Here is a 144,179-nt window from a genome sequence, read left to right as displayed (position 1 = left end):
CTCACTTAACAAATGAACCGGCGCACACTCTAGTGATGATGTCACAAGTAAGAACGCGAGGCTGTACACTCCACCAAACCAGCCAATTTCTGATTTTCAAATCCGGCAAACATACAAAATAAAAGATATTGCATCATAGTTAAGTGATCTATTAGTAGAAGAAATGACTCTCCGCTGTTTTACATGTTCAAGCTTTGCAAAGTGGAAAGAAATTTGATATGTTCTGCGAAAGGGATATATTCGTTTGAAGTAGCTGAGTGAACTTGGCTATTACGAGGAATGATCTTGTGAGTTGCCTTACTGAACCAGTGTTCACGGTCGGAGCTGGTAATATCCTTAATGCGAGGCTTTCGGCATACTTTTCAACATATCTCTCAGACGGTACTACCAATCAGTATTTATGGCTTAAACAGGCAATCATATTCTTGTAAGGGGGAACCCGGATGTACTCTTCTTCATTACATACAAAATTAAAACAATAACCAAGGTTCCAAACAAAAGGGACATCACGACTCTTTAAAAGGGGTCTCGAAGACAAACGTAATTTATAAAGTCATAGGAAAATAGCAGTAATGAGACTTCATATTCTGCTTGACAACGTAAGGATAGGCCAAAACCAAACCTTTGCATTACTTCTTTATGGCGTATCATAGAATTATGATTCAGCGTTTTTCAGTCCAATAGTGGCTTTGTTGCTGTCGCGCTGAGGTGATTCTGTTCAGTCATAGAAAGCCCACCCTCTCAGGCATTACCTTCTCTCTGAGAAAGAGGGCTAGTTTATTGCTAATCACCTGAGGCACACCTACCGAGGAATACCGACAGAGAAGCTGGTGCATTTCTATAGACGAGAGTGCGCTTATTCTAATGCCTTGGCTTCTATATACAGCATAATCATATTGATACACCGAAGTTAAGCGACGTCGAGATTGGTCAGTACTAAAATGGGTGACTGTGAATACCAGGTGCTGTATGTGCTCTCCGGTTATCTTGGCATTGTTTCACGTTGTCCTGGACTTCTGCTTGAGATTGGAATCAGGAACTGTCGACTCAAGATGACTGTGTTTTAGGATTATGCAACCCTTGCTTCACAGCTACACACGAAGCCACCCTTACAGAGGATATCCATTGTCTCTGAAAACTGAACAGAAGCTATGGCTTTTGAAAACTATACCTGAAATATTCTCTAAGTTGAACCACCTGAAATATTCTCTAAGTTTTACCATGGAAACGTCGATAGCTCAAAATATATTTTATCAGGTTGAAATTTTGAATGGTTATAAACGTTGTGAAAGTGTTAACAATTAGGGACTTTACGTCAGTAGCGATTAAGTTAGCTAGTGTGAATTTTGACAAGGATCACATTTAGTGCATGTCAGTATAACCTTAATCTGCAAACATAATCGTTCCCAGAAAAGTGTGACGTAAATTTAAAGCAGGGGATAGAGATCAAATGCTGCAGACAAAACAGCTTTTCGGGAAAGAAAAAATTAAGGTCTTTAAATAAGATTTTCGGCGAAAGCCATGCAAATGAGCCACGGCCAATAATATAGGAAACTTATAATCTAGGATAATACTACTTCGACGGCGTCACTCATTTCGTTAAGTTAGAAAGTTAAGTTTAAGAACTTAAATAACTAGCTACGATAACATTAGTCTCTCTATCCTTGGAAAATTATCTCTAAATAAAACTATTTATGAAGTTTCAGCAAACGTCTCCTTGTGTGTCATTCTCCACGAAAAAGAATGACACACAAGGAGACCTTTTTATAATCTTTTTCCTTTTTCTTTGTCGTGACGTCACCTCGCACACGGCTCGGTCATTTGTATACAGCTGCCATGCGCGCGTCTGCGCTCTGTTCCAACCCCAGACAAAGCATATTGCCACTTGAACATGGAGGGGGACCTACTGATTGAGATCATATATACTTTTATTTGTTTAATTTTGGAGGAGGATATTGAACTTTTTGGGGGAGTAGTTAACTTTATAATAATAATAACAACAACAACAACAATAATAATACAGAGATATTATTATTCTATATATAATGAATATACATTCTTTTGTCATCTAATTTACATACGTGCTTGTGGTGTGTACAAATACACCTATGTAGATTAGCTGATTACACTAAAGAAAAGAATCAGTCGTAGGAACATTCCATGATTTCATATACTCGTGTATATGCGGTCACAGTCGCAATGTAACATAGTCCATAATAATATCAGCAGCAGCGAAAGATGGCTGGTTTGCGAAGAGGTTAGCAGCAGCAGCAGTTGAAAAACGCAAATTAGGAAGTGTGCGCGAGAAGGGAAAGCAAAAAAGGAGCAAAAATGCACTACATGGTCGGGAAAAAGAAAGCCGAAGTGGAAGAAAATGGACGAGTAGTCGAAAACGAGAATGGACCGGCTGTGACCGGCTTGCGGTCGGAGGAAGAAGAAGAAGAAGAGTGTAACCGGAGAGAGGGACGATGGCGAATGGGTTTTAAGTGGTATCGAGACGGGAAAGTAACTGTTATAAAACCTTTTGTTAAAAAAGAAAAAAATATGCCGACCCGGATTTTGATTTATTTATTTTCTTTGTTTGTAAATACAACGTTATAGAAGATAAACTAATTTGCAAATTGCTTTTAAGAACATTTTTTGATTTTTTTGTACAAATATTTCGCAATTGTGTTTAATCTTCCTCTCCAGACTTTTCTTTGAAAATGTAATTTTCAACATGTTATGCTTAATTTCTAAATTGTACATTACCGCCTCCCATACACGCATGATGTCGCAGACAAATTGATTTCTTCTTTCTTTTCATTGCTTTATGGTCATATTTAAAATATAAATAACTTTTATCGCAATTCCAAAAATGTTTTCATCTACTGATTGTTCTATTTTTATATATGAGAGAGAGAGAGAGAGAGAGAGAGAGAGAGAGAGAGAGAGAGAGAGAGGGGGAGAATAATAGTTTCCATTTAGTGTAACTCGATACTCTTCTATAAAGAATAGAATTCTTTATGTTATTTGTAGTTTTAAAGTGTAACCCCACTCCCAATAAAAAAACAAAAAAAAAACAAAACACAATCGCTATAATCTCTCTTATTGTCGATAACGCAGATTCCTGACAATCTTCATCATAGTTTTATTTGATTTGGTGTTCGAATTTCTACGCGAAAACAATTATCGCGTCCAACTACACTGAAAAGGCGTGATGCCACGAAACAGTTATCTGCTATTTATTATACAAAATAGAGAAGGACAGTGTGGGTGTGTCTGAGAGAGAGAGAGAGAGGGGAAAGGAGAAAGAGAGAGGGGGAAGAGAAAAAGAAAGAGAAAGAGAAAGAGGGAGTGGGAGGGAGATATCTTAGTTTTACTTGCTTCAAAATTTTTGGAATTTTTAGCAACCACAAAATCTGATCCAACAGAACCATCTTCAAATTTTCGCTGTTTTTTTTTTATTTCATTAAAAAAAAAAAAAAATGCTATTATTGTTTTTAAATTATTTGACACGTCCAATACCCACCACTGCCCCTTGACAACACTTGCTATCTAGACAATAGGAAGAGAAAGAAAAGAGTGAAAGTCGGTCGACGACGCTTCGCTGTTTGTTGTTTATATAAAAACAATACTATTTTATATAAAAAAACATTACTATTTTATATAAAAACAATACTATTTTATATAAAAAAACAATACTATTTTATATAAAAAACAATACTAGTTTATATAAAAATAATAATACCAGTGAGTGGAACGATATAATTGTCGTCCTAAATAAAACAACACTACAGCTTTATTTTAAAACTTCTGATGAAAAAAAATCAATTCAAGTAACTTGATTATGTAGTAAAGCTGATATCTATTCAATGTGGCTGCTTTCTGCCTCAATCACCGCCTCGATATGGGTTCGGACTGGAAGTAAGCCTTTTCCACAACCGCCGACAGGAGCTTGGCGAATACTCGGCGGATGACGGCGATCAGGCTGACTTTGCTGTTGTGGGAGGTTATGTAGTTGATGTTCTCGACGTATGACTAAACAAAGTAGTCCAGTGGGTTCAGGTTGGGGGGGGCGGGCCAATGAGAGAAGTGTACAAAGTCGTAGCACTCCCTTTGAAGCATAGCCTGGGTCTCATTGGACTTGTGGGCCGGTACCGAGTCCTGCAGTTACACTCAGGGTCTGCTAGCGGCCACCTGATTGCACAAGGGGACCACCACACTCTTCAGCACATCGAGGTACACTTTGATGTTCGCAGATGTAAGGTGGCATGAGGTGCCCCTCACTTGAAATCACATCAGAGACCATAACCGTGGCCGGAAACTTTGTTTTCAGCATCTTGTACACGTCCCTGTTATTCGTAGCAATCCAGCGATGTGTTTTGAGGGTACTGGCAATGGTCCTGTTGTCATAACTTGGATCGGTAGAGAGCATGAGTTGTACAGCGGCACATCTCCGATCTCGCTCATTGAACATTGTGTCACTATTAGACATGATAGAAGGCTGTTATCGGTCTTGAGATTTGTACACAACTGGCAAACTAGTCTGTAAAAAAAAAAAAAGAAAAGAAAAAGAAAAAAAAGAAAACTTTGGACTTATCTGCTTTTGACAGTTGATCAAATTTGTTGTTTCTTCACAGCAGGTACATGTGCCATGTTCATAATTTTTTTTTTTATTCAAATGACCTTTTAGTACATTTGCTAATTATTTGATTGTTTCTTGAATTTGGCCAGATGCGCACATTTGTCAAAATGATTTCTAGGTACATATTATCTAAGTATTAAACAAGATGTCAGATTCATATATTTTTTAAATGAGCTTTTGGTACATTTGATAATTATTTCCTTGTTTTTTTTTTATTTATCGCCGTATGTACGTATTTGCCAAAATTATTTCTCAGTACACACGGCCTAGATATCTAACAGATTTTCAAAATGAAAAGTTTATACAGATTTTTATCAATTCGTGTAATAATTCATTTCTTTATAACGACAGAATATAAAAAAAAACGAAGCGACAAGAAAGGAGAACAGAGTGATCCCAGGAAGCCAGTGAAGGGATTAGTAATTTTCATAAAATTAGACGCCGCCAAGTGAAAACAATCTTCCCCACCTCAGTTTGTCGGCTGGGAGATAGAGCAGTCTTGTTTCTCTCTGGCTGACTGAGAGATGCAGATCTCTGCCTTGTAAAGAGAAATCTTGAGAGCTGACCCCTGAAATTCCTAAATGGGAAAAGGTTATTTGAAAGCGTTCGATTTAATTATATCCCCTGCACCCAGAAACCAGTCTGTTTCCTTAAGTTGAGAAAGTCCCCAAATTATCTAACCTTTTTTGTGCACAAACTCTATTTGAAATTACCTTGCGCAAATAATTACTTGTTTATCAAATGATCTCCAATGGTTTAATTGATTATTGATTTCCAGATCTACCCTGAAACGCGACGCTCAAGCTGCAGCTGAGAGAAGCGGCATATCAACCAACACCGGAACACCAACGGATGAAAAACTCAATCATAACGTCTGACAACAAACAGCCAGTAGAAAGATCCTTCTAGTAGGGTCACAGACCAGCCAGCGTATAAAAAGTACACACGAATTTAGGGCCATGCACGTTTGTTGGGATCAGGACATCAGAGCTATAAATTCTCATGTCGTAGTTTCTTTCCGTATTTTTACTCCATATTTTTAAAGCAATTTAATGTTACGTTCAATGCATACAGTATTTCTGTTTATAAAAATTAAGAATTCTGCATAAAGTCAAATATAATATTTATGCGTATTTTACGACTGGCAACGCCAGGTGGCCTGCTAGTATATATAAATTATAATTAAAAAAAAATTATTGTTCGACAGGATACTTAAGAAATATTAAAAATGTTATATATATATATATATATATATATATATAAGTTGTTCTAAAAAAATTTGACGACATTTCGTAGGTCAATAATTTTGTCAATTTTCATTGAAATGACCTAAATTTTTCACAGCTTGTCTAGAAACAGTTCAAGATTTTATGTTTAATGTTTGACATTTATCTCTTTTCGGGTGGAGAAATTCCGTTCATTTCAAAAGAAAAATCATTTTTCGTGTTGGAATATGCTCGAACACAGTCACCAAAGACCGTGCAGCGTGTCTTCTTTGTAAAATTTGCAAAAAATGCACCAACTAGTAAATATATTTGGACTTTCCACCAAATATTTAAAGAGGAAGGCTGCTTATGAAGGGTTAAAGGATCTGGACAGCCACCATCATCGGAAGAAAAGGCCAAGAAAATCCGTAAAATATTCCTGGGAAGTCTCTGGAAGTCTGTAAGAAAAACAAATGTGGAAATCCAGATTCATTGAACAACAGTGTGACGCGTTCTGAGGAAACGGTTGCAAATGAAACCCTACAGGCTGCAGCTTGTTTAGGTTTTAAAGGGAGATGACAAGCGAAAACGTAAAGAATTCTGTGTTGATATGCTAGAGAAACTTGAAAAAGATGAGTTCGATGAGCTTTGAAGAACTCAAGCAGAGAATCACTGCCGCACTGGAGAATGATACCAAAGATATACTGCAGCATATTTGGCATCAATTTGATCATCGACTTGACGTGTGCAGAGTCACAGGCGGCTCTCATATTTAACATTTGTGAAAATTATGCAATCGGTCATAGAATCTACAAATCTTTGTTTTTTCTTTGAAATGTTAACAAATAAAACGTATGATGTCCAACATAAAATTTGTGCAGTTTCATTAAGATATATTGAGTAGATTCCGAGATATTGGCATTTAAAATGGCGTCCAATTTCTTGGGGCACCTTGTATATATAGGAATTTGTGAGACTAACAGTTAGCCTGGCGATTTCTTTTAGTAGAAAGAACCAAACATTTGTGTAGCTCACTTGCTATAAGTATATATTTTGACACTATTACATAAATATACACGAATGCTTATATATCTGCAGACTATTATGGGTTATTCTTAAAATGAAAATGGTATTTTTAGGTGGAAAAAAAAATTAACGTCTATTTTATTAGTAAAAAGCATAAATATGTTTTATTAATTTATTCTAAAACAAAAGTCTTGATTTTAAGATCCAGGAAATAATAATAAAAGGTCGACTTTTATAAAGATAAAAAAAATAAAAAAAGACGGCTATAAATGTAATCATGTTAGTAATAGCCAAACATCTATAAAATTTTGTAAAAGTCTTTTGTTTGTTATTGACGGTTCGACAGATCTTGTTTGCTAGGACTTCAGGCCATGAGGTTATTTTTTAGTGCAATGGCCTGATTCTATATTTACAATGCCTACGAGTCAAGATAGTACAGCTATATTAGCACCTATCATAAGCCAAGAATCGAACCTAAAACTATTTAGTTGATAATTGATAGTTCTACTCATTGAACTACGTACGAGACCGGCGCTCGTAAATGATATTTACCAGGTTTTAAAATGTTTAGAAATCCAACAAAATGCATTTTTTTTTTTTTTTTTAGTAAATAAACGTAGTGTTTATTTAAATAATAAATCCAATGGAGTTCCCTTGGAGTTGTTTCCCTTGCATTGTGTTTTTTAAAAAAACGAAAATACGCGTGGGTATCAATCCCCTGTTTTGTAAGACTTTTTTTTTCACTAATATTAATAATTAGCATAGATATCCCGAAAAATTGAGTCATAGGAAAACCATGAAAAAAATATCTTAGTGTCCCCTAAAGATTGAACTTTCTTTATGATCTACTGACCCACCCTCAAAACCACGGTTCAGAATTCTTGCAATGCAGAGCTAACCCATCTTTTCCTTAGTAGAGGAAAGGAAACATATATTCAACACCCGAAATAAGTCGCGGAGTGCAGCGACCGAAACGTAGTGCCAATAACACTCAAGATGAGAATAATTGTTCGATTAATCAAAACTAGCGGGGGTACCCGGCGTTGCCCGAGTGTTTGTTTCCGGGACGGGGGGGGGGTTAAAAAATGTTATGGTAGGTAAGTAGGAAGGATCAAACCCGGAGTCATGAGTAAAAGTAAGAAAATAAAGTGTGAAAAAAAAAACATCTGCAACGTTAACAGTTCGGCCACCAAGAAAAGTCCATTCCAGTTGTTTAGGAAAAAAAAAAACAAAAAAAAACGACTACGGTAGGTCGGCGCGAACGTGAAAATATAATGTGAATTGTCCAGCACGCTAACCACTACGCCACAGAGCACTGCAGCTTAGTTTAGTGATTTTAAATGATTTTCACATGAAAGAACTACGAAGCCAAACCGGTGTTCTCTTCTGAACTGTTCCTTGTGAACGATCCCCAAACGGTGTTAAGTGGTGGCAGGGGAAGGAGGAATTTATTAGAGAGAAAATATTTTACCACTTCCATTGATCTTAACCGATTTTGGCCGTGACTTCTCAGCAGAAAAATATAGAAATCTAAGATTATCGAGGAATTTAAGAAATAATAAGCCTATAACACACCTCAGATATTGTTCTGCCGTTTGTGCATATTATATTTGCATGAAATATCTTGATTTTTAATCCTATTAATGTCAAAATCAGACGGGAAAAAATGAGTTCATTTTATTTAGATAGAGAAGAAGAAGAAGAAGATAGAGAAGAAGATAATAATATATATAATAAATAAATAAATAATAATAATAAAAAAATATAATAAATATATATATATATATATATATATATATATATATATATATATAAAAGAAAGAATAGAAGAAGAAGATAGAAAAGAAGAAGAAGAAGAAGATAGAAGAAGAATAGAAGAAGAAAGAGATAATACAAAGATATCTACCAGGTTTGAAAATATTTAGAAACAAAATGCTTTTTTTTTTAAAGTAAATAAACGTAATGTTTATTTAAATACAAATTTTCGGTTGGCAAAGAAACCATCTTCAGGTAGAGAGAAGCGGCATATCAACCAACACCGGAACACCAACATTTAAGTGTTTTTTTTTTCTTCATCGATCCGTCTTGGTGTTGTTGACGGTGACGAAGCTCAGATGACAACTTTTTTTTTAAATGTAATTCTGAGGAGGGGCGCTGTTGTTGGTTTTCTAAACATTTTGAAATTTAAACTTTCAAGTGCTTTCTAACGAGGCAAAACGCATGACATATCTACCATGTATTTATTGCGCGACATATTTAAAGTGCTCTATCGGTTAATTTACAAAGAGTTTGGCATTATGGAGTCATCTACAAACCATTTTTCTTTATTACAGTTCTTCAGTAAGACAGTTCTCTTTTTGTTGGATTTTTCTGCAGATGTCTGTTCGTATATCCGACATGCCAAAGAAAAACTTAATTTCCCTTGTACATGTGAATTAAAAAACATGGCGCCAGATAAAAGCAAGTAAGAATAGGTCAACAACTTGAATCATAAAAAAAAAACGTTTCCGGCGGGAAAAGCACTAGAATTATTTGGGTAGGAAATAAATAGGTTGCCGTTTGGATTGGATTTCAATAATTATTAGACTTAACAGAAGAGAACGAAAAAAAAAAATGGACCAAATTAGATTAAGTAGAAAAGAAAAAAAAATGGACGTAACTTTCCTTTGGTGGCGGAACATCGCTGAAGGTCTTGTTTCTGTGGATGTTTGGGAAGATTTAAAAATGCTTATAAAGAATATGCTTAAAATTCCTCTGCGAGTTGAAGAATGTTATCATTATTTACTATATTATTTATACTAGCTATCTTTACTTTTAACCATCGTCTCAGTCCAACTCTTTAAAAAACACTGCACAAAATACCTACACCAGTACAAGTATACAAATAGTAATCTTTAACTTTAGTTTCCCCAAATTCTTTCCTTTTCTCTTTTTCATCACTACTTTTGTTCCGTTGGAAATAAGTTTTTACAGCAAATACCTACTTGAATGCTGCCAGAACATGAAACTAATAGCGCTCTCAGACTCCTTAGTCTACAATATTATTTTATACAGTAGAATTTATGGATTTTGTTTCTTAAAAAGAAAAAAAAAGATGTTAATGTATTTTCATTGAAGCATTCTTTAGCATATATATATATATATATATATATATATGTGTGTGTGTGTGTGTGTGTGTGTGTGTGTGTGTGCATATATTTTTTAAATATCGCAATTATGAAGGGAATACTTTTATAAATTCATGATTAAAAGAATTTTAAAATAAAGTAAAAGGGGGGGGGTCAACTGATCGGTTTCGCTCTGGAGTTCTTAAATCTGTATCGAGGGATTAAAAAAAAGAAAAAGGGAATCGAAAATATCTACAATTTAAAATAAAATTACGTTGCGTTCCGTTATGTACAGGGGGGGGGGGTTTAAAAAAATGGGGAAACCGATTAAAATCAAGCAATGTTTAATTGCTGCATATTTAGCCACGTACTCTTCAGATGTTTCCCTTAAAAACACTTATAAAACACCGTTTTAGACAGCTTACACTGTTCATGTAACCGACACACTCTGCTGTTCTTTCTCGTTTCGATATATATATATATATATATATATATATATATATATATATATATATATATATATATACACTAGCAAAAGTACCTGACTGGGTTCAAAAACAGTCTACAGAAAATGGACTCTGATTTATTAAAGTATGATAGGTTATGAAAAGGGAGAGTTGTAAAGAGATAGGTCCGAATTTGGGGGTATCAAAACCAAAGCAAAATATGTCGAAAGTAAAAATAAAATAGATAAACCCCATAATTTATTATACCATACCTGTTCACACTGAAACACTTATCACAATATTCTGTGGATCTATATAAAAAAACTTGTTAAACTTTGTGACATATTTCCATTCTATGGAAGTCAGGCGCGAACGAACATCCCATAATTTTATCATACCATATTTCTTCAAACTGAAACATAATTATCAAAGTATACTTACGCAGATAGATATGAAAAGTCTTTATTAAAGTTTGTGTCTATTTCCATTCTATGGAGGTCAGGCGCGAACGCATACCCCACAATTTTATTATACCATCCCTATTTAAGTTAAAACGTACTTATCAAAGTATTCTTATGTACATCTATATCAAAGACACTTGTAAACGTTTTTTTTTTAATTTCTAAATTTTTTATTTTCATACTTTGTGGACCAGGCGCGAACGTAGACCCCACAATTTTAATGAACCACCGTTCTGCCAGATCAAACACACCCATTCCTGTGTCTCGATACATATTCTATCATTATATGTGATCAGTTTTCTATAATAGTCAAAAAGCCTATTCGTGACCAGACACACACAGACATTAAGCTTTATATTATAGATTTGTTGAAGATATTTAGGTTTGTTTTCATTCTATTCTAACGGCATTTGGCAGCAGCGACACAACGAAAAATCAACCGTTAGATACGATTTCCACTGGATCTGAAATGGACGTCTTATGGTGATCTATTCTGTTGCCTCACAATATAAAGTTTATCCTGCCATACTGACTAGCGGTAATGGTGATTGAACGAGGAGCAGTTTCAGACAACATATCCCTCCCGTACTTCCTATAAACACGTACTCTTGTTAACTGTCTTTCTTGTTATCTTCTTTCTAGACCCAAACGACGAGATTCTGTATTTACACAACACCTGGACGCCCAAGACAATTCTTTTTACTGTCTTCACCTTCGTACCTCACCTTATAACTATGATGGTATCCTTTATATATTTTTAAAAAATTTTCTTATACAGATGCAGAGACCTACGTATGTTCACCGACTCAGATAGAAATCTACGCACATGATGTAAAAAACACCCCCCCCAAAAAAAAAACACAATCAAACTTTACAACTGGTCACAAAGGACGTTTTAATTTGAAAAAAAAAATGTTAAACTGACTATTCAAAAGGCCAATCAAACGTAATGCAACTCTTTAAAATTTGTGGTTTTCATTTCGTTGATTAAGAAATACCGTTTTATGGTCCTCCGATAAAAGGCAGGTGGATCTGTAAATTAACCCAAGTTCAGTGGTCCGTTCGTCTGTCCGCACTTTTCTCAATAACTACGTCTTTGAATTTTTATGAAATTTTGCACAAACATTCAACATGATGTGAGTAAAATGTAACAGAACGGATTTTCCGGAAAAATTCTGGTTTCCCCCTTTTCGGGTTAAAATGGCTAAAATTGACACTTTTGTGCTTATTAAAAAAATTGATGTCTTGAATTTTTATAAAACTTTCTCAAAAGTTGTAACTAACTGATTTCTATATAATTTTGTTTGTTTATACTTCGCAATAACTCTTGGGTGTGTCCCAGGGGCTCTTTTAGTGCTAATAAAACACTCCATATTTGTCTAAACGTTTTTATGTATTGTAGCAGTTTTGAATGGTGCTGAACTTAAATTTAAATATGTTAAGGACTTGGGGACTTTTAGGGCTAAATAAAGGGGGGCAATGATGACCTTAGTCATTTCTTTTTTTTTTTTTGCATGGTGCAGAATTCAGATTTACATATGTTAAGGCCTAAAACTGCAGCGTGTGTTTATTTTCAGCAGGATTTAATTTATAAATTCTGGTGGAGTCAACCTACTCTCAGACTATGGCCAAATAACCAGATGACGTACAATACTCGCCATGTAGTGTTTCACAGCTGTTGAAATTCCAACATATTCTATGAATTCGTACATGTTTCTAATTATTTTCTCTACATCGCGTGCAGTTCTTTAATATCATGGGAACAATTGTAATGTTTATAAATTATATCTTTCTTGCCTACTTCTATGTTCGTTCGACATGAGAATAAAATATTGTTATTATTGTGATACTATCGATGCCTTCCCCAAAATGTTAAGAAAAAAAGGCGAGGAAAATAATTAAAAAATACGAAATAAGTGTATCAGCAGTACAAAGGTATTGGAAGTTGTTTACCAAGTTACACAAAACATAACTGAAATAGTATTATTAATCAAAGTGTCAAAGTGTGGCGGACAAAAGACCCGGCAAAAAGGTAGGTGTATTTAGAGTTAGTTTACGAACAGTTTTAAGAGTTGCGATGAGTTTTGTGACAGTTTACGACAATTAGGATAGTTTACAGTCTTGTGTTTGCGACAGTTGGGGACAGTTTCTCGCCTGGCACAGTGGAATGCAGGTTGTGGCTTAGACCAAATCTAAATGCGCTGACGTCAACTGACGAACAGATCCTCAGCAAACGACTGGCTAGCTTAGGACCTTAGCATATAGATGATCGATGACGACGACGACACACACACACACACACACACACACACACACACAAACAAACACACACACACACACACACACACAGAGTGCAACTGATATTTGCAGAACGTGTCAGTGCTTGTATTTTTATTTTTATTTTCTTATACTTGTGAACCCCTGCGCTCCCCTTCGGTAGCCATTAATATGACGAACGACGACACGAGCAGAAGAGAAAAGAAAAAAAGATGAAGACCATGAAAACACTGTTAGTGATCGGCGTTTCTTGTCGAGCGGGGTAATATGTGATCTCCCATTAGTGTTCAATAATTTCTTAATTATTATTTTTTTTTTCGAAGTATGTGCCGACTTTTTATAGAAGTCGTTCCAGACAAAGCATGATGCCACTTGATGTATTGAGCTAAAAAAAGAGAAAGGTAAATACAATAACAGGCAATGTCTATTGATCGTAGCCTTGAAAAGACTAAAGCTTTAAGTAAAAGAAAAGCTGCCAGCAGGAAAAGAGATCCACATGCCTTCCATTTTGGGAAGACGTTACTACAATAGGAAGACAATTTAAACAAGAGCCAACAAAATAAAAAACGGAGTAAAAACAAAAACAAATCTGCAACAATTAAATCTTACCAAATGCAATATAAGTTAGTCGTCTACTTACCTGAATGTTTTTGTGTTTTAACTTATTTTAAAGCTTTTTTTTTTTACTTCAATAAAAAAAATAGTGTCAATTCTAAGTTAGAAAGACATAAATGGCTGACGTTGGACAATCACCTAGAGTCACAATAATTTCTAAAAATCGAAAATTATACAGAATCACAGCTAATAATTGCCACAAATTGTATGAAAATATAATGTTCCACTGAACTGTACTCGTTTACCAGTATTTTTGTGTAATTTTCGATTTTCGGGGCAATTATCGGGTCCCTCTAATGTCAACTATTTTTCTTGTTTAAACTTACCAGAGTTGACATTAGTGGTTTATTGAAGTTTTAAAAAAATAGCTTTAAAAATTTGATTAACACAAAACTTATCCAAGAACCTACAATGGACAACTTATTTGCCTTTGCTAACATTTATTTGTTGTTTATTTTTATTTATTTTTTTTCTATGCTATTCTAAAACAATATGCAATGCATTGTTCGAAAGCACCGGTAACAAATTCCTTTTGCTAAAACTGAAAAAAAAACCCAGTTAAGTCGAATTTTTTCCCTGACGTATATTCACGTCTTAAATTATCTATCCGGTATGGTTTTGAAAGAGGTGAAAATACATTAATCTAGTATAGACAATTTTGTAAGACAGTAACAGATACAAGAGTTCGTGGGAGGTGCATGTGCTGTTGCTGGGCGTATAATGAATGTCTCTCGTCAAAAATAGGTGATTCGCAAAGAGCCTTATAGCTCGAAGGGATCTACGTTAGATTGTGACATTCACATGTGTATTGTCTCTGACATGAAAGGGGAAGGAAAACGCTGTGTTTGGGCTTTTATACTACGTGCAGGATTTTGAAGGGGATGTCTCTCGTGCTGCGATTGATTGTACTGATTTGAGCTTTTGTCTAGTTGAGGGTTGATACATATAAACAAAATTTTCTAACGATACCGCTTCTAACAGTATCCTCCCCAAACAGTGAAGACTACGAGAATGTTGCGAATATCTATGAGATTTAATTCTTCGACATTGCGATGCCAGATACTCCTGATGTTCTTAAATATATATAAATCGCCATATTTTAAATGCCAATGTTATATTCACAAACAAAAAAAAATTATATTTTCAATTTTTTTCGCTAACATCAACGCATTCTACGTTTGTGTGACGCAACAAAATGTGGGCGTTGTCAACTGTTGGTGGTGACATCACCTTTTGAAGTCGAAACTATGCCATTACTATCTTACTAAGTTTACTTTAATTTCTTTTTCAGACTAACGTACTGCATAATCACGTTGATATATCGGTTTCCGTCAGATCACCGAAGTTAAGCAACATTGAGCCTGGTCAGTACTAAAATGGGTGACTATTTGGGAATTCCTGGTGCTGCATGTGCTCTCCGCTTATCTCGGCATTGTTTCCAGTCGTCCTGGACTTCTTGTCACTGAACTCAAGTAGTACCAATTCAGGAGAGGTGTGGTTGTGGAATGCGCAACTCTTGCCTCAGAATTACATGCGCAACCACCCTTACAGGGGGTATCCATTGTCTTTCAAGATTGAACGGAGGCGTTAACAAAAGTAATATATATTCTGTTATCATGATACAATCCTCCTAGGCATCACCTTCTCTATTAGGGACAGTGTAATATATATATATATATATATATATATATATATATATATATATATATATATATATATATATATATATATATATATATTCGTCAAGTTTACTAGCAAAAGTAGATGACTAAAAGAAGATGATGATGAAGAGGAAGATAAGGAAGGAGAAAACGAAGAATAAGAAGAGTAAACGGAAGAAAAAGAAAAGAAAGTAGATTAAGAAGCAGAGAAAAAAAGAAGGAAAAGTGGAATAAAAAGAAAGAAACGGAAAAAGAAAAATGGGAGGTAGAAGAAGAAAATGAAATAGAAAAGGAAGAAAAAAGAAGAAAAAGAAGATGAGGAGAGAGAAGAAAAAGAGTAAGTAAAAGTTAACAAAAAAGTGGAAGAAAGATATAAGCGGAAAATGGAGAAAAAGAAAAGAAAAAAAGAAAAAGAAAAGAAAAGAAAAAAAAAGGAAATGAAAAAGACATTAACACTCTCTCTATCTCTCCCAGGATGAGAAATGTGACACAAAGGTCAGAAAGTTTGATTAAAAAGTTAGCGTCCCCGAAGAGGAGCACTCTGACCTACAAAAATTGCCTGAGTGGCCCTGTCGGCATTCTCTGGTAGGGGCGCCTCAGGCGATTAGCACCAAACTAATCCATTCTCACAGAGGGAAGGAAAAGCCTGGAAGGGTGGACCCCTTGAACTGCACCGGACCAGCAATATACCACAGTCAACGGGGGGGGGGGATGTATATGACAAGAATTGTGTAGAATCTGTTTCGAGAGAAAACCACGCACGGAATTCAGAATGTGTCAATGCTGTCCGAGGTAAAATTGGTTTCGCTCCAACGCGTGTGAAATTCTTACATCCATTTCACAACGAACCTTTTCTTTGCTCTTAACAATACGACGTCTTGTATCACAACGAAAAGGATGTTTATCATTCCATCTTTCTCTCTCTCTCTCTCTCTCTCTCTCTCTCTCTCTCTCTCGCTCTCTCTCTCTCTATCATTCACAGTCATTAAATGAACACAGTCTTCTCGAATGTGCACGTGACCTCAAAACACTTATAAACATGCGCAGTGTTAACAAGTGTTCGCGGTTTTCTAGATTTCATTACAAGAACGAACATATCTTTTATCTCAGTGAATTCATAAATATTTTTATCCTGGACCCCCAAATCAATAGAGATTAGACCATTCCTGTTATGATCCGATCCCTGTTGATTTAGCGGTGGGAGTTCTGTTCATTGCAGTTTCAGGGGGTCCACCCACCCAGGCCTTGCCTTGTCTCTTTGAGAAGGGGGTTAGTTTATTGCTAATCGTCTGAAGCGCTCTTACCGGAGACTGCCGACGGGGCGACCAAGGCACTTTTGCAAGTCAAAGTGGCCCTCCTTGTGGGCGGTGACTTCTCAATTCCATTTTCCTACTCTGGTGTCTAAGTTCTTGGAGTGGGAGGGAACTAAAATCAATATTAATATAGACTTGTATTATTTATTTACTTACGGGACCCGTGGAAATTTCACGGTGTTTTCTACATTTATCTATTATTAATAATATTTCTTTTGAAATAATAAATGTCTGCCAGAGTCAATACTATAAAGAAACAAAATGGATTTTTCTTCTTCAGTAAAAATAATTTTCATTATCAGCCAAATATTATTTAAATAAAACGAATATGTTTCTTATTTATTATTTCAGTCTTTTTTAAAATAATAAACAATTTCTGTTTCTTTATCGTAAACACAATTTGTGAACTAGATAAGCTTCAAATCAATAAAACAAGTTCTATTTATTTAAAATGTATTGAATTAAACATTTTGCTGCTTTAGTCGAAAAGATGACAAAATTTGATTTGGGAACAATTCATTTAAAATTGGTAAAGTAGGCTTTATTTTACTTTAGCAACATCAGATTAATCATCAATCATATCGGACAATTTCATATTTTAAAATGGTGAAAGTTGATATCTGTATAATGCATTGTTAATAATAATAATAATGATGATAATAATAATAATGATGATAATAAAAATAATAATGATAATAATAATAATGATGATGATGATAATAATAATAATAATAATGATAATAATAATAATAATGATAATAATAATAATAATGATAATAATAATAATAATGATAATAATAATAATAATAATGATAATAATAATAATAATGATAATAATAATAATAATAATAATGATAATAATGATAATAATAAAAATAATAATGATAATAATAATAATGATGATAATAATAATAATAATGATAATAATAATAATGATAATAATGATAATAATAATAATAATGATAATAATAATAATAATAATAATAATGATAATAATGATAATAATAATAATAATGATAATTATAATAATAATAATAATAATAATAATAATGATAATAATAATAATGATGATAATAATAATAATAATGATAATAATAATAATAATGATAATAATAATAATAATAATGATAATAATAATAATAATGATAATTATAATAATAATAATAATAATAATGATAATAATAATAATAATAATAATAATAATAATAATTTGAACTGACAGCTGATGGACAACACATAACTGAGATTAAAATACAAAGAGGGATCTTCCAAGATGATTCCTATTGTTCCTTATTACCATGATGCCCCTATACTAAGATAATGCAAAGTTCACTAATACAGATAAAAGAATGAACCACCTAATGCACATGGATGACTCGAAACTGTTTGCAAAAACAAAGACAGAACTAAAGACATTAATAAACGCAACCAAAATCTCCAGCCATTATATTTAAATGGAATTCGGTATGGAAAATTGAGCGCTGCTGATCATGAGGAGGGGAAAACTGGAAGCAACAGAAGGTATAGTACTGCCAAAGCAAACAGAGATGAGGGCATTAGGTGAACATGATAGCTACAAATACTTGGGATTTCTGGAAACAGACACCATCAAAACAACGGAAATGAAAGAGAAAATTGGGAAGGAATACCTTAGAAGAACAAGAAAACTCTTCAAAACTAAAATATATAGAAGAAACCTAATCAAAAGAATAAACACGTGGTCAATGTCACTAATAAGATAATCTGGACCGTTTATAAGTTGGATCAAAGAAGAAATGAAGCATCTTTACCAGATGGCCAGGACACTCATGACAATACACAATGCACTACACTCAAAGGATGATGCTGACCGACTGAATGTAAAAAGGGCAGACGGAGGAAGAAGCTTTATTTGTATAGAAGACTGCGTAAATAAAACAAAAAATAATTCGATAAATACATAATGCATAAAATTAAAAGAAAAATTACCACAGCAAGAGACATTTAAGAAACAAACAAGATAGAAAAAGAGATGTGGAATAAGACGAGGAAATAAAAATGGGAAGAGTAACAGCTACATGGACGATTCATAAGGATTTCAAAAGAAGAGACTAACGAAATTGCTACAAAAAGTAAAACCTAAACATGGAAACCGAATCACTTATAACAGCTGCACAAGATGACGCAATTAGAACAAACCACATTAGAGCAAGGATCTACAAGACACAAGCAAATGTAGACTCTACAGACAAAGAGACGAAACAATAAACCTCATAATACGTGAATGCAGCAAACTACTCCAAAAAGAATATAAAAACAGACACGATCAAATGTCCATCCTGCTAAAGTTTGCAATAACATTTTAGCATTGGCAATTATGCAAACAATTCCATCTCGAACACACAGGCAAATGGTGCAAGCACAAACCGGTAGCAGTACTGGGAAATGAATGTTACAAGATCATATGGGACATGGATATACAAACGGGTAAACCGATCCAAGCAAGAAGACCGAATATCATAATAGTTAACAGGAAGTAATAGTCCTGCCAGATTGTAGGTTTTGCCGTTTCAGTAAACCACAGAGATCAAGGAGGCTGAGAAGCAGAACAAATACACGGAACTAGCCAGAGAGCTCAAAGGGATCTGGAAAATAAAGAAAGTCAAAATAACGCCGTAATAATATGAGCACTAGGAACAATACCGAAAACTTTGAAAACAGAATGGGAGAGATTAGAATCAGGGGAATGGCTGAAAAGATACAACGGATAATAATAATGAAAAGTGCAGAAATATTAAGGAAAACCCTTGAATGCGGAGACAAACACCATACATGACCTAGAGACACAATCTGGACACAGGAACGGCTACAAATGTAAAACACAAAGGAACATCACATGCCACCAATGAAAACTGAAACACTATAATTGTAAGGTACTCCCATGCGCCCCTCCATTTTTCTTTTCACTAAATAAGTGAGGAGGGTCAAGGAGGATAAAAAACCCGATAGGGGAGAGCACTGGCCGGAGATCCACTGGATGAGTGCAAAGAGATCCACTGGATGAGTGCAAAGAGATCCAATGGATGAGTGCAAAGAGGACTTGCGATAACGCAAATTCTTTTGCATAGGTTATCGGAAGGGGTGGAGAGTACTAGGAATCTGGGAGACTTGTTGTCACCCAGACTCCAGAGAACACCGCAAGTTATTCTCAAAGAGAAATCTTTGAGGATAGCTTTTGTGACTACTCCTAGCGTATAAATAATAATAATAATAATAATAATAATAATAATAATAATAATAATAATAATAATGAAGTATCACATTAATAAAACGACTGAAAGTACCTTATGTCAACTGTTTGGATGGAAAAGTCAGAATGCACAACATTTCGTCAGTAGTTGTGAGAAGTTATCTCAAAAGGAATACAGGAGACGACATGACAATATTCATTGGGATATATACAAGAAAAGAGAGTTGGGATGCAGTGAAAAATGGTACAAGAATGTTCCAGAAGGGGTGGTGGAGGGTAATAATGTGAAATTATTGTAGAATATGAGTATCCAAATATGATAATGTGATTGAAGCAAGGAGACCAGATTTAGTCTTGTTAGAAAAAGAAAAGGAGAAAGTCGAAATGTGTCAAGATTTGAAAAGGGAGATAAAAAGATTGTGGAAGGTGAAGAAGGTAGAAGTTATACCTATTGTGAAGGGAATCCTGGAGAATGTGACAAAAGGATTTTACAAGTGAATTGAGAAAATTGGGCTTCATTGCAATGTTGGTGTAATTTAGAATACTGTCTTGTTGGGAACCACCAGAATATTACGGAAAGGGCTAGAAGACTGAGAAAAGAAGATGCTGATAGCTTATGGTCTTTGGTTCGTCACGCTAAAGTTTGAAATCGCCTTTTTGTTTGTCCGTTACGTAAAAGTCTTAAATAAAAATTTGGCAGTGGCATTTTTGTAGTCATTCTTTTGCGAACTGTTATCCTTAGTTTCATAGTTGTTTTTTCACCACATTTCGACCAACTCATCTTCTGGCCTTCTTCAGGTGATTAACCGCAACATAATAAGAATGCTGAGTCTTATAACTGTATCCCCATTAGTAACTGCCTTTCATATTTGTTGTCTCACCACGTTTTGGCCAACTAATCATCTGGCCTGCTTTGGGTGGGATTGAAACCACATTCTTCAGACAATGCTTTAGACAAGGATATCTTCGAAATTATGAAACCTCGTCTCAAAGGATTAAAAAAAAAAAATAATATATAGTAGCATTTTTGTTTGTTCATCACGCTAAAGTTTGCAATAGCATTTTAATTTGTCCGTAATACTAAAGTTCCCAATAACATTTTAGTTTGTCCGTCACGTTTATATTTAAAATATAATTTTAGTTTGTCCGTCACACTAAAGTTTGCAATAGCATTTTAGTTTGTCCGTCATTCTAAAGTCTGCAATAGCATTTTAGTTTTTCCATCGTGCTAAAGTTTGTAATAGTATTTTAGTTTGTCCGTCACACTAAAGTTTGCAGTAGCAATTTAGTTTGTCTGTTACGCTAAGATTTGAAATAGCATTTTTGTTTGACGTCACGCTTAAATTCGAAACAGCGTTTTAGCTTGTCTGTTACGTTAAAATATAAAATAACATTTTCATCTGTCTATTACGCTAAAGTTTGAAATAACATTTTCATTTGTTTGTCACGCTAAAGTTTTAAATAGTTTTTTATTTGCCCGTCACTTGAAAGGTTTAAATTACATTTTGTTTGTCTGTCACCCTAAAGTGTCAAATACCATTTTTTCCGTGACGTAAAAATTCAAAATATTTTTTTGTTCTGTCTCGTTCACATTTGAAACCATTTGATGCTTTGCCTGTCACGCTAAATTTTGAAATTGCATTTTTAATGTGTCAGCATATATCTATAAAAGGGTTATCTCCGCCCGTCTCTCGTCGATCGGTCACGTTGAAGTTCGAAATAAAATCTTTATTTCTAACTCTACAGATCGAATGGACGCATCTTAGCAATATATCTTTTTATTTATTTATTTCTCTAACATTCTGTCAACACATATCATTTCTGAATTTATTTCAGAGGCGATTTGTTCAAGAAAGGTTGGTTGGCGGGAAAGGTAGGAATGTTATTTTAAACATGTTCATCTGCATTTTTATTTCATTAAGACGCACTTACGTCAATGTTTACAATATATTCATTGATAGAAATGGCGGTCTTTTATATGGAATGTATTGTCCTTTTGTGTTTAGTCTTTTCTTTTCTATCTCATCCCGTTCACGTCTATCTGTCTATTTGTATGTCTATCTATGTCAGTCGGTTTATCTATCTATCTGTCTATCTTTCTGTCTGTCTTTGTGCCTATCTATCTATCTATCTATCTATCTATCTATCTATCTATCTATCTATCTATCTACATATTTGTCTGCCTGTCTATCTATCTATATATTTCTCTATCTATCTATCTATCTATCTATCTATCTATCTATTTGTTTGTATGTCCGTCTGCCTATCTATCTATCTATCTATCTATCTATCTATTTGTTTGTATGCCCGTCTGCCTATCTATCTATCTATCTATCTATCTATCTATCTATCTATCTATTTGTTTGTATGCCCGTCTGCCTATCTATCTATCTATCTATCTATCTATCTATCTATCTATCTATCTATTTGTTTGTATGCCCGTCTGCCTATCTATCTATCTATCTATCTATCTATATATATATATATCTATCTATCTATCTATTTGTGTGTATGCCCGTCTGCCTATCTATCTATCTATCTATCTATCTATCTATCTATTTGTTTGTATGCCCGTCTGCCTATCTATTTATCTATCTATCTATTTGTTTGTATGCCCGTCTGCCTATCTATCTATCTATCTATCTATCTATCTATCTATCTATCTATCTATCTAATTACCCATCCATATATTTAACCATCTATTTCATGTACCTAATTTTAAGTATATTTATTAAATAATTCTTCACCACAAAATTTGCAGCAATTTTTAGATAAATGCTTCTCATTAGAATAGAAGAGGAGAGCAAGGTTATATAAAGTAAAACCCTAGCATATAAACATAAAGATAACATAAACAGCCTAGAAATAAACAATACAAATATTACGAAAATTTACTTTTTTCATCAAATTTCCTCTTCTGAGAAACAGTAAACGGAAGAAAAAAAGGGAAATAGATGGCAATAAAAAAGGGGAAAGCAAATAAAAAAGAAACAAAAAAAAAACTTTACTAAGACGTTTTGATAGATTTTTTAAAACATTCTTTCTGTCCCAAACTTATTTGGCTTTGTTTTACTTTGGCATCTCCATTGTTTCTGCGAGACTGTGAACATGGCGGTGTATGCGAAAAATTCGTCCCCGGCAATGTTTTAAGTCAAACGTCAATGTTAGTTTGAATTTTAATAAAAAACGAGGTGATTTTTTTCCAATTACATTACAAACTTTATTTGAACTTTTTTACAAATTTTTACATACATAAAAAATAGACTTTAAAGATCTTTTATAATATAAATTTTTAATTTATTTTAACAAAATATATGCTGAAAAATCGTCCCCGTTTTTTTTATTTTTGGAAATGAGATTTACTTATAAAAAACAACAACAACAACAACAACAACAAAAAAAGTGTTTTTTTTTTCGAGATGTTTTTTTTTTTTCTCCATTTGTCACTTTGAAATTTTATTCAACAATAAAATAATAAACCAATGGGTTTGTATTACTATACGCATAGATTCGGAAAAATTGTCAAAAAACAAATATATAACAAATAAATGTTATCACAGGCAGGATAAGTTATTTTCTACCATACTGGATAATTTTTTAGTGTTTTTATTTAATGTAATATAAATATATTACAATAAATAAAAACATTCAGCTCGGAAAACATACAGTGTTTACCGCTGTATTGGAAAATTTAAAATGGTGCCGGACTCTCTGTTGAACACGGTAAGTTTGAGAAAATGTGTTAAAAATAAAAAAAACTATACAAAATACTGTTAAAAACCCCACCGAATACATGTCAGCCTATGTCACGATAACATATATTGAACGAGTTTCTAACAGTATTTTGTATATTTTTTATTTTTAACTCATTTTTCTAAACTTACTTTGTTCAGCAGAGAGTCCGGCGCCATTTTAAATTTCCCAATACATCGGTAAACACTGTATGTTTTTCGAACTGAACCAACATATTACATTGAATAAAAACACTAAAAAAATTATACAGTAAGGTATGAAAGTAACTTATCTTACCTTTGATAACATTTATTTGTTATATATTTGTTTTTTTTTATAACTTTTTTGAATGTATGTGTATAGTAATACAAACCCTAAACCAATTTACAATTAAAAAAATACAAACTTTATTTTTCGAAATAAGATCTTTGTAACAAGATTTTTCTAAGTGATTTAAAGTTTTTGCAAGTTACTTTTACAGAGATTATGAACAGATTAACAAATGCAGTAACGCCAGCAAGAGAATTGGCAACAGCAAATGTGATACTCAGTGATATGATTTAAGAAACAATCCTCCACAAATACACTGAATGCCATGAAATGGTTGGCACGACGTGGCCTAATCGCCAACCAACACACCTGTCTAAAGTGTACTGTCCCATGTCGGACGATGAATCTTCAATCTAGAAATAGGAGGCGTTTTATTGGCGGCTATTGTTGGTCTTACACAAAATGCAAAAAAAACAAAAACAAAAAAAAACAAAAAACAAACAAACAAAACAAAACAACAATAAGTGTAATCTTCTTTGAAGGTAGCCATTTACGGCTACAAGAATTTATACAAGTTTTGTATTAGTGGTCGTTGGGGGAAGCACTAGTGACTGTTACTAAGGAAACTGGCGTCTCCAAGAAATCATTAGTTGACTGATTCAATCAATTACATTCGCGATATATGCGCAATGACCATGCTGGAAAATCCAGTAAAATTAGGTGGGCCTGAAGGAGCAGTCGAAATCGATGAAAATAAATTCATGCATAGGAAATACCGCCGCGGAAGATTTCGTCCAGGCCAGTGGGTTCTTGGTATGGTGGAACAAGGACGAACTTAACGATGATGGTGCCAGTCGAAACGAGAGATGCTGGGGCCCTATTGCCAATAACTGCATAGTACATTAGACCAAGCACACGGATTGTGACAAATGATTGACATGCCTATAATGCACTACCGAACCATGCTGTGGTAAACCACTGATATAACTTTGTTGACCCAGATGACTCTTAATTTTATTTTTATTTATTTATTTATTTTTTTTTGCATTTTGGGCAAGATCAACAATAGTCGTCGATAAATCGCCCCCCCCCATTACTAGTTTGAAGATTCCTAGTTCGATATGGGTGAGTACACTTCGGACGTCGTGCCAACCATTTCATGAAATTTGTGTATTTGTAGGGGAATGATTCTTGAATCATATCACTGAGTATCACATTTGCTGTTGCCAATTCTATCACTGGCATTACTACATTTATTAATCTGTTCATAATCTCTGTAGAAGTTACTTTCGAAAACTCTTTAAGTCACATTAGAAGTCACGTTAGAAAAAAATCTCGTTACAAAAATCTCATTTCGAAAAATAAATTTTGTAGATTTTATTGTAAATTGGTTTATTATTTTATTGTTGAATAAAATTTCAAAGTGATAATTGGATTAAAAAAAAAACTCTAAAAAAATACCTCGTTTTTTTTTAATAATTAAATCTGCTTTCCCCAAAAAAGTCGATTGAAAAAATCTCATTTCCAAAGAAATCGGGGACGATTTTTCAGCATATATTTTGTTGAAAATTTTTTAAAAGTTTTATATTATAATAGATCTTTAAAGTCCATTTTTATGCATGTAAAAGTTTGTTAAAAAGTTCAAATAAAATTTGAACAAAATGAAAAATAAAAAATAAAACACCTAGTTTTTTTTTATTTATTAAAAACTAGCATTTCAGCCCGACGTTGCCTGGCTGTTTGGGGGTGTGAGCAAAAAACAAAAACAAAAAAAAAAAAGCCGGTCAATTTTTTAAAATTTGACCTTTATTATGACCCTTTAAGATTTATTGTTTTGGGCTCCAATCAAGTTATTAAGTTCGATCCATGTCCAACGAATCTATATCTAAAATTTATATCTATAAATGTGAAATTGTGTGTCTGTGTGTGTACATATCCCTACCAAACTACTCTATGAATTTTCAGTCTACAGACTCGAGATTTGACATAAGGGTCATTGAGATTTGGGAAAATCTTTTTAATGAGGTTTCGGCCAGAAATTTAGCTGTCAAAGTTCAACGATTTCACCTTTAAAAACTCTACCAAATTCCTCCATCAATTTCGGGTATAAACACTTGCAATTTTAGATGTAAGTTACTTGGACATGGATTAAACTTTTTAATTTAATTTGAGCCTAAAACAATAAATGTTAAGAGGTCAAAATTGGGATAAAGGTTTAAAAAAAGTGACCTCCGCGGTCTCTACCAAATTACTCAGCCAATTTTTGGTCTAAACATTTGAAATTTTACATAAAGTGTATTCGGTTATAGGGCAAACTTTTTGATCAGTTTTAGGCCGAGAAGTCAAAGTTCAAAAGATTTGACCTTTGCGGTCTCAGCCAATTTTGGGTCTAAAATTTGAAATTTTACATAAAGGGTATTCAGTTATAGGGCAAACTTTTTGATCAGTTTTAGGCCGAGAAGTCAAAGTTCAAAAGATTTGACCTTTGCGGTCTCAGCCAATTTTGGGTCTAAACATTTGAAATTTTATATAAAGGGTATTCAGACATGCAGCAAGCTTTTTCATCAGTTTTGGGGCGAAAATTTGACTGCCAAGAGGTCAAAGTTGAAGAAGTTGCCCTTTGCAGACTTTACGTCAATTTTGTCTCTAAACACTTGGAATTTTAGATGTAGGTGACTTGGACATGAGTTAAACTTTTAATACATACATAAAGTCATGGTAGGGCCCGAGCGAAGCCAGGCTGAACTGCTAGTATAATAATAAATACAAACTATGCATTAATGAAAATATCATATTTACTGATCTTAGCGCACACACACACACACACACACACACACACACACACACACACACACACACACACACGACCGCGCGTACGTCAATCACAACTTCTTATTATCCAATCATCACAGGTTTTCCCTTTCCCCTGACCGTAATGATTCTGCGCACAAGGTTGCGCTTTGTCCATAAAGTTTTTCTCTTTCTTTTTTATATTTTCAACGAAACATTCCTCATTTGACCGCAAATCATTTGGACGCCATCTTTGTTTTGGTTCGGCTAAATAAAATCTTTTCAGCACGAAAAAACAACAAACCAAGTGTACTAAAGAGTCTGTGCATATTTAATTTATTTGTAGTTGAATCAAGACATGAAGCCACTTGATGTAAAGAGGTTACACACACACACACACACACACACACACACACACACACACACACATATATATATATATATATATATATATATATATATATATATATATATATATATATATACACACACAGTTATCCACATATATTACCGTTTCGTTGTATCATAACTCATCAGTGCGATTAGACTAGCACTTTTCCATAGCCGGAGATTGAACCTACAACCATCGCGTTGATAGTCGGCAGTCGTAAAATACGTTTAAATATGACATTTTAAATGCTGCAGATGTTGTATTTATTATTATCTTTATTGATTATTATATTGTACCCAATATATAATAGTGTCCACTCGACATTTCCCGATCATAAAATACGCTTTAATATGATATTTTAATTTATACGGATGTCGTATGTATTATTATAGAGTCCTCATTGTACCAAATATATAGCTTGCTTCATATCTATATAAAATTTCAAATCTTTACACCCAAAATTTGCTGAATATTTGCTAGAGACCGCAAAGGTAAAATCTTTTGAATTTTGACTCCTGTATGTAAAATTTCAAATGTTTAGACCAAAAATTAGCGGAGTAAATTAGTAGAGACCGTAGAGGCCAAATTTTTCTAACTTTTATCCCAATTTTGACCCGTGAACATTTATTACTTTAGGCTCAAATCAAATTAAAAAGAAACTTACATCTAAAATTTCAAGTGTGATGACCCAAAATTGGTGAGGGAGTTTAGTAGAGTTTTCAAAAGTCAAATCATTGAACTTTGACCCCTTGACAGCCAAATTTCTGTCCGAAAACCGATTAAAAAGAATTCCCCAAATCTCGAGTCTGTAGACCGAAAATTTACAGAGTTATTTGGTAGGGAAATGTACACACACACAGATAGAAAATTTGATTTTTCTAGATATATAGATTGGCCTATTACATGTTATTACAGAGCTGCTACTACTATTGATTTAGTATCTTGTTTTTAGTTACGTAAATTAGTAAAATGATCTACTTATTCTTCTCTTATATTAATGCTGTTACTGAAGTCTGTTCCTTTTCTTCTTTGTTTCTGTCATTTATTTATTAACGTCTTTCGTTTTATTACGCTGTTTACTAATTTAATATTTTTTTCATTACTTGATTTATTTGCGTCATCTTCTTACACCTCTTCGTTTGTGCTGCTGCGGCTAATACTTTAATCCTTCCATTTTCTTCTTTGTTTACGTCATTTATTTATCCACGTCTTTCTTTTTCTTATGCTGCTTTTACTATTTTTGATTTATTCTTTTCTTTTGCTTCTTGTTTATTAAAGTATTAATGTCATTTTCTGATTCTCCTTCTCTAACAATGAAGTTGTTACTGTAGTTTTTGCTTTTTCTTTGTTTACGTCATTTAATTATTGACCTATTTCATTTCATTACTAAACTTCTATTATTATTGAGTTAGTCTTTTTTGCGAGGAGCAGTAACAGCAGCATATAATATATGCAAATGACCAAGCCGACTGCGAGATGTGACATCACAGCAGAGAAAATAAAACGACACACTTGGCGAGGACCGAGAGGAAGATCATTTAGTGCTCGAAGAAGATGTGGCATGACGATAAAAGCACGTGTTCGAGACGTGTAGGTGACGTACAGCAGGCGAGAAAATTCACATGCGGCCGGAAAAGGAGAAATTAAATGTTTAAATATTTTTAAAAATTTGTTGTGAGAAATACCAGATATAAAGGTGTTTGTTACAAAAAAGAAAGTGAGTGGAGTTTTTTCCTTTCTTCTGTTTCGTGCGATGGAGTATACAACGTGTTGGATCCGTCAAAATGTAACAACCTCGTAAAAAATGTATACAGCATTACACTGTTGCTACTATTACTTTAGAAGCATAATAAATAATAAATACTACACATAAATATATATGGTAATAAATCGGTAATAATTTATAGTAAATATATATAGTAGAAATTTCGAGAGCGTTTCATTGGATGCCTAGTGGCGAGCGGGGATGAACTTAGGTGCCGACAATGTAGAAACCAAAGAGAACTTTCTTCGAGACCTGTCCGTTCGTCGACCAATTTTAATTAAGTAAGGAAATGAAATAAAGAGAAATTAATTTCAACTTATCTATTTAATATATAAAAGACTGAATGTGTGTGTGTGTGTGTGTTTGTATATCTCGCAAAAACTTTCGACAAACGGGACGGATCCTGAGGAGATCGGTATCGTTTTGAAGATCGATCCTTCGGACGACAAATATCGAAAAATTGGCTAAAAATATTAATTCTTCACCCTTAACTGGGCAGTTTTTTCACAAGGAAGAGCCACTTTTTATCGACATTTTTGCAAAGTCATCATACGCGCTTGCAACCTTAATTTGAACAGCGGCGAGGTCGCATGTTGCGGGAATTAAGCCACGGCCACCGAGATATAGAAGGCCTGGTAACTGAAAAATGCCTGCAGGCAATGTAGGTGAGATTTGTCGAACTGTTACAGCCATTATTATATGACGGCATTTCTAAAAAGAGCATTAAAACGTTAAAAAAAGAAAAAAAAAAGAAAGGAACCCATTTCGATTACTAATGAAACTAAACTTTATTCAATATAAAATATAAATATTATTTATGTAAAATTATGTAATGTTAAAGCAATATACAATCTAATATTGATAAAACTGAATTATGAATTTAGGGAACAAACAATTAAAGAAACATAAAACACAAACATTTCTTGGCCTTCGGGACAAGATCACAGTGTAGTAGTATCTGTTCTGATGCTACAATTCACCTTTTCTGTCCTCGGCCAGTGGAGGAGAAATCCTTCATGACTGAGACCATTTTTTTAATTTTTGTGCCTATCTAGAGTGCCCCTTATTGGGGGAGCTGGATTTTCTTCCACAAGATTATATGTTGAAATATTTAAATAACTATTACTTTTAATACAGAAATTACATTTAAAGTTTTGGTTTTCTGTTCTTCTATGTTTATTTTCCCCCATGTTTTTCATCAAAATGTGTATCGTATTTTCATAAGTTACATGGTTAGGAATCCTATACTCCGCTATAGTCTTCATTTTTATATCAGTGCAGAATACATGAATGCGAAAATAAAGTTCACATAACTACTAAAAGACAATCATACTATAATGAACATTGATTAAAAACTAAGAAAATATAGTAAACATTTATTTTATCTTTCGATTTTTTTATTTCTTTTATTCATTTTCATTCATACTTTTATTTCGTACTTATTTTTATTTTATTTTTATTTTAATTTATTTTTATTATTATATTTTCCACACTAAATATTTTTATTTTTTGTTACATTTATTTTTTTCATACATACGCAAATAATGCTTTTGGCCCTTTTTTTTTGCCTCAAATAGTACATTCAAAAAAGTTTTCGTGAATAAATAAACCAATGAAAACCTTTTGCGTACGCGCTTTTTAGGGAGCAACCATTAAATTAAAACCCGTTGACGCAGGGTCCACGTTCCCCATGAAGTACCTTTTTTATTATTGTTGCTGCTATAATAATAATAATAATAATAATAATAATAATAATAATAATAATAATAATAATAATAATAATAATAATAATTTGCAATTTTCCGAAGCCAGAAGGCAATTCCTGAGATGGTGGACCACCTACACAGGACATTTTGCATCAACCCGACAGTAGAAAGGCTATCGAAATGGTTCAGTTTCTGTCGGACTTATTGTAGAGGTTGAAACTTCGACTTCAGTGTACTAAGTTCGTTTTCAGAATGAAAATTAATTTGTGAAACACTATCTTTTGTGTAAAGTGTAAACAAGCAAACAGACAAGAATACGATTTTATTATAGTATTTAGAATATATATATATATATATATATATATATATATATATATATATATATATATATATATATATATATATATATCTGTGTGTGTGTGTGTGTGTAAGAAATGGTAAACTTCAATCTATAATATAAATCTCACCTGTCTGTTTAAATTTATGTATGTATGTATGTATGTATGTATGTATGTATGTATGCCTACAACTTTTAACAAAGGCGACGGATTTTCACAAGATCGAAAAATTAGCTAAAACATTAATACCTTCACTCTCAACTGGGTACTTTTCTACAGGGAGGGGTAGCAAAATCGTTCCTTCATGACAATTTTGCGCATGCGCAAAAAACGTTCTTTCTTAAATTAGTTTAAATATAAAAAACAGACCAAATTACGCTCACGCCTTCATAGACCAGTCGTTATACTGGCAGCATCATTATCTTAAGATCGCGCGTTCGAGCGGAGATATCAGATATATTTTATTTTTTGATTTTTAAAATTTTAATATTGAAACAGAGTTATTTATGCCATTTTCTCGTTCGTTTTTTTTATATATTTCCATCACGTTCGCTGTTTTTTTTTTTTTGTTGTTTTTCAGATTTTTGAAAGAATTTTAACATCGTTCGCTTATTCTTTATTTTGCATCACGTTCGCTGTTTTTTTTCCGATTTAAAAACAAGTTATATTCAAACAGGGTTATTACGTTCGCTCATTCTTTATTTTCCATTTTGTTTTGATTTCTTAAAAAAGAAATATCTACATTTAAACTTATATACATACCCCAATATAAAGAATGGGATTGGAACATTTATTGCTGTAATTAACAGAAAAAGAAAAGAAATAATAAACAAATATGTAACAAATAAATGTTAGGCAAGACGCTTCTACATACTTGAATAAATTCATTTGTGTTTAAACTTCTTTTAAAGTGTTTTTGGTTCCAAACAAATTTAGTGTCTCTTCTTTGAGTTTCGAATTTAAAAAATGCCAAATGACCCTGTCAGAAGGACTAATTGATAATCGCTAAAAATTGAAAATTAAACAAACGCTGGTAGAAACACATAAATATATGTTAACAATCGACCGAAAATGTTATGCTGCACGAGTATTTTGTTTAACTTTCGATTTTTGAGCGATTAAGCAAGAATGGGTCGGAAATAAGTTTGATTTTACGTTAATTTTATGTGCGAAACAGTTTTCCTACGCGAAATTATAAAATAATATTTTTTTTTGTTTCGCCACGTAATCATTTAAAAATGTAGAATCCCATTTTGGGGAAGTTATTTAGCTAAAGGGATAATTATATTTGCTGCTGCTATTATTATTATTATTATTATTATTATTATTATTATTATTATTATTAGTAGTAGTAGTAGTAGTAGTAGTAGTAGTAGTATCTGTAATTTTTTTTTTTTACAGTAACACAAAATCAATCCAAAATCGACCAACTGAATATAATCGTGAGAAATAAAAAATGAAATTTTTTTCAAAGAGGAAAGGTACAGAATAGTTAACAGGAATCCCTCCTAATGTTAAGAATGCTTTTCTAAATAATACGCTATTATGTAGAAACTGTTTTTGACATGGGACGGGCTTTCTTAACTATTATCTCCCCACACTGTTTTCTTATTTTGGATACAAATCTTCTGGTAATTCTTTTTCGGAACGCCAGTTCGCCAGCACGCCAGATTTCAATCCGTCCGCCATTTTGGCTCGCCAAATTTCATTCTGACAGTGTGCCAAATTTCATTCCGTACTTTTTGTGCGAACCAAAATGGCCGATTGTAATCTAGCGTCCTGGAATGCTGGCGTGCTGGCGTCCCCCCAAAATTACAGATTATTTTACGTTAAATTTATATTCGAAACTGATCTTCAACTCTAAATACTGAAACAATTGCTTTTCTTTCTGTCAAGTTTTTAAGGGTTTCACACATAATAACCTATAAAATTAATATTTCAATTCGGAATGGGGATTTAGCTGAGAGTGTTAATCTATAAATTTGTCATTATTATTATTATTATTATTATTATTATTATTATTATTATTATTATTATTATTATTTACATCTTGATTTTTTGTTTTTGTTTTTTACAGTAAATAAACCCACCAAATTTTTATAATTAAAATAAAACTAACTTCATTCATAGAGAGAAGGCATTAGTTAACAAAGTTCACGCCCTCTCCATGTTAAAAACGGTTTTCTAAATAGTAACATTATAATTTAGAAATTCGTTCGTAACAATGGGAGAGGGCGTTGTTAAATATTTTGTTCTTACATCGTTTTCTCATTTTGCCTACCAATCGTCGACTATTTTCAACTGTTTATGAACACTTTAAGGTAGCATGTTGTACACTAACGACGAACTAGTACCATCTGGTTTTGTTTTAATATCAAAATTAATCTTTTGTTGTCTTACAATTTTCAATTAATTACAAGGAAAACATTTGAGAAAAAATATAACCCGGGGGTTAAAAGAATCGGATTCGGAATTAGGAATCGTACCAGAATCGAAAATTTAGAACGGAATCGGTAATTGTATCGAAATCGGGAAAATTTTTGGAATCGTCCCATCACTAATATATATATATATATATACATATATATATATATATATAATAAATTCCACAGCCAAACAACGTCGCAGCCCACAAGAGCCATGACAGTAAAGAACCGGAAGTCCAAGACTCGAGTTTCGCCCTGATTTTGGGCAGGATTCGAAACCCGAGCCTCTTGCATGCAAGGCAAGCACTCTACCAACTGAGCAAACGCCCTGCACACAAGAATTTCAATTAACCAACACACATCAAGCAAACCGCGCCGAAATCCGACTGTGAAATGAACCTACTTCGTCTCAGCAAGGGACACGGTCATCCAACCAATCCATACACACACACACACACACACACACACACACACACACACACACACACACACACACACACACATATATATATATATATATATATATATATATATATATATATATATATATATATATATTATCACCTATGCATAATTTTATCATGACAATTTCTACCTGACCACAATGTCAACGTTTGCCGAAGTTAAATAATTATTAACTACTTTTCTTACAGAGTATGTTCTTACTGGAAATATATGTGCATATATGTCAATAATTTGCCATGCTCTATAACGTATCGAAAACTACAAAAAAAATCGGCACGCAATTTCTGGAAAAGGTAATACTTTCCAATGAATATGAACCAGTTTGACAAATGGAAAGGAAATTTACATAATATAAAAAAAAAAAACAAAGATAATTTGTAAAACACAAAATGAAACGATTATTTTATTTTCGAATTATTTTTTGCAATAATTTTTGTTAACAGACATAAAGTGAGGTTGTCTACTTTAAGTGAAAGGAAAACAATCCATTAATTTCGAACGAGGGCCTTAACAAAAATGTGACACTAGCCAATTCTTGCTCAAAATTGTAGTTTCTTTACTTGCCCTTCGCAGAGACAAGATTGAAGACAAGGTCAATTTATTATCAGAATCAAGTTTCTCTATCCTGAAAGGGGTCAGTTTGGATGGGTGCAAAATTAGCCATGATGTGCGACGTCGGTGTGCCTCAGGCGATTGACGATGATTTCCTCCTCCTAAAACATCATGGAGGATGGCCTTCTAACAAAAACTAGAAACTACGCGTAATTCTTGGCCCGCGTAATCAGTTTTTTTTTTACATTGTTTATCTTTGCAAAATTGTTCTTATCAGCGTGGATATATGTTTTTAATAGATTTCAATAGATTACCCGTTCGACCATCTTCAGGAAATAATTTTGATGAGGAAAATAGTATGAGAATCAAGGAAAATAAAGATATTTTTCCATACAAAAAATCAGGTAAAAAGTGATTTGCCTATTCAAATAGTTATATATATATATATATATATATATATATATATATATATATATATATATATATATATATATATATATATATATATGTCAAACCAACTTATGTATTCTCTGTTTCCATTATTCTCATATATATATATATATATATATATATATATATATATATATATATATAGTATTAAGTTGTCTGTCTGTCAATCCATTTGTCACGCTTCTCTATAAGTCATAAACAAATTATGAAGCACAATATATCTAATATGAATTCTTTGCAAACGATAAAAAAAAGAGTACATCTCAACTGCCGATACTGGTTCGATCTTTTGTAATCGATTACCAGTGTAAAACAAATTTGACCATTGACACAGACACGCACACACACACACATACACATATAAGTGTTTTTGCTTGTATGTGTGCGAAATTGAATCAATTACGTTGTCTTCAGTCATAGTCATGGTGAAGGATTCATTAAATCAGTCTAAGACCAGACAGTGCTAGTTCTGCTGAAGTGTACACAGCACAAAACCTATAGTCAAGATTGATGAAAAAATCATTTATATATATATATATCATTACAATTTTTTGTCTGTTAGTCCGTCTGCTAAAAGAGAGAAAAGCCTAATTATAATACATTGTTCAACTTTTATTATGTATTCGCACGAGAAAGGCTTCTTAATGTTTTTCTTTTGTTTTTTCTTTTGTTTTTAATATTTTCGTTTATTTGATTGTGATTTTATTATGTAATTATAATATATATATATAGACAAAGTCCGTGATATATTCATAATTTTTAAAATTATTAATTTAATTTTTTTTTCTATTCCGGTAGTGTTCAATGATTGTGTAGATTTTATATTCCTGCTGATGTGAGTCCTCCGCTCAATTCATTTTCAAAACCCTTGACTGCCACCCTCTTGAAATCCTCCGTAACCAATTCGATGTCGTCATGTTCGCTGAAAAATAAAATATATAAATAATATTATTGTATTGATTCTATAGTTTATGCGGGCAATGTTATTAAACAGATTTATTTATTATTTGGGTCTGGGTATAAGTGTAAGTAAAGATATATATATATATATATATATATATATATATATATATATATATATATATATATATTAGCGAGGGTTACATTAGTACATGTCAGAATAACTTAGCGGTAAGCGGAAATAGACCCAGCTGCAGGTGTCGTGATTGAGACGATGGTAAAACAACCCTTAACAAAATGCGCTGGAAATATAGAGGAACAAGATGTAGAAAAACAAGATAGACAAGTTGTCACGTGTTCGAGAAAGAACAAAGTTTCTTGTCAGTCGGAAAACGGAACAGGCAAGATGCATCCGACAATCTAGAGAGAATCTAAGCTAATGCTACTTCGATGTCTGTTGTCTCAATTTCCAAGTAGAAAAACGAGTAAGAAGGAATTAATCTTAGCCTAGGTAGTCTCTCCCCGCCTTGTGAACAAACTCTCTTTCTAATAAAACCTTTAAAACCTCAGCGAGTTTTCATTGTGTTTCCATGCACGTGTAGGTTTGTTTGTCTAACTAAACAGGCGGATAGAAGTCAACAAACAAGAGTGGATTCCGGGCAATCATTAACGGCGAAAAAGCTAATAAGAAAGTAAGACCAGCAACTGCGCAACTTATGTATAACAAATTTTTTTTTGCATTTTTATCTTTCACTGACGAAAACACACACACGTGCAAAAGTACGCGTTTACATAAAAGTGAGATCTTTGCGAACATTTTGTTTAACAATAAAAATGTTTGAAAAGCAAAGAATGACGCAAAGTGGAAAATGAGACTTGTATAAGCAATCGAGCACGTGCCTCAGAAGAAGAACCGTCTACCATAGGCGTCACTTTGGATCAATTGATTTACGGGTCATACTATCGTATAATGGGCCTAACGTAGGTAAACTGGCAGTTGTTGCCAGTACAATATATAAAATTAGAAATTCGAACTTTTTTTTTTTTTTAGATAAGAAGTTATTAACACATACAGGTTGTTTGTTTATAAAACGAAAATGTCATAACAAAATTAGAGAGACGGGCCAAACAGGCAGAACAGTCTGATGTGGATAGTCACGTCATAGAACGATCCGTGGAACACGATTTTGGGGGAAGATTGATTCGAGTTAGCGAAAGAGTCTGTTTCGGAGAGTCAGAGAGAGCAGATGAGAAAACATTTGTCTCTGATTCCCCGAGAATATAGATCGGCAGAGTTCTCGTGGAGGCGGCGAGATAGAAATAAATGGCAGCTAAAACTATAGCAAAATAGAGACTCCCTTCTTTCGTTCTAAAGATGAGAAACGATGACACGACTTCAACCGTGGAAAACCATATTGACTGATTAAATCCCATTTATCCATGAAGAAATGAAACTAGCGTCTGTTGCTATGCACTGACAAGGGCTTTTGTTCCAGATGCGATGAATGACAGAACAATCAGGAACACGGCTAAGGGGTACAAGGGTAGGATTATAAAAGCTAAGTTCGGTTTCGGTTTTATAATCCCCCCCAGAATGGTTGATGAGCCGTATTTGGGAACATAGACGCAATGCAACAATATCTAAAAAAAAAAAAAAAGCTGAAATTGTACAAAAACTCAAACTACTAACAATGTAGCCATATCGATAGTCTATTTTTCTCATTTTTAATTGCGCATGTTAAATTTCATTTGTGCACAGGCATAAACAGGTCGCTGTAATTGGGGGCCATCTTCATTCCCATAACACTTTCTCGAGTTTTTTTAAACAAAGTTCAGCCTTGGAAGTCTACATGAGTCGTTTAAATTCCTACACGTACCGACTTTTCGTATTAGTTTTCACTCGACTATCAGTAAGGGTAAAAGTTAAAAAGTAGGAAAAAAGAACATAGCCATGGCATGGATCGAGTACAAGAAAGCGTACGATAGGATCCCTCAAATATGGATAATAGAATGCTTGGGAACGTATAAAATATCAGACAAGATTATCAATTTGATTGAAATGTAATAAAAACATGGAGACTTAAATTGGCAGCTGAGGGACAATACATAACCAAAATGAAGACACTAGGAGAACACGAGACGTGCAAATATGTAGGAGTGCTAGAAGCACACGTAGCAAAGAAACAGAGATGAAAGAAAATTAGAAAGAAATATTTAAGAAAAACAAGAAAACTCTTAGAAACTAAACCATATCATAGGGTGATGTTGGTTGACTCTATGTGAAAAGGAAAGACTGAAGAAGAGGGCTGGTTTGTATAGAAGAATGTGAATGACATACACAAAGAAAAAAAAACTAGAAAATACTTAAGGCAAAGTGCAGAAAAGCTAATGACTGCAGGAAGAAACACTGTAACAATAAACAAGACAACAAGACAGAGAACTGAGAGGCGGGTATGAAACGAGAACAGACAAATGGGAAGAAAAACAGCTACACAGATGATTCGTGAGAATAACAAATGAAGTTCACGAAAACACTTAAACATGGCTACGAAAAGGACACCTAAACAGAAAAATTGAATCCCTAATAAAAGCCGCACAAGATAACGTGCTTTAAACTAACTCTATCAAATCAAAGATCGACAAGACACAAGAAAAATGAATAATGCAACCTCTGTGGACAAATAGACGAAACAATAAACCACATAATAATTGAATGCAGCAAACTACCCTAAAAAGAATATAAAAATACACGCGATCAAGTTGGAGAAGGTAGTACACTGGAAACTATGCAAGCAACTTAATCCTGAACAAGCAGAAAAATTGTACAGAAACGGAAAATACTTGAAAACGAAAATCACAAAATCGTATAGGGCGTGGACGTGCAAACTAATAAACCCATAAAATCAAGAAGACCAGATGTAATAATAGCTAACAAGAAGGAAAAGTTCTGCCAGATCGTAGCCAACAGAATGAATATTAAGGAGACAAAGGAGCAAAGCAAATACACGACACTGGCCAGAGACTTAAAGGAATATGTAAGATAAAGTTAAGATTACACCAGTAATAGAAGGAGCACTGGGAAGAATTCCGACAAATTTTGAGAAATCAATGGGGGAAAGTGGAATCAGCGAGGAAGGCTTAGGAGATACAATAATTAACATTAATAAAAGCGGTTTAAATATTAAGGAAAACCCTTGAATGCAGAAACTAATAAATATGAACTGCAAATGCTAACCGGGCAAATAGAAAATGCAACAGAAGTAAAACAAAAAGATAGAGAAACATCACATGGAATCAAGAAAACTGAAACTGTACAACTGAAAGTGTCTTTCCTCCCTTTTAAAAAATGCCCCCCCCACCAAAAACAGGAAATTAATTGAATGGCATATACAGGTCAAGTGAACAATCTTGGTCGTGAAAGGTTAAGGAGGATGGGAAAGAGCAAAAAGAGAAAGCATTAATTAGCCCTTTACTGGATTGGTGCGAAAAGAACTGATCTTTAGAGAGGCTTTCTGTAATCCAAATTTTAGTGAAGACCAATAGTCGTTGCCAGCAAGAAATCAATAGTAAACGGCTCTTGCAATAACGTAAATTAATTTGCAAAGGTTATCAAAAAGATGGAAAGTACTGGAAATCTGGGGAGACTTACCTAGAGTCGTCGGAACACCACGGGTCGTTGACAGTAAGAAATCTTCGACCACGGCCTGTGCGAAAACTCCTACTGAGTACAATAATAATAATAATAATGATAATAATGATAATAATAATAACCAATCTAGTATAAACAAAAATATAAGCATCCACATCTAAAACATCCAAGTTAATACACACAGAGATATGCTCCAATCCCTCCAAAAACAAACAAAGGATAAAGTGAATTACAGGTCAATTGAACTATTGCCTAATAAACGCACGATCATTAACTACAAAAATGGGAACGGAAATAACAAAATATCTGATTCGTTAACGAGCGAAATTTACATGACGTGTTAAAACTGTGTACGGCCAATATACGACGTATATATATATATATATATATATATATATATATATATATATATATATATATATATATATATATATATATAAAGTAGTAGCATTAATTCTCTGCAATAGCTTGCCGAATCGTTACGAGGATGAAACGCAGAAAACTTTGTGTAGCTTAACTGCCATATATATTTTCATAACTTACTACCTAGTTCTACTTAAGTAATGTGCACTGTTAGAGTAAATACTGAAAATAAGTATGTAAAATCTTATGTAGATACGTGCCTATAATTTCATATTATATGTGTGTGTGTGAAATTATAGACAAGATAAAATAAATATCGATATTAATGAGCTTATTTTTCAGTTAAATAAGAAAAAACATTAATAGAAAAAGGGGGTTACAAACGCTCTTTATAGCTAAGCATTTCGAAGCCCGATGCTTCTCGTCAGAAGAAAAGAATAGAGCTAAGTTACAGGTATATGAAAAATGTGACATCTAGGTTATATTACGAAGATAGATGAAGGATGAAGAAAACAAAAAACAAAACAAAGGGTAAAGAATTGGAGTTGCTATTAGATAAGTAAGGCGTTATTTTAAAGCGAGAGGGTTAGGGTTAGGGTTATGGTTAGGGTTAGGGTTTAGGGTCAGTGTTAGGGTTAGGGTTTAGGGTCAGGGTTAGGGTTGATCTTGTCTATAATTTCATTTTATGCTATGCTTCATCCTCATATATTGATATATGTCTATTTAATAAGCTATACGTATTTATTTAACCCATTTGACACACACACACACACACACACACACACACACACACATATATATATATATATATATATATATATATATATATATATATATATAATTTTGAGGTTGTCATTTTTCAGAGGTAAGGTAATCCGTGAAGTAAAAGTTTAATACAAGAGTGCTCAATACCGAAGTAGAGCAAAAAATACCGAAGTAGAGCAAAAAATATTTTTTATTTGTTTTTACATTAGCAGTAATGCACTGCTACACAGTCATGAACATGTTTCGGTCAGCTAGTTTTTAGTAAGTTTGCTTTCATGTAAGTTAGACCGACTGATGAGGTCTCTAGTTACTAAAAACTAGCTGACCGAAACATGCTCATGACTGCGGAGCAATACATTACTGCTTGTGTCAAAACAAATACATATATATATATATGTGTGTGTGTGTGTGTAAAAATATATTTATGGCAATTAAGCTATACAAACACATTCCGGTTTCATTCTCGAATTATTTTTATTTTTATGTATTACACACGCTTTGCAGTTCTCTATTCACTAATAAACTAATTCTAGTTAATTAATCCGAAAGAAGTTGCCCACGAAGAAAGTTGATTGGCCGACTGGATTGAAGAGGAAATATATAATCCAATGACTATACATTGAAAGTAAATGCTGTTGTAGGAGGAATAGGAGGTTCCCTTCGATTCGTGTTCCTATACTTCTATAATCATTTTTTTTATACTAATAGGTTACTGCTTTTCAATTTTGCTGTTTTGGCAGATGAGCGGATTGATGGCTTACGTCTTCAAATTGTAACAGTTACAACATTCTTGCGACAGCCACTTCAATTTCTTGTTCTCTGTCAGTGGAGGAGAAATCCTTCACAACTGAAACAATTTTTATTTTTGTTCCTTTTCTCCACATTAAAAAACGACCCTGGTGTCTAACTCTGTCGGTGGAGAGGCATCGTAAATAGGAACATTCTTGCGACAACAGTCGAAGCATACAACCCCTTGGTTACGTGAGATGGAGATTAATGCAATTCTGAGGGGAATAGAATAGATACAGAGTAGGATAGATAGAGAGAGACAGAGAAAGAGAGAGAGAGAGAGAGAGAGAGAGAGAGAGAGAGAGAGAGAAATGAGAGTGTAGAGACATTAAGCAAATATCACGTATGGAAAATTTTTTTTCGGTTGAGGAATGCTTTCTTTTACAAAAGAAACGAAAGAAAATCGCTTCTTCAGCGGAAGATGAAAGAAGAACAGAAGTAAGTAGAGCGGGAAGGAGAGAAATTGTTGGAAGTTTGGAGATTCTGAATAAGAAATGTTTGCCATTGATAAAACTGTTTACGGCCAAGTCTATTAGCACAACGAGAAATAATAGAAAGTGCCAATTCAAATCCGACGCATATCCAAGGAACATTGTTGCGATTGTAACGTGACCTGTTTTCGATAATAAATTCTTATTGAGAATATTCTTGTATTTTCATCTTTATTTGACGTGTTCCGTGTATTTTCATTCCAGTCGATGCCGATATTCTGGGATAGATACGAAATTCTAACTTTGAATCAAACGCAATGTAGCAAAGTCAGAGGGAAAGCCTATAAAAAGCTCATCTTCTGTCGCAAGGGTGTTTTAATTGTTACAATTTGAAGGCGTCATCTAACTATCAACTTTTAACCATCAACATTCATCTGTCAAAACACGTTTCCATACAACAAATACATTGAGGACATTACTAAGCCTTTCGCAAAGAAGCTGAACTCCCTCAACTGGACTAAAATTACTCATACCAGAGAGCACCCTATATTTTTACAAAGATACAATTCGCCCATGCATGGCGTATTCTTGCCACATCTGGGTTGGAGCATCCAGCACTATTCTCTTACTCTTAGACAGGGTTCATAAAAGAGTCTCAAATCGAATATGTCCGCACTATCGACCAATTTCCAACCCCTGTCCCATCGCCGCAATGTTGCATCCATGTACCTGTTATACAAATACTTTAATACTCTGATGAACTCATAGCACTTGTGTCCCCCTCGACTACCGAAAAAAATGCCGTCCCTCACTGTTGAGGTTCCTAGATGCCGGAAATCCTTCTAGTTTCTTCCCTTGTACTGCTAGACTTTGGAATTAGTTCCGTGTTTCCTGCTTCCCTGACTGTACTAACTTACAAAAATTTAAATGCAATGTGAATCATACTTCTCAACTCCCCTTTGTGACTTGTTAGATACGATCTCAAATAGTAACCCATTATGTTGTAATATGCCTTGTTTGGGGGTGAAAATGAGTATATATATATATATATATATATATATATATATATATATATATATATATATATATATATATATATATACACTATTTTATCAAAACCAAATGCATTAGTATTATAGAGTAGATGAAAAAGTATTTAAAAATAGCATTAATAAAAATGTTCAACCGATAGACCTAACAAAAACAAAATTAAAACCAATTATTAGCTATAATAAATTTAAAACCTTTAACCTGATTATAACTAATAACTCCTCCCTTTTTGACTGAGTTGCTTGATAGGACTTAGTTTATGAATTCAAATGCTTTTTGGGGAGACTGTATCTCTGACAAAAAAGTTGAAAACATATACAAAGGTTTGACTACCACAACATTATCGAGGAGATTAACCATGTATCGCTCTGAAAAGAGTGCTATATTTAACCGCCTGACTAATCAACATTCCTGTCCCTAGTCTCAATTTAGGAACATTATAGTCGACAACACATACTTGAACAGACCATCAATAAACAAAAACTTGAAATACCAGAAGCATTACTAATAGAAACTAAAAAAAAATCAATAAAATAAACTTTACCAATAGTAGTAACACCCTGAAACGTTTGTAAAGCTATTAAAATAATTAACAAATAAAATAAATATACACGTTATAAAAAATTAGATAAATTGCGCAAAACCGGTTAGATTAATCGATCCCTGATGATGAATCCAGAATGATTGGAAAGCACTGGAACTTACAACAAGAGTAACCAGTTCCTGCCAAAAATGAAGACCGTTAGTTGGAAATTGGAAAGGATAAAAAACAAAACTAATAGACAAAAATGTCTATCTTATTGTACAGAATCTGCTTTATATATATATATATATATATATATATATATATATATATATATATATATATATATATGTGTGTGTGTGTGTGTGTGTATATATATATATATATATATATGTATATATATATAAGTATGTATATATATTATATATAAGTATATAATATATATATTATATATAAGTATATAATATATATATATATATAAGTATGTATATATATTATATATAAGTATATAATATATATATATATATATATATATATATATATATATATATAGTGATGATCATATTTATTGGCACGGTAAAATAAAAGTTAAATTTTGTCTAATAAATTCTAAAAAAGGGATTAAATTAAAGAAAATAACAAAGTATATTATGTATTTTTAACTGGCCTTTCCGATGCAGCAATCGGATTTTAGAAAAAATAAATAACAAAGGAACAACAAACATAATTGCAAAAAAACCCTTGTTCAAAATTATTGGCACGGCTTTGTTTTTCTTTTAGTATCAGTATAATATCAATCAATTTCCGGTTTACGTGCTTTCTGAACTTTTTTATAGCCATATTATGCTTGTTTAACGCTAATTCAGTGAATAATTTTTTTCAGATAATTTTTAGATAGCGATTTATTTAAACTATTATAAGTGACTAAATTATAATTTGCAATCGCCATGGTTAAAACTAAGGAACACAGCGAAGACGTCAGGAAGCTTGTTGTAGCATGCCATACCAATGGGGAGGGCTATGATAAGATTTCAAAGAAGCTAAACCTTCCCAAATCCACTGTTAGAGCCATAATAAACAAGTTCAAATCGCAAGGCCACGTTATGAGTTTAGAGGGTAGAGGGAGAAAAAGGATTCTTTCCCCAAGAGATGAACGGAAAATTGTTCGACAAGTAAAACAAAACCCAAGGATCTCTGTTGGGGAGATTGTTGATGAACAGAGCACCTCTGGAGTGAATGTATCTCGACATACAGTTGGTAGAGTTTTGAAGAGAGCTGGTTTAAAAGCATGTCGTCCGAGAAAGACTCCCTTATTGAAGCCTATGCACCTGAAAGCAAGGCTAGCCTTTGCAAAACGTCATATTGATAAAGATGTTGCATTCTGGAAACGTGTTCTATGGACTGACGAAACGAAAATAGAGTTATTTGGCCATAATAAAGTGTCTTATATTTACAGAAAATCTGGCGAAGCTTTCCTGCCTAAGAACACCATACCCACAGTGAAGCACGGTGGAGGCAGTTTGATGTTTTCGGGATCCTTTGCTGCCTCTGGACCAGGTAGCATAAAAAAGGAAGATTATGTTAAAATGTTGGATGAAAACCTGAAAGACTCTGCTAAAGAGCTCTCACTTGGTCGTCGTTGGTGGTTCATGCAAGATAATGACCCAAAGCATTCGGCTAAACTGACTAAGAAATGGCTTGAGGACAATCATATTAATGTTTTGGAGTGGCCATCACAAAGCCCAGACCTTAATCCAATTGAAAATTTATGGAGAACATTAAAATTGAGGGTAATGCAAAGGAAGCCTAAGAATCTTATTCAATTGGAGGATTATTGTCAGGAAGAGTGGGCTAAAATTACTACTGAAGAGTGCAACAACTTGGTTGTAAACTATGAAAAGCGACTGAGGAAGGTAATCAAGGCCAAAGGCTATACAATTGATTATTAAATAAATCGTGCCAATAATTTTGAACAAGGGTTTTTTGCAATTATGTTTGTTGTTCCTTTGTTATTTATTTTTTCTCAAATCCGATTGCTGCATCGGAAAGGCCAGTTAAAAATACATAATATACTTTGTTATTTTCTTTAATTTAATCCCTTTTTTAGAATTTATTAGACAAAATTTAACTTTTATTTTACCGTGCTAATAAATATGATCATCACTGTATATATATATATATATATATATATATATATATATATATATATATATATATATATATATATATATATATAAGAACACTCTTGTCTCAACCTATCTCGTCTATCAAAATAACAGGAGAAGAAAACCAATCGTTTATTTCGACGCTCCGGAAACTAGGCCAAACTCAGAAACGGCACAATAACCACTACAGGGAATTAGAACAGGTAACTAACCAGTGCGGTTGAGGAAGTCTTATCGCTGGTAATATAGACCGCGACGAAGTTGGGTGTTCATCATAATTGGTACCTGTGAAAGTAAAAGAATATACCCACCTTTCATCCTCTCTTTCTTCTGGATCGCCTTGGTTTCCCTTTAGTCGAGATGGAGAAAGTTTGAAGGGAATTTCCAAAATCATATCACTGTAATAAACAAAAGCAATGAATATAAAAACAAATGGCATACCAAATAGAAAAGCATATTTGTAACAGTTTGTGATACTATCGGCGTCCTACTCTAAGTGTTGGGAAGTAGAGAAAAAAGTATAACAAAAAAGAGAATATAATTTTATCAGAAACAAAGATATGGGAAATAGGGTTGGTGAAAAGGCAATTGATAAGAAGTTATTCACCAAGGAAAACAAAAGGAAGCTGAAGTGAAATTTTTAGTCAATGTGTGGTAATGATTGGGACAAACAAGATTAATATGGTTAGCGTTAGTTTACGATCAGTTTTAGGAGTGGTAGTGTGTTGGGGACAGGTTACAACAGTTAGGAACTGTTGCTGACATTATTGGGATTGTGACAGTTGTCAACAGTTTTTAGTTTAGGTCAGTCTTCAGTTGGACACAACAGAATGCAGATCGTGACTAAGCCCAGATCAAGAGAGCTTTAGGAGATCGAAATTAGCTGATGTCAACTGACGAACTCGGTCTGGACAAAATATAGATGCGGTCTTCAGTGTGTAGAGCGTCAATGGTGTCACACACACACACACACAGTGCAATTGATATTTTACGAATGTGTCAGAGTTTTTGTTATGTTTTATTTTTATACTTGTGAACCCATGCTCGCCTCTTCGACAGTATGAAAAATATATGCTAACCATATGTATTGTTACCAGATATTATCATACGATATGACAGCATAATCACGTTGGCATTCTGATTTTCGTTAAGTCACCGAAGTTAAGCATGGTTGATCCTGATCAATAGTAATATGAGTACCTATTTGAGAATATCAGGTGCTGTATGTACTCTCTGCTTATCTCAGCATTGTCTTGAATCGACATGGAGTTCTCCTTACCACTGAAATCAAGCAATGATAACCCAAACCCAGGAGAAGTGTGGTTGGAAATTGCGAAACTCTTGCTTCACACTTTCAGGAGATATCCATTGTTTCTAAGACTGAATAGAGACCATGATGGGAAAAAGTTGCTGCAAATCTTGACCACAACCTGATTAATTTTGTTTCAACGAGACAAAATTAATCATCAGTGGTCAAGACTTGAACGATTTTCTTCTATCGACTTTTCAGGAAAATATGTAGAGCGACATTTTTTTTGTAAAATCATTTGGTTTGAAAACGTATATTTTTTCCTGACATTTGAGAACGTATTTCTAACATATAAAAAAAAAACTTCAGTTTTCTGAATGTACAAATTACATTTTCAAAATAATATTTTCAAAGATTTGATCAAATTTCTTTATCCAAATTTCACGCTAACCTCGCAACGCACATCGATTCATAATTTACAACAATCATCAATGGGATCTGACTTTCCTCTTTTCACCAGTGGTCCGACACCTCGGGTTTAATACTACCAAAAAATGCAGAGAAAAAAACACAAAGTTTTCTATTCATTATGAATGTCTTATTTATTTAATACAAAATTATATCACATTTGTTTTCTAAAATTCCATATATACAAGTGTAATCTTTTATGCCGTTGATGATAGAGAGACGGAACTTGTAAGGAAGATAGATAAGTGGATAGTTGGTTCGTTGGTTTTTGTATTACGGCATATCAACCCTTTTCGGGTTATTTAATGCCGAATCCAAAGATTTTGAAGAAAATTTTTTTTTAATAGAATATATTTGTTGTTTTCACGTCGGTTTCTATTCAACCCATAGTTGGGACCCTAACAGGTACTATCACTCCGGGCCAGAGTGGACCTGGGAGCAATGGTAATTAAAGGGTGGATCCACTCTCCCCAAAGCCCACAAGCTGGGGCCTCACCACTGGATATAGTTTAAGGTCATATCCAGGACCCCCATTGAGGGACTTTTACCCTCTGCAGGGGGGCAGTCGGCGTATTCTAATGCCCCATCAACAGGGCCGATAAGTGGATAGAGATAGTGTGTGAGTGCGTGTGAGAGAGAGAGGGAGAGAGAAAGAGAGGAAGAGAGAGAAAGAGAGAGAGAGAGGGGGAGAGAAAGAGAGAGAAAGAAAGAGAAAGAGAAAGAGAAAGAGAAAGAGAAGAATGAACTTCACAAAAGCAAAGTTATCTGCTTATCCTGTCCCTAGTAATGTTGAAAACGAATATAGGTTTGTAAGTGTACCACTTGTAGTTTCAGACTTTATAATGGAAACACGCATAAACAGACAAATGTACTTTGCTCATTGTGTTATACATGGAAGGGGACAGATCCCAGTAATTAGAGAAACGACATAAATAGGATTGAAAATAATACTTATTATAAGGAATAGAGTGGAATCGAATCCAGTTTTCAAGAATTGAAAAGAATACATATTGCAATTTAGATGCAATCCCAGGAATGTTGAGCATTGTCCATTGTCTTAGAATAACGATACAATTAGAGGTCAGAGCAAGTAGAATCGGACAATGTAAATTAAGAAATGTCTGTGTTTTGCCGAAAACGTGTTGGAGTCATGTGTGTAAATCTACGTAAGGAGAATCACATGTCTGGACACTTTTTGACGTCACAAAGAAATATAGTTTACAAATATTCAGTTAAGTCGAGTAAGTCAAGCTAAGTAGTCACAGAGTTTAGAGACACAGCTGGGGGCCACAGCTAAGAGATTCAAGAGAGACAGACAGACAGACAGACAGACAGAGAGGGGAGATTTGAGTTTGCCAAACCCGTTTTGGAAGCGAACCAGAAACGGAGTCAATACCATGTAATTCTGCAAGGTAATCGAATCCCTGATCATCTCATCCAGCTGGAAGAATAAATATCATCATGTTATTTGTAAGTCTTCGTTCGTCATTATTTTAACCGAAAAGGTCATGTGATTTGTAATTCGTATTTGTAAAATGAACTTTGTATGAACCCCCTCCCAAAATATTAACAGTATCCTCTCATAAATACTGCATCTTTTCTCTGTGTTAAAAAGAACAGTCCACTATCTCATCTATATTCCTTCTACTACAAATAATGAACTCAACAAGTCATCGTCACCGTTGTCATCGAATACGCCGTTATATAAATGTCTTATCGTTTGTTATATGTATCCGATATGTACAACCGCTATTCAACAGCTTTGATTTGATGCAACAATTGAAAAGTGACGACTCTTGAAATCGTAAAGGTTTTAATCCCCCCCACACACTTTCTACATGGCACTAGAATAAAAGAAACAATTCAAACAACAAAAGACTCCAATATTTACTCCGGGATTTTATTTACTTATTACAATAATTGACTATTCCAGAATCAGAACCTCGTAGTGTAATGGAGAACGCTAAAATCCAAATAATATAAATTTGAATTCTTCCTATTCTATGCTTAAATATGATAGCATTTTCATCCAGACTACGATATTTGGACCGTGTTTTGCACCTGGTTACTGCCAGGTTCATCTGCTAATGTAATACAAATAAGGTTTCTGAATTTTTATAAGAGGATTGAATGTTATTCTAAGAAGGTTTCAGCCAATGTAACCTCCAGTCTTCAAGTGTATCTCGTCAAACTTGGAAATCTCTCAATCGAACCCAAGAATGTATATATATGACAAAAATTTAGATAGTTTTTTTTAAACACTCTAATTTCTTCAGCCTGCAGGACGAAACAAGAAGACAGTAAAAACAAAGAAAGTAATATAGTATTATAAACATCGTGAAAACGTACATAGTATGCGGTAGAACGCTAAAATACTCGCCCTAAAGAAAATAACAATATGGTTTTATTTTAAAACTTTTATTGAAAAATCAATTCAGCTAACTTAATTATGTAATAGAGCTGACATCTATTCAATGTAACCGCCTACAGCCTCAATCAACGCCCTGATACGGGCCCGAAACTGGGACCATGTCTTTGCTACAAGCGCCAGCAAGAGTCCGGCGAATACTCGACGGATGGCAATGGTCCTGTTTTCATAACTTGGATCGGTAGAGAGCATGAGTTGTACAGCGGCGCATCTCCGATCTCGCTCGTTTAACATTGTGTCACTTTCAGACATGATAGAAGGCTCCTATCGCTCTTGAGATTTGTACACAACTGGCCAACTAGTAGATGGTGTGCAACAAAAAAAAGAAAGTCGGTTTTTATCAGACGGAAATGGAATTATATTGTCTTTTCTAGGGCGACAATTTTATCGTTTTAACCTGTACTGATGCTCATTCTATCTCGATCAAGTTACAACTTGGACCGATTTGTTATAAAATCTATTTATAATATTATAAGACATAAATAGTTTCCCAAGATTCAATCGTTTTATTGATTAGAATTTTCTAAAAAGTTGAAGACCAATTTAAACAAGTTTCTGTTCAACAGTTTCGATTATGTTCAAATTTTGAAACTATACGAAGTAATTAATTTTGAACTATTAATAAACATCTTTTTTAGGTGTATCGAGAATTTTTCTGTCGAATTCAAGAATTTTTCTGTCAGAACTCGGGCATTTGTACGGAATTTCGAACATAATCCTTTATTTTGTCCACGTGGGGGGGGGAGTGTGCACTTATTTCCGTCAACTATAACCGGGTTAAAAAATCTTGTTATAATTGCATTCTTATTAACGCCGGCAATGAAAGATTAGACCTTCAACCTCCAAAAGATTGTCATTTAGACCTAAATTTTAGTTAGTACTTTATCCGTTACGTCACGGATCTAAGTTCGACAGAAAAAATTCCCGGTTTCGACAAGATACACCTGAAGAAAGTCGGAGGTTACATCGGCTTGTGAATATAACAAATGAGTATACAAACAATGTTACTTACCCTGATCCAAATCCGAGTGTCATCTTAACTCTAACTTTGTAGTTGACGATCACGCCCATATTTTCCTTATCAACATTACCAGTCAATCTAAAACAAATGAACAAAAAATAAGTAAAGGATTTAATAAAACCATTGTTTTCGCGTATCATTTAAGACGAAAACGTTTTAGCACAAGGAAATATTTTTTTTACATAGGCATAACCACTTATCAAGGCCCAGATACCACTCGAGGATAAGGGTTAAGAATGTACAATAGTCAATTGAACAATATAGCAATTATTAGTAATAGCAATTCGGTAAATTTTTAAACTTAAGTGGAACGGCTCATCAAGAACTTGTTTACGTTGGACTTGAAGACAAACACAAGTGAACACCCAACAGCTCAAGACATACTTACCAAGAAATCACCACACCAACGAGACGCTAAAAACTTTAACACTAAGACTCGAATTTTAAAGTACCCCCCTCCTCCCACCCCCACATATTCCCCTTCCCCTCATGTATCCCTATGCCTTCAGCCACACCAGAAATGAAGCTCCCAGACCCTCCCCCACAAGTTCCTTAAACCCCAAAACTAAAAACATTATCGACATACCAAACGCACCCCACCTTCCCACCTTGTTCCCTTCCTCTCTTCCTTTTCCACCCTCCTCGCACCCCCCTGACCTCATTCACTCTTTCACTCTTCCATCCCAAAATAGCGAACATTTCGATAAAAGTCTGAGGACGCTACAGACGGCAAAAAAAACAAAAACAAAAACGGCCGTGTAGCCGAAACAATAATGTAACTTAACAGAAAGATACGGTAATAAAAAATAAAACGCATATTTGCTCTAGAACAGTATTGAGCACTTTATTCAGTTTTTATTAATTACCATCTCCACTATATATATATATATATATATATGTGTGTGTGTGTGTGTATTAGGGTTGGATCAAATACAATTGTATTTGTATTTCAATTGTATTTAAATACAATTTTAATGTAATTGTATTTGTATTTGTATTTTTAGATTTAGGAATAAATGTATTTGTATTTGTATTTGTATTTTTAGACTTAGGAGTAAAAGTATTTGTATTTGTATTTGTATTTCTGGTAACCTAAACGAAAGTATTTGCATTTCAATTGTTAAAAGTCAGTATTTGATCCAACCCTGTTCACATACATGTTGCGTACGTGTACCAGTCTACCAGCCCTGTCCACTTTCAGTCACACACGCTGCTGCTAGTTGAGTGACGATAAGTCTGTGAGTCAAGTAGCTTCAATTCAGGGTTGCCAGCTTGGCTTTTTTAAGGCCAAATTTCGCGAATTTGGCTTTTTTTTGAAGCAGTTTGGCTTTCAAAATTTTTGTTTGTTTTTTTTTCAAATTTATGCTTCAAATTTGGCCTTTTTCGGATAATTTTATATAAATATTTATTAAATATGGATTATTAAAGAAAAAGTTATAATAAAGTAATTTAAACAGTTGTTTGGATGTCTAAACTTGTAGATTTAAAAAAAACCTTTTGACCTCCCACTCCCATTCATGGATTTACACCCTCTCGCACTAAGCGAATCTCACACCTAAATGTTTAATCCGGTTTCACAGTTACTTACTAAATGTCTATATGGACCCTTTCAAAGAGTTCACAGTTGAGTATGAAACCATTTTGGGGACATTTTTTAGTGCTGGCGCCTTGTCCCTGCCAATTAGGTCACTGAGTATATTTCCTCTGAAATAATTAATTCTTGTATTTTTCGTTTGAAATTCTTTAAAAGTAGTGTTTTGAAATTAATTGAATTAATTTATTTTCAATTTATAGAAATTTGAAAACTTATAACTATAGCTATTTAAAGTTGTATTTAAAATGAATATTTTTAAGTATTCATATACTTTTTCCTGAGTAGTCCCAAAAGTTTAATTAAAAGTCAATAATTATAGATTTTCTAACTATCTTGGATTAATAGACACATTTGCCTTAATAATGACGCATAGATTGTTCTTGGAAACAAAGTCTAGTTTTAGAGTTATGACTAAAATTAAATTTATCAATATTTTAGAGATATTTTAAGTTGATACCTCCAATCCCCTGAGTAAATTTGGTCTTCTGACGACTGACATAATTCTTTTAAGAATATGATTGACAAATAGAAACTTATTTACAAATTGTACCAATAAATATGGTATGGAAAAAATGGCACTAGTAAAAATGGTAATTGCTGCAGCTGTCATGGACCCCAGGTTTAAGCTGTCATGGCTGTCATGTGAAAAAATGAAAAATAAAAATATTTCGAAGATTGTGGACCTAATTATTTCGCAGTCAACTCAGTTGTCTTTGAAGAACACAGTTCAAGAGAGGAGGTTTTTCATGACCGTGAACACAAATCAAGACGAGGCTGACATGAATGCAAAACGCCCTCGTCTTTTTGCCTACATGCCACCAGCTGGGAAGCTAAATGTAAGTCCATCAATAAGCGACACTACAGCGGTAAAGGCAGAACTCGATTCCTACTTAGAAGAATATGTTCTGGCTTTTGACGTCAACCCACTGAGGTACTGGCGGGAAAACAAGAGCTTCAAGATTTTGAAGCCTTTCGCCAGAAATATTCTAGGGTGCTGTGCAACATCGGCACCATCTGAAAGAGTTTTCAGCAAGGCTGGTAATTTTTATAACCCAGAGCGAGCCAAACTTGGCCCGGAAACTTTGAGAGCTCTAATGATGATAAAATGCAATGAGGACATGATATAGAGTGATGTCAAATTTGGAAGGAAATATTTCTTCTTTTTTCTTCTTTTCTTCGCATATTTTCAGATTGTTTAAATCAGTTATTGTATTTTTATTTGTATTTTGAGATTGAGGAATAAAAGTATTTGTATTTGTATTTGTATTTTTAGCGTTAGTATTTGTATTTGTATTTGTATTTTTAGAGTTAGGAATAAAATTATTTGTATTTGTATTTGTATTTCTGGTAACCTTAACGAAAGTATTTGTATTTGTATTTCAATTGTTAAAAGTCAGTATTTGATCCAACCCTGGTGTGTATATATATATGTGTGTGTGTGTGTGTGTGTGCGTCTGTTTCATTATTTTATAACTCACTTTCACCTTTCACACTAGTTTGATCCTTTTCATACTTAGTTTCTTTAAATACTTTAAAGGAAAAATTTCTTTATACATTTTGCTAATTCTTCCTTTCTGACAAGAACGAAAGTATTTCTTGGAAACTTCGTGGATTAAGGACTTTCACCTCTATTTGTGTTTCCTTTCCGAAAAATAAATATGTGATTAACTCTTGCTAATGTGTTTCTCAAAATATTTTATTAAACCTATATATATATATATATATATATATATATATATATATATATATATTTAGGGGATTAGAACAAGAGTCTAAAGAGCAGGGTATATTTTAATGTATTAGTAAATTCATTAATACAATTAAGATAAAAGATCGTACAATTTATTGATTTTGTTTGTTTTTCCTTATGAAACAGATTTTTAATTTTTAATTTTTAATTTTAATTATAAATTGTCAATCATCTTACTCAATATATATATAGCAGAACTGCTAATATATATATATATATACATATATATATATATATATATATATATATTAGCATATTAATAATAATAATATATATATATATATATATATATATATATATATATATATATATATATATATATATATTAGCAGTTCTGTCCGGCTTTGCTCGGGCCCTATGTACTGTTCATAACTTTATGTGCATATGTATATATTAAAAAGTGTTAATATGTACGGTAATACCTTTCTATATAATAGGCTTCCTTAACTACCATAGAGAAAAGTTGGTAGAGACCGCAGGCGTCATTTTTTTAACAGTCAAACTTCTGGCCGAAAACGGATTACAAAGATTTTCCTAAATCTCTATACCGTGTATATCAAATACCGTGTATATCAAATTTCGAGTTTGTAGACTTAAAAATTGACACAGACAGACGCACAGACAGACACACAGACACACAGACAGACATACATTTTCACTATATATGTATGTTATATTTTCTTATTAAAAGAGAGTCTTAGAGTCTTAGAGAGAGATGATGTAAGAGAGATTGTTCGTGTTATAAAGAGATTCATACATATAAAATGTTCATACTTAGAAGTGTAGAAGCTTTTAGAGTGAGGAGACAGTCTTAGTGTTCACATTGTAGATATGAGATGTCGAGACGTGTATGTAAAGACATTTTAAAACACATGATATACAAGACATATAATGACAATTTCCGCTTTACCGTTTTGGTAGAATTACAACACAAAGACGACGTTTATAAAAACACATGATGGGTTTATTTCTTTTCCGGTCGTTTCCAAAGTACCGTCTCGCTTCTAGACGTTCGAATCCCAACTGCAAACTATCATCTGTCGTCCTCAAACTCTCTCTCCGTCTCTCTCCCAGTTTCTCCTTGCTTAACTCTGAAGTTTCTAACTATATCGAGAACTTCCCATTTTCCATGACGTCATACACATGTTAAAATATGTGTCTTCTTTCACGTGTTCTGGAAATGCGTGTCCAAACTTTTTCCTTTGTTTACAAAAGGAATTTTAACCTATATTCCCAGTAACCTATATTTCCAATATGTTAAAAACATGTTTATTAAATTATCCTATAGTTGCATTCCTCAATTAAATTTTCATAACAGAATTGACAACGCACATTCTTTTCTTGAAACTATTTTATCTCTAAGCTAAACAATGGTTTGTTTTCACATTCCATTTTCTAATTCTCTCTCGTAATCTATTTCTAAACCTAAATTACGAGGTTCGAATTTCGTCTATACTATTTCATTTTCATTTTAACTAAATCTCTCTATTTTTATACTTACATGAAAAGGGGACAGCCCTTATCATGTAACATATATATATATATATATATATATATATATATATATATATATATATATATATATAAGACAAACAGATATACGCTCATTATACAGCTACAAATATTTACATACAACCCAAGTATACAACATATAACCGTTTGATGCGCTTTCAAATCCCCTTTATATTACATATCCTCGTTTTGATACCCCGCTATCCAACACTTGTACCTCTTTATCACAGAAGAGGCGTTGCTAGCCTTTCTCTCGTTATTTTCATAGTAGGTGCTCGACTGAGCTTTTATCTATCGTCCCTCCTCCCGTAAAACATTCACAGCAAAAACTCATTTAGCTACAACCACTGTAACTAATTTTCCTTTTATTCCTCATTTTACCTGGAGATAAACCGGGCTTCGATGAACAGAGTTTCTTTCCAAGAGCTACCCGTCTGTGAAAAACAATACCACGGGGAATGCTTCCAATCTGATTACAACACATTCATTTTCAAGTCGAATGTTAACAAATTATTGTTGAGCCGTCTTATTTAATAATCAAGTTCTTCCTAATTTCAACCATTCAATGTGTTTGTCTCATCGTCTACCTGACAACGTAATAACTATAATTCTCGAGTAGATTTTGGATATTGATAAACGGTGACTCATTAGTATACAAAGAAATGTTTTCAAGGTGAAATACAGTTTCTGATCAAAAAAAAAGAAAGAAAAGAAAAAATACAAAGCTTACTCTGTCGACGATGCAAGTATGGTGTCCTGGTATTTGACTCTCCCATTAAGAGCCAAGCCCGCTCGCCTCTTCGCTGCATCCAATACAGGTCGGAGCTTGTAGACTTGGCAAAAACCGGAACTATTTGGTTCGATTGGGAATCCTTCTCTGAAATCACAAATGAAATCACATTACTGCAACAGTCACTAAATAGACTTTTTATACTGAGTTACTGCGGGACTTTACTCGACCAGGAAATAAGATCAAGAGACAAATAGCGTCCACTTCCTTATTCTAACTATTGCTGATAGAGGCAACATGGTAATTTATTTTTGTTTACTTGCCTCCCCACGAGGGCAGAGTTAGACACAAGGTCGGTTTTTAATGTGGGGGGGGGACCAGCTCCTCCAAAAAGGGCACTCTGGTTAGGAACAAAAAAATTTTAAAAATGAGTGCTAATGCAGAGAGTGATCCGCGCTATTTTTTAAATCGTATTTCCACGTTTAATTAAAGTTTTATATGTTTTTTTTAATTCAATTGTAAGGTTAAAGTACAGAATAGGTACAAAACACCTTCCCCTCCCCATATTAAGAATGGCTTTTTAAATAATAACGTTATTATTTCAGCACGGATCATTCTCTGCATGAGTACTAAAAATGTACCAGTCATGAAGGATTTTTCCTCCATTAACCGAGACCAAAAAAATGTAGTGCAGCATGAGAACAGATACTACACTTTGAGATATTAAATCTTTTATTCAGGCAAAAATAAACATGACCAAAAAACTTAGGCAGAAGGCCAACTCAAAAGGAGGAAATAGGAGGTCGTCGGTCATCCTTGTCACTCTAGAACTAAACAAAAGTTTCTCTTAGCTAGAATCTTCTTCCATCATAATACCGCATTCGCCCTTTCGTACTTCCCAATTTTTAAATCATTTTTTATTAGCGTGTAAAAACATAAAGATAACAATAACGGTAATACAATAATTCCTTTGTGCCGAGGGCGGGGGAAGAAAAAAATACAAACAGTGGTTAGTAGGACCCTCCCAACCCTGTCTAGTTGATAGACTGCCCGTTCCACTTTGGTTTGTAAAGAAACTCGGCTCTTGCGAGACAGTCTCTAAGTAGGGAAGCTCTCTAGATGGGACGAAATGGAGAAAAGAAATTTTTTTGGATGAGGAATGGGGGGTTAGTTATTGGTTTCTTTCTCTCCAAGATGGTTGAAATTTAGAGGGAGGAATGCAGTTCAGAGGGGGCGGGGATCTTAGAGGCTTCCTAGTCGAGGAGGAATGGAGCAGTTACTCGGCTAACTAAGAGGCTTAAGATTAAGTTATACGTGACGGAACTGCGCGTTCCACACCTAGGCGAGGAACACGTATTCAAAATTGGCTCCTTTTCGAACACACAGACTTGCTACATGCATCCATCTTCTGTCAAATGCCGCGGCTGGGATCGTAATGTGGACCATTTGTCTTTCCCGGTCCCACGGCGGCCTCACGTTGTCAACGACATTCGATACGAAAATCGGGCGAGGATGCTTGAGATCGGTGCGAGCCGTCACCTCGCTGACATACGACTTTTACCGGCGGAGTTCGCGGCAATCGAAGAAAGTGTGATCAGTCGTTTCAATTAAAAGCAACCCTTTTCTTTCTTTATAATTTTAACGGTGTTTGTGGAATACAATTGATAACGTCATATGAACCGTAAAACGCTTTTCCCTTCATGGCTAGCAGGTAGTCACATTATAAAATTTCGAATCTATCTATATAATTATAAAACTCAAATGACCTTGTAACGAGTGATGTAACCCACTTTCCGGTTTACGACATCCGGTTGCGTATGCGCGCATAAACATTAACCTATAACAACGTAAACAAATAAACACAAATCGCTTCTTTTGCAGATTTTGACCTGCGTACTAAAATGTTAATGTTATTATTTCGAAATTATTATTTAACATGGGAAGAGTGGGGGTGTTTTGCAGTCATTCTTTATTACAACTATACTGTGTTTATTTTCTTACAACTAAGCAACTTTAACCCGTTGACAAACATAAGAATAATTGTAGTAAAGCCAAGACTACTACTACTACTACTACTACTACTACTACTACTACTACTACTACTACTACGACTACTACTACTTTATATCCATCCCTTTTCCTTCCTTCTTTTTTTATTTTTTGTTTACATTTCTAAATACAAAATAGTTGTGTGAGAACGGTGAATTTGTTGACACATTTACTAATCTGTTTCAATATTAGTTTTATTTTATTTTATTTATTTGGGTTTTATCTTTTTGCTTCAGGTTTTATTTATTATTTTATTTTTTCATTTTTTTTAGATTTTCAGTTTCTATAACTTGGTTGAAGGATTCCAATATGGGTTTTTCGTTCTTATATTTCTCACCGGGAGGTTCATGTGCGTTTTTGCTGGTAAATGACTTTCGTCGGCGTTCGATTCGTAGGAAAATCATGTTTAATTTTCGATTTTTCAGCGATTATTCGGAAAAATAGGTAACTTTACACGATTAGGGGGGATTTTTTTTTTCATGTTTGAGTGATCCGTCCGTGATTTTTCATTTTAATATACTTTCATAGAAATGTTTCTGTAATGTCAAAATAAACTATTTTCTTTACGCCACGAGTGTCACGCTCATACATGAATTCCATAGCTAATATAGCTAACATACTGACCCAACGGGTCACGGGTAGTCTAGTTTATTATAAATTTCTAAATAAAAGGCAAAAAAAAACAATTGTTTTTTTATTGGTACTCTTTTAAAAAATACTGTAATCTAATTCTTAGATAATTAAAAATCTTTCAACATGTTGGAATTTATTTCGATACTATTTGTATTCCATTTCTCAAATATGATATTAAAATTTGGATTGGTTATCTTTTTCAAATGAAATGTAATTCGATCTATTAGTTTTAAATAAAAAAGATTCAAAATTTAAGTATATTTGCATTTTAGAAAAATCAGCTTTAGAGACAAACCAAGATTTTGTGGCATTTTAAGGCCTAAGATCCTACTTACAAGTCCAACTAAGATTTTAAAAAATAACCCCTCCGATTTCTTATTTTAAAGTGTTCCACTTTTCTAACTGTCTGCTGATTCTTCGGAAATTACAAAGATCTAACTTTGACTCAGAGGATTACAAACATTCCGACGCCTAGAATTTCAAAAATCCTACTACAATAGTTTGGATGGATAATATTTTTTTTTAATGTTACTACCGTTGAAAGTTACTCTATAGATTTAATACAATGAGAAAGGAAGTCACGTGATGATGTACAAGAAATGATGTCACATTAAATGTTTATGTTTATTTACTTACTCTGATTCTATTTCCGTAACCACGTTTTTATATGTAACCGTTTCGTAAAGGGTAATGTCAGCCATCTGCAATACTGCAAATAATGATAATAAAAAAAATCAGCAATAGTACAAGTGCATCATGAGAATTGTTGTTGGGGAAGAAAAAAATTTTTTTTTTTTAATTCTAAATTTTATCTATTAAAGATTTTAATCTTAATAACTCGGTCAACATTAATTTTTCATATATAAATTACTATAGTTCCTGCAATACAATCAGACAACACGCACACAAACACACACACACATATATATATACTCCTATAAATTTTTTTTTCTTTGTATTGGTATTAATATAAACCCTTTTTTCTACTTATTTAAAAAGAAAATACAACTTTGTTATATATGGATCGTGGAATTGCATTCATCTGCAAAAGATCTAACTAATTTGCATAATTTGCATTTACAAACATTCATTTTAATTAATTAATTAATTAATTAATTAATTAGTTTTTCGGTTTTTCTTAGGGGGTGATCATCTTTAGTTGACTATTACGTGTAATTAAATTAATGCAGATATTCTACATGAGTTATACCTGCGTAATATTTGCGGAATAAATCAAGCCCTTCTTGTCTCTTCTTTCTTATTTGGACGATGATTTTTAGCAAATGATTTTATTACGCATTTTCTTTTTACTGTAATAAATATAGAAAAAGGCGGTACTTATATCAGACCATATCTATCTATTCTTGGTCTTGCTAATAGAGTCAGAGATGGCTTCGTTGCTGGGTTCGAATCTATCGACCGATGTTAATCGTGCCACTCTGCACTGATTATTCCCGAAAGGATGAAACGCTAGTCTCTGTAGCTATTTAATAATTATTATAGTAAATAGTTATGTCAGCCCCTTTAAAAAAAACTCGTTTCTTATCGTTGGGCATTTTACAGTTGAAATAAAAATTCGGTCAATTTAGTTCGCATGCGCAGATCATCATATAATGATTAGATCATTTTCACAGACGTTAAAAACATTTAAAAATAAATGTTTAAATTTCAACAATATTTCCAGCGGTTAACGGTGGCCGAACGGATTAGGTCCTTGCTAATGGAGTCAAAAATAGCTTCGTTGCCGGGTTCGCATCTATCAACCGGTGTTAATCATGACACCCCTCCGCACTGATGATTCCCGAAAGGATGAGACACTAATGTCTGTAGGTATTTAAAAATTATTATAGTAAATAATTATATATATATATATATATATATATATATATATATATATATATATATATATATATATATATATATATATATATATATATATAGAGAGAGAGAGAGAGAGAGAGAGAGAGAGAGAGATGAATTATTTTTTTTCAATTTCATCCTTGATAAAGCTCTCGTAACAGTTGGTCTAAACGTTGAAATCTTTCATTGACGTTTTAGAACTTCCTTTTTCAACTTGCTTTTATTTCATACTGTCGGATTTATTTAATCTTTTATTCGATATATTATTTCCAACACGCCTTTAGGTAAAAATGCACTTTCGTATAAATACTTGAATTCGTTCAAGAAAGTATCGCTAATAAAAACAAATAAAAGTGATACATTTAGTAATCCTGCGAGGTTAGCCGCGTGGTAGAGGTTTAGGCTTCATATCACGAGGTGCCGATTTCGAATCTCGCTAGATTCAGCCACTCTGATGAGTCGTGGACGACGAAACACGTGTCAGTGGATAATTAAATTTTAAAAATAATATATATGCCGCTCCCCATTTAGGGGATGTCAGATTGGTCAAGGGGAAAATTGTTCCCACGCTAACAAAAACAAATAAAAACATATATATAATTACTATAATAAATTTTATATACCTACTACAATTTTAAATACCTACAGACAGTAGTGTTTAATAACTTTGGGAATCATCAATATAGGGAGTAACGATTACAGCCGACCTCGAGATTCGAACCTGACCACGAAGTCATCTCTGACTCCATTAACATGGAACATACCACACGGCCAACGTTAACAGCGAGAAATTAAGTTGAAATTTCAACATTTAATATTAAATGTAGCGTCGTCCTTTCAGGGTGATCTAATGATTATAATATCATGTGTGCGTGTGTTTGTGCGTGAATAAGTATGTACATGAGTGTGTGTGAATGCATGTGTGTGTGTGTGCGTGTGTTTTATCGTTCACTATAGAGTGTGGCTCATAAAGTAATGCATTTTAAGAATGAAAGTTATTAAAAAAACGTACCTTGGATTTTGATTCGTTTAGCCTTTTTAGACGTAGTGTTATCCACACAAACGCTGATATTCATTGTTTCCCCTGCATAGTATCGCTAGGAAAAAGAAAAATAATAAATAAAATAATAAATTAAAAAAAATAATTTAAAACAACCACAAACAGAAATAAACAGATTGAATACTAGCAGAGAAACCCGACGTTACCCGGGATTAAACGAGAATCAACGAATGTTCCAGACTTACAATACTTTTATCTTCATCGAAATCGAATTATCGCATATTTTACAATCAAATCGATGAATTGCGTTCTCTAGTCGCGGATCCACCGCGGTGCACTTGGAACAAACTCCATATGCTTTCCCTTAGTGACTTAGTCCACAATATATCGTAATTTGCATTATACTGTAGAGAAGCGACTGTTGTTTTTATGAAATTATTTTTATATAATATTTTTTAGTTTAAGTTTAAAATGCATTTTTCATTAATCAAAACATCATATTTAAGCGTATTTTCCGACCGGGCAATGCCGGGCGGCCTGGTAGTAATACTCTATTTGGCTTGTGTATTCTTCCTGTGTCAAAACGTGACAATATTTCAAGTTAATCTTACTTCACACAAAAGAAGTATTTTGTGTTTTAGTTACTTCTTATGCATATGCCAGTCGCAAGATGAACTAATTTACATATTAGTTTTGAAAAAGATATTTAATTAATTTTGTTATTTAATAATTGTTCGGATTTTAATATAAAAAAAATAGTTCTTTTCTGAATTTTTAACATTAGGATTAGTTATTTTTCGGACTACTGTTCTCATATTGAGTTTCATTTTTACAACGTTTCGGTCCTTTTTTCAGGTGTATCTTGTCGAACTCGGGAATTTGGACGGAATTTTGAACGGAACCCTTTTTTTTACTTTTTTTACCCGTGGTGCAGCGTTTAGAATACTTGGAAAAATCAATTGTAAAAGTTATATTCTCCTGAAGGTTGAAGGTTCAATTCCCAGTGTGGTCGACAAAAAAAAAAAAAAAAACAATTGCGAATTGCTTAGGACCTCTATCTAGTCATGGCTGACGGAACGAAAGCATTCTATCCCCGTGAAGTAAAAAGAAAAAACAAAATAAAATATCATTAGAAGTTTTGAGGTAATGTTTCAGTAACATGTGTTTATAATGTTATTTATAGAAATGCCAGTTTTGCACAGGAAGACAAGATCAGCTTTGGTCTCCTGTTTGGTTTAGTTGTTTTTGTTTTACGACACATCAACCCTTTTCAGGTTATTTAATGCCGAATCCAGTTATTGTGAAGAAAACATTTTTAATAGAATATATTTGTTGTTTTCAAGTCGGTTTCTATTTAACCCATAATTGGGACCCTAACAGGTACTACCACTCCGGGTCAGAGTGAACCTGTGAGCAATGGCAATTAAAGGGTGGCTCCGCACTCCCCAAAGCTCGCAGGCTGGGGCCTCACCATTGGTATAGTTTAAGGTCATCTCCAGGACCCTGGTCTCCTGTAAATAAAATTCAACCTCTAGAATATTGGAATGTAGATTGAATGGTGTCTGGACCTTCATAGATAGTCACTCACTGGCAAAAACAAAACAAAACAACAAAATAACAACAAAAATATAACAAACATGGCATCAATCAACAGAATCTCTTGCAAAGATAAAGCTTATCAAACTGACGATTTATCAGACCCTTATCCTTGAGTTGCCTCCAGGCCTTCATATGGAGGGAATCGCCAGCAAAAAGAAAAAATATAACGAAATGTCCACTAAAAATTTTCATGTCATGTTTGAGTCACCTGTAATTATGAGATCATCTATAGAAACTAATATATGTAATTATGAGATCATCTATAGAAACTAACAGGCCAATGCCAATTTCGCATAGGAACACCAGATCAGGTTTGGTCTGTAAATAGATTTCAACCTCTAGAAGGTTGGAACGTAAACCCCTTAATGTATCATCAAATGGCGCCTGGGCCTTGATAGATGTTGAATCACTAGTAACAAAACAAAAACAAACAAAACAAAAACGAAGCCTGACACTAACTGATAGAACCTCTTGTAAAGACAACAAGGGGGTAGATTGAGTTTCTCAGCCGTGTTGAAGGCAATGCGTCGTGAATAGAATGCTATTTTAAAGAACCAAATCGGATAGAGGAAAACCATTGGCTCGGGACGGCAATCTTCTAGTGACGATATCATAAACAAAGCACTTGCTTTCAATTTGTCATGAGCCAGCACAGAAGGCTTAGAAAACTATGATAATGTAACAGCACCAACGCGCGTATGTAAATACATGCGAAATGGTAGGAAAAATGAAGACTTTAAAAAGAAGATCACATTAGAGACGAAAATAATGTTCGAGACCACGTTAGTGGCATGGATGACGTTCTAGAACATGTTTGAGAGGACAATCACGTGAGGGACGTCACAGCAGTAACGAGAGAATGAAGAACTAAATGTCGTTGCACACCAAAAAATCAAGTTTAATTTCTTTTTCTATTTTTTGTCTATTTGCGACTGAGGCCACAATGTGATGCTTCCCGGACAAGGACAATGTTACACTAAAAACGCTCGTATCAGTGCGCAATCTAGTCTAACCGGAGATAGTTAAACAATAATCTTCTGGACACTCCAACCAGTGTTTCCAATCCATTCGATGTGGCGGTCACCATCCAACTGATGGTCTCTTTAATCCTTATCCTCGAGTGGTTCACAGGTCTTGATAGGTAGAAAACCACAAACAAAAACGAAGAGTGTCTCTTCCAAAGACAACACATCTACAGATCTGTAAAAGATTGAAAAGAATGAACTAAAAGAGCGACTTACAGCTTTGTCTAATGTACATTCCAGTTTCATGGCGCCTGATGTGAATTTGAATTCTTTTGAGATCTCTTCACGCGGCTGTTTCTCTTCAGCGTGCTCGTAATAGGTCAATTTTCGAATGCCGAGCGAAACAGAATTCCTGACAAAAGAAAACGAAAGCATTATAAAAATTAGAACATAGATGCTTAGTGATAATTTTAACCAACCAATTTCAAATTAAAACATTATTACTATTTTAGGTCAGTTCACTAAACATTTTTTTTTGTTATAGGATAAATTTTGTGCGTTTTCATTTTTATTTTGTGAGGGGAAGGGTGTTCTATTTTTTATAGGCGATTACGTGTGAGTTTACACACTTACAATTCAGTATTAGCGGCAGTATTAACAAATTTAGTTAACTGCCCTAAAAAGCTACAATGGCCTGGAAATGTGGAGTCATTTTACGTTAAATTTATATATGAATCTAATCCCCACACTTTAAAATAACTGTTTTTTATGCTTTCGAATATTAGTAACGTTTTAAATCAAAGCATTTCAGGTGAAAACATTATTACGTACTTGTATCTCATGTTGAAATTAGTATAAATTTTAAAATAAACCGAAAAATGATCCAGAAGATGTGCTGGATGTATTTTTAACAAAAAAAAAAAAAAAAAAAAAATCATCCATAATTACGTTCCGGAATGTATTGTTTAAAAATGGTGAACCTTTAATTTGAGTCAATTTAAGTCAAGGGAGATAAGTCAGTTTTGTCATACTGAATTGGTCGCATCAGTCTTCTACACTTTAGTGTAGAAGACTGATGCGACCAATTCAGTATGACAAATATACGATAAAACTTGATGATTCGGTAACTTCTGTTTTTAATTTTAATTATTTTGCTTACTAAATTATTTTCCATAATTTTTAGAAGTTATATTAATTTCGACATGACACATAATTACGTAATAATGTTTTCACATGAAATGCGCTAGTTTAAAATATCACCAACTTATACAAGAACCAGAATGTCTGTTTTGCTATGGAAATAAAAAAAAAAGTAATATTATTGGAGGAATAATAATAATAAAAAAAAAAACACAGAGAGGCGATCACTGTTGATGGAGTGTATATTTTACTTTACGACATATCATCTCTTTCCGGGCTATTTAATGCGGAATCCAGTCATTTTGGGGAAAAGGGGTTCATGCTTTATATTTCTTTATATCTTCAAATATTTGAAATATTTTATATTTCACTAGTCTGGGTGCCTGGAGTTTCCCGGGTGTTTGGAGGTGTGTTGAGCAAGCAAAAATAAAAAGAAAAAAAGTGGTAGTAGGTAGGCAAGCTCGAACCCGTACCGCGAAGGAGGAAAAGAACGTGACCCCCCCCCCGACATCTTTGCTGTTGTACCCAGTGACGTAGGTTTAAATTAAGGCTAGTCAATCGAAAAGAGGGGACCACTTTCGAAAATATCGGCGAATAAAAGCGACCCCCCTATAGAAAAGTACCCAGTTGAGGATGAAGGAATAATTGCTTTTTACCAATTTTTCGATATTTGTCGTCCGAAGGGTCGAGTTTCAAAATGATACCGATCTCGTGAAAATCCGTTGCCTCTGTCGAAAGTTTTAGGCAAACATACATGCATACATACATACATACATACATACATTTAAACAGACAGGTGAGATTTATATTATAGAAGATGATGTTTAGTTTGGTTGTTTTGTTTTGCGATATATCAACCTCTTTCGGTTATTTAATGCTGAATTAAACTAGTAATTTTGGAAACATGTTTTTATGCTTCAAGTTCTTTATATCCGCACATATTTATTCATGCTGTTTGCTTTGACTGTTTTGTAGAGGAAAATTGTTATTTTTGTTTTCGATTTTGCAGAACATAATTAAGTTTTGCAAAGGGAAGAGCAAAAACAATAACACTAATACTTGGTGTATTTTAGGCAGGAAGTCAATATCTTCAGACATCCTAATCTGGTAACACCATTCACTGTTGTTGGAAGCAACATGCTCGGCACTGGGACTTTGTTACGTAGTATACTTTTCTCCAGGCAACATTGTTTTTAAGGTAACAATGTGTTTAGACTACTGAGTAGACTTTAATTACGTGGTAGACATAGATCTAATTCAACGCGAATCCGATACATTTGAATTTTCAAATGAGATGTTGAGATTTTATTGTATACCCGAAAATCCTTTCAAATACCCTAAATACCCCAAAGAAACTGAACTTTATGAAATATTTATTAATGTATTTAAAAAAATAGAAAGTATCTGAATTTTTACGAAGGCCCCGATACCGTTTTGCCCCCTTTTTATAAAACTAAATTACATTAAATATAGGCGACGTTTGAACTATCACGCTTAATAAATGTGTTCGAAAATTCATAATTGTCGATTAGTAGTGAACCCCGTTTCTCTTGTTTTGTCCTTTTGTCCTCTCATTCCATGAACAATGTTTCTGACAAACGGGGAAGAATTGCTGTTTTCTGATTCAGAATCTATTCATTATCGTTAGCTAAATTTTGACCTTAACGTGTGTTTTTCTTTTCTTTTCTTTTTTTTTGTAGCTCCTTACACTTAGAGACTTCATTTATTGTCTGGAGCTATTTAAAAAAAAAAAAAAAATCTTTTACCCCCCCCCCCCAGAAACATACTTAATTTTATAAAGTTAGAGATATATAATTACCTGTATTTTATGCCTGTGTATCTTTCAAACTGAAATCCTCCATTTAAATAATATGTATTCCTTAACCTATCAAAAATATCGAGGTTTTAATAGCAAATGTGTATAAAGTTATTATGCACACCCGATGACAACACAACAAAAATACCTTTTGTTTTACTCTTTTTCAGCCTAAACAAGGCATATTACCATATGAAACGTAAAGGGCTACTATTTGGGATCGTGTTCAACAGGGGAGCAATGAGGGGAGGAATGACGAGATGTATTTTCACATCACATTTAAACTTCTGCAGCTTAATACAGACAGGTACAAGTGTTATGAGCTAATCTGAGCACATTCCATTAAAGTACTTTTTAAACAGACACAGGGATGCGACTTGCGACGATGGGATAGTGGTTGAAGTTTTACCGTGATGGATGCACCAGCTCAGATGTAGCAACAATACTTCATGCATGGACGAATTGGAGCTTTATAAAGTTAGGATGCTCTCTGGTCTGAACAATTTTCTAGCATGGTAGAGGGAGTCTACTTTCTTTGCAGAAGCCGTGGAATCTACAGAAGAGACGTTGCGAGCCTATTCTGTTCTATCGCTATTTTTATAGCAAGTGCCCAACTGAACTCCAATCTATGCCCCCCTTGCAAAGCTTTCACAAAAAATACTCTACTAGCTACTACTACTATAATGATTTTCCTCACTCTCTATCTGTGCCTAGATGTAAACACAGATTCCATGAACAAAGCTTCTTTCCCAGAAGTGCCATCTGGAACACTGTCCCTCTGGCATGCGTCCCAATTGAATACAACATGGTAGCCTTCAAATTTAATGTAAACAAGTTAAGCCGTCATCATAAATAAAATTCAATTTACACCATAAGTGATTACTACACCACCACATTACATTTATTAACATTTATCCTCGAGTAGCCTTCGGAGCTTGATAAATCATGACCCTAAGTAAAAACATATCCACAATGTATTTGTTCCAGTTCATGTTGCCTATGAATGTGAAGCCGAGGAGTTTGAAAGATACGTTTTCAGGTAGGGTTTTATTTGTTATAGTAAAAAGTTATCTTTATTAGTATTTATCTGCTTCTCCACTAAAACAAAATGTGACACAAGGTCGTTTTTAATGCGGGGAAAACCAGTCCCTCCCCCCAAAAAGGGCAAAAGGGGCACTTGTTTTAGTATAGAGCGTTTCCCCTCCATTGGATGAGACAAATTACCTTACGAGTAGCATCGGAACAGATACTACACTTTGAGATATTAAATCTTTTATTCAGGCTAAAATTACAATGTAAGTTCAAACCGAACAAAAAACTTAGGCACAAGGCTAACTCAAAAGGAGGGTTAATTAAGGGTCGTTGGTCATCCTTGTCACTACAGAACTAAACAATAGTTTCTCTTGGCTAGTATCTTCTTTCACCATAATACCGCATTCACCCTTTTTTACTGGGGGACATCCTACTTAGAGCCCAATTGTAAAAGCAAAGAAGATAATAATAATAATAATGGTACAATAGTTAATTTGTGTGGAGGGTGGGGGAAGGAAAAATACAAAAGTGATTAGTAGGACACTCCCAACCTCATCTAGTTGATAGACCGCCCGTTCTGCTCTGGTTTGTAAAGGAACCTGAGCTCCTGCGGGACAGTCTCTAAGTAGGGATGCTCTCTAGATGGGACGAAATGGAGAAAAAAAAACATTTGTGGCTGAGGGATGGAGGTTAGTGATTTATTTTTTTCTCTCCAAGATGAGTGAACTTAAGAGTGAGGGGTGAAAAGAAAAAATTGCAGTTAGCAGGGAGTCGGGATCTTAGAGGCTTCCTAATCGGGGAGGGGTGAAGCACTAACTCGGCTAACTAAGAGGCTTAAGATTAAGTTATACTTGACGGGACTGCGCGTTCCACACCTAGGCGGAGAACACGTATTCAAAATTGGCTCCTTTTCGAACACACAGACTTGCTACATGTATTCATCTTCTGTCAAATGTCGCGCGATGCAACCTTCTTCTATCACATCTGATCTTCACCCGTAGTTGGTGTTTAAAGAAAGCAATCAGATCCTGATAAGAAAAAGACAACGCCTTGCAGATGCAACGTCCAAATCACCATTCTCGCCACGGCCAGGGTCGTAATGTAGACAATTTGTCTTTCCCGGTCCCACGGCGGCCTCAATCTTGGTCCGAGGGCCAAGAAAACCAGAAAAAAAGCAACCCTTTTTTTTGGCGTTGTATAGTGGATGGGAAATAAAATCAAATATCCTTGACTCACCTTTTATGTATCTTGTCATCCATGTTATTTGCGACATATGTTGTGATTTGATAGTCGACACCACAAGGCTGGAAATAAACAAATAAGCATACAGTTATAGGGTTCGGTTTGGTTTCGGCAATTTAAATTTATTTTTAGTGCATTGGCTTTATTACGTTTGTTTCATTTTAGCGCACTTCCCTTATCTTGGGTTGAAGTGTCTATTTTATCTCCCTGATATATTTTCACAATATTTCGGTAGATGCAACCCTTGACCTTCTTAGGGTGTATTTTGTCACACTCATGAATCTTTCTGTCAAACTAAGGATTATGTACGTAATTTGGAACGAAACCTTTTATTTAATCCAAGGGGTAGCATGCTCTCGTTCTGTCAGCCATAACTGGGTAAAAGTTCTAAGTAAATCGCAGTTGTATTTTTGAGTCTCCTCCACACTGAGAATTGAACCTTCAATTTCCAATAAAGTGTAATTTTACAAGTGAATTTTACCAAGTATTTTATCCACTACGCCTCGATTCCTTCCGATGAGAACAGTAGTCCGAAAAAAATCCAAATACTCAAAAATTAAGAAACGTAATATTTTGAGTTTTTATATATTATGTGAATTTAAATTTTTATTACGTGTTGCTTTTATTTTTTACCACTTTTAAAAGCCAAGATATTCTTGAAAATAAGGTTTAACGTGATGAAATGCTTGTCAGACGGAAGATAAAGAACACTATAGAAGTACTAAATTTGCTTAATGAAATGATCTAAGTTTGATTTGACAATTGTTCAAGTTCTACTGCTTGGTCTTATACCGAACTATTACATATTTAGACCCTATGCCGTTAGGTAGAAATTATGTTAACTAGTATGAATTTCGATGAGGGTCATATTAAGTACATATCGAGAGATGGACCCAATGCGCCTAGAATAATAGTGCGAGGGTTCAGAATTTAGCTCCCTAAACAAAATACGCTAGAAGCAGGTGTCGATATATTACATAAGGAATGATCATGTATTCGAGGATTGGACAGTTTTGAAGCAGTTTCTGACGAGGAAGCGACCGGACTAGACGTACCCAACAATGTAGGGATCTAAGTGAAATTCCTTGAGATTGTTCACTTGTCGACCATTTTAAGGCTAAGTAAGAAAATTAAATGAGAAGAAATTAATTTAAACCCCTCTTCTATTAGGAATTAATTTTAGTTTCTCTTCTTATGAACGAAATTTTCTCCCCAATAAAACCTTTAAAATTGCGGCAAGTCTCTATGCATGAGTTTTATTCGTCTAGAGTTACAGAAGATCACAATCACCGGGAGATCAACGGCTACACACATAGAAAGCGACGCTAAAAAGAATGAAGACCGTGCACGTATGTAGAAAATACTTATTGTTTTTATTTGATTCTTGATGACTCATTAGCGATAACGCACACGTGCACAAGCGTGCGTTTGTGTGAAAAGACTAGGTAGGACGATTTGTTGAAGCTTGTTCGTTTAATGTGTGCTTAATGAAAAGGTTGCAGTTTTACAAATCGTTGGTGTAGCCGCAATGTTCACTTAGCTTTTATTGCTTTATAGTGTTCAACTTCGCCGCTTGGTGATGCTTCAGTGGTTGTATTACACTTAATTCATCACATCACTTACGCAGTCTCCAATACTTAACAGTCATTGTCCACGTTTCATTTCAATGTTAAATCTGTCAGTTATCATCCAGGGACTACTACTGATCATTAATTTCTTAGCTCCATATTTTTTAGTTTCTGTTTTGTTTAATTTATGAATGGTAAATAATGACGCGCTGTGTATACTCTCCATATTTATACCGTTTTATTAGGTTTGTACTATAGAATTTTGATTTCCTTCGTCTAACCTTTGTTGAACGTTCAACTTGATTATGAAAATGTTATTGAATTACGAATGAACGATTGAAGACGTATTTTCTCATTTAAATACCTTTTAATACCTTTTAATGCTGGACATATTGTTATAACATGTGACCGTCTTGCTTGAAAGACACCGTTATTTAATATGACGTCATAATTTGTGCCACAAATAATATAGTTATCGGAAAAAATATTTGAGATATCTTCTAAAGCGAAAATTTTGAAAGAAACGTTATCTAAAAAAGAACGCACATCATAAAAAGTTATCTAACCAAAATGAAAAACGGTGAAATATTGAAAGAAATATCAACATCCGGACGTAAGTCGCACAAGGACTAGTAAATGTTATTTTCATTTAATTGGGAATCCTTAAATGTATTGATCATCGTTACCACAACCACCACCACCATCATCATCGTCTACCCCGTGATTTAAATGAATGTAGGGGTAGGTGTATCAGAATTTTTGTAGAAATTTTTGACACCCCTACCACGAAACTGCAAATAAAATATAAAAAAAACTCGTGATTTCTCTTTTAAAGGTGGGTTGTTTATTTTCTTTATGGATTATACTTCCAAAATAGACTATTAAAGTTGTATAAAAAGTAATAGAAATATTTAAAAAAAAATAGTAATGAAATTAATTGAATGTTACGAGTTCAGTATTTTTCAATTTTTAAACTTAAAAAACTATCAAAATTTTTCTATTGTTTCTATTTTTACGATATTTTCAAGGTCAATATGAAATTTTATGCTCTTTCCAATAAACTGAATATAATATTTTAGACAAACGTTTTTTTTTTAAATTCACGACCCCCATTTTCAAATGTCTATTAAAAAGTAAATAAATAATTTATGTACCAAAGTTTTATATATCGCAAATTAAAGATAAAAGATCAATAAATAATATATTCAAATTTAAAAACAAAAAAAGTAGTGTTTTTTTAGAAATTTACCTGTAAAGTCCGAAGTTTAAAACTTAAAAAAAAAACCCACGTTGTTTGTTTTTGTGTTTTTTTAATGAAACCTTGGTCATTGCTCCTTCAATTGAAAAAAAATTAGGGCTTGAATGACATTTTTCGAGGAGTTATAAGCTTCGAAAGATGGCGGGTGGAATTATTCAATAGTTTTCAAGAAATTTCTGACACTGCTACCGCATTAGTTAATTGTCCTCCTCTTTACAGTCGTCCTTCAATCCTCGTATGGCTCGACTGCTTCTTTGCTTCTTCGCCTCCTCATTTATAATCAGATATAATTGTATCAGATAACATGAATCTTTCGGAAGTATCTCATCTCTATGGCTTCTATCCTTCTCTCTAGCTCCAAAGTTAGAGCCAACAAATCACATCAGTGCAGAAAAAAAATAATGTACACAAATTTATTTAAAACAATTTTTGTTATCGACAGTCTAGATTGAACAAATGATTTCAACTAATAATTAAATACAAGAAATGTATTTACCTGTCCTCCATCGTATTCGGATGGTTGAATGCATACAGTGTCGGGTGAATTTGTTGGCAGCTGTGAAGTAAAATAAAAATTATTGTATATTATTCTTTATATATATATATATATATATATATATATATATATATATATATAATTTTATATGTAATTCACGAATATATATAAAAATATCATTCAAGAGCATTCAAGTAAACTGAAAAAAGAAAAAAATTTCGCTATGGGGTATGAAACGTACGTAAGACGGTGTAGAAGAAAAAATTATAAAAAAATTATAGTGGACTGATACTTTCCTTACGTTATTGAGATGCACACACACACACACACACACACACACACACACACACACACACACACACACAGACACAGACACACACACACACACACACACACACACACAAACACACACACACAAAAAAAAATGTCCCAAGTATTGGATCATGTCACTTGCTTATGATTCATTTCGCTAAGCTATTCATGTTATAAAATATGTTTTCCTTGTGAGATTCGTCCCTGTCTCCAAATTCAAAATGGATATATTTGTTAATTTACCAGTCTTGTATTTTTAAGATTAGGATCAATCCATTAGACTACTTATCTGTCACTATTATTATTAGCAGTATTTTATATATTTACATTCTTATTTATTTATTAAAATATATAAAAGTTGAAAAATTATATATATATATATATATATATATATATATATATATATATATATATATATATATACACTAGTTGTACCTATCCGGCGTTATTTTAGTTTTTAATTTTTATTTGTGTGCAAATTTATAAATTTATAAAAGGAACTAATACAAGTTTAATTTTAAGATAGATATTATGATATTCTTGGAGTAATCTCCATTGCTGACATTTAGATGTTTAGTTAAAAATGTTTCATATTATCAATCATCCGAGTCGGACTAAGTATTTTTTTCTTGATAATTGCAGCAAAGTATGCTATTATATTTCCAACAACATTGTACAATAGTAACTAAATAATATTGGCTAATCAAAAACAACGATTGATTTGTCAGCTAAAATACTATTTAGTTTTTACTTTTAAAATCAGACTGATTTTTGATGTAATAGATAAATTGATCGGGCAGAAAGATAGAGAGAGGGAGTGACAGATAGATAAATAGATTAGATAGATAACTTAATGGATAGAGATAGATAGATAGATAGATAGATAGAGAGGGGGGAGATAAACAGAGAAAAGGGTTATATCTACTAGTGATTATTTTAAGAGCTCATGTTTTAATATGCACGTTTCGTTTTGCTTCTAAACAAAATGTATTCTCATTTGCTGACATGATTCCATACTCTAAAGCATTATTTGTTTTGTGAGGAGATCATCCCAGGCATTACTGTCGGTTTGGGAGAGGGGCAGTAGAGTATATGTTTATTCCTCATGACACCATTCTTCCAGAATTATCTTCTGTGTTAGAGGGAGGATAGAGTAGTACATGTTACGTTGTTATAATATCATGCTGCCAAGCATTAATTTCTTTTTTACTTCTTTAGGGCAAGGCGTTCGTCAGGATATTATCCTCCTAGTAATTATCTCCTCTTTCCGTGTAGCATATCTTCGTTCACTATGATATCATCTTCCCAGACTAGCAAATATATACAACCCAGCGAAAATGATCATATGTAAACATTTAATAGCTTTTCTTCTGCAAAATACAAATTTTATTGTTTCGCCATTTGTTTATGGCAAACGTCGGGGTATGTTCTTAAAAAGAAAATATATTTTATATAAATTAAGTCAATTTTATAAAATAAAATGTGTAAAGATGGATATATATTTACGTATCGATGTAGTCGTGCCATGTTTTAGAGAGAAAAGGGCGATAGTCTACTAGTGGCTATACAGGGCAGGATCAGGGTGCAGTATTTGTTCTGGTGCAACACTCGTTCATTTGTCTTTAGGCAATGGAGAGGGAAACTCTATACTAAGGCAAATGTTATTTTTGCCTACTTCAAGACTGCCCCTTTTAGTCCCGCATAAAAATGACCTTGTGTCACATTTTGCTTTCATGGGGAAGCAAATAAAACCTACTAGTGGCTATTTTAAGAGCTTACATTCCAACACTTGCATATCGCTTTGCTTCTAAATCAAATATAGTTCCCAGTATACTAAATGGTCTTTTAGTTTTTCTAGTTCCATTTATGTATTCTCATATCTGTCAGTTTTGATCTTTGAACTTAATGACAGTTTATATACTGTCTTTGTCCTCTACAAGCCTTTCTTGATATATAATAACACTTATTCACAAGGTTAGAAAAGGACATATTCTATAAGAAAAAACAAATAGGTTGAGAAGAAATAGAAAAATGAAAACAAAAACAAATGGTATACTTACATCGAAGTGAAAAGGGATTGCTTCTTCGCCCAGTTTATTCAACAGCTTCGCTTGGAGTTTCGTCAATGGGTGTTTGTTCTCTTCTAAGGGGGGATAAATCTGCATCTGTTTAACGGCGAAATCCTTTCGGAAGGAAACCCCCATGACGTCCATATCTTCACGGCCATAGCGAAAGGCTACGACGATCAGACCGAAAACTTTTCGATTCTTTAAGTATTCAGTGTTAATCACACATACGCCATCTGTTGGTCAAAAGAGAAAAAGTTGTCGTCGTCGTCATCATCATCATCAGTTTAATGTCCTTTTTTACATGTTATCTATATTGGACTTTTCTTTTATATATTGATTTCCAACCTAACCTATCTCTGGCCAAATCTTTATTTTTTCACCTTTTTCTCGGGTTAATCTTAATCACTTCCTCCCATCTTTTTATTTGGCCTTCCCTGTGGACTGATCCTGTCACCTCAAAGCAACCTATAAATCTACTGATCCAAAAAACCCTTATCCATTCTTTCAATATGACCAAACCAACGAAGTCTTTTATTCTGCAATCGTCCTATGATGTCCAGATTTTATCTTCTTCTAAATCATCAGATTACATCACAAATCATATTACACACCCATCATATCATTACTGGTATTCCTTTTCATGCAACGCATGTCCGCAACTCTCACTATTCAGGTTTCACTTCCACACATCATCACACCGCATATACTTGTTTGATTTTACGGCATGATCCCATTGACACAACGGTTTTCGTTAGATTGAAATTAAGCAACGTTGAGCCTGGCCAGTACGAAATGGGTGGCCGTTTGAGAATATCAGGTGCAGTATGTAGGAGGACGTCAACACTTCCAGTAGGTCCTGCATCCCACCATGCCTCCAGCTGTTTGAATCCTGTCCTGTTGTTGGATCAGGCTAGTTGAGAGAGTGAGGCCGGCTCTGCGCAAACCAACTTTAAACAAATTCCTTGGGATTATCAGATGGTCTTCATCGTTCGATGGGCCAACATTGATTGACCTTTAAAGAAGTTCCTTGAACTTTCTCGATTTACTTCTATTTCCTGTAATCACACTAGCAACTGATCCTTTCTGCACTCCAATTCAATCATTAAGTATTATTTAGCGGTTATATTCATCTAAAGTTATTATTTTTCTAAATAATTAGTCACCACTTAACAAGGTCAAATGTCACTATGATAAAAAGTTAACGGGATGAATAACGCGTCAGTTGAATAGTGAAGAATATTATGAGAGGATTGAAACTGGAATTAAGAATATTCTGAGAGGATTGAAACTTAAAATTTAAATGGAATGAACGAAGTTTGATTATTTATGGTTTATGACAAGTATTTGCTGACATAGGATTTGAAGAAGATTATGTTATATTCTACAATAAAGCATTCCGGTACAATAAAAATAACGATAGAGTAGAAAAAGACTAGCAACATCTCTTCTGCAAGAAAGGGGCTTAAGTTAAAAGAAAAACCTTTACTCCATGAACTAGCGAAATTGATTTTATCCCCTGTTAAGGCGTGAAAAAATGTTCTAAGAACCACATCCTTGATGTGGCAGCGGTATCCCATATTCAAACGTGTAGAAATAAGTCGCAAGGTGCAGGGTGTTATTAGGTATGAGTGACAGTGTATGCATTTTAAATTCAACAGCTGTACTATAAGAAACGGCAAATTGTTTCGAACGAGGTTCGAACCTCGACATATCTGACAACGTATCGGACGCTGAATTAAGTGTGATGGTAGTATAAAAGTTGGATACTCAACGCAAACTCATCCTCGTTCTTTTAAACTAAACTATCACCAACTCATGTCACGGTAGATCTCATTGTTCGGGAAGTTTTGGGCTTTAAAATATTATTCAGTAACCTTTAGAAGATCGACAGTCAACAGTCTTAACCGACCAAACATTTCTGGCGAACACCTTTGACACAACTCCGAGAAGCACACTTACCGTAAGATGAGATTCCGAAGTTCACGTGCGATATCTATTACGTCAAAGCAAAAGACAACGCTGCCAACGACACCTCTCATCTCAATTAGATACAAATATCCGGAAAAAAAAATTAACTTCGCCTTTTTATGGGACGAGTTTCCCCCAGGTATTACCGTCTCATTTTTTTGGTTGGAGGGGGGGCAGTATTGTATATGTTCGTTCCTCATAATGTCATCCTTTAATGACTATTTTCTCCTTTTGAAGGAATGGGTTGGAGTACTAAATATTATGTTGCCATGATATCATCTTCCCAGGCATTGACTTCTCCTTTTTCGTTCATCATTATACGATCCTCTCAAGCATTACCTCCTCCTTTGGGGTTTAGTGTTGCATATGTTCGTTCACCACAATATCTTCTTCCCACACCAGTAAAACTATGCGATCGGAGTGATCGCATGTTAATGCTTAATAGCTTCTCTTATGCAAAATAAATATTTTATTGTTTCGCTATTTATTTATGACAAACGTCTGGGTATGTTCTTAAAATGTATTTTAAATCAATTTTATCAAAAAAAAAGTTAAAGAATGAACACATGTTTACGTACCGATGTGGTCCTGCCACGATTTATGATCGTAGTAATCCCTTTTTCCTAAGTATGTCGTGAGCTGTAAAAAAAAAGAAGAAAAAAAAACACATGTATCAACAAACAGAAGATAAAAACACAACATAAATGTATAAAAACTGATTTAAACTTTCGATCATTGAATTCTGAAACATGAGCTTGTTATTCAACTTATTTGGATTCTTGGCGATACTGTTCTCATCTTCAGTGTTATTTTCACAACGTTTCGGACGATGTAACCTCCAACCTTTTTCAGGCGGATCTTTCTGTCACAAGGATTCGTGGCGTAGTGGATAAAGTACTTAGTAAAATTTAGTTGTTAAATTATACTCTTCTGGAAATTGAAGGTTCAATTTTTAGCGCAGTATACACTAAAAATACAATAGCAAATTACGGGTGGGATCACGGCTGACAGAACGAGAGCATGGTACCCTCGTGAGTTAAATAAACGGTTCATTTTAAAATGTCGTGCAGATTCCCGAGATCGACAAAAAGATTGGCGAGTTCGGCGAGATACACTTGAAGAATGTCAGAGGGTATATCGACCGAAAAGTTGTGAAAATAGCACTCAAGATGAGAACAGTAGTCCGAAGAATCCAAATAAAACAAATAATCAATCCTTATCTAAAAAAAAAATCAGAAATGAACTTGTTAACCTGCCTGCTCATGGTCGTAGCATTTAGATAAATAATTTATCGAAGGTAACGTACTTACCTATGCAAATTAAAGCAAGATAGAGTATCTTATTGCAAAGACTAACAAAAGACCTGGCGTTGCACGAGATTAAATAAGGGTCACTAACATATACTTTTTTCAATATGCTCATAACACTATATATCACTTTATTTATTTTTACTGTTCCCTCCTCGTGTTTCTCATTTAAAACAATCAGCTGAACTTTTGGAAAACTCTTTGAATTAGTATCTTATGGTTAAAATTTAATTAAAAACGGATATACGTTGTTGAAGGTTTACGTAGATGTTCAGCAATAATGTAGATATTTCTGATCATTCTCATTATCCGGATAATTTTATACATATGATATAAATTTCATAAAAATATGATCTATTTGAAGTTTTAAAGTATGTTACCCCTTAGCGCTGTTAGGTTAGGAGAGCACTTAGAGATTCGGGACCATTTCTATTGTCTTCCAGTAGAAAACTTTAATTTAAATTTCATAAAAATAATATATATTTGAAGTTTCAAGAGGTCATAGGCTTCTTAAAGATACACTTGGAGATTGCCATTGTCGTTTGTGATAAATCATGCATAATAATACACTTTTAGACTTTATGTAGATTATCTAATAGTAATGGGACGATTCCATCTACTTTTCCGATTCCGATACAATTACCGATTTTGTCCTAAATTTTCAATTCTGACACTCTTTCAGTTTCTGACTTTTTAAGAATCTATACATATTTAGCTACAGTGTTGTTTTTATTTTTTAATTTTCATACTACCGTAAAACTCTATGAACTATGTGCGTATATTTTTGGAAATAGACAAATACACTTGTGCGGGGGCGTATAGATTTTAGTTTTGCTGATAGTTTAGAATCAATGAATATTCATCATTTTTTTTTCAATGGTACCAGCAATGGAAAATAAATTTAAAACAAATACAAGCCGAAAAAGACAAATAAAAAGAATTGTTTCTGGCATCGGAAAATACGCACAAATATTTCCAATTCCGATACCGATCCCCATATCCCCAAAAGTTCCGATTTTTCCGATTCCCGATTACGATTACAATTAATCGTCTCAACACAATTCATTACCACACACACACAAACGCACACACACACACACACACACACACACACACACACACACACAATTAAGTTTTATACATAGAGAGAATCTAACTCTGAACATGTGATGTCCTTTTTTTGCAATATCCAAGAGGTGACCTTTGCATCTCGCCTAGTGAAAATCGCATTTTTGAAATTCATCAACTTTGACAATCAGGCTTTGGTAGGGTATATTCCACTTCCTGCTGACTTCAACCGTAATCTTCTCTCTCTATCTCCCCGCTGTCAAAAACTCATCTGTGATTTCCCATTTGCCATATTCACAGCCGTCACATCCTCGAATGCAGATTAATGCCACATGTATATTAATAAGCCGTCTATAGAGGAAAGTGTTTTCCTTTTCTTTCCTTCCTTGATTCCATCACCCGATAAGACAGACGGAGGCGCCGTCGCTTGTGTAAGTCACAGTTTGCTTTACTTTCTTCACACTTTTATCTACTGTATTGCTATCTACCTGCGGCGTCCTGACCGGACAATGCATGCAAATTTTAGTAGGTTAGAGTGTCCCTTCTTTAAGTGTGCTGGCTTGATTCTCGCCGCCGATTTTTCTCGATCTCTTGGCTGGCGAGACTTCAAGCAGAAAAGACGAATTCGAAGTGCTGTCACCAATAGAGAGTAAACACGTAAAACGTGCTTATCTATCTCTCAGTTTTGCTTCCCTTTTTTGGAGGAGGAATTAATTTGTTGCTTTTTGCCTGAGCCGATAATCCCGGGTTGGTTACTCAGGTAATTTTTAATAGGCCACGGCGCTCGTTCATTAGAAGAACTGATTTGATTCATCCCACCTTCCGATCTCATGTCAACTCTTTCTGCGATGGGAAGGAAGTTAATGTCTCATATGCTTTGCCATAATCCAATGACTCATCACTGTTGTATCACCCGTTATCTTAATATCTATAAAAGTGAGAATGTGCGTGTGAGGACAATTCTCAACCTATATACTCAACGAATTTTTGATCTATCGACTTGAAATTTGATATATAGGGTATTCAGACACGTGGAAAACTTTTAAATCGGTTTTTATTCAGAAGAAAAGGCTTCTACTTGGTTAAATTGAAAATTTGGTACGTGGGGATCGTCGGATTTTTATCTGTTTACTATCTGTCTCACGAATGCGCATTCCTTAAATGTTAATTATAAGTAGGTTTGAAAACACTTCTTGAAGATCATGTCAAGCTGGCCTAATGGTTATCGTACTTGACTCGCTGTCTTTAGGATTTGGTTCCGATCTGAGCTCGAGTAATTTTTTTATTTACAAGAGGTCAACTGTTTAAAAAAGAAAAACAATACTCGCATGCACATGTCTTAGTTTCTTTCCGTTTTTTTTTACTTCAGTTTTTTTAAAGGACGTTAACATCATGTTTTATATCTACGATATTTCTGTTTATAAAAAAAAAGTATTCTGCGTTAATTTAAATGTAATCTTTATGCGTATTTTACGGAACACCGGGCAGCCTGTTAGTAAAGCCATACTTTTGAAATATACCTTTTTAACCTTTGTCTAAGAAAAATATATGTAAAGATCGTGTAGTTGTAATAAGGTAAAAATGATAGCCAAACTTTAGAAAGAATTGTTTATATAGTAGCAGGACACACGTGTCCCATTTAACCATAAGAATCTTGTTTTTAAGGTGTTTTCTACAAGTTTTTAGCGCGGTCGTTGTACAGTAAGGAAGAAAGATGCATGTAGGCCCTGGATATGACCTTAAACTATATCCAGTGGTGAGGCCCCAGCTTGCGGGCTTTGGGGAGTGTGGAGCCACCCTTTAATTACCATTGCTCCCAGGTCCACTCTGACCCGGAGTGGTAGTACCTGTTAGGGTCGCAACTATGGGTTAAACAGAAACCGGCTTGAAAACAATAAATATATTGTATTAAAAATGTTTTCTTCCGAATCTTTGGATTCGGCATTAAATAACCCGAAAAGGGTTGATATGACGTAAAACAAAAACAACCAACCAACCAAAGATGCATGTACATCTCTTGTAGCCCTAATAGGGTCACGATGACGATCCAAACTCCTGTTCATACACCATCGTAATAAAACTGACAAATTTTGAATTTCATTTTGGATCCTAGGAGCCAAAGTCAGCTCTGATACTTTCCAATCTTCGACCCTGGTACAAAACTGTCATTTCATTTTAAATGAACAAGAACGGTTGAAAAAGAAAACAACAATTCATTTCCGTTCCTGTGAATCAAAGTGTGGGTGCGCATTATTCACAAGTGCGTATTATACACAAATTATAGCAGTTTATTGCTTTTAAAATGATTTTCAAAAGTAAAAAAAAACAAAAAACTTACCTTTAAATTTGGACTGACTTTTTTATAGACTCTGAAAAAGAAAAGAATAAAAAGTTTAGAAATATGGATACGCAATGAGCAAGATCTAGGAAAGTCTCCGATTATTAAAAAACTGGTTTTATTATTATGCATGTGTTCGTATGCGTTTAAATATATTTAGATTCTATTGATGGCCGTTTTTAACGCAGACCCAACGATATAATTGTACAACTTTTATTCAAACTGTAATGATGTTGATTAATTTGGATTCAGAATATATATATATATATATATATATATATATATATATATATATATATATATATATATATATATATGAAATAAAATGGAGGTGGAAGGACCTGGATACTCAACGTTTCGCCCGATTTATGCGGGCTTCTTCAAGAGGGATGGTCATTGACGAGAGAGTCGGAGGATTGGGGCTATATATAATGATGGGGGAGAGCAGCGTGTTTTCCTTATGTAAATTAGATGTCATATATACATGTATATACATTTTATGAGAGAAGAACTAATTAGAGTAAACTAGTGTAGTGGATTACGTCTAAAAGATAAAATATCGTAGAGTTTAAAAATTGTGTTTGGAAATATAGCGGTGATAGATTAAATAAATAAAATGACACGAGATTACGAAAGAATTTTTTTTTTTTTTTAAATTAGAAATAATTATATATATAATTATATAATTATATATATATATATATATATATATATATATATATATATATATATATATATATGATGAGTTAAGGGCAAAACAGATTCACTGATTGATATAATAATTAAGTGATTAATTTTGCACTACGAAAGAATTGTAAATGTCAACTGAATTAAAGGAATAAATTATAAGAAGGTTAACATCATGAACTTTGGGATATAGCATTTTGTGAGAATTCGTCAGGCTTATACGAAAAATAGTGGTTATCGCGCATTTTTTATGTAAACTCATGGTATTGAATTTTCTAGTTAGTCAATCAGCTTCTTAGTTGTAACCGTAAGCGTAATATATATATATATATATATATATATATATATATATATATATATATATATATATATATATATATATATATATATATATATATAATGTAAACCTGGTCGTATGTAGGGATGAATTGCTAAAACAAATTAGTTTTTATTTGCATACAGTTGTTTCGGTCCTATCTTCATAATTTTGTATAAAAGGCCAATTTTTCTGGAGAAGACGATTTTCAGTACTAATAAAAAGTTTATCTCCCAGGCTGGAAAAAGCTGAAGTGTATACATATTATTTCTATATGATATCTTCCGATCATATTATTAAAAAAAAGCTAACGTCTTGTTTATAACCGAGTGTTCAGACCGTAGTATATTCGTACCACATGCGTTATCAATACGTGGTATATTTCATTCAAAATTTTATTTAATTGAAAACTGAAAACACACACATACAAACCCACCTACACCCCATATATATATATATATATATATATATATATAACTATTTAATTTACTCACATAAAATTAATATACGAAAGTATAGATTTATGCGTAAACTTTAAGTATTTACTTCAAAAGTGCTCAATACGTAGGTAGAGCTAGTTAGTAAGTTATAAAATATATATGGCGATTAAGCTATACTGAATATTCGGCGTTTCATCCACTCTAGGATTCCTCAGGCTTATGCGCGAATTCTGTGGTTGTTTATCGTTTTTATATGGTCCTCTTCTATTGAGGATTTAGTTAGCCAATCAGCTTTCTAGTATCAACCGCGCCCCTTCCTATCAGCCAATGGGCATGCATTTTATCGGACAAAGGATCTGTCATAAAACTAGATTAGTGTTTTTTTTATTGTCAGTTTATATATAAATATATATATGTGTACATACATATATGCACATATATATACATATATATATACTTACATATATGTGTGATCATTTATGTATATTCATGTTTATTTAATTTATTTATTTGTTTATTTTCTATTGTTTTTGTTAGTTTTAAAACTATTTTGTATCGCTATCCTAGAGTAAATTTTATTTTGTGAACACAGTTATTTGCTATTTCTCTTCTACAGTTTAATAGATGTTGGGGTTCTTTAAAGTACAGGATATCAAATTTTTCATGAAGGCATAATCTACATGGGTCGTCTAGATGCCTACACGTGGTAGCTTGTCTCATTATTTTCCATTCGACTACTGGCGAATGTCCGCTTTCTTTGAGTTCCCAGTATTTATTCGCTAGTGTTGTTTTTTTACAGTGTTTTTTATTGTTGAATGTATTTTTGTGGTCATAGTATCGGGTTTTGAAATCTAAGGAAGTCATGCCTACGTAATATTTCTTGGTATTCGGGTTTTCTTTTTTTGGTTGCCTGATGAACTACGCTTTTAGTTAGACATTTATTTTGAACTGGGCAAAGTGTGCGGTGTCTACAGTTGCATTTATCTTGTTCGTTATTAGTATTTTTATTTATAGTATGGTTGTTCTTGTCCGAGGTTGGTTTATTATTATTATTATTATTATTATTATTATTATTATCATTATTATTATAATTATTATTATTATTATTATTATTATTATTTCTGCTAGTGTTAGTCTTATTTTTGTCATGGTGTTTACTCTTTATTGTTTATTTTGTTGTTGTTTACATTGTTTTTATTTAGTATTTGGTTATTATGTGCTTTAATTATCATCTCTAAATTTTCGCAACAACTGTAGGATAACTTTAAGGTATTTTTATTGAAGATTTTGTGTAAGGGGTTGGTTGCGGGAAAGTGTTTTTCAATAAGATCTAGAAATTTCTTGCCAAGTTTTGTTTTTAACATTTGATTGTATGGGGCCGTATACCAAATTATAGTTCTTTTTCTTCTAGTTTAATTTTATTATAGTTATTGGTGTTTTGTTGCTTATATTTGATATCGATATTTTTGTATCCACTAAATCCTCAATAGAAGAGGACCATATAAAAACGATAAACAACCACAGAATTCGCGCATAAGCCTGAGGAATCTTAGAGTGGATGAAACGCCGAATATTCAGTATAGCTTAATCGCCATATATATTTTATAAATTACTATATATATATATATATATATATATATATATATATATATATATATATATATATATATATATATATATATATATACATATATATATATATATATAGTGTAAAATTTTGTTGAAAATTCCAAGATTCACGTTTTCTTTTTTATAACCTTCGTTTATTTCTTTGAATTTTCAACAAAATTTTACACTATATATGCTCTGCACCTATTAAATAGATACATTGAGCTTAACTCAAAATTAACGGGGACTGGTTTTAAAATAACAATATAGACCCGTTAAACGAAAACGGTATACATTGAAAGTAACGACATTTCAAAAACAAACTTTAATATATATATATATATATATATATATATATATATATATATATATATATATAACAAATGACAAAAGTCTATGTTCCATATTTCATAATGTTGACCATCTTACAATTTATTCATTTATTTACGTTGACATTCACAATTCTTGACAGTAACTACTGTTTCATAAAGCAAAATCATTCATTTAATTATTATATCAATCAATGAATCTATTCTGCCCTTAACACCTCAGAAGGAACATCAACCCACAAAAAGAAAAGAAAATGCGTTTGGGCATGATTACAAAATCCGAAAATTCGAAGAGAAGTCACAATTACATATTATTGTATCTTTTATTAAGCAAATGGCGTAATAAATGGTAAACAAACGAGACCAAAAACGCCCACACATATATATACCCCGGTGGCACCATTCGAAAACATTAAATTCAATTCATCATTTTCAAAAGCTGTTTACGTTTCATCGGAGTACTGAGAAAGGAAATCATCCAAAACCACTCAATAAGAAATAGTTAACTACATATTTATATACTATTATTTACTCATTTGGAATAGTCAAACAGGCCATAATCAAAGACTTCTCTTTGAGAACAACTTGTGATGTTCTCTGGAGCCTGTTCGACAACAAGTCTCCCCAAATTTCCAGTACTCTCTACCTCTTTCAATAACCTTTGCAAATGAATTTGTGTTCTCGCAACAGCTGTTTACTATTCATTTCTCGTTGGGAGTAACCATTGGACTTCACTGGAATTTACATGGTAATAAGCTTCCCAAGATCTCAGTCCTCTTCACACTCATCCAGCGGAGGTCTGGCTAGTGCTTTCTCTCCTCGGTCTTTCCATCCTCCTAGACCCTCTGCAACTCTTTGGTATGATGCCTGTTAATGGGTATGCGGGTGGGTAACTTACAATTATAGTTTCAGTTTTCATGATTTTGTGCGATATTTCTTTTTGTTTTACTTCTGTATCAGTTATTTATATCTTCGGCTTGTGCCCGTGGCTCATGTATATTAGTTTCCGCGTTCAAGGATTTTCCTTAATATTGCATCCGTTTTCATTATTGTTATCCGTTGTATCTTCTCAGTCATCTCTCTTATTCTAATCTATTTTATTCTGTTTTGAAAGTTATTTTGTATTGTTGTTGTTGCTGTTGTTGTTGTTGTCCTTCTTCTTCTTCTTCTTCTTCTTCTCCGTATTATTATTGTTATTATTATTATTATTATTATTATTATTATTATTATTATTATTATTCCCTACGAGTTTTCATTCAGGCCATCATCAAAGAATTCTCTTTGAAAATTGCCTGTGATTTTCCCTGGAGTCCGAGTGAAAACAAGTCTCCCCGGATTTCCAGTACTCTCAACCTATTTCGACAACCTTTGCAAATTAATTTGCATTATCGCAACAGTCGTCTATCATTGATTTCTCATTGGTAGCGACCAATAGATTTATCAAATAGTTAATTAATGAGATGTCATTTTGCAAAAGGATATGTAAATTAGTTAATATTACAAGAATGAGTGCATACACATGATCGATATATTAGAAAGTTATTGGCTTCCCATTGTAAAGTTAGTGTGGGCCAAATTTATAAACTGACATCAGGCTTAGCAGACGATGAAGCACTACATCTTGTTCTTAGCTCAATGCATTCCGATCTATTGATCTAAGCGCTTTTCCTTTCATTTGACGAGGTTACAGTGATGATGAGATGTTGTTATGTATCGGACCCTACGCCCGTAAGTAGAGATTAAGTTAACTAGTATGAATTTCAGCATGGGTTAAATTAAGTGCATGCCAGGACAATCTGGTGCCGAACGGAAATAGACCCAGTGCAGCATGCCTGATTAAAGCGAGTGTTCAAAGATTAAAAAGTGAGGTGTCAAATGATGAATGACAGCCCGTATTGGGGGACAGAACAAAGTTTCTAAACTATTCGAGTCGGAGAAGTGAACAGACAAGACATACTCGATAATGTAGAAATCTAAGGGAATATTTCCTCGATACTTTGTCTGTTCATCGATCATTTAAAGACTAAATAAGAACATTTAGTAAAAAGGAATTAATTTTAGCCTCTTTTTAGTCTCTTCCCTCGCGAACAAATTTTCTTTTCCTCAATAAAACCTTTGAAAGCGAAACAAGCAACGACCGCACAAGTATGTTAATTGATTTGTTTCTTGATCGCTCACTACCAAAACTCTACAAGTGTTACGAGTACGCATTAGTTGTAAAAACTATTTGATTCTCTTCGTTTAGCGTTGTTTAACGTTTAAAATATTACCGTTGTAGTCGCTAATTAAATGGTTATAGAAATGAATAATCAAAAAAGTTAAATTAAATCATGTTGATTCTTATAGGAGTACCGTTGGATTATCCTATGGATTTTGAATTAAAAGCCAAGTATCAATAAAGGTAAATGATTAAATAAGAAGGTTAAAAGAATTAGCATATACGAGATGATCCGGGAGATGGAATCAAATTATTTAAAAAATCCCATTATAAACGAGATGAACATTTTTTTTTTATAACGAATCTTAATCATATGTTTTGTAGTCAGAAGAAAAATGTATACATTAATGTATAAATGTTTGTTATATTTGTGATATTTTATCTGACTTCCGCAAATTAAATTACGTTTCAACCATTAATCCTTTGCTGGAGGCCAGAAATACTGATTGATTATTATTTCTAGGTTCCGATGAAGCAACGATCTTCTGAAAAGCAATAACTTTTGCGTAAACCGAAGTAAATGTTTTTATAATATTAAATGAGTGATATCATTTAGAAGTCGGAAACAATTATGGGACGCATCTTGTGCAAGTCTTACAGAAATTAGCATATTTATTATTTAATTATTATTTGTTGTAAATATTCATTGATATTTCTTACTTGAATATTTTAATAATAAACAGCAAAAAATAAATACAGATTTCATATTATAAAGGTAAGAAGCCCGGCGTTTTCTGCAAACGAATGAAAACAATACGGATTTCATTATATTTTAAAGAGGTCGTAAGTGGGAAAAACTACGTGTTGTCCAGAAGCAATAACTTTTAAAATAAATCCTTAGGTAAATGACTTACTTTATTATAAGTTTCAGTACATTAAAACAAGAGATAGGAATGGACTGGGCGGAAGTGAAACAGGGCTAAGGAGAGGGATGTAGAAAAACAGAAAAGAGGGAAAGACATAAGAATAGAGAGACAGATTGATATAGGTATGTTTTAATATAAAGATGTTACATGCACGTTTTAACATCTTTCATTTTGTTTTTTATGGCCCTAAGGAAGGCCGATTGCACACATACTACAGTATATATATATATATATATATATATATATATATATATATATATATATATACATACATACCAAGCACCCCCTCCCACCTTTCCCTCTTGTTCCCTTCCTCTCTTTCTTCCGCCCTTCTCGCACCCCTCCCCTGACCTCATTCACTCTTTCACTCTTTCATCCCATAATAACGAACATTTCTTAAAAGTCTGAAGAAGCTACAGACAGCCAAAAAAAAAAAAAACAAAAAAAAAAACGGCCGGGTAGCTGAAACAATAATGTACCTTAACAGAAAGATACTGTAATAAAAAATAAAACGCATATTTGCTCTACAACAGTATTGAGCACTTTCTTCAGTTTTTATTAATTACCATTTCCACTATATATACACCCATGTATATATATATATATATATATATATATATATATATATATATATATATATATATATATACATGGGTGTGTGTGGTTGTGTGTGTGTGTGGTTGTGTGTGTGTGTATGTGTGTAGCGAAAAAGAAAGAGATAACAACATAATTCATTAATATATATATATATGTATATACATATTTATATAATAGTATTTAGTAGTAAAATAATAATTTAAGAAATATCAGTAAATATTTACAACGAATAATAATAAAATAATAAATATATTAATTTCTGCGAGACTGTAACAAAATACATTCCAATTGTTTCCGAATCCAGATAAAAATACTCAAGGTAGAGTCAATGTTTCTTTTCGAAAATGGGATATACCCGGTGAAAAACGACATCATATTATAACACAATGATTCGATACACTACAAATATATATCGAATTAAAAATTATTGAATTTTCTGATGTTATCATTTTCTTTGTATAAAATTTTAAAAAACAAACGACTGGAATATATGCTTTTATTAAGAAATCAACAACTGATATAACACATTCGGTGATGTAAACTTATCTCATTATGAGATTTTCATTTAGGAAACGACTTTCTTTCTATAAAATACATTTCTCAGTTCAAAAAAAAAAAAGAAAAAAAAAGAAAAGAAAATTTACGCAGTAGCATTGCAAGGAAAGTTCCAGATCTTAATGTTTCTTATATTCTTTTATATTTCTATTAGGATAATATTGTTTAAAGAAACAGAAATTTCAATTATTACACATAAATCCATTTGCTATGAAATGTATATACTAGCTATTTTAGATACACTTATATATATATGTGTGTGTGTGTGTGTGTGTGTGTGTGTGTGTGTGTGTGTGTGTGTGTGTGTGTGTGTATATCATGGAGAATATTCAGAAATTTTAGCCTGACGATTTCCTACCTGGATAAATCGCGGAAGATTATGTGTCGCTTGATTGCCATATATTTTCTTAACCTACTACCTAGCCCTAACCAAGTATTGAGCACTATTGATTTAAATACTGATAAATGATAGATAAAATATTATGTCTGTTTAGCTCAACTATATATATATATATATATATATATATATATATACATATATATATATATATATAAATTTATATATATATAAATTTATATATATATATGTATATATATATATATATATATATATATATATAAATTTAGCTCCTATATATAGTACTTAATGTTATACATAGTAGATTAGGTTATATGTATTTTTAGGATAAAAGTCCAATAATAGCCAATGGATTTATATAAAAGTGCTCAATGGCAAATAAAGCTATTAATATATATTTGTACAAGCTGCTGTACAACACTGATATGACAAGGTTCCGATCAGTAGTTATTAACAACTAAGGTCTCGTCAGGTTAAAATGTCGATCTCATCCTTTAAATGATCATATTGAAAAGCCTTTTCATAATTGTCAAGCTATGATTGAACAATTTTGAAAGAATACGTTATAATAGTATTTATAAAAAAAAGACTGAGACTAGCAACGCCAAGCATTTGTAGAAAATAAAGAGAAGAAGCCAAAATTGTGCAAATCAAATTCATTTTTATTGTATTTAGGTCTTATTTATTGGGGCCAGGGATGGCGGGGTTTTTCGTTGAAATGAGAAAAAATAAAATAAAAATACAACTAAAAATATTTTTAAAATTCATGAAACGTTATTTTATCAACAATGTACTAATTTCTATTAGAAAATTCTTAATAATAATTTATAATTGAGATTTATAGAAACGCAAACGATTATAAGTAACTGAATAAATGCCCACAGGCAATACTTATTTGAACTTGTTTTTACAATGGATGAAAGCGATTTTTTGAGTTATATAAACGTGCAGGAAAATAATCCGGTTCAGGATTTGGGATTATATTTAAAGAGAAAGTTTAACAATATAATCATAAGATTATCCTGGATTAAAAATCAAATTATCACAAAGAAGTCATTCTAAACAATAAAAACCAAAAGATAACTTAGCCCCATATATACTTTGTGTGTGTGTGTGTGTGTGTGTGTGTGTGTTCGTTCCCAGTGGACTCTGAAACAGCTGAGCCGATTTTATTTTCGAAATTTCAGCCAAATGTACTTTCTGTGTCTGGGAGTGTTCTTGTATCTGTTTTGGATAGGAATGCCTCAGATAAGTATCGAAAATCGATAACCGAAAACAAAAATTGATTAAAGAAGGAACAATACGTTTTGACCAAAATTAACACACTTATATAGCCTCACATCACAAGTGCATTTGAGGGGTTTTATCACCGCACAAGTAGAACGGCCTGGCGTATAAAATGAACAGTAGTACTTTAGGAGCACGTTCGAAATAAATATTCCTTTTTAGAGCAAAAGTGAAAAGTGCACTTGACTTTTGCATTTTAAACTTTAATTAAAGTCATTATATAAAAATGATTTCATAAAATCAAAAGTAGGTTCTCTACAGTGCAATATAGACTACAATGTATTGTGGACTAAATCACTGTGGTGGAGGCATATGACGCTTCCACCTGGTGCACCGCGATGATGGCTCAACTAGAGCAGACAATCAATCGATTTAATTTAAAGTTTTTTAATTTGAGTTTTTCTCCCACTGACATTGGTATTAAAAGACTACTTTCTCTATTTAAAAATTATTAAAACAAACTTCTTTATATACTCAGTGCTGGATATGCGAGCAACTGCAGGAAGATTAACTAATTTACATATGCCCCTTAAAAATGAACCTTAATTAATTAACTATTCATTTTTTATCGTTTCTTATTAGATAATTCGTTTCATTTAACCATTACGCTTAAATTTATTTATGCATAGTTTCTACATTCTGCATAATTTCGTAGAACTTAAGATGAAAACGTTTTAGGACACGGAAATGTTTATCTATCTATCTATCTATCTATATTGTGTTGGTGCAAAAATAATGTCGTTTTTGACGTTCCACTATATATATATACATATATATATATATATATATATATATATATATATATATATATATATATATATAAAACACTGTATTTCTGCATAAACTTTATATATATATATATATATGTGTGTGTGTGTGTGTGTGTGTGTGTGTGTGTGTGTGTGTGTGTGTGTGTGTGTGTGTGTGTAAGTGATCTTCTCCGTGTGTGCGTACAACGTCCCTAACAAACTCCTCTCTGAATATTTGATCTACAAAGTTGAAATTTGATTCATAGGATATTTTGCCCTCAGGAGCACTTTTGATTTGGTTTTAGCATGTAAAAATTGCTGATTGCAAACAGTTGACATGGCAGTTAGTCAACCGAGAACCACATCACTCTATCTAAAAACATAATATTATAAACATAAAATATTAACTGATATATACTCGAAAGTCAAAGCAATGAAAAGAATATTCTGTTGTCACAGCCCTAATAATAATCAACAGAGAATCAGCTATATGATGTTAACGCCGGGTAGCCTGCTAGCATATATATATATATATATATATATATATATATATATATATATATATATATATATATATATATATATATATATATATATATATCTTTACTCTCTTGTCGATTTCGACGTATGAGCTCCCGCCACAACAACTAAGTTGCTCGGAAATCCACACAGATGATTTGTTTATAGTGGTGAAGGCTTTGTGTAGAACCAACCACACTTTCTGGTATTACTGCTAACCTTTGTCAGTGCAGACGACTGCCACAGGACAGAGTATACAGTAAAACGCAGGTTTTTACATCAGAGTTTCCTTCTTCTAGATACATGTCTTAACGCAGTGAATTAATGCGCCCCCAGATACCAACCTGGAAATTTCTACGACTCGGTATAGAAATACTATACTACTAAAAGGTATATATATGTATATATACATATATATATATATATATATATATATATATATATATATATATATATATATATATATATATGCAGTTAGAGTGGCGAGTTGTGAAGGCAGAGTGACAGACCGAGAGATCTTGATTGCGCTAATAAAAGGTCGGCTGCAAAAAATCGTCTGGACTTGATGATCTGCCCTACGAACTGTATTTAAGGCTGTCACACATGTTTATACCAATTCTGGTGAATGCGTTCAATCATTGGTTTGACAAAGGTTCCATCTCGGATCAAATCACGAAGAAAGTGATCATATTGCTGAAAAAGAGAGACCGTCATAGTGGGAGAAGAACTAAACGACCACAGTCCATAACTCTGCTAAACACAGAGTAAAAGAATTTGACAAAGATCCTATCGAATCGGCTACACGTTATCGGAGAGTTGATCAAACTTGAGCAGAACTATGCTGTGATGCAGAGATCGATTCAGAACAATTTACACCTTATCTGAACGATCTTAGAGGGGGTGATAGAAGATGATGTGGAAGCCACGCTGATCAACTTGGATTAGTTCAAAACTTTCAACAGAATCAATCATTGCTACATGGCATCTGTTTTAGGGACTGCCGGTTTTCAACCGGACTTCCGCAAATGGATCTCTGTACTGTATTGCGTGCAGACGGACGAGGTACAGCTTAAGAGAAAGCGCTCGAAATATTTCGCTATCTCCGACAATCTAGAAATACATGTGAACGTTGCTTAAGGACATTGCCCGTGCGTCGCCATCATTAAGACTAAGTTAAGAAAACTAAGTGAATAAGAAAACACTCACGCACACTTATAAAACAAAGAAAAACATATACACACATTCGCACCCCCCCCCATACACACACATACCACTCCACGCACATACAGGAGGGAAAAATCATAAAGAAATTAAAAATAAACAAACTTCTCTCACCTATCCATAATCTTAAATTCATTTTAAATGAATCCAATTTGATCCCAACCCAAGCTAATGACTAAACCGAAAAAACAGGCCTTCAAATCACATCACTACATTGAAAAGAACATTGAAACGTCTTCTCTAAATAAACTTCTTTCGTACAAAAAATCTGCTGAGAGGATAAAAAATCGCTCGAAACGCGTCGTAAAAATTCAAACTCAATTTCAGAATATGTGAGAGAATATATAATAATTTTCTCGGCCAGACAACGTCGCAGCTCACAAGAGCCATGAAAGCCAACAAACTAGAAGCCAAAGACTCGAGAGTCGCCTTCACTTGGACTCACCAGTTAGACACTCAGGATTCGAAACCAGAACCTCTTTCATGCGAGGCAAGCACTCTACCAACTGAGCAAACGCGCTGCACACAAGAAAGTCTTATTAACTATCATACATCAAGACATCGCAACGAAATCCGACAGTGGAATTAACCTATTTTCATCTCGAACAAAGGGATGTGATAATCGCAATCAGCCTTAACCCAAGCCGATGTTTCACTAGTAAGAATTTTTACTGCCGGATTTCGTTGCGATGTTGTCTGGCTGTGGAAATAATTATATATATATATATATATATATATATATATATATATATATATATATATATATACATATATATATATATACATATATATATATATAAATATATATATATATAAATATATATATATATATATATATATATATATATATATATATATATATATATATATATATATATATGAGTGGTATTCCAAAAGTAATGCTTTCTATTTTTGATTCCGTTCGAATGAATGAATCAGAGATTTCAAATTTCAATGTTATGACGACAATCATTCTACGGAGACTCTTTCTGTCAACAGATAACAATGGAAATTCCATTCCCTGCTATCTGTTTCAACGAGTGTACCAACAACAGAAATTTAAATATAATTTAAACAAACATCTCGCAAATATCCTCACTTAGGATGTAAAACAATTTCATTACGAGTTTTTTGCTACAAGAAAAAGTCGCTCTTAATCTCAACACTCCGTACGATATTATTTCGTACACACGTTTGCTTTTTCTATGGAAAAGTTCATTTTTTTTATGGAAGTTTTCTTCAAATATTACATAAAGCCACTTGATGGGGAGCTAAACGAACGAAATAATGGCCATTGATTTAAATTTTGTAAATACACAGAAAGGAGGAAAACAGCGAACAAGAAGAATTCAACAATCCTTCTGTTCTTGGAAAGAAGCTACTGGAATAGGAAGATGTATTATAACTAGGTCTATGATCAGCGAATCGAAAACCTCTAGACTAACGACACAAGCTCGCTGTCATATATATTTTCATAACTTACTATATATATATATATATATATATATATATATATATATATATATATATATAGTTATAAAAATATATGTGGCAATTAACGCTACACACAATATTCCCCGTTTTATCCTAGTTAGAATTATGCGAAAAGTTGTAGTTATCGCGCATTTTTATAAAAACTCATAGTATTGAATTTTCTCGTTAGCCAATTAGCTTCTTAGTTGTAATCGCGCCCATCCTAATCGGCCAATGGTCGGGCACTTACAGTTGATATCAGGTTCACCCTTTCACTTTGTGTGTTTTTATGAAAAGGGTAGATATCCTTTGTGTGTAGGAAGCCGACCTACTATCAACCCAGGTATATTTAGATATGATATTTTGTGTTTTGGTTTATATTTCGGATATTATGTTAGTTTTATTTGTAAAATTATTTATGATATGAATGTACATGTTTATTTTATCTTATGTTATTTTTATTTTATTTATTTATTTTCTACTGTTATTGTTAATTTCATCTATCTATCTCTCTACATATATATGCGTGCGCACGTGTGTGTTTGTGCATATGTATGTATGTTTCGCATTTAATATAAACATGCAACTAATATTCCATGTGGATATTTGTAAAAATGTTTACTCCAGCTACATATTACTAAAAAATATGTCCGAGGTTCATTAATTAAAAAAGTATCAAGACAAAACTAATTGGTAAGCAAAACCAAATGAAAGAAAAATATGTAACTGTTAGTATATAAAAACTAAATAGATAAAACTGTTTTTTTTTTGTTTTTTGTTTTTGTGTGAGGCGTCAAAAAATAAAACCCAGGAGGTTTCCAGTACGCTACTAAAAGTACTAAATTGAATATAAGAAAATTGTTAGTAATGTACAAGGTGGAGTGTTGAAACAACGTGACGTGTGAACAAAAACAGATAAATGAACCAATTCTTAATGAAACTATACAACTCCGCATATCTATCTTTTTTCAAAATCATTCATATGTATGTAAATATGAATTTAATTAGGTTAACAACAACAGACGGCACATAAAAATTACAATGTTTACGTCATTAGCAATTACATTATCTAGCTATAGACCACAATTACATACACATTATTTCTTAATATTAAAATATTACATTTAGTCCGAGGGGTGCCATGACCATCATCGTCCTTACCTAAAGAGGAAGTATTAAAATGTCACCCTCGCTTTATCGACTACTCTTATGACACCATCCTACACCGAGTTCTTTTATACTCTTTCCTACTTTTCGTGGGTGTTAACCGTCATTAACTGACTACAGATTTCCTACACAAACGCATACTCTTACATCCCACACAAATAATGATTTTTCCCTTTTAAATATGCGGTGCTGCTGATTGGATGAGAAGTATTCATTCTACAATTCCAACATTCGGTTATTTCAGCAAATAAAACAACCAATTATCAACTATTAAACACGTCGCCATTTTCAATACGTGTACAATAATCTTACGCTTTATTTATTATTCACCGATTTGTTCCGCTTAGAAACTCTGAACTTATATTATTTATTTGTGAAAATATTACACTCACAAAACATAAATCATTGACGAAACACTTCATAACAAGCTACGGGATACAACTCCTGTTTATAGTCACTTGGAGGGATGGAAAATCACAGATAGAGGGATGCAGAGAGTGTGAGTCAGACAGACAGACATAGAGAAATAAACCGTTTTAATTTTTAACGGAGCTGAAGTCAATGTTTTCGATTGTAAAACAACTATAATTTTTTTTATAAATCTCTGTGTGGCGTACCACTGCATTGTTTTTTTTTCTAAATAATAACATTGATTAAAGCTTGTTTTTAAAAAAACGTTTGTACATTTATCTAGCGTTAAAAATCAAAATTATGCAGCAGGGATGAAGTCGTTTTTTTTTCTTAAACGAAACCGACTTTGCTTCGATAAAATTGCCGAATTATTTTTTGTTTCTAAATAATAAAATTGAATAACGTTTATTTTTATAAGAATGTTTATACATTTGTCTAGCGATTAAACATAAAAATATATATGAAAAACGCGTTTAGTATTTTTTTAAATCAAATTTATGTAACGGGGATTAAGTTTCGTATAATAAAAAAGCTAACTTCATCCTCGTTGCATGATTTTGATTTTCATGTATTATTTTTATGTTTAGTCGCTAGATAAATGTAAACACACTTTATTCAATTTAATTCTTTAGAAAAAATAAGTCAGCGATTTATCAAAAAAATAGTTTTGTTTTACAATCGAAAACATCGACTTCATCTCCGTTGTTGGATTATAAAAATGCTAAACGTGGGTTTTCATATATAATTATATGTTTATTCGCTAGATAAAAATGTAAAAATAATTTTTTTTCTGTAGAAAGTTGTTTTTATGGCGAAATGAAATTTGGTGCGTGTACTTATTTGTCGGAGTTTCTTTTACTTACTTATTTATTTATTTACATTTCGTTGTTTATTGACTTCGGTTACAGTGACAGACAGTCATAAAAACAAAAATCATAATATTATTTTATTTTCGTAAGGCATATAACGATATAGTAATTCGCTTTTACTAAAATATTATTACGGACACACGAGAAAAAATAATGGTTTTCTTTGTTTTGTTTTTTTTTGTTTTCTTTTGTTTTTCAAATGTTTCACTAACTTTACATGAGTACAATTTAATCACGTTATTTTACATGAGTACAATTAAATCAAGTTATTTTACATGAGTACAATTTAATCACGTTATTTTACATGAGTACAATTTAATCACGTTATTTTACATGAGTACAATTTAATCACGTTATTTTACATGAGTACAATTTAATCACGTTATTTTACATGAGTACAATTTAATCACGTTATTTTACATAAGTACAATTTAATCACGTTATTTTACATGAGTACAATTTAATCACGTTATTTTACATGAGTACAATTTAATCACTTTATTTTACATGAGTACAATTTAATCACGTTATTTTACATGAGCACAATTTAATCACGTTATTCTACATGAGTACAATTTAATCACGTTATTATACATGAGTACAATTTAATCAAGTTATTTTACATGAGTACAATTTAATCACTTTATTTTACATGAGTACAATTTAATCAAGTTATTTTACATGAGTACAATTTAATCACGTTATTTTACATGAGTACAATTTAATCACGTTATTATACATGAGTACAATTTAATCACGTTATTATACATGAGTACAATTTAATCATGTTATTTTTACATGAGTACAATTTAATCACGTTATTTTACATGAGTACAATTTAATCAAGTTATTTTACATGAGTACAATTTAATCACGTTATTTTACATGAGTACAATTTAATCACGTTATTTTACATGAGTACAATTTAATCATGTTATTTTACATGAGTACAATTTAATCACGTTATTTTACATGAGTACAATATAATCACGTTATTTTACATGAGTACAATTTAATCACGTTATTATACATGAGTACAATTTAATCACGTTATTTTACATGAGTACAATTTAATCATGTTATTTTACATGAGTACAATTTAATCACGTTATTTTACATGAGTACAATTTAATCACGTTATTTTACATGAGTACAATTTAATAACGTAATTTTACATGAGTACAATTTAATCACGTTATTTTACATGAGTACAAGTTAATCACGTTATTTTACATGAAATTTAATTACGTTATTTTACATGAGTACAATTTAATCACGTTATTTTACATGAGTACAATTTAATCACGTTATTTTACATGAGTACAATTTAATCACGTTATTTTACATGAGTACAATTTAATCATGTTATTTTACATGAGTACAATTTAATCACGTTATTTTACATGAGTACAATTTAATCAAGTTATTTTACATGAGTACAAGTTAATCACGTTATCTTACATGAGTACAATTTAATCACGTTATTTTACATGAGTACAATTTAATCACGTTATTTTACATGAGTATAATTTAATCACGTTATTTTACATGAGTATAATTTAATCACGTTATTTTACATGAGTACAATTTAATCACGTTATTTTACATGAGTACAATTTAATCACGTTATTCTACATGAGTACAATTTAATCAAGTTATTTTACATGAGTACAATTTAATCACGTTATTCTACATGAGTACAATTTAATCACTTTATTTTACATGAGTACAAGTTAATCACGTTATTTTACATGAGTACAATTTAATCAAGTTATTTTACATGAGTACAATTTAATCACGTTATTTTACATGAGTACAATTTAATCAAGTTATTTTACATGAGTACAATTTAATCATGTTATTTTACATGAGTACAATTTAATCAAGTTATTTTACATGAGTACAATTTAATCACGTTATTTTACATGAGTACAATTTAATCACGTTATTTTACATGAGTACAATTTAATCACGTTATTTTACATGAGTACAATTTAATCACGTTATTTTACATGAGTACAATTTAATCACGTTATTTTACATGAGTACAATTTAATCAAGTTATTTTACATGAGTACAATTTAATCACGTTATTCTACATGAGTACAATTTAATCCCGTTATTTTACATGAGTACAATTTAATCAAGTTATTCCACATGAGTACAATTTAATCACGTTATTTTACATGAGTACAATTTAATCAAGTTATTTTACATGAGTACAATTTAATCAAGTTATTTTACATGAGTACAATTTAATCAAGTTATTTTACATGAGTACAATTTAATCATGTTATTTTACATGAGTACAATTTAATCAAGTTATTTTACATGAGTACAATTTAATCACGTTATTTTGCATGAGTACAATTTAATCACGTTATTTTACATGAGTACAATTTAATCAAGTTATTTTACATGAGTACAATTTAATCATGTTATTTTACATGAGTACAATTTAATCAAGTTATTTTACATGAGTACAATTTAATCACGTTATTTTACATGAGTACAATTTAATCACGTTATTTTACATGAGTACAATTTAATCACGTTATTTTACATGAGTACAATTTAATCATGTTATTTTACATGAGTACAATTTAATCACGTTATTTTACATGAGTACAATTTAATCACGTTATTTTACATGAGTACAATTTAATCAAGTTATTTTACATGAGTACAATTTAATCACGTTATTATTGCACATGTGAGGTTGTAATTTTTTTGTTTTGTTTGCGTATGAAAAGATTTTATGTATTTTTCTTACGACCTGACCAAGTATAATATAAACACACCTAACCTCCCCATGTTAAGAACGGTTTTCTAAATAAACACTCCAACCTCCCTGTGTTAAGAACGGCTTCTGGGGTTGGGAGGTGTTTATTCCGAAAGTCGTTCTTAATATGGAGAAGTTGTGGTTGTTTATAATACGTCGACACAATGATACTCTGCCCTTTCTTTTATTTTTCCTATTAAAATCATCCCTTTAATTTTTTCTTACTATTTTTAACGTCTGTTCACTCGCGTTTCTTTTTGCTCAGTCGGTATAATCCGGCAGTTTCCGTCGTTCGCCATGCGTTGCCCACTGGGAATCACGGAAAAACAGGCTCAAAACTGCAGAAGTACAGAAGTTTGACAATGAGTACATTTATTTTTAATATTAAAAGCGTTGAACAATACAAAGTACAATTCTGGGTACTTATGTATTTTTGGTACGTGCTGAAATAATATTGTTTTTATTTACAAAGCCATTTCAACCTTTGTGGGGGGGGAGGGTGTTTTGTCAATATTAAATAAATATTCGCGTGAAACTTGAATTTAACCTGAGAACACTATTTACAAATAGAGCGGTACCAAAAATGCATAACCAATGTAAAGGATGCATAGTTTTTTCTAGATTTCTTAAACATGGGTATGTCTACGGCTTAAAAAACATCACTACATAAGAACAAATTTTGTCTCGCATTTACATTATTTTTGTATGCTATTAAAAGTTTGTAAAAATGATTAGCAGTTTATTTAAAGTTTTTTTATTTAAATGGTAAAAAGTTAGGATGATATTAAATTAAATTACACTTACATAGTGTTAAATACAGGTGGGGGTGGGGTTAAACCTGTGGTGAGCGTTGAAGGTACATATTATTATTACACGTATTAAAAATAATAAAACAACTGATTAGGCTATTTTGGCAGTATAGACCTTCGTGATTTAATATTTGGCCAACAACAAAAATAACAGTCGTATTTTAATATTTTACGCAAGGAGGGGGGAGCATGCTACCACCGGACAACGCCGGTTCACGGGTCTTGCTAGTACATGATAAAATTAAAAACCGCGTTTATTTTTTATAACAATCCGGTGTTACACTGACTAAAAATAAATATAACTTTGTAGAGGTTTGCTGTGAATTTTGGAAGTTCTAACTCGACATACAAGCAAAGAAATAAACAAACAACTGCACTTTATATAATAGACGTAAACAAGAGAGAGAGAGAGAGAGAGAGAGAGAGAGAGAGAGAGAGAGAGAGAGGGGGGGGGATAGAGAGAAAAGAAAAACAGAAAACGAGAAATAGATGAGTCTGTACATTCCCTTTATTTAAAAATAATAAATAAATAAACGGGTGTTGGTCCGTCAAATTGCGTCACTTAATGTTCACCAAATCGTTAATCAATAAGTATCGATGATAACCTCCTCTCTCCGCCTCCCTCTGTTTCTTTCTCTTTTTCTCTCTCTCTCTGCGAAAAGCTACAGTAAAACACCTCTGTCATAATGCGTTACGTAACCTATACCAAGGGAGATAATCTACAAAGCTTATTGAATTCTCTAAGCTATTTAAAAGATTAACACGAAATAAAATAAAAAAATAAATAAAACAACGTAGAATTATGAAAAAGAGAAAGAAAAGGAAACAACGTGTGCCATTTGTGTAATGGCATTCCGGCAAATGCCTTCGCAGCATACCAGGGTGACAAAATCAATAAAGGTTTGCTTTTCCGTCATTCGAGGTCAAAATATTCTCTAATTACTGACCTTTTTTAAAACTTCATATCGATCTAGTAAGATAATTAACTAGCTACCTAGCAACTTTCTTTTTTTTCGTCGAAATTGCTCCAGAAAATGCATGACGCCGCATGGAGCCACGTGATGTAAGGAGCTAAGAAAAAGAAATACTACTTCATTGTCAAAAGCTTGCCAACGATAAATGTTCGATGAGATATATTCCGACCCAAAAAAATAAACAGAATTCTTCCTGTTATATGGTCGTCTTTATACACCTCTCTTTCTCATATATATATATATATATATATATATATATATATATATATATATATATATATATATATATATATATATATATATATTTATATATATACATATATATTCATATATATATATATATATATATATATATATATATATATATATTTATATATATACATATATATTCATATATATATACATATATATATATATATATATATATATATATATATATATATATATATATAATTACGAAAATCGCCATTTTTACATCTCCAACACATTTGAAAATAATTTCTGACGAGGACGCATCACAGAACGTTTGAAACGCGCGTAAAAACGATTTCAATGACTTAAAAACATTATTACAATAATCCAAACATAATTCCCAATGAAAAACCAAGACACGGAATAATAAAATAATGTTAAAAAATACACATTGTTGGTGACTACTCCCTTATTTATATATATATATATATATATATATATATATATATATATGGTAAAACTGGTAATTAGTAAAAACCTGAAAAGAGTGCGTAATATTATTGCAGAGCAAATATGTGTCTTATTTTTTTATTACCGCTTTATCTGTGTGGTTACATATGTTTCGGATGTTTGACCATGTTTACGATCCAACAGCCTCGTCAGACCTTACAGAAATTATATTTCGGATGTTGGACCATGTTTACGATCCAACAGCCTCGTCAGACCTTACAGAAATTATATTTTGGATGTTGGACCATGTTTACGATCCAACAGCCTCGTCAGACCTTACAGAAATTATATTTGGGATGTTGGACCATGTTTACGATCCAACAGCCTCGTCAGACCTTACAGAAATGGTCCATTTCTGTAAGGTCTGACGAGGCTGTTGGATCGTAAACATGGTCCAACATCCGAAATATATGTAACCAAACAGATAAAGCGGTAATAAAAAAATAAAACATATATATATATATATATATATATATATATATATATATATATATATATATATATATATATATATATATATATATATATATAATGGCACTACTGGGCGCAGTGCCGTTATTAATTGTTAAGGGTTTGCTTTTTTGATCGTTTAAGATCGTTGGGATTGTTTCGTTTTCTCCTTTACCACATACTAATTTTTTCTACCCTCACTAATATTTTATAGTCTTTTGACCACGTTTTTAACGATGTTTCCCTCCGTTGCCGACGTTCATTTTGAAAAGTGTCGGCCGAAAGACAGCTCGATTGTAAGTTTGAATATTGATAATAAATGCACGCAGACACACACATATATGTTATTATTATTATTATTATTATTATTATTATTATTATTATATTATAATATATTAAATAATAATAATAATAACATTAATAATAATAATAATAATAATAATAATAATAATAATAATAATAACAACAACAACAACAAAAACATATACGTGTTCATTTTTATTGTTATTATTTCCATAGTCAAGTAACGTCGTAACTCACAAGAACTGTGAAAGCCAACAAACTTGAAGTCCAAGACTCAAGTTTCGCTCTTATTTGGGTTCATCAGTTGAACACATCCGAACTCTGGATTCGAAACCCGACTCTCTTGCATGCGAGGCGAGTACTCTGCAACTTTAAAAACCATGTCACACACACACAAAAAGTCTATATACTAACATAGATCAAGCACACAGCAGCGAAATCCAACTATAGAATGAACCCACTTCGTCTCTAATATGGAATTTGGTCATTCAACCAACGAGCACCCAAGCGGAGGTCTAACAAATAGGATTTTTACACTTGCTAAGACAATGTATAATATGTAATGTAATGTAATGTAATGTAGTAGTAGTAGTAGTAATAATAATAATAATAATAATAATAATAATAATAATAACAACAACAACAACATATATGTGTGTCTCTGCGTGCATTTATTATCAATATTCAAGCTAATAACAGAATTTTCATAATTATATCATCACATCCTGAAAATTCACTCTATATATTAGAAAAAAGTTCGGTTCCTTAGTTTAGCATCGATTTTAACTCATTCTCTACCTGTGTGATTCGCTCTGACACTTCCAACCGACTACATATTTCTCTTTCATTAATCTCTCATTTTAGCCATGTAGCACCAGGTCCACCTCTAGCACACAGGAGGTCGAGCTGACATTCGGGTATACTAAGCTCACTCCAACTAGACCCTATTTCCTAGTATCCTCAATTATATATATATATGAAACAGGGTTTCATGGTAAACAACTGATGATCCCTTAAAAAATAAATTATTACTGGTACTATAGTGAATTCGAGAGAGAAAGTTGATGCAGTGATTGCAGGTGATTGAATGACTTACTGATTAAATAGTTTTCTAATGAATGATAAAAAAATAATATTTGTTTTGTATAGTTTCCAAGACTATATATATATATATATATTATATATATATATATATATATATATATATATATACTAGTTGGACACCCATCGTTGCCCGGTCATAAAATACGCTTAAAAATGATATTTTAATTTATGCAGATTGTGCATGTATAATAATAATAATAATGATAATAATAATAATAATAATAATAATAATAATAATAATAATGCATTATTATAGAATCATTCATCTATTGAATATTATATATTACGAGGAATAATTTGCTCGGTGGACTAATTCGCAAAAGAAAAAGAAAAATAACAGTAATAATGTCTTCAATCAAATTCTATCTGTATTTGTTTACAATATCACGTCAGCTGATATTTGGGATAGACGATCTTAAAATTAAAGAAGAATATTTTACAGGGGAATATTTCACTTAACACCGGCCAAGGTTACACCGGTGAAACGTAAAATATTCCCCTGTAAAAATTCTTTTTCATCTATAAGAGAAAAAAGTATACTTTTAAGATCGGATTTTTTTCGAATTTCGATACTTATCCGATGAAGTTTTATATAAAACCTCTTTAAGAACAGTGCCGAACACATAAATTAGCTTCCTGTGAAATTTGCAAAAGATACGTTCAGCTATTTGGATTCTATGAGGAAGGAACTCACACGCCCCCCCCCCTCTCACACGCGCGCACACATACACAAAGTGACTTTTATTTAATAGTAGATGTGTGGGGGGTGTACGACTAATGTGTATGTAATATGCGTGTATTAGACGAGATAAGAAAATATTATAACGTAATTATGACTCTAAAAATAAATAATCTATTCCCGAGTTCAACAAGATACACATGAAGAAGGTTACACCTACCGAAACGCTGTGACAATGACACTCAATGTGAAAACACTAGCCGAGGAATCAAAAAAAAAAACAAAAAAAAACGAGTAATCAATCTCCAACCTAAGAATTCAGAATTGACAATGCTTTCGTCTTACAAAGAGCAACCCCTGCGAATTGGTTTTCAACAAATTGCGATCTATTTCTAAATTGTGAGTGAAAATGTAAATTGATTTTTCTTTCTTTTCGTTTATGTAAGATTACATTTTATAAATACAAAGTGTTAATGTTTAGCTATTTATTTAATAAATAGTTTGGAAATTAAAATTTAATTTAAAGAAGGCAATACAATGTAGAAGAAGATAGACACAAACTGAAACAAATTAAGATATATTGGTGGAAAGAGTTGTGCGGATTCATCTATATACATATATATATATATATATATATATATATATATATATATATATATATATATATATATATATATATATATATATATGTGTTATTACTTGCGGCAGCATAGTAGATGGAGAATTCTTATTGTAATATTTCAGGAAATTATCTTTCGTCAGACATGCGTTCGACATTCAAACGTGCATATTATGCTTATTTTAAAAACGAGAAAATTCCGCAGAAATTGAAAATTAATTTATTTTGTTTTAAATCTATCAGAAATATTTTGTTTCGTGTTCACAACAAAGTTATGAATGAAATCTTCATTATTATTTTTTAATATTTCAAATATTTAAGTATCGAATTTCAGCGAGTAATAGATATGTTAATGAATTTCAACAGGCAGTGCATGTGAACGATTCATGAGGGCATCTAGTATTATTATCTACTATTAGATAAAAGGAAATTGTCTGTGTGTATGTGAGTTCATTCCCTATGGACTCCAAAATAGCTGTGCCGATTTTGTATGAAATTTCAAACGAGAGTACTTTATGTGCCTGGTAGTGTTTTTAGATAGTTTTTTGTATCGAAATGTTTTCGATAGTATCGATAATTAATAATCGAAATAATCCAATGAAAAAAGGAACATGCGATTTTGACCAAAGTTAACACTTTACACAACCTAACATCACAAGTGCATTTGAGAAGTTTTGTTACCACACAACCCGAAAGGCCTGACATATAAAACCAACAGTAGGTTCTTTGATATGATATTCCAGCAAAATTCTCCGGCAGAAGTGCCTCAAGCGCTTATCAATAAATTAACTCTTTCTAAAAGAACGAGATACCTGAAAAGGTGAACTGTCTAGAACAGCACAGAACCACAGACCAACTCAAAAAGTTAGAGAAAAATAAATAATTAATATTCCCATAACTACTATGCTAATCTTAGAGATAATATACAAATATGATGAAAAAGCGAATTCTTCAATCTCTTTTATGCTTTCCGGAAGTGAATTACTTCCCCTTGTTCATTTTGTCTTTTTAGACAGCCATTATTCTAGTAGAAACTTACTGATTACAATAAAATTCTGTAAAAATAAAGAGACTTAGTATGAAAGAAGACTGTTACATGGTATGAATTTTCGAATGAATTCAAAGTAGAATAAATGCTAGTAGTGCTTGTGACCCAACGGGTCATGGTTACTTTTACTTATATAGATAAAGACGTGAATTATTGAAATTGTGACGTCAAAACTAATAACTTTCCAATGGTGTAAAAGTTACATAAGAAGATCGGAATGAAATGTTATTATTATTTATCTTTAAACACGAGGACTCTAATTATTTGCCGTTGTAGTTTTAGGGAAACAGTCTTGTGGCAATGTGTTCTATAAATAGGGAGTTCTTGGGAATAAATATGTTCATGAGAATTTCATTTGGCTTTGGGGATTAAGAGGAAGTAAGGGAAGTGCGTTTTAGTGTTGTTAGAAAGACAAGTTCTTGTTGTGAATGTTTTAGAGACAGGAACAAGAGATTCTATGGAAATAACGACTGAGTAGAGAAAGACTAACAGGTCATTTCCCACTAGATTGCGAAGTTGATTTTGTAAACTGGAAAGGCAGACTGCTCTTTTGTGAAAGCTAGGTTTTCCCCCGGGTTAAAAATCGATTATGTGTCAAACGGGAATATGATGATACAGATTAATTAGTAATAGAAGACAAGACAATAAATAACAAAAAAAAAAAAAAAAAAATGTTTGCAAGATCCTCGCAACCCTTTCGAAATAATAAAATGCCCCACTGCTTCGCAGTTTGTGTAACAGAACGCAAACACGCATATGCAAATGCATACAACAGTGCTTTTTAACTTTTCACTGAAGCGAAACTCCATGCACTGTCTCATGGAACCCCTACGCAATAATTTAGTTGTCTTATGCAAAAAACACAGCATTTAAAAATTAAAATGAAACGAAAATAATTTTATGATATCTAGCGTGATTCTTTTGGCGTTGACAGTATAATAAAGATATATAGAGATATGTAGATATATAAAAACAAAACAAATTGTATCAAAAAAGATATTATTTTTCAGCGAGTTTAATTAGGTAAAATTATATATATATATATATATATATATATATATATATATATATATATATATATATATATATATAAACAATAAATATTTAAAAATGCGCATATAATAAAATAAAATTTCAAAATTGAATTTAACATTCTGTTTATTTATTTCTTGTTTTAATTTAGAAAATTGCGGCACCCCTGGACTGTACTGACAGAGCCTTAAGGTTCCGCGGAACCCTGGTTGAAAAACACTGTCATGCAAAATGCGAAATGACATCACTGTATGGAAAAAATATAAAAAAAGGAGAGCGATCACATCAAAGACAGTGATGACGTTCGAGAGCACGTCTGAGCTGATGATCACGTGGGCAGTAATGGTAGAACGAGGAAATAAATGTAAAACAAAATAAAAAGGCGAGTTAAAGTTCTTTTCTATTCTTTGTTTTCGGTCTCCTTTGCGAGTGAGATTACAACGTGTTAAGTAACGTTACATTTGTTAAGATAGTATACTTTTCTATTTACCAAAAGGCCAAAGAAAATTAAAGGATGACTCTATCGACCAAGCAACACCTTAACAAGAAATCGCTGCGTACCAAGCTGGTTTGGTCTACTGAGCATCTGCGAACGACCTTGATATGACTCCTGGTGATGCTTTTGAACGGATATTGGAGGCGATCGCAATGATCCGCTATAAGCAGATAAGCGAACGCCAGAAACGATAAATCTCGATGCAGAAATAGTTTATTGAATTTGTCCCAAGGAGAGGGTGGACGTTATTTCAATGCCATATTGTATAAGGAAGCGAGAACGTCTTTGCGGATGTCTCGAATATGTAAATCTTTTGTAAAGCATTAAACTAACACACACACACACACACACACATAAATTTGTGTTTTTTATGTATTGGTATTCATATTGAAAACCTTTTTTTCTATTTATTTTTTTAATGCAACTAAATGGGTGGTTGAATTGCATTCATCTGCAAAATATCTAGCTAATTTGCATATTCTTTTAAAATATTCATTTAAATTAATTTCCTATTATGTTTTTTTGATTTTCTTATAGGACGCTAATCTTTAGTTAACTATTACGTGTAATTATATTCATGCAGATATTCTACATGATTTATACTTGCGTAATATTTAAACAAGAAGGTTATACTGAACACAAAGCTCTTTCTATATATATGCTATATATTTGTTAACGAAATGTCGCCTACCAAACTCCTCTGTCATTTTTTGATCTACAAACATGAAACTTATTATATAAGGTATTCGAACCCATTCAAAATTTTATATTTAGGTTTTAGCCGGGGAAAATCGGTGCAAAAGTTTGAAAATTAAAAAAAAAATTGTATTTGCTCAGTGAAGGTCAAACGAGGGCATTACGAATATGCATGCGTTACGTAATAGCTATTGATTCATGTTTTAATTTTAATAGCTAATTGGTTCGTGTTTTAATTTTAATTTAAAGACGTGTTTTTCTTGCACAAAACACGTCTTTATAGCTCAGGCATTAACTTCAAAGGAAAAAGTAAATCGTAAGCTAAACGTTTTGGTTTGGATTCTTAGTTGTGGCGCACGAGTCATTTTTTTTTTTTTAACTTTATAAATCATTATTATATATTGGGTCCATTATAATATAATAATAAATACGAAATCTGCATTTTTCAAAATATCACATTAAATTAAAATATCACTAGACAATGCCGGGCAATTAGCCAAAAACATTAACTCTTTCAACCTCAAATGGGCACTTTTCTATTGGGAGGGGTCGCCTTTTTTTTTTCGCTGATATTTTTGAAAGCCATCCTCTCTTTTCGATTGTCTAGCCTTAATTTAAATCTACGTCACTTCCCGTTTGGCGATAGACGCAAAACAAATAGGTCACCTTTTTTTTTTCGCGTTCTTTTCCTCCTTCACAGTACGGGTTGAAGCTTGCGTGCCTACTTTCACTTTTTTTGTTGCTCCACACACACCTCCAAACACTCGGTCAACACCGGGCACCCAGGCTAGTCTATAATATAAATCTCACTTGTCTGTTTAAATGTGTGTATGTATGTATGTATGTCTGTCTGTATGTATGTATGTATGTATGTATGTATGTATCTATGTATCTATGTATGTATGTATATCTGCCCAAAATTTTAGACGGAGGCAACGGATTTTCAAAAAATCGCATTATTTTGAAGCTCGACCCTTCGGACGCCAAATATCGAAAAATTGGCTAAAAACATTAATTCCTTCATCCTCAGTTGGGCACTTTTCTACAGATATTTTCGAAAAGACATCGCCTCTTTTCGATTGTCTAGCCTTAATTTCAGCCTACGTCACTTCCGGTTTGGCGATGAGCGCAACAGCTCATGCATCACGTTTTATTTTATTTTTACACTTTTTTTTTCTCCTTCCTGGTACGGGTTCGATCTTGTCTGCCTACTACCACGTTTTTTGCGCATGCAATTTTCTCTTTTTTTTTTTTTTTGTTCAGTCAACACCCTTACACACATTTCTTTTCCGCCTTCACATCAAGTGTTCGAGCCTGCCTGCCTACTACAACTTGTATTTTATTTTATTTTATTTTTTTGCTCAACACACACCTACAAACACCCGGTTAACGCCGGACACCCAGACTAGTAAAAAAAAATTTTTTAAAGTGCAAAATTTATTCATGCGCGTGCGCACACACACACACACACACACACACACACACACACACACACACACACACACACACACACACACATACATGAATACATACGTATATGTACATAAATACATATATATATAAACACACACACACACACACACTCACACACACAAACACACACATATATGTATATTCGTTTTTAATCCTAATAAACGGGACTTATAATTACCCCCATTTATTGTAAATTGAAATCGACGATACAGATGTTGTCCTTGTTATATTTATTATACTAGCAGGCCGCCCTGCATTGCCCGGTCGTAAAATATAATATTTTGATTCGTGTTTACTATAAACGTCTTCCGCAAGTATGGATCGTGTGGAATATCTGCATAAATATAATTACACGTAATAGTTAACTAAAGATGATCATTCCATTAGAGAACCAAAAAGAAAAAAGAAAACAAATAGGGGATTAATTAAAATGAATGTTTAGAAGAATATACAAATTAGAAAAGTTTTTTGCAGACGAATACAATTCCGCGGCCCATGTATAGCAAAGTTGTAATTTCTTTTTAAATGAATAGAGAAAAAGGGTTTTTAATATGACTATCAATACACAAGAAATAATAATAATAATAATAATAATAATAATAATAATAATAATAATAATAATAATAATATAGATAGATAGATATATATAACAAACAAGCCCAAAGTTTTTATTCCAAATTTAATGATGTTGACCGTCTCACAATTTATTCTATTCATTACGGTGACATTCACAAGTAAATGATTTTGTGCTACAAAACTTTTGCTGTCAAGAAATGTGAATGCCAACGTAATTGAAGGAATAAATTTTAAGATGATCAACATCACAGTAATTTGAATATAAACTTTTGTCATTTGTTTGAGATATGCTGTATTTACATTGTGCTTCATAAATTAAGCACTAGTATATAAAAAAAGATGAAATATAATTGAAAAAAATCATATTTCCACAGAAATATATGTGTGTGTGCGCGCGCGTTCGCAGTTTATACATGTTTACACACACACACACACACACACACACACACACACATATATATATATATATATAAGTGACATTTATTGTTATTTTTAGGAACGGTCTCTACCAAACTCCTCTGTCAATCTTTGGTCTATAAACTTGCAAATTTATGTATAGGCGATTTGGACCTGTGGGACAAATTCTGTTTAGTTTTTAGCCAGTAAAAATTCCTGCTAAGAGGTCAACATCGAAAAAACTGGCATTCGGCAGCTGTAAATCGACTTAAAGTGCTTTTGTACGCATGCGCAAATATACATTTATACGTTCAAGTCGGTTCATTTTTAATTATTTCTTATGTATCTGACGATGGCTCAAGGTTTGATCACTGAATGTTTTCGTTTTGTTTTCAGCTCATGACAACCGTCATATTGGATTTTAACTTTTCATTATTATATTTTAGCTTATTTTAACGATGACCATGTCTGTCCACATGCAGAATTGTCTCTACCAAACTACTTTGTTAATTTTTGGTCTACAGATGTAAAACTGAATGTATATGGGTTTTGGAAATGGGGAAAATTCGATTTGGTTTTAGCTGGTAAAGATAGGGGTACAAAAATTGGAAAATTGGAACTTGGCAAGTATAATTTGACTAAACGTGTATATTCTAAACGTGTATATTCTAAACGTGTGCAAATAAACATTTATACGTTTTTCAACGTCATGTTTTAAGTTTTGACATGCGTATGAACTTATCTCAGAAAATAACGCATAAGGCTACGGGGCCAAATGATTTGGTTTCGATTCTAGATGATCGCATTTAAGTCATATATTTTTTTAACTTTTGAAATCACTACCTTATATTGGATGCAATATAATAATCAATAGAGAATAAATATGAAATCTTCATTAACATATATATATATATATATATATATATATATATATATATATATATATATATATATATATATATATACAAAGTGCAGATAGAATGTAGAAAGGTATATTTTTTGGGTGATTGTTTTTCCTGTTATCACTTTTCTGTGTAATTTTTTACTTACTTGGCTTTCTTGGTAACCATCTTTTGCTTTTTTTTAATTGCCAGAGCAGACGATGGATGTAGACTCCTTGGTCTGAAGCTCTTCAATGAGTGGCTTTTTTTTTTTTAAACCTCTTGGATCTAATGCAAACCGATTAAAAGCTTTATTCCACTCCCCGCTTTCTCTTTCTCCCTACCTCTCTCTATCTATGTGTCTCCCTTTTCCTATTTCGTCTCCTCTCCCCCTTCTCTTTCGCATTCAAGGTTGCTGCTGATGGTACAGGTAGATCCCCCTCCTCCTCTTCGACATGACACGCTCACTTTCCGTTTATTATATAAACTTTTATGTATTCCATAAAAATTATGTTCTTTTTGTTTTTCATTTTGTTGTTCTTTTCTATCCTTTTTTTTTTCAGACAATAAATTTATTTTTCTTTCTTTCTTTCTTCCGTCAACGCTAGCAGTTTTCTTTCTTTCTTTCTTTCTTCCGTCAACGCTAGCAGTTTTCTTTCTTTCTTTCTTTCTTCCGTCAACGCTAGCAGTTTTCTTTCTTTCCCTTTCTTTTTTATTCAATTTGATGTTTTCTATTTTGCTTTATTTTGCTTTCTATTTACTTTTTTTTTTTAATCTTTTTTTATTTTATTTGACTAATCAGTTCTCTTCTTCGGCCAAACGCAATATTTTCATTCTTTTTCTCTCTTTCTTCTTTTTTCTTTACTTCATTCATTTAACTTCTAAAGTTTTTCCTTTCGTTTTTTTTCATCAGTTCATTCATTTTACCTTTATTTCGTTCATTTTTCTTTCATTAATTTGCTTTACCTGTGATATTGTTTCTTTCCCCCAAACAATATTTTTATTTATTTGTTTTTTTTCTTTCATTCAAACAACAAATGTAATATTCTGTTTTTTTTAATGTATTATTTTTATTCTTGCTATCATTTTTCTTTTATTAACTCATACATTCATTCGTTGTCTTTTTTTTCTTTTTAAATTTCTTCTTCAATCGATTTAAGCCATCTTATTTCTTCCATCAAGCGTTACATTTTCATTCTTTCATTCTCTTTTCTTTTGTTCGTCCATTCATTAATTTATTCAAGCCATCATTGTTCCTTTTCTTTTATATATTTCTTTCTATTTTGCATTTCGTTCCCTATTTCATTCTTAATTTCTTATTTCATTCTTAATTCCTCATTTCATTCTTAATTTCTTATTTAATTCTTAATTTCTTATTTCATTCTTAATTTCTTATTTCATTCTTAATTTCTTATTCCATTCTTAATTTCTTATTCCATTCTTAATTTCTTATTTAATTCTTCATTCCTCATTTCATTCTTAATTTCTTATTTCATTCTTAATTTCTTATTTCATTCTTAATTTCTTATTTCGTTCTTAATTTCTTATTTCATTCTTAATTTTTTATTTCATTCTTAATTTCTTATTTCATTCTTAATTTCTTATTTAATTCTTAATTTCTTATTTCATTCTTAATTACTTATTTAATTCTTAATTTCTTATTTAATTCTTAATTTTTTATTTAATTCTTAATTTCTTATTTCATTCTTAATTTCTTATTTAATTCTTAATTTCTTATTTCATTCTTAATTTTTTATTCCATTCTTAATTTCTTATTTAATTCTTAATTACTTATTTCATTCTTAATTTCTCATTTAATTCTTAATTTCTTATTTAATTCTTAATTTCTTATTTAATTCTTAATTTCTTATTTCATTCTTAATTTCTTATTTAATTCCTAATTTTTTATTTCATTCTTAATTTCTTATTTAATTCTTAATTTCTTATTTCATTCTTAATTTCTTATTTCATTCTTAATTTCTTATTTCATTCTTAATTTGTTATTTCATTCTTAATTTCTTATTTCATTCTTAATTTATTATTTCATTCTTAATTCCTTATTTAATTCTTAATTTCTCATTTCATTCTTAATTCCTCGTTTCATTCTTAATTCCTTATTTAATTCTTAATTTCTTATTTCATTCTTAATTTCTTATTTCATTCTTAATTTCTTATTTCATTCTTGATTTCTTATTTAATTCTTAATTTTTATTTCATTCTTAATTCCTTATTTCATTCTTAATTTCTTATAAAATTCTGAATTTTTCATTTCATTCTTAATTCCTCGTTTCATTCTTAATTCCTTATTTCATTCTTAATTTCTTATTCCATTCTTAATTTCTTATTCCATTCTTAATTTCTCATTTAATTCTTAATTTCTTATTTAATTCTTAATTTCTTATTTCATTCTTAATTCCTTATTTCATTCTTAATTTCTTATTTTATTCTTAATTTCTTATTTCATTCTTAATTTCTCATTTAATTCTTAATTTCTTATTTAATTCTTAATTTCTTATTTTATTCTTAATTTCTTATTTCATTCTTAATTTCTCATTTAATTCTTAATTTCTTATTTAATTCTTAATTTCTTATTTAATTCTTAATTTCTTATTTCATTCTTAATTTATTATTTAATTCTTAATTTCTTATTTCATTCTTAATTTCTTATTTAATTCTTAATTTCTTATTTAATTCTTAATTTCTTATTCCATTCATAATTTCTCATTTAATTCTAAATTCCTTATTTCATTCTTAATTTCTTTTTTATTTTTTAATTTCTTATTTCATTCTTAATTTCTCATTTAACTCTTAATTTCTTATTTCATTCTTAATTTCTCGTTTCATTCTTAATTCCTTATTTCATTCTTTATTTCTTATTTCATTCTTAATTTCTTATTTTATTCTTAATTCCTTATTTCATTCTTAATTCCTCGTTTCATTCTTAATTCCTTATTTCATTCTTAATTTCTTATTTCATTCTTAATTCCTTATTTCATTCTTAATTGCTTATTTCAATCTTTATTTCTTATTTCATTCTTAATTCCTTGTTTCATTCTTAATTCCTCATTTCGTTCTTTATTTCTTATTTCATTCTTTATTTCTTATTTCATTCTTAATTTCTTATTTCATTCTTAATTTATTATTTCATTCTTAATTTAGTATTTAATTCTTAATTTCTCATGTAATTCTTTATTTCTTATTTCATTCTTAATTCCTTATTTCATTCTTAATTTCCTATTTCGTTCTTAATTTCTTATTTCATTTTAATTTCTAATTTCATTCTTAATTCCTCGTTTCATTCTTAATTCCTTATTTCATTCTTAATTCCTCATTTCGTTCTTAATTTCTCATTTCATTCTAAATTTCTTATTTCATTCTTAATTCCTTATTTCATTCTAAATTTCCCATTTTATTCTTAATTTCTTATTTCATTCTTAATTTCTTATTTCATTCTTAATTTCTTATTTCATTCTTAATTTCTCATTTAATTCTTAATTTCTTATTTAATTCTTACTTTCTTATTTCATGCTTAATTTCTTATTTCATTCTTAATTTCTTATTCCATTCTTAATTTCTTATTTAATTCTTAATTTGTTATTTCATTCTTAATTCCTCATTTCATTCTTAATTTCTTATTTAATTCTTAATTTCTTATTTCATTCTTTATTTCTTATTTAATTCTTAATTTCTTATTTCATTCTTAATTATTTATTTCATTCTTAATTTCTTATTTCATTCTTAATTTCTTATTTAATTTTTAATTTCTTATTTCATTCTTAATTTCTTATTTCATTCTTAATTTCTTATTTAATTCTTAATTTCTTATTTCATTCTTAATTTTTTATTTAATTCTTAATTTCTTATTTCATTCTTAATTTCTTATTTAATTCTTAATTTCTTATTTCATTCTTAATTTTTTATTTAATTTTTAATTTCTTATTTCATTCTTAATTTCTTATTTAATTTTTAATTTCTTATTTCATTCTTAATTTCTTATTTAATTCTTAATTTCTTATTTCATTCTTAATTTTTTATTTCATTCTTAATTCCTTGTTTCATTCTTAATTCCTTATTTCATTCTTAATTTCTTATTTCATTCTTAATTTCTTATTTCATTCTTAATTCCTTATTTAATTCTTAATTCCTCATTTCGTTCTTAATTCCTTATTTCATTCTTAATTTCTTATTTCATTCTTAATTCCTTATTTCATTCTTAATTCCTAATTTCATTCTTAATTTCTTATTTCATTCTTAATTCCTTGTTTTATTCTTAATTCCTCATTTCGTTCTTAATTTCTTATTTCATTCTTTATTTCTTATTTAATTCTTAATTTCTTATTTCATTCTTAATTCCTTGTGTCATTCTTAATTCCTCATTTCGTTCTTAATTTCTTATTTCATTCTTAATTTCTCGTTTCATTCTTAATTCCTTATTTCATTCTTTATTTCTTATTTCATTCTTAATTTCTTATTTTATTCTTAATTCCTTATTTCATTCTTAATTCCTCGTTTCATTCTTAATTCCTTATTTCATTCTCAATTTCTTATTTCATTCTTAATTCCTTATTTCATTCTTAATTTCTTATTTCAATCTTTATTTCTTATTTCATTCTTAATTTCTTGTTTCATTCTTAATTCCTCATTTCGTTCTTAATTTCTTATTTCATTCTTAATTTCTTATTTCATTCTTAATTTCTTATTTCATTCTTAATTTATTATTTCATTCTTAATTTAGTATTTAATGCTTAATTTCTCATGTAATTCTTTATTTCTTATTTCATTCTTAATTCCTTATTTCATTCTTAATTTCCTATTTCGTTCTTAATTTCTTATTTCATTCTTAATTTCTTATTTCATTCTTAATTCCTCGTTTTATTCTTTATTCCTTATTTCATTCTTAATTCCTCATTTCGTTCTTAATTTCTTATTTCATTCTAAATTTCTTATTTCATTCTTAATTCCTTATTTCATTCTTAATTTCCCATTTTATTCTTAATTTCTTATTTCATTCTTAATTTCCTGTTTCATTCTTAATTTCTTATTTCATTCTTAATTTCTCATTTAATTCTTAATTTCTTATTTAATTTTTAATTTCTTATTTCATGCTTAATTTCTTATTTCATTCTTAATTTCTCATTCCATTCTTAATTTCTTATTTAATTCTTAATTTGTTATTTCATTCTTAATTCCTCATTTCATTCTTAATTTCTTATTTCATTCTTCACTTCTTATTTCATTCTTTATTTCTTATTTCATTCTAAATTTTTTATTTAATTCTTAATTTCTTATTTCATTCTTAATTTCTTATTTCATTCTTAATTCCTAATTTTATTCTTAATTTCTTATTTCATTCTTAATTTCTTTTTTCATTCTTAATTTCTTATTAAATTCTTAATTTCTCATTTAATTCTTAATATCTCATTTAATTCTTAATTCCTTATTTCATTCTTAATTTTTTATTTCATTCTTAATTTCTCATTTCATTCTTAATTTCTTATTTCATTCTTAATTTCTTATTTCATTCTTAATTTCTCATTTAATTCTTAATTTCTTATTTTATTCTTAATTTCTTATTTCATTCTTAATTTCTTATTTAATTCTAAATTTCTTATTTAATTCTTAATTTCTTATTTCATTCTTAATTTCTTATTTCATTCTTAATTTATTATTTAATTCTTAATTTTTTATTTCATTCTTAATTTCCTGTTTCATTCTTTATTTCTCATTTAATTCTTAATTTCTTATTTCATTCTTAATTTCTTATTTCATTCTTAATTTCTTATTTCATTCTTAATTTCTTATTTAATGCTTAATTCCTCATTTTATTCTTAATTTCTTTTTTCATTCTTAATTTCTCATTTAATTCTTAATTTCTTGTTTCATTCTTAATTTCTTATTTCATTCTTAATTTCTCATTTAATTCTTAATTTCTTATTTAATTCTTAATTTCTTATTTCATTCTTATGTTCTTATTTAATTCTTAATTTCTCATTTAATCCTTAATTTCTTATTTAATTCTAAATTTCTTATTTCATTCTTAATTTCTTATTTCATTCTTAATTTCTTATTTCATTCTTAATTACTTATTTAATTCTTAATTTCTTATTTAATTCTTAATTTCTTATTTCATTCTTAATTTCTTATATCATTCTTAATTTTTTATTTCATTCTTAATTTCTTATTTCATTATTAATTTCTTATTTCATTCTTAATTTCTCATTTAATTCTTAATTTCTCATTTAATTCTAAATTTCTTATTTCATTCTTAATTTCTTATTTCATTCTTAATTTCTTATTTAATTCTTAATTTCTTATTTAATTCTTAATTTCTTATTTCATTCTTAATTTCTTATTTCATTCTTAATTTCTCATATCATTCTTAATTTTTTATTTCATTCTTAATTTCTTATTTCATTATTAATTTCTTATTTCATTCTTAATTTCTCATTTAATTCTTAATTTCTCATTTAATTCTTAATTTCTTATTTCATTCTTAATTTCTTATTTCATTCTTTATTTCTTATTTCTTTGTCAGCTTTCATCTCTGTACTATTTCTTTCATTCTTTCTGTCATTTTCGTTTCTCTTTTTCCTTTTCGATTTCAATACTTTTATTCATTCAATATCTTCTTTTTCTTCTTAGCCTTCTCTTCTCTCTTACCTTGATCTTTCATTCATTCCCTTCTTTGTTCTCTTTCTTGTCCCTTCTTCAATCACCTTTCAGTCTCCCCTCTATCCCCCTCCCTTAAGTCTTTCTATCGTACATCGCCAATATCTCTAAGAAGATTATCCCATAATCGTGGGATTGGTAATCAAGGAGCACATGTTGTCATCATTCGGAATAGAAAGAGGGAGAGAAAGAAAGAGAGAATGAATATGTTACTATATACACAAAATACACACACACGCACACACACAGACACACACACACACACACACACACACATATATATATATATATATATATATATATATATATATATATATATATATATATGAAACCTCTAGAATTATACTTTACTATACACTAGCGGAGAGTACCCGGCAATGCCCGGGTGTTTGGAGGTGTGTGTGGTGTTAAATAAAAAAGAACCCGGGGGCGAGGATCGAACCCGAAGCCCTGAGGCGAAGTTTGAAAATAAAATCGCCCAGCCAAAATGAGTTAGTGAAAGATGTTTGAATTTTTTTAAGAACCAAATTGACAGGTGCGCGGCCGGAAGTCGTCGAGCGTAACGACGACGACGTAGGTTTGTTTGTTATAAGCGAAGTAAAAAAGAAAACAACGTTAACATTAAGTGGGGGAAAAAAACACTAAAAAGAAACTAATGTAACGGAAACGAACGATGAAAACAGAAAAACGAACACGTGAAAAAATGGCTTAAATAAGCCTGTTTCAATTTAAAAAAGCGAAAAAAAAAAACCCTCTCACACCACGATTCGAACCCAAAACGTCAAGATAATGAACCAAGACTTTAACCAACTGAGACAAGGCGACGTTCACGAAAATTGTTTGGTTTTTTAACTATTTAAAGTAAATCAGGTCACAACGTTATCTGACGTAGAATCGGTCATTTTCACGAGAGGACCGTTTTTGTTGACCCCCTCCCCCGCTGTCGAAAATTGTCGATTTCGGGGTGAAAAAGTTAACGTTTTGGGCCAATTTTTCGATATTTTTCGAACAAAGGATGGAGCTTCGATGGGATACCGAGTTTGTGAATTTTCGTCGCGTCTGTCGAAAGTTTTTAACAGACATCCAAAGATACACATAAACATACATACATTTTTGCTTTTATATATATATATATATATATATATATATATATATATATATATATATATATATATAGATAGATAGATAGATAGATAACTCGTTTTCCCTATAGTGTGGAAAGATAAAATTGTCGCCTTAGAAAAGATGACATGATTCCATTTTCGTTCGATGAAAACTGTTTTGTTTTGTTTTGTTTTGTTTTTTTTGCAGACCATCTACTAGTTGGGTAGTTGTGTACAAATCCGAAGAGCGATAGGAGCCTTCTGCAATGTCTGAAAGTGACACAATGTTCAACGAACGAGATTGGAGATGTGCCGCTGTACAACTCATGCTCTCTACTGATCCAAGTTATTTCAACAGAACCATTGCCAGCACCCTCAAAATGCATCGCTGGATTGCCACGAATAACAAGGTGATTAAAACAAAGTTTTTGTGCACGGTTATGGTCTTTGGTGTGGGTGGGTTCTAGTGAGGTCCACATCATGCGACCTCACATCTTTGAAGTAGGCTGGAAAGTCAACACCAAAGTGTACCCAAGTACACTTGGTGTTGACTTTCCAACCTGCTTAAAAATATTATATTATGTGCTAAAGAGTGTGGTGACACTCTAGTGCAATAAGTGGCCGCTGGCAGACCCTGTGTGTGGCAGCAGAACTCGGCGCTGGCCAAATCCAAAGAGACCCAGACTTGGCTTCAGAAGGAGTGCTACAATTATGCCCTTCTCTCTTGACACCCCCTCCTCCCCCGAACAAAACCCACTGGATTACTTTGTTTGGTAATACGCCGAGAAAATCACCAACGTGACCTCCCACAACCCTAAAGCCAACCTGCCAAATATCTGCCGAGCTCCCATCGGCGCTTGTTGGAAAAGCATGTTCCTAGTTCCGGATCTGTATCGAAGTGGTGATTGAGGCTGAAGGTGGCTACATTGAATAGATGTCAGCTCTACTACATAATCAAATTGCCTGAATTGATGCTTTAATAAAAGTTTTAAAAATAAAACTGTAGTATTGCTTACTTTTAGAGTGGCACTTTTATCGTCCCGCCCTGTATATGAAGCCTCTGGAATCATACTTTACTATATATAACTCGATTTCTCTATATATGGTACTGCATGATTCTGATATATATATATATATATATATATATATATATATATATATATATATATATAAGTGGCCTTATCCGTCTGTGTGGAGAACCATCTCAACTAAACTACTCTAACATTTCGGTCTAAAAACTTTATATATATAGGAGATTTAGACCTGTGAAACAAATTCAGTTTGACCTTTTGCTGGTAAAAATAGCTGCTAAAGGGTTAAAATTGAAAAAAATTGTAACTTGGCAGGTATAAGTCGACTAAACGTCTTGCTTTTACATATGCGCAAATATATATTTATATGTTTATTAACGTTATTTTTAAAAAGTTTTGTTTGTATGCTTATGGATTTAGATCAGACGGTAAGGAACAAGGTTGGAGAGCTACATGTTTTGTTTATTGTTATTTGTTTTTGTTTATATGTTCCAATTTTAGCTTATAGCACCAAAGTCATATATATATATATATATATATATATATATATATATATATATATATATATATATATATATATATATACTACTAATAATAATAATCTAATCAAAACTAAATATTGAGTACAATTTAGTAATTAATAGAGTATTAACTGCACGTCTGTGGAACTCTGTTCCGTCTGCCTACTTCCCTCCGGACTACAACTTGGATGTCTCCAAGTCCAACGTTAACAAATTCCTAATGAACCGCCCCCTTAAGTAAACATTTCATCAAATCTCCACACTAACGTAATGTACTTGCAATAACCCTTATCCCTGAGTGGCTTTCGGGCCTTGATAAGTGGTGATCACTGTGTAAAAAAAAAAAATTGACTCTATAATAATATTTAGAAAATCTGCATGAATTAAAATAATCCTACCTTAGTGAACATGCTCCGCAGTTGAGGTAGAGCATCAATATACGAGGGAGATTAAAATATGCAAATTATGACTTACGAAATGTATTGTTCACAAGCAAAGAATACAAGCTAAAGAGAAGTATTTCCTTATTTCATGGATTTTCAAAAGTTTCGCGTTTTTTTTTTTGTTTTTTTTTTTTTTGAGAGGAAAACAGTTAGAAAAAAAAATTACAACCATATTTTTGTTGTTTAGCAAAAAAATTGAAAGCTTCAAAGTTCGAAAGAAAGCAATATCTGAATAATTATATATTTTTATTGCCCGGTTGTACAATAAACTTAAACATATCCGAATTTATGCAGATTGCGCGTGTATTATTATAGAATTACTCCTCCGTTGATTATCATATATTACGAGGAATAATTTGCCCGGTGAACTAATTTGCAAAAAAAAAAATAAAAATATAAAAAATAATAATGATAATGTCGTTCATGAAATTTTTTTTTTTTTTTTTTTTTTTTTTTTTTACAATATTACGTTAGTTGATATTTGGACTCATTGTTTAGTTTTAAAATGTGCAAGCGAAGAAATGATTTGCGACGATTTTAAATGGTACTTTTTCTTTTATCGTAAATTGAATTCATTAATAAGAAACAAAATTAAAATAAAATGGGGAGGTACATCCAGTTTTGAACAGGGATTAATTCGATCTGTACTCAAATATTCTACCACTAAGCTATATTTCCAGATGACAATAACTCTGTTTTTTTTGTTTTTTTTAAAGAAATGATTTGCTGAAATTTTATTATTTCCCTTGAGCGGTTTAATGTAAAATATTTTACGGTAAAAATTCTTTATTTTATCTATAAGAGAGAAAAAAATATTTTTAAGATCGGATCTTCTCGATTTTCGATACTTATCGGAAGAATTTTTGGACAAAATATATTTAAGAAGATTGCCAGACATATAAATTACATTTGTGTGAAATTTGCAAAAGATAGGCTCAGCCATTTCGGAACCTATGAGGAAGGAACCCCCTCCACACACAAAATGACATTTATTTGAGGATATTTTTCTATGTGTCTGTCTGTCTGTCTGTCTGTCTGTCTGTCTGTATGTGTACATTTCCCTATGCAATAACTCTGCCAATTTTTAGTCTACAGACCCGAAATTTGATATACAGGGTACTGAGATTTGGGAAAATCTATGTGATCGGTTTTCGGCCAGAAATTAAAGGGGTCAAAGTTCAACGATTTGACCTTTGAGAACTCTACCAAACTCCTCCGCCAATTTTGGGTCTACACACTTGAAATTTTAGATATAGGTACTTTGGACATGGATCTAACTTAATAACTTGATGTGAGCTCAAAACAATAAATTTTAAGGAGTCATAATAGGGGTTAAAGTTAAAATAATTGACCTTTTTTTTTTTTTTGCTCAGCATTCACCTCCAAACACCCGGGCAACGCCGGGCACCCATGCTAGTATATATATATATAAAAGTGAACGCGCGCGCGCGCGCGCGTGTGTGTGTGTGTGTGTACATTTCCCTACGCAATAACTCTGTCAATTTAAAGTCTACAGACTCGAAATTTGATATATATGGTACTGAGATTTGGGAAAATCTTTGCGATCGGTTTTCGGGCAGAAATTTGGCTGTTACAGGGTCAAAGTTCAACGATTTGACCTTTGAGAACTCTACCAAAATCCTCCGACAATTTTGTATCTGAACACTTGAAATTTTAGATATAGGTTCCTTGGATATGGATCTAAATTAATAACTTGATTTGAGCCCAAAACAATAAATTTTAAGGAGTCATAATAGGGATCAAAATGAAAAAAATTGACCGCTTTTTTTTTCTTTTTTTTTTTTTTGCTCAACATACACCTCCAAACACCGGGCTGAAATGCTAGTATAAATATATATATATAATTCCCTCTGCTTCACTTTTTTTGTTATCAAGTAAGATCTTTGACTTACTTGTTGTTTCATCAAATACTTTTGTATGCAAAATCCGATCTCGCATTTTGCTGATTCCTACCCTCTGATAAAAAGGAAAGTATTTCTTCGAAACTCCGCGGATTAAGGACTATCCACTTATCTAGTGTTTCCTTTTCACATTAAATATGTTTTTAACTCTTTTTCAAAGTGTTTTTCAAGTGTTTTATTGACTGTTTGTTCGTATATATATATATATATATATATATATATATATATATATATATATATATATATATATATATATATATATATATGCGTGCATGGGATTATGTATTGTTATATAATTTTTCAAGTCAAGTATTTTAATACTTTCTCGTCCTCGTCGATGTCTGCCTATCTACCTTTGCCGCCGCCCTTTTCTTTCCTTTGTCACGGCCGTAAATCGTACCTGCCCTCGAACCAGCTTGTATTATATAACACTCGTGTACAGACATGTGAATGGCTGATTAGAGACGTTCCACCCACCATCCCACCAGTGATGGGTTTACTGCTCGGGACAGACTTAACAGTTCGAGGTCGATGTTTAGAATGTGCTTCAATCAATAAAGTAGGAAAAGTCCACCGGCTTGAGACCCGCAACCCGCGTATAAATCATAGATATCTCTAGCTTAGACGAACAGCGCATGGCTGAAGGGTAAATGCCACTTTTTTGGTGATCAATTTGAATTTGACATACGCTCTCTTATTAGAAATTAGCATGCATTGAGCTCGAAAAAATTATCTAATGATAATGAATACACGCACGCACACGTACACGTACACGTACATGCGCACACACACACACACACACACACACACAGATATATCTATGCATATGTGTGTGTTTATATGGCTACTGTCAGAATTTTTGTATTATCTTATCTAGTCATCTACCTCCCTTCTATCTTGCTCTCTCTCTCTCTCTCTCTCTCTCTCTCTCTCTATATATATATATATATATATATATATATATATATATATATATATATGTGTGTGTGTGTGTGTGTGTGTGTGTGTGTGCGCACGCGTCGGTATGTTTGTATATGCAGGTATATATGTGCGTGTCTGTGTGTATTTACATGTGTATGTAAATTTATACATAGATATATATGTGTACATGTGTGTGTGTGCGTGTGTGTCTGTATTAGTGAATGTGTATGTGAAACTCAACATGCAATAATAACAAGGTCGATAACCATTAGTCGCATGCTCTCGTGTAATGAATGAATGCGTGAATGTAGGATTGACATGAAATTCTTAAAGATAAACTAAAATGACCGAAAAATGGGCTGAAATGACTTAAATAAATAAAAAGTAAATGACTTGGAATGACTTTAATGAACTTAAGGATGAATTGAATGACATTAAAAATTACTTGAATGCTTAAAAAATAACTGGAGCCCTTCAAAAACAACTTGAATTATCTGGAGAATGACTTGAATGGCTTTGAAACTGACTGGTTGTAAAGTGGGTGATCATTTTACATTAAATTAATACAGTAAAGTGATCCCCATTTATATCACGAAGTTACAAACATACGTACAGCATGTAGTAAGCCAGATACTACACTTTGATCTTGGCCAAAAGGCCAAGAAAAAGGTATTTATTTGCTCCTTCACCGAGCAAATTAGGCACAAGGCCGATTTTTAATGTGAGGAGTGAAGGGGAAATGGGGACCAACTCCCCGGGGAGTAGGGGAGTTGGATAGTGATAATTGGTATGAAGGGTTGCCCCTACATTGACCAATAACTTATATGTGGGATTGCCCCCACATATGGTCTTTGCTTGCAGTATCTGCCAGAACAGATACAACAGTTTGAGATATTAAATCCTTTATTCATGTTAATAATACATTGAAAATCAACAATGAACAAAAAAACTTAGGCACATGGCCAACTCAAAAGGGGGATTGTGGGGGTCGTTGGTTATCCTTGTCACTCCAGAACTAAATAAAATCAAAAGTTTCTCCCAGCTAGTATCTTCTTTCACCATAATACCGCATTCACCCTTCCATACTGGGGGACGTCCTAATTAACTCCCAATTTTTAATACATTTTTTATTGACGTGTAAAAACAAAAAAAGATAACAATAAAAATGGTTCAATAATTCATTTGTGTCGAGGGCGGGTGGGGGAGAAAAAAAAAGAAAAAAAAAGGTGATTAATAGGACCCTCCCAACCCCGTCTAGTTGATAGACTGTCCGTTCCACTACGTTTGTAAAAGGAACCTCGCTTCTGCGGGTCAATCTCTAAGTGGGGATGCCCTCTAGATGGGGGTGAATGGAGAAAAGAAAATTTTGTGGGTAAGGAATGGGAGTCAGTTTGTATTTCTTTCTCTCCAAGATGGGTGAAATTTAGAGGAGAGGGTGAAAGCGAAAATTGCAAGAAGGAGAGGGTGGGGATCTTAGAGGCGTCCTAATTGGGGAGGGATGGAACACATACTCAGCTAGCTGAGAGGCTACTTGTTTAATTTTACTTTACGGAACTGCGCGTTCCACACCTAGGCGGGGAACACGTATTCAAATTTGGCTCCTTTTTGTACACACAGACTTGCTACAAGTATCAATCTTCTGTCAAATGCCGCACGATGCAGCCTTCTTCTATCACATCTGATCTTCACCCGTAGTTGGTGTTTAAAGAAAACGATCAGATCCTGATCAGAAAAAGACAACACCCACCCCCCGGCAACCTTGCAGACGCGACGTCCAAATCACTATTCTCGCCACGGCCAGGATTGTAACGTAGACCATTTGTCTTTCCCGGTCCCACGGTGGCCTCACGTTGTCCATGACATTGGATACAGTAATTGGGCAAGAATGCTCAGGCTCGATGTGAGCCATCACTTCTCTGACATACGACCAGTACCGGCGGAGTTTGCGGCAATAAAAGAAAGCATGATCAGTCAGTTCTACGGCCATTGTCCCACAACAGGGACAATCAGGCGACTCCAAAAACCCAGAACTGCATTGTATGTTGTTGAGTGGAAGTGCATTTCGGGCCAATCGCCGGGTCAGAGACGCGCGCATAGCGGGTCGTCGGCGGCCATCTTCACTAGATCCCTGTGGAGTTCCCTACAGGTAGCAGTCACAAGGTCGCTGGACCTTGGTAGTCATTTTAACACGGCTCGACACTCTTTCATGTAGACAGATTCTTCCCGTGGCCTACTCTTGATAAAAGTGTCGAGAACGAGGTCAGGGAAGGCGGCAGTATCCACGGGGTGCCACGATTGGTCATCTTGCATATAGTGGCTCAGGAAGGCCAGCCTCTCAGCGTCTCGATGACACTTCAAGTCCGGCATTCCCAAGCCTCCCTCACACGGACGTTGAATACAGACCTGTCTGCTCACCCAGTGTCTTCCTCTGTCCCAAAGAAGCAAAGACAAGAGTTCGACAAGAGCTGTTAGGTGTTGTGCAGGCAGGGGAAGTACGGCCAGTCGGTAAAGGATGAGAGGAAAGATGTAAGTGACGCACGCCTTAGCTCTACCCTTTAAGGAAAGTTTCCTAGAAAGCCACGAATTGACTGCAGCCTCCACCTTTGACCGTACCTCCAACCAATTTTTGTCAAGCTGGAGACCCGGTCCGAACCACACACCTAGGATCCGAACCAGGCTATGTCCAGCTGAAGGACACAGAGAGGTTGGTGTTGCCACACCCAACCGCAGTCCTATCGACTTGCTGCAGTTTATCTTGGTCCCTGTAATTCATTCATACTTAGCGAGCACCTCGATCTCGATGTCTCTGAAGCTCGACACAAAGACCGTGACATCATCGGTGTCTGTCAAGGCTGGATGAATCAATAAAATTAAGGCTTAAAAAAAAACCCCGAAAAACGGTGACAATTTAAATTTGGAAAGCAATTTTTTTGATTCATCCAGCCTTGACAGACATGTTTTAAATATTATCTCTAGTGCTTTTCTTTTAATGATTTGTAATTCATTCCATTTGCGCTTTTTTCCAAGGAACTCTGCCTTTTGGATGATTTTGGACCATTGGATTGAAATTTTAAATTCGACCGTTTTGGATTTTACCATTTTTGGATTTTTACCCTTCACCGGACTATCCATTCATGTGAAATCTTTTTATTATTTTTCTTTTGCCTCCTGTTCCCTTTACCTCACCCTTTTTTTAACCAAGTAAGATCTTTGACTTACTTGTAGTTTCATTAAATACTTTTATATGCAAAATCCGATCTTGCATTTTGCTAATTCCTGCCCTCTGATGAGAAGGAGAGTATTTCTTCGAAACTCCGCGGATTAAGGACTATCCACTTATCTTGTGCTTCCTTTTTTAAAATTAAATATGTTTTTAACTCTTTTTCAAGATGTATTTTAACATGTTTTATTAATCATTTGTTCATATCATAAGCTCTTTTTCCTTTTCGGTTTTATTGGGCTTTTTACATCTGGCTGAGTTTATTTAACTTGTAAATATTAACTCTTTAATATTTATAATATATTTTAAGTTTACCATTTTGATTACCTTAGTAAACTTATTGTAACTTTTATTTTATATATATATATATATATATATATATATATATATATATATATATATATATATATATATATATACTCCTATAAATTCATTTTTTCTTTTGTCTGTATTGATATTCATATTAAAACCCCTCTTTTTTTATTTATTTGGAAAGAAAATACAATTTTTTTTGTATGGGTCGTTGGGTTGTATTCACTAGCAAAATATCTAGCTAATTTGCATATTCTTTTAAACATTCATTTTAATTAATTCCCTATTAGTTGCTTCGGTTTTCTAATGGGATAATCATCTTTAGTTAACTATTAGGTGTAATTATATTCATGCAGATATTCTACATGATTTATACTTGAATAATATTTGCGTAAAATGTAAATACAAAATTGTTTCCATATATGTTCATGTATACGAATATATTTTTGTTCAACAAATTTTGCCAACCAAACTCCTCCTAGAGTTTTTGGTCTACAGACATGAAACTTCATATATAAGGTATTTGAATCCATGCAAAACTTTATATTTAGGTTTGAGCCCGGAAAATCGGTGCAAAAGTGTGAAAATTAAAAAAAAAATGAAATTTGCCAATTGAAGGTCGAACGCCGGCATTACGAATGCATAACGTGGAAGCTAGTGAAAATGTCTGTCCGTCTTTTCTCTATGGTAGTAAAGGAAGACTATTATACAGAAAGGCATTACTTTACATATTCACACTTTTTAATATATACATATGCACATAACCTTATGAACAGTACATAGGGCCCGAGCAAAGCCGGGCGGAACTGCTATGATATCTATAAAAGTGAACGTGTCTATGTATCTGTGTGTCTGTCTGTGTGTCTGTCTGTGTACATTTCCCCTACACTATATTTCCGTTAATTTAAAGTCTACAGACTCGAAATTTGATATACAGGATACTGAGATCTGGGAAAATCTTTGTGATGGGTTTCGGCCAGAAATTTGGCTGTTACGTTCAACGATTTGCCCTTTGAGAACTCTACCAAACTCCTCCGACAAATTTGGGTCTAAACACTTGAAGTTTTAGATATAGGTACCTTGGACATGGATCTAACGTAATTGCTTGATTTGAGCCCAAAACAATAAATGTTAAGGGGTCATAATAGGGGTCAAAATTTTTAAAATTGACCGCTTTTTCTTTTTTTTTTTTTTTGCTCAACATACACCTTCAAACACCCGAGCAAAACCGGGCTTAAATATTAGTATATCTATAAAAGTGAACGTGTCTGTGTGTGTGTGTGTGTGTCTGTCTGTCTGTCTGTCTGTGTGTGTGTGTCTGTGTGTGTCTGTGCGTGTACAATTTCTTACGCAATAACTCTGTTAATTTTCAGTCTACAGACTCGAAATTTGATATACAGGGTACTGATATTTGGGAAAATCTGTGTAATTCGTTTTCGGCCATTAAGGGATCAAAGTTCAACGATTTGCCCTTTGAGAACTCTACCAACCTCCTCCGACATGTTTTAGTCTAAATACTTGAAATTTTAGATATAGGTTCCTTAGACATGGATCTAACTTAATAACTTGATTTGGCCTCAAAACAATAAATGTTAAGGGGTCATAATAGGGGTCAAAGTTTAAAAAAAAAATTGACCGCTGCGGTTTCTACCGAATTACTCAGACAATTTCTGGTCTAAATATTTACAATTTTACATAAAGGGTATGCAGAGATAGGGCAAGCTTTTTAATCGGTTTGGGTCGAAATTTTTTAGTTACCAATATATAAATGTATGTATGTATGTTTGCATGTGTGCCTAAAACTTTCGACAGGGGCGACGGATTTTTACAAGATCGGTATCGTTTTGAAGTTCGACCTTACAGACAACAAATATCGAAAAATTGGCTAAAAACATTCATATCTTTACCTTCAACTGGCCACTTTTCTAAAGGGAGGAGTCGCTTTTTTCGCCGATATTTTTGAAAGTCATCCTCCCCTTTCTATTGTCTAGCCTTAATCAAAACCTACCTCACTTCCGGTTTGGCGGTTGTCGTAACGACAAAGACGTAAGGTTTTTTTCCCTCGTTCTTTTCGCCCTTCGCGGTACGGGTTCGAGCCTGCCTTTCTACTACCACTTCTTTTTTTTTTTTTTTTTTTTGCTCAACACACACATCCAAACACCCGGGCAACGCAGGGCTGAAATGCTAATGTATATATATATATATATATATATATATATATATATATATATATATATATATATATATATATATAATTTTGTTCGATTGTTTAATCGGAATCGAAATTGGGTACCGAAATAATCAGAACTTCTTGGGTTATCGGAATTGATATCTGAATCGGAAAAATCTGTAACTATTTACCGATACAAAAAAACGATTCCTTTAATTTTCTTTTTTTTTTTATTTCATTTTGTTTAAACAAAATCTTCCACTGTTTGTAGTAATAATAAAATAACAAATAACAAATTGATTTCAAACTTCCAGTAAACTAAAATCTATAGATAACCAACCACACAAGTTTTAAGTTTGAGAAAATATCTACACATTTAACCTCTGTTTTTTTTTTTCGGCGATGAGGCAGAAATAATAATTTCATAGTAAAATATTTAGCGATTTATAAAGCATCGGAATCGAAATCGGTAATTGTATCGGAATCGGAAAACCATTGGAATCATCCTATCACTAATATATACATACACGCACACATGGACTGTATGTTGAAATTGACTAGTTTCAATTAGTCAAAGTTTAATTCAGCATTTTTTTAATAGATTTATGGAAGTTAATGTGTTGCGCATATTTACTTGATGTTGGTTGAAATTGTCCAGCTGTTTTTTGTGTGAAATATAAATGAGAGAAAGCACGCTAGGATAATTAAGTGACTTGTTGAAGGGTCTGCTTTTTCTCTTTGCTTTTGATATATCTCTGACAAGGTTTACAAGTAAGCTTTGGGTGACTATCTCACACGCGAACAAATCTTTGAACTACAAGCTGCGTTCAAGATGAGATCATGTAATGCATGCTCATACGTTGTTCCGATTCCGATATTAGTTTAATTCAATTTTCCTTTCACTTAGTTTAAACTCGCCTTCTTTGTAATTGCAAAAACTCACACACTATAACAGAGTCTACTGCATACATTACGGTTGGTGTAATACTGATCGCAGCTGTTTTTCATCTCTTTGATTCTAAAATTTCGTCAGTCCAAAAGCCTCTCGTCCTCTTTTATTCACTCTTTGTACACCTTGTTTCGCTATTTTTTATAAATTGTATCTTGAATTGTTGGATAGTTAGGCCGTGTGTACTAAGAATTATTTTGACAAAAGCGTGTACCTGGCGGCAAATGGAAAAGCAACAACAAATAATTATCAAATGTACCAAAAGGTCATTTGAATGAAACTTATCAACTTGACACGAGAACTTGTTGTGAAAAAAAATCCAACTAACTTGATCAGTTTTCAAAAAGAAGAAATGTTAAATTTATGATGATTGAACAGTCATTTTCGGTAAAATATTACATAGGTGAAAGCAAAGTCAAGTCAATTCAGTGAAATGACAATTGCCGAATAAAATTCCTTGGGGTATAGCTACAATGACAATGTCGCCCCAAGAATGCATTTCAGATAATCATAAATGGTTATATAATAACTAGGCTAGGTGCCATGCGTTATCCGGATGTTTGAGGGAGGGAGGTATTGAGCAAAAAAAAAAAGTTTACTAGGCAGGCAGGCTCGAACCCGTACTGTGAAGGAGGAAAGAACGTGGAAAAAGTGACGTCTTTGCTGTTGCATCCATCGCCCAACCGGAAGTAAAGAATGTTTAAATTAAGGCTAGTCAATCGAAAGAGGGGATGACCTTCGAAAATATCAGCGAAAAAGCAACCTCTTCCTGTAGAAAAGTGCCCAGTTGAGGGGAAGGAATTAATGTTTTTAGCCAATTTTTCGATATTTGTCGTCCGAAGTATCGGGCTTTAAAACGATACCGATTTCGTGAAGATCGGTCGACTCTGTCGAAAGTTTTAGGCATACATACATACATACATACATACATACATACATAATACATAATACATAATACATACATACATGCATGCATACATTTAAATAGACAGCTGAGATTTATATTATAAACACCCAAAATGTATATATGTGTTGGTTGACGATTTTAGCCCAAGAAGAATGAACCCGTTGAATTCCCGTACGCGTACCTCTCTCCTACAAGCAACCATCGATAACTGTCACTGACGATAAATATATTTTGTTATATTTTCGTATATCAGTGTGTGGTTATTCTTTTTATCACATAAGAAATATAACCAACTTACAATTCTTAAAAGGGCTTAACATTCTAATGATAAATTCGACTCGTCTCTCAGCTGTAATCGTTGGATCATTCGGATTTGAACGTAGTACTTTATTTAATCCACGCGGGTAGACTACAAAAACCTGTAGCGTAATGGATATAATTGCTAAGTAATAATCAGTTCTAAGTTAATCTTCTGGGAGTTAAAGGCTCAATCCTCAGTATAGATGATATAAAGAATTACTTGAAACTTCTATTTGATCAAAATGACCTCCGTTATTTAGATAACTTCCGTATAAATTCTCAGAATATGGCATGAAGGTTTGCAAGTTCGTCAAAACGTACTTGAAGAAGGCAGAAGGTTATATCTGCCGAAATGTTGTGAGAATAACATCCTAGATGATAACAATAGTCGAAACAACCATATAATACGAACAATTTTTTATATAGAAAAGGTTTTGGTTTGACTAGACGCACGCAAAAAAGAAGATTGCATCGGCCAACAATAGTTCGTTAGCTCAGCGTTTATTGAGTTATTAAAGTTTATGTAGTGTGCATAAAATCTTGCTATTAAAGTTTATGTAGTGTGTATAAAATATTGTTATTAAAGTTTATGTAGTGTGCATAAAATCTTGGTATTAAAGTTTATGTAGTGTGCATAAAATCTTGGTATTAAAGTTTATGTAGTGTGTATAAAATCTTGTTATTAAAGTTTATGTAGTGTGCATAAAATCTTGGTATTAAAGTTTATGTAGTGTGCATAAAATCTTGTTATTAAAATTTATGTAGTGTGCATAAAATCTTGTTATTAAAGTTTATGTAGTGTGCATAAAATCTTGTTATTAAAGTTTATGTAGTGTGCATAAAATCTTGTTATTAAAATTTATGTAGTGTGTATAAAATCTTGTTATTAAAGTTTATGTAGTGTGCATAAAATCTTGTTATTAAAGTTTATGTAGTGTGCATAAAATCTTGTTATTAAAGTTTATGTTGTGTGCATAAAATCTTGTTATTAAAGTTTATGTAGTGTGCATAAAATCTTGTTATTAAAGTTTATGTAGTGTGCATATAATCTTGTTATTAAAGTTTATGTAGTGTGCATAAAATCTTGTTATTAAAGTTTATGTAGTGTGCATAAAATCTTGTTATTAAAGTTTATGTAGTGTTCATAAAATCTTGTTATTAAAGTTTATGTAGTGTTCATAAAATCTTGGTATTAAAGTTTATGTAGTGTGCATATAATCTTGTTATTAAAGTTTATGTAGTGTGCATAAAATCTTGTTATTAAAATTTATGTAGTGTGTATAAAATCTTGTTATTAAAGTTTATGTAGTGTGCATAAAATCTTGTTATTAAAGTTTATGTAGTGTTCATAAAATCTTGTTATTAAAGTTTATGTAGTGTGCATAAAATCTTGTTATTAAAGTTTATGTAGTGTGCATAAAATCTTGTTATTAAAGTTTATGTAGTGTGCATAAAATCTTGTTATTAAAGTTTATGTAGTGTGCATAAAATCTTGTTATTAAAGTTTATGTAGTGTGCATAAAATCTTGTTATTAAAGTTTATGTAGTGTGTATAAAATCTTGTTATTAAAGTTTATGTAGTGTTCATATAATCTTGTTATTAAAGTTTATGTAGTGTGCATAAAATCTTGTTATTAAAGTTTATGTAGTGTGTATAAAATCTTGTTATTAAAGTTTATGTAGTGTGCATAAAATCTTGTTATTAAAATTTATGTAGTGTGTATAAAATCTTGTTATTAAAGTTTATGTAGTGTGCATAAAATCTTGTTATTAAAGTTTATGTAGTGTTCATAAAATCTTGTTATTAAAGTTTATGTAGTGTGCATAAAATCTTGTTATTAAAGTTTATGTAGTGTGCATAAAATCTTGTTATTAAAGTTTATGTAGTGTGCATAAAATCTTGTTATTAAAGTTTATGTAGTGTGCATAAAATCTTGTTATTAAAGTTTATGTAGTGTGCATAAAATCTTGTTATTAAAATTTATGTAGTGTGCATAAAATCTTGTTATTAAAGTTTATGTAGTGTGCATAAAATCTTGTTATTAAAGTTTATGTAGTGTGCATAAAATCTTGTTATTAAAGTTTATGTAGTGTGCATAAAATCTTGTTATTAAAGTTTATGTAGTGTGCATAAAATCTTGTTATTAAAATTTATGTAGTGTGCATAAAATCTTGTTATTAAAGTTTATGTAGTGTGTATAAAATCTTGTTATTAAAGTTTATGTAGTGTGTATAAAATCTTGTTATTAAAGTTTATGTAGTGTGCATAAAATCTTGTTATTAAAGTTTATGTAGTGTGCATATAATCTTGTTATTAAAGTTTATGTAGTGTGCATAAAATCTTGTTATTAAAGTTTATGTAGTGTGCATATAATCTTGTTATTAAAGTTTATGTAGTGTGCATAAAATCTTGTTATTAAAATTTATGTAGTGTGCATATAATCTTGTTATTAAAGTTTATGTAGTGTGCATAAAATCTTGTTATTAAAGTTTATGTAGTGTGCATAAAATCTTGTTATTAAAGTTTATGTAGTGTGCATATAATCTTGTTATTAAAGTTTATGTAGTGTGTATAAAATCTTGTTATTAAAGTTTATGTAGTGTGCATAAAATCTTGTTATTAAAGTTTATGTAGTGTTCATAAAATCTTGTTATTAAAGTTTATGTAGTGTGCATAAAATCTTGTTATTAAAGTTTATGTAGTGTGCATAAAATCTTGTTATTAAAGTTTATGTAGTGTGCATAAAATCTTGTTATTAAAGTTTATGTAGTGTGCATAAAATCTTGTTATTAAAGTTTATGTAGTGTGCATAAAATCTTGTTATTAAAATTTATGTAGTGTGCATAAAATCTTGTTATTAAAGTTTATGTAGTGTTCATAAAATCTTGTTATTAAAGTTTATGTAGTGTGTATAAAATCTTGTTATTAAAGTTTATGTAGTGTGCATAAAATCTTGTTATTAAAGTTTATGTAGTGTTCATAAAATCTTGTTATTAAAGTTTATGTAGTGTGCATAAAATCTTGTTATTAAAGTTTATGTAGTGTGCATAAAATCTTGTTATTAAAGTTTATGTAGTGTGCATAAAATCTTGTTATTAAAGTTTATGTAGTGTGCATAAAATCTTGTTATTAAAGTTTATGTAGTGTGTATAAAATCTTGTTATTAAAGTTTATGTAGTGTTCATATAATCTTGTTATTAAAGTTTATGTAGTGTGCATAAAATCTTGTTATTAAAGTTTATGTAGTGTGTATAAAATCTTGTTATTAAAGTTTATGTAGTGTGCATAAAATCTTGTTATTAAAATTTATGTAGTGTGTATAAAATCTTGTTATTAAAGTTTATGTAGTGTGCATAAAATCTTGTTATTAAAGTTTATGTAGTGTTCATAAAATCTTGTTATTAAAGTTTATGTAGTGTGCATAAAATCTTGTTATTAAAGTTTATGTAGTGTGCATAAAATCTTGTTATTAAAGTTTATGTAGTGTGCATAAAATCTTGTTATTAAAGTTTATGTAGTGTGCATAAAATCTTGTTATTAAAGTTTATGTAGTGTGCATAAAATCTTGTTATTAAAATTTATGTAGTGTGCATAAAATCTTGTTATTAAAGTTTATGTAGTGTGCATAAAATCTTGTTATTAAAGTTTATGTAGTGTGCATAAAATCTTGTTATTAAAGTTTATGTAGTGTGCATAAAATCTTGTTATTAAAGTTTATGTAGTGTGCATAAAATCTTGTTATTAAAATTTATGTAGTGTGCATAAAATCTTGTTATTAAAGTTTATGTAGTGTGCATAAAATCTTGTTATTAAAGTTTATGTAGTGTTCATATAATCTTGTTATTAAAGTTTATGTAGTGTGTATAAAATCTTGTTATTAAAGTTTATGTAGTGTGCATAAAATCTTGTTATTAAAGTTTATGTAGTGTGTATAAAATCTTGTTATTAAAGTCTATGTAGTGTGCATAAAATCTTGTTATTAAAGTTTATGTAGTGTGCATAAAATCTTGTTATTAAAGTTTATGTAGTGTGCATAAAATCTTGTTATTAAAATTTATGTAGTGTGCATAAAATCTTGTTATTAAAGTTTATGTAGTGTGCATAAAATCTTGTTATTAAAGTTTATGTAGTGTGCATAAAATCTTGTTATTAAAGTTTATGTAGTGTGCATAAAATCTTGTTATTAAAATTTATGTAGTGTGCATAAAATTTTGTTATTAAAGTTTATGTAGTGTGCATAAAATGTTGTTATTAAAGTTTATGTAGTGTGCATAAAATCTTGTTATTAAAGTTTATGTAGTGTGCATAAAATCTTGTTATTAAAATTTATGTAGTGTGCATAAAATCTTGTTATTAAAGTTTATGTAGTGTGCATAAAATCTTGTTATTAAAGTCTATGTAGTGTGCATAAAATCTTGTTATTAAAGTTTATGTAGTGTGCATAAAATCTTGTTATTAAAGTTTATGAAGTGTGCATAAAATCTTGTTATTAAAGTTTATGTAGTGTGCATAAAATCTCGTTATTAAAGTTTATGTAGTGTGCATAAAATCTTGTTATTAAAGTTTATGTAGTGTGCATAAAATCTTGTTATTAAAGTTTATGTAGTGTGCATAAAATCTTGTTATTAAAGTTTATGTAGTGTGCATAAAATCTTGTTATTAAAGTTTATGTAGTGTGCATAAAATCTTGTTATTAAAATTTATGTAGTGTGCATAAAATTTTGTTATTAAAGTTTATGTAGTGTGCATAAAATCTTGTTATTAAAGTTTATGTAGTGTGCATAAAATCTTGTTATTAAAGTTTATGTAGTGTGCATAAAATCTTGTTATTAAAGTTTATGTAGTGTGCATAAAATCTTGTTATTAAAGTTTATGTAGTGTGCATAAAATCTTGTTATTAAAGTTTATGTAGTGTGCATAAAATCTTGTTATTAAAGTTTATGTAGTGTGCATAAAATCTTGTTATTAAAGTTTATGAAGTGTGCATAAAATCTTGTTATTAAAGTTTATGTAGTGTGCATAAAATCTTGTTATTAAAGTTTATATAGTGTGCATAAAATCTTGTTATTAAAGTTTATGTAGTGTGCATAAAATCTTGTTATTAAAGTTTATGTAGTGTGCATAAAATCTTGTTATTAAAGTTTATGTAGTGTGCATAAAATCTTGTTATTAAAGTTTATGAAGTGTGCATAAAATCTTGTTATTAAAGTTTATGTAGTGTGCATAAAATCTTGTTATTAAAGTTTATGTAGTGTGCATAAAATCTTGTTATTAAAGTTTATGTAGTGTGCATAAAATCTTGTTATTAAAGTTTATGAAGTGTGCATAAAATCTTGTTATTAAAGTTTATGTAGTGTGCATAAAATCTTGTTATTAAAGTTTATGTAGTGTGCATAAAATCTTGTTATTAAAGTTTATGTAGTGTGCATAAAATCTTGTTATTAAAGTTTATGAAGTGTGCATAAAATCTTGTTATTAAAGTTTATGTAGTGTGCATAAAATCTTGTTATTAAAGTTTATGTAGTGTGCATAAAATCTTGTTATTAAAGTTTATGAAGTGTGCATAAAATCTTGTTATTAAAGTTTATGAAGTGTGCATAAAATCTTGTTATTAAAGTTTATGAAGTGTGCATAAAATCTTGTTATTAAAGTTTATGTAGTGTGCATAAAATCTTGTTATTAAAGTTTATGTAGTGTGCATAAAATCTTGTTATTAAAGTTTATATAGTGTGCATAAAATCTTGTTATTAAAGTTTATGAAGTGTGCATAAAATCTTGTTATTAAAGTTTATGTAGTGTGCATAAAATCTTGTTATTAAAGTTTATGTAGTGTGCATAAAATCTTGTTATTAAAGTTTATGAAGTGTGCATAAAATCTTGTTATTAAAGTTTATGTAGTGTGCATAAAATCTTGTTATTAAAGTTTATGTAGTGTGCATAAAATCTTGTTATTAAAGTTTATGTAGTGTGCATAAAATCTTGTTATTAAAGTTTATGAAGTGTGCATAAAATCTTGTTATTAAAGTTTATGTAGTGTGCATAAAATCTCGTTATTAAAGTTTATGTAGTGTGCATAAAATCTTGTTATTAAAGTTTATATAGTGTGCATAAAATCTTGTTATTAAAGTTTATGTAGTGTGCATAAAATCTTGTTATTAAAGTTTATGAAGTGTGCATAAAATCTTGTTATTAAAGTTTATGTAGTGTGCATAAAATCTCGTTATTAAAGTTTATGTAGTGTGCATAAAATCTCGTTATTAAAGTTTATATAGTGTGCATAAAATCTTGTTATTAAAGTTTATGTAGTGTGCATAAAATCTTGTTATTAAAGTTTATGAAGTGTGCATAAAATCTTGTTATTAAAGTTTATGAAGTGTGCATAAAATCTTGTTATTAAAGTTTATATAGTGTGCATAAAATCTCGTTATTAAAGTTTATGAAGTGTGCATAAAATCTCGTTATTAAAGTTTATGTAGTGTGCATAAAATCTTGTTATTAAAGTTTATGTAGTGTGCATAAAATCTCGTTATTAAAGTTTATGAAGTGTGCATAAAATCTTGTTATTAAAGTTTATGTAGTGTGCATAAAATCTCGTTATTAAAGTTTATGTAGTGTGCATAAAATCTTGTTATTAAAGTTTATATAGTGTGCATAAAATCTTGTTATTAAAGTTTATGTAGTGTGCATAAAATCTTGTTATTAAAGTTTATGTAGTGTGCATAAAATCTTGTTATTAAAGTTTATGTAGTGTGCATATAATCTTGTTATTAAAGTTTATGTAGTGTGCATAAAATCTTGTTATTAAAATTTATGTAGTGTGCATATAATCTTGTTATTAAAGTTTATGTAGTGTGCATAAAATCTTGTTATTAAAGTTTATGTAGTGTGCATAAAATCTTGTTATTAAAGTTTATGTAGTGTGCATATAATCTTGTTATTAAAGTTTATGTAGTGTGTATAAAATCTTGTTATTAAAGTTTATGTAGTGTGCATAAAATCTTGTTATTAAAGTTTATGTAGTGTTCATAAAATCTTGTTATTAAAGTTTATGTAGTGTGCATAAAATCTTGTTATTAAAGTTTATGTAGTGTGCATAAAATCTTGTTATTAAAGTTTATGTAGTGTGCATAAAATCTTGTTATTAAAGTTTATGTAGTGTGCATAAAATCTTGTTATTAAAGTTTATGTAGTGTGCATAAAATCTTGTTATTAAAATTTATGTAGTGTGCATAAAATCTTGTTATTAAAGTTTATGTAGTGTTCATAAAATCTTGTTATTAAAGTTTATGTAGTGTGTATAAAATCTTGTTATTAAAGTTTATGTAGTGTGCATAAAATCTTGTTATTAAAGTTTATGTAGTGTTCATAAAATCTTGTTATTAAAGTTTATGTAGTGTGCATAAAATCTTGTTATTAAAGTTTATGTAGTGTGCATAAAATCTTGTTATTAAAGTTTATGTAGTGTGCATAAAATCTTGTTATTAAAGTTTATGTAGTGTGCATAAAATCTTGTTATTAAAGTTTATGTAGTGTGTATAAAATCTTGTTATTAAAGTTTATGTAGTGTTCATATAATCTTGTTATTAAAGTTTATGTAGTGTGCATAAAATCTTGTTATTAAAGTTTATGTAGTGTGTATAAAATCTTGTTATTAAAGTTTATGTAGTGTGCATAAAATCTTGTTATTAAAATTTATGTAGTGTGTATAAAATCTTGTTATTAAAGTTTATGTAGTGTGCATAAAATCTTGTTATTAAAGTTTATGTAGTGTTCATAAAATCTTGTTATTAAAGTTTATGTAGTGTGCATAAAATCTTGTTATTAAAGTTTATGTAGTGTGCATAAAATCTTGTTATTAAAGTTTATGTAGTGTGCATAAAATCTTGTTATTAAAGTTTATGTAGTGTGCATAAAATCTTGTTATTAAAGTTTATGTAGTGTGCATAAAATCTTGTTATTAAAATTTATGTAGTGTGCATAAAATCTTGTTATTAAAGTTTATGTAGTGTGCATAAAATCTTGTTATTAAAGTTTATGTAGTGTGCATAAAATCTTGTTATTAAAGTTTATGTAGTGTGCATAAAATCTTGTTATTAAAGTTTATGTAGTGTGCATAAAATCTTGTTATTAAAATTTATGTAGTGTGCATAAAATCTTGTTATTAAAGTTTATGTAGTGTGCATAAAATCTTGTTATTAAAGTTTATGTAGTGTTCATATAATCTTGTTATTAAAGTTTATGTAGTGTGTATAAAATCTTGTTATTAAAGTTTATGTAGTGTGCATAAAATCTTGTTATTAAAGTTTATGTAGTGTGTATAAAATCTTGTTATTAAAGTCTATGTAGTGTGCATAAAATCTTGTTATTAAAGTTTATGTAGTGTGCATAAAATCTTGTTATTAAAGTTTATGTAGTGTGCATAAAATCTTGTTATTAAAATTTATGTAGTGTGCATAAAATCTTGTTATTAAAGTTTATGTAGTGTGCATAAAATCTTGTTATTAAAGTTTATGTAGTGTGCATAAAATCTTGTTATTAAAGTTTATGTAGTGTGCATAAAATCTTGTTATTAAAATTTATGTAGTGTGCATAAAATTTTGTTATTAAAGTTTATGTAGTGTGCATAAAATGTTGTTATTAAAGTTTATGTAGTGTGCATAAAATCTTGTTATTAAAGTTTATGTAGTGTGCATAAAATCTTGTTATTAAAATTTATGTAGTGTGCATAAAATCTTGTTATTAAAGTTTATGTAGTGTGCATAAAATCTTGTTATTAAAGTCTATGTAGTGTGCATAAAATCTTGTTATTAAAGTTTATGTAGTGTGCATAAAATCTTGTTATTAAAGTTTATGAAGTGTGCATAAAATCTTGTTATTAAAGTTTATGTAGTGTGCATAAAATCTCGTTATTAAAGTTTATGTAGTGTGCATAAAATCTTGTTATTAAAGTTTATGTAGTGTGCATAAAATCTTGTTATTAAAGTTTATGTAGTGTGCATAAAATCTTGTTATTAAAGTTTATGTAGTGTGCATAAAATCTTGTTATTAAAGTTTATGTAGTGTGCATAAAATCTTGTTATTAAAATTTATGTAGTGTGCATAAAATTTTGTTATTAAAGTTTATGTAGTGTGCATAAAATCTTGTTATTAAAGTTTATGTAGTGTGCATAAAATCTTGTTATTAAAGTTTATGTAGTGTGCATAAAATCTTGTTATTAAAGTTTATGTAGTGTGCATAAAATCTTGTTATTAAAGTTTATGTAGTGTGCATAAAATCTTGTTATTAAAGTTTATGTAGTGTGCATAAAATCTTGTTATTAAAGTTTATGTAGTGTGCATAAAATCTTGTTATTAAAGTTTATGAAGTGTGCATAAAATCTTGTTATTAAAGTTTATGTAGTGTGCATAAAATCTTGTTATTAAAGTTTATATAGTGTGCATAAAATCTTGTTATTAAAGTTTATGTAGTGTGCATAAAATCTTGTTATTAAAGTTTATGTAGTGTGCATAAAATCTTGTTATTAAAGTTTATGTAGTGTGCATAAAATCTTGTTATTAAAGTTTATGAAGTGTGCATAAAATCTTGTTATTAAAGTTTATGTAGTGTGCATAAAATCTTGTTATTAAAGTTTATGTAGTGTGCATAAAATCTTGTTATTAAAGTTTATGTAGTGTGCATAAAATCTTGTTATTAAAGTTTATGAAGTGTGCATAAAATCTTGTTATTAAAGTTTATGTAGTGTGCATAAAATCTTGTTATTAAAGTTTATGTAGTGTGCATAAAATCTTGTTATTAAAGTTTATGTAGTGTGCATAAAATCTTGTTATTAAAGTTTATGAAGTGTGCATAAAATCTTGTTATTAAAGTTTATGTAGTGTGCATAAAATCTTGTTATTAAAGTTTATGTAGTGTGCATAAAATCTTGTTATTAAAGTTTATGAAGTGTGCATAAAATCTTGTTATTAAAGTTTATGAAGTGTGCATAAAATCTTGTTATTAAAGTTTATGAAGTGTGCATAAAATCTTGTTATTAAAGTTTATGTAGTGTGCATAAAATCTTGTTATTAAAGTTTATGTAGTGTGCATAAAATCTTGTTATTAAAGTTTATATAGTGTGCATAAAATCTTGTTATTAAAGTTTATGAAGTGTGCATAAAATCTTGTTATTAAAGTTTATGTAGTGTGCATAAAATCTTGTTATTAAAGTTTATGTAGTGTGCATAAAATCTTGTTATTAAAGTTTATGAAGTGTGCATAAAATCTTGTTATTAAAGTTTATGTAGTGTGCATAAAATCTTGTTATTAAAGTTTATGTAGTGTGCATAAAATCTTGTTATTAAAGTTTATGTAGTGTGCATAAAATCTTGTTATTAAAGTTTATGAAGTGTGCATAAAATCTTGTTATTAAAGTTTATGTAGTGTGCATAAAATCTCGTTATTAAAGTTTATGTAGTGTGCATAAAATCTTGTTATTAAAGTTTATATAGTGTGCATAAAATCTTGTTATTAAAGTTTATGTAGTGTGCATAAAATCTTGTTATTAAAGTTTATGAAGTGTGCATAAAATCTTGTTATTAAAGTTTATGTAGTGTGCATAAAATCTCGTTATTAAAGTTTATGTAGTGTGCATAAAATCTCGTTATTAAAGTTTATATAGTGTGCATAAAATCTTGTTATTAAAGTTTATGTAGTGTGCATAAAATCTTGTTATTAAAGTTTATGAAGTGTGCATAAAATCTTGTTATTAAAGTTTATGAAGTGTGCATAAAATCTTGTTATTAAAGTTTATATAGTGTGCATAAAATCTCGTTATTAAAGTTTATGAAGTGTGCATAAAATCTCGTTATTAAAGTTTATGTAGTGTGCATAAAATCTTGTTATTAAAGTTTATGTAGTGTGCATAAAATCTCGTTATTAAAGTTTATGAAGTGTGCATAAAATCTTGTTATTAAAGTTTATGTAGTGTGCATAAAATCTCGTTATTAAAGTTTATGTAGTGTGCATAAAATCTTGTTATTAAAGTTTATATAGTGTGCATAAAATCTTGTTATTAAAGTTTA

The 144,179-nt window shown here is 31.8% G+C and overlaps 1 protein-coding gene and 1 pseudogene across 2 annotated transcripts; one reads left to right on the top strand and one right to left on the bottom strand.

Moving 5' to 3' along the window:
* The first annotated feature begins 15,059 nt into the window (after positions 1-15,059).
* Positions 15,060-15,177, top strand: LOC145266741 (5S ribosomal RNA; annotated as a pseudogene).
* A 20,272-nt stretch (positions 15,178-35,449) lies between these two features.
* Positions 35,450-113,332, bottom strand: LOC145266515 (beta-arrestin-1-like). 2 transcript variants are annotated; one of them, XM_080122266.1, is made up of 14 exons: positions 112,819-113,332; positions 81,960-81,990; positions 77,825-77,885; positions 75,270-75,511; positions 72,898-72,957; positions 69,570-69,637; positions 64,622-64,757; positions 61,794-61,878; positions 59,558-59,630; positions 56,240-56,386; positions 50,645-50,731; positions 45,799-45,885; positions 39,402-39,473; positions 35,450-35,774 (listed from the first exon to the last, which is right to left on the bottom strand). In XM_080122266.1, the coding sequence occupies exons 1-14, from the start codon at positions 112,836-112,838 to the stop codon at positions 35,672-35,674; spliced, it is 1,272 nt and encodes a 423-aa protein (XP_079978392.1). In that variant the 5' UTR covers positions 112,839-113,332; the 3' UTR covers positions 35,450-35,671. The 2 variants fall into 2 exon arrangements, with proteins under 2 accessions (XP_079978392.1, XP_079978393.1); XM_080122267.1 differs by lacking the exon at positions 39,402-39,473 and having other exon boundaries at positions 112,819-113,324.
* Positions 113,333-144,179: the final 30,847 nt, after the last annotated feature.

This window comes from Euprymna scolopes, chromosome 41, assembly GCF_053919585.1.
Source record: "Euprymna scolopes isolate OS-2025 chromosome 41, ASM5391958v1, whole genome shotgun sequence".
Lineage (NCBI taxonomy): Eukaryota > Metazoa > Mollusca > Cephalopoda > Sepiida > Sepiolidae > Euprymna > Euprymna scolopes.
Note: the sequence above shows the minus strand (reverse complement) of the source record. Positions and strands in the feature narration are given on the sequence as shown.

What these genes read in the sequence shown, in the direction of transcription:
- LOC145266515 (XM_080122266.1), bottom strand. Translation starts at nt 112,838, where the DNA reads ATGGTTACCAAGAAAGCCAA. An exon ending in ATACTTGCATCGTCGACAGA is followed by an intron (nt 50,732 to 56,239) that starts GTAAGCTTTGTA and finishes CATTTGTTTTAG; the next exon opens with ATTGACTGGTAATGTTGATA. An exon ending in ACACTCGGATTTGGATCAGG is followed by an intron (nt 45,886 to 50,644) that starts GTAAGTAACATT and finishes TGTTTATTACAG; the next exon opens with TGATATGATTTTGGAAATTC.